The sequence below is a fragment of the Blennius ocellaris genome, assembly GCF_963422515.1.
Source record: "Blennius ocellaris genome assembly, chromosome: 17".
NCBI classification, from domain to species: Eukaryota; Metazoa; Chordata; class Actinopteri; order Blenniiformes; family Blenniidae; genus Blennius; species Blennius ocellaris.
This window is the reverse complement of record NC_137666.1, coordinates 8,544,431-8,669,003: the sequence shown is the minus strand read 5'-3', so window position 1 is coordinate 8,669,003 and position 124,573 is coordinate 8,544,431. Positions and strand designations below refer to the sequence as shown.

The 124,573-nt window shown below is 42.1% G+C and overlaps 5 protein-coding genes and 1 long non-coding RNA gene across 12 annotated transcripts; 2 read left to right on the top strand and 4 right to left on the bottom strand.

Annotated features, from left to right (window-relative positions):
* Window positions 1-3,134: 3,134 nt before the first annotated feature.
* dync1h1 (dynein, cytoplasmic 1, heavy chain 1) lies at window positions 3,135-29,464 on the bottom strand. Its single transcript, XM_080513315.1, has 78 exons — window positions 29,122-29,464; window positions 27,751-27,838; window positions 27,448-27,621; window positions 26,992-27,247; window positions 26,642-26,828; window positions 26,284-26,555; window positions 25,948-26,175; window positions 25,131-25,784; window positions 24,608-25,030; window positions 24,340-24,519; window positions 24,101-24,250; window positions 23,831-23,977; window positions 23,552-23,692; window positions 23,146-23,322; window positions 22,812-22,922; window positions 22,569-22,688; window positions 22,215-22,454; window positions 21,947-22,102; window positions 21,618-21,731; window positions 21,420-21,530; window positions 21,110-21,319; window positions 20,879-21,025; window positions 20,595-20,761; window positions 20,232-20,405; window positions 19,715-20,069; window positions 19,406-19,600; window positions 19,039-19,321; window positions 18,846-18,946; window positions 18,552-18,711; window positions 18,028-18,268; window positions 17,752-17,935; window positions 17,423-17,635; window positions 17,091-17,329; window positions 16,843-16,999; window positions 16,526-16,750; window positions 16,211-16,441; window positions 15,974-16,114; window positions 15,620-15,853; window positions 15,268-15,474; window positions 15,016-15,137; window positions 14,740-14,905; window positions 14,465-14,628; window positions 14,225-14,354; window positions 13,977-14,110; window positions 13,742-13,856; window positions 13,489-13,650; window positions 13,138-13,352; window positions 12,830-13,034; window positions 12,540-12,713; window positions 12,296-12,415; window positions 12,062-12,182; window positions 11,685-11,880; window positions 10,833-10,950; window positions 10,532-10,747; window positions 10,226-10,438; window positions 9,899-10,026; window positions 9,643-9,796; window positions 9,391-9,537; window positions 9,119-9,269; window positions 8,762-9,015; window positions 8,533-8,667; window positions 8,342-8,436; window positions 8,087-8,261; window positions 7,923-7,998; window positions 7,681-7,841; window positions 7,483-7,594; window positions 7,300-7,360; window positions 7,103-7,226; window positions 6,888-7,001; window positions 6,602-6,772; window positions 6,165-6,382; window positions 5,960-6,063; window positions 4,849-5,057; window positions 4,522-4,675; window positions 4,293-4,435; window positions 4,022-4,190; window positions 3,680-3,804; window positions 3,135-3,573 (listed from the first exon to the last, which is right to left on the bottom strand). The coding sequence occupies exons 1-78, from the start codon at window positions 29,369-29,371 to the stop codon at window positions 3,445-3,447; spliced, it is 13,923 nt and encodes a 4,640-aa protein (XP_080369441.1). The 5' UTR covers window positions 29,372-29,464; the 3' UTR covers window positions 3,135-3,444.
* Window positions 29,465-31,053: 1,589 nt separating this feature from the next.
* tmem30b (transmembrane protein 30B) lies at window positions 31,054-34,644 on the bottom strand. The gene is made up of 8 exons (XM_080513241.1): window positions 34,557-34,644; window positions 34,049-34,247; window positions 33,737-33,844; window positions 33,544-33,651; window positions 33,202-33,292; window positions 32,961-33,098; window positions 32,622-32,828; window positions 31,054-31,779 (listed from the first exon to the last, which is right to left on the bottom strand). Exons 2-8 carry the CDS (start codon window positions 34,235-34,237, stop codon window positions 31,601-31,603), a joined length of 1,020 nt encoding a protein of 339 aa, XP_080369367.1. The 5' UTR covers window positions 34,238-34,247; window positions 34,557-34,644; the 3' UTR covers window positions 31,054-31,600.
* A 298-nt stretch (window positions 34,645-34,942) lies between these two features.
* kdm1a (lysine (K)-specific demethylase 1a) lies at window positions 34,943-48,354 on the top strand. 7 transcript variants are annotated; one of them, XM_080512374.1, is made up of 22 exons: window positions 34,957-35,002; window positions 35,671-35,722; window positions 36,210-36,503; window positions 36,827-36,992; window positions 37,231-37,364; window positions 37,467-37,545; window positions 37,647-37,739; window positions 38,253-38,359; window positions 38,525-38,606; window positions 39,194-39,288; window positions 40,504-40,521; window positions 41,135-41,277; window positions 41,431-41,521; window positions 42,030-42,164; window positions 43,403-43,476; window positions 44,201-44,312; window positions 44,477-44,609; window positions 44,695-44,882; window positions 45,744-45,858; window positions 46,015-46,142; window positions 46,995-47,141; window positions 47,377-48,354. In XM_080512374.1, exons 2-22 carry the CDS (start codon window positions 35,678-35,680, stop codon window positions 47,572-47,574), a joined length of 2,577 nt encoding a protein of 858 aa, XP_080368500.1. In that variant the 5' UTR covers window positions 34,957-35,002; window positions 35,671-35,677; the 3' UTR covers window positions 47,575-48,354. The 7 variants fall into 7 exon arrangements, with proteins under 7 accessions (XP_080368504.1, XP_080368500.1, XP_080368501.1 ...); XM_080512375.1 differs by having other exon boundaries at window positions 36,824-36,992; window positions 37,240-37,364; XM_080512372.1 differs by having other exon boundaries at window positions 36,824-36,992.
* Window positions 36,369-44,074, bottom strand: LOC308142071. Its single transcript, XR_013936992.1, has 3 exons — window positions 43,974-44,074; window positions 36,819-36,950; window positions 36,369-36,480 (listed from the first exon to the last, which is right to left on the bottom strand). It is a non-coding gene; the product is annotated as an uncharacterized lncRNA (long non-coding RNA).
* Window positions 48,355-52,220: 3,866 nt separating the features above from the next.
* On the bottom strand, window positions 52,221-70,680 carry luzp1 (leucine zipper protein 1). Its single transcript, XM_080512919.1, has 6 exons — window positions 70,489-70,680; window positions 68,116-70,387; window positions 66,888-67,465; window positions 66,590-66,769; window positions 59,022-59,298; window positions 52,221-57,963 (listed from the first exon to the last, which is right to left on the bottom strand). Exons 1-5 carry the CDS (start codon window positions 70,618-70,620, stop codon window positions 59,053-59,055), a joined length of 3,408 nt encoding a protein of 1,135 aa, XP_080369045.1. The 5' UTR covers window positions 70,621-70,680; the 3' UTR covers window positions 52,221-57,963; window positions 59,022-59,052.
* A 42,053-nt stretch (window positions 70,681-112,733) lies between these two features.
* On the top strand, window positions 112,734-119,044 carry ptafr (platelet-activating factor receptor). The gene is made up of 3 exons (XM_080513239.1): window positions 112,734-112,784; window positions 114,590-114,626; window positions 116,678-119,044. The coding sequence occupies exons 2-3, from the start codon at window positions 114,624-114,626 to the stop codon at window positions 117,878-117,880; spliced, it is 1,206 nt and encodes a 401-aa protein (XP_080369365.1). The 5' UTR covers window positions 112,734-112,784; window positions 114,590-114,623; the 3' UTR covers window positions 117,881-119,044.
* The last annotated feature ends 5,529 nt before the right edge of the window (window positions 119,045-124,573 follow it).

Below are 124,573 nucleotides of genomic sequence, written 5' to 3'. Positions count from 1 at the left end.
TTTTTAAATCTTTCTGAGATAAGATAAGACGTGCAATATGGTTGTTTTTCAATGTTCAAGTTCTCTTTTGAGCAAAGATGCTGAAAGCTGCAGGTGAGCTTGGATTTGAACCCGGGTCACCTGCGGCCACGTGGAGCTCATCTCTGCACCTGCTGACCAGCCTATTGATTAAGTCTGCAGCTCGTTTCATTCATCCCACCGGATATTCTGGGTAAATCCCTCCATCAAACAGCATGGCATACAGGAGGAGACGACAACGCTCATTTCCAGGTGTGTGTAGATGGTATTTTTATAAGATTGACGCAAGCGCATTAACTGGATCAGATTCATTTTTATTCCCTTATTTTATTAAAAGCTTTCACGTTATTTATTACACTTTTCTTAATTGCTTTGTTTCAAGGAGTTCCCTTGTGTTTGAACAGTGCTATAGAAGTCAATTTGCCTTGCTTCAAACACATAAAACACATCAAAGTCCTTTTCACTCGTAAAAATATTGGCGTGTGTTTACAGATTCACACACACCTCTTGAGACTAGAGTGGTGGCTCCAAAATATGCCAAAAATACAATAATTCTGCCGACAATGTGCAAATTGTTGGATGTGATAAAAATGTCAAATCTCACTACTCTTCATCCAAAATGGACCAAACTAACGAGTGTCCAACGGGATCCATGGAGAGCCCCTGTCCTGCATGTTTTCTCCCTCCCCTTGCCTAAACATACCTGATTGCATATACTTTTACTCTGCGGTCAGGTGACAGACCAGCACTCAACACTGTGGATCACCTCTCCTTCAAGTGCATGGTAAGACCATTTATTAACAGATCGTTTAACCTCGACATGTTTTCTTCCTGCTGAGATGCATCTGGTCTGGAGTGTCCTCTTGTTTTCTGTCAGGAGATGTGCAAAATGCAGTCCAGCACGGATTCTGACTCGGAAATCAGCCCAAGGTGGTCAGACACCAGCACCATGGTATCGTGTTAATCCACTCATGTTATCTGGACAAATTGTTCACAGCACAATTTTCCTTTTAATCTTTGAGTTGAAATCATATGAATAGAAAAAAAGAGTGATGTCTAAAGTTATGCATTTAAAAATACAAGTGTCATGAAGATAAATTTTAGTCAAACCGTAGGTTTAATGGGTTTTACAGCTGAAGTTTATTTGGTTTGCTACATAATTTCAGACTTTTCTCCAGCACTAGATGAGGTCCGCTTGTTATTGCCTTTGGATAGTAATGGCTATTCACAGTAATATCTCATAATGTGACAAAACTTTAGGACGTGACCAAAGATTACTACTTGGAGAGACGCAAAACATGTAATGCATCCTCCCATACATAGTTTGAAATCAACCTTACAGTATCTACTCATAAATATCAAGTACTGGGTATTTAATGATTCACTTACACACACGTACAATAAATACACCCTTGGTTGAGTGTCTTAATGCGAAACTATAAATGTGACAGTTACAGATTATATATAAAGACATTCCAAATGAAAGAATCTAACTGGACCATGCAGTGATCTTTGTAAATTTAACCGAACTGGTTTTCTTAATACGTGATCAACTTGCTGAACTTTGTTTTTGTGTGCAGGGATATGTGAGCAGTGCGCCAGAGAGTGGGACTTCTAGACGGGCTTTGACTTTAACACAGAAGCCTTCAGGACGGCATGGAGGCTATTCTCTGGTTGGTCTACTCCTTCTTCTTATCCATTACTTTTTGTTGTCAGAACATTTACACACCCAATAATAAATGTTGATCTGCTTGCAATTGACAGTTTTTGGACCCGTACGATGGCAGCTCTGAAGATTCTGAGGAGTCGAGCATTGAAGTTTCAAGCAGGCAAACAAGACAGCAGGGAAAGGGAGGAGGCTGTCGGCTCTCAGGCCGCAGCCACCGCTTTGTTTTCCGTCACCCTGCTTCCGTCCAGATGAAATGTGAACCTGAACTCGAAGCTCTGCCCCCCCACGTCCCCAATGCCAATCTTCCAGAAGGGAGTGCAACCGATCCAGCAGCGCACACCCAAACCATGGACATAGAGCTGCAACTCGATGCTTCGGGCACTCACACTCTGATGTCCTCTGCACCTCACGCACCCAGATTTCAAACCCTGTGGAATGGCACTCCATTTCAGATGCTGCATCACTCATCTGATAGACCCCCCAGCTCTCTGCACAAGAGAAAGCTTGGTGTCCTTGGAGCAGACACGCCGGAGCAGAGGAAGAGGCAATGCGTCTGCACCATGGAGGGTGAATAAGTGGGAGTGCATCTAAACACGGATATAGCTATATTTTTTGATCAATTTGTTTGAGCCTGATGTTATCGAGATAAATACTTTTGAGCAGCTTCTGATTTTCACATTATTGTGAACATATTTAACTCCAAATGAACCAAAGAGTATTTAGTATAAGATTCTCAAATGACTTCGGCTGGTGATGCATGCATTGGATATATAGGTACAGCTCAACCCTCAATAAAAGTGATGAAATTATTTGCTGGGGCCTGCAAACCTGATAGAGCAGATATAATACAATACATGCCTGGACAGCATTTAAAGCTACAGATACCCCATTACCCAAAGTCAAGTAATTTGGTGCATATTTGAAAGCATTAAATTCCCCAAGAATACCAGCTGCAAATGGAGGATGCAGTTCCTTGGTGCGTTTGGCATCAGAAAATGAGTTTGACGGAAAACACAATTTCAAGTTTCAGGAAACGCACCAAATGTTACATCAACATAGTGTAGTGGTTAGTGCTCCTGCCTCTTGAGTGAGGTTATGCCCAGGTTGAATGTTTAGGGACCTTTTCACTCAAGTTTGCATGTCTTCAGTTTAATTTCCTGAAGTTCCGAATATGCATTTGCGATGGACTGGTGTGAAGCATGCGATGGACTGGTGTGAAGCATGCTTTCACCCATAGTCGCATTGTTTTGGAATTCTACAAGGTCAATATTTTCGGAAGTTTAGTTCTCTGGTTTGAGCCCGTCCTGAACATTTACATCTTTTCCAACAGTTGCAGGGAGCTTAAATGTTCAAGGCAGAAATCACAGCAATTGTATAATTATTCAAGGCCGAGCCTTAAAGTGGAGGTCTGGAGGTTCAAGTTTAGCACAAAAATTACACCGAGCAGTTGAGTTCCTACAACAAGCTTTATTCAATCTAAAAAAACATACCAACCCTTTCACAAAAACATTTTCATCTTCCTCCCATCATTTCTTTCAATTTACCTTCCGACGACATTCCCTCGACCTTCTGACGCACTTCCTCAAAACACTAATGAACAACTGTTACTGCTCCACGATGACTCAGTTTGTAATTTTCTTTATACTGGAATGCAACACGCTACAACTACTTTTAAAACTTGTGATGAATGTAAGCGATTAAGTGTGTGTCTGATTATAGCCGACACATTTTTGTCTGCAGGAATGACTTAATGTGTTTTACTCCGTACACAGAACGGCAACGCCACGCTCGTAGAAGCTGTGGGGGTCTTCTTTAATGGCGATGTCAAAGTCAACGGTGAAGATGAGATCAGACCTGGTGAAGTTCAGGTACACGGGGAGAGTTACCTGGAGAGGGGAGGAAGGAAAGAAAAAAAAACATGCAGGTGAAACTATGTCACGACAGGAGAGAACATAATATAAATATATATAATATATAAGCTGCTGCTTGTACCACGTGTCTCTTCTCGGTGTTGCTCTGCTTGATCCAGCGGAGCTGAGTCAGCGGCAGCTCAGTGGAGATGGTGTTGGACAGAGACAGCTTGTTGTTGGCCCAAGTGGCTCCTTGCAGTTTCAGACCTGTGAGGTAAAAATAAAAAAAAAATACCATGAAAGTTACGTATCGACATTATATTAGGCCACTTGTTAAAAACTTTAAAAGTTCATCATGTATACAAGATATCGTCTGGCCTGGTCTCAACAAAGTATTTGAATCAGATTGGCGCAGGAGTGACACATTGACTTTTTCAACCTTAATTGTTGCATTACCAAAGTCCGCATTGTGTTTTAGTCTGACCTTTGATGCCGAAGCTGCAGGCATCCAGAGCAGCGCCCTGAGCCGAGGTGACATTGACTTCGAGACACAGCTCCTCCAGGGACCAGCTGTTGGCCTGTGCCACGTACTGGCGGGTGGCGGTGATGTACGCCTCGGGCACAAACAGACTGCCCAAGCACACATGGATGTTCTGATGTCGAGAAGACGGAAAAAGAAAGGAAATGCACCATTGCACTCAGCGGATCTCGGTTTTCAGAGTCGAAACATGCTTGAATTTATTCATAAGCAGCACCTTCAGCTCCTTTGCACCCCCGCTGGCGGCTCCCTGGGAGATCTGCTGCAGCTGTTTGATTCGCTCACTGAAGTCTGCCACCCACTGGATCACAGTCATGGAGGTTGGGACGGTGTACCGACACCAGCTGCGAGGAAGGATTCCTGCAGACAGATACAGTCTTGTGATCTGTTCTTGGAATTCAAAAACCAAGCGAGGTTCAACGAAGCACGGGAGGAGAGTAGAAAACCTTTCACGAGGTCACTGATGAGTGTGCGCAGGTAGTTGGTCTGCTTCTTCTTGCCCTCGCACACCGACACCACATCGGACAGATCCTGACGGACCTCCTGAAGCATCTTGCCGCCCATCTTCACCTCGCGCTCAAAGAACCGGAAGAGTGGGTCCTGGTGGTTTGGGAAGAAAATGCCACAGCTGAACAGATGTGCAAAGAGTACGAATAAAACGACAGCGATTCAAACCTGTGCTTTAACGTTGCTTTTGAACCCAAACGTCAGGCACAACTTAAGTGACCAGGTCTGATCTCGGCAATAAACTGATATTGGATTCCTTCCATTACCTTGATGTTCTCCACTGTGCGCTTGAGCGGGTTGACCGTTTGCGGCATCAGCTGCAGCCAGTTGCAGGCGGTGGTGTGGAGGGTCCTCATCCACGCCGGCTGAGCATCGGATGTGGACGAGGCGCGCTCCTTCTTCTCCGTCTCGTAGGCAAGGTCATCCTCATCCTCCAACATCTGCATTTTCAGCATCTTACCCATCATGTCAGTGCCTGCGCAGCCCAGCAGTGGGAGCGAGTGAGCAGGGAGGGAGGTGGAAGAGAGGTGGAAGACAAGGCCATGGCGGCAGGTAAAGGGGGAGGAGAAGAAATTAATTGTGGAGGAAAGAAACAAACTGCTTGTCTCACGGGAGTTAATGTTTTTTTTTCTTCCCATAGACAAAAAAGGGTTGTGCAAGGTCAACAAATAAGGACGACATCAGTTGAAACAAAACAAACAAGGCTTCAGGCAGGTTCCATCGACTGTAAAATTAAGTTGCAGAAGGTATTAAAAGAAAAAACAAACGCTGACCAACCAGATCTGGAGGCAACGACGCAAACAATGTAGGATGAAGGTTTGGAGACATGAACTAAGGGGTAAAAGTGAGGATGATGAAAAGACGGGAGTGTTGGTGGGTGGTTTGGCAGCAGGGAGTTGGGAGGGGGTGTGGATATCCAACAGGGAGGGGGTGTGGGAGGGCTAAAGGAGAGTCTGAGGAAGTGGAAGTGAAGGGGAGTATTGAACACAACCGGAGGGTGGGATGGGGAGGGTATCTTAGCAAAGCGACATGATGGCTGTGAAATACAGCTGCTGGAGGGTGAGGATACACACACCCATTCTCTGGCCACCTTTTCAGCTACGATGACTGGGACTACAGCTTCACTACGTTACAAAAGGCTGCTGCAAGGGGGATTACTTGCTTAAAAAAGAAAAAGAATAAAACAACTAACTGCTTGTGAGTTAAAGAGAATAAATGGAAAGATGAGAGATTAGTAATGATCAATCTTCTGATTGCACGGCGACACCCTGTCACAGTCAGAGATGAAACACTGGAACAGATTGAGACTTATCCTGTGGACAAATGGATCGCAAGATGAAAACTTCAGAGGTTCTGAAGAGGACAGTGGCAGCATACCCTGAGTGGTGAGCAAAACCTTCTCTGCATTGCTGGGCAAACCAAGCCAAGATGGAGTCTGAGTGTCAGGAAGCATCTCCACCCAGTGCATGAACTCCTCCCGTCTGTAACAAACAAATTATAAACCGTATTTTTAGATTAATTGGAAAAAAATTCTACCATATTTGGATTGCAGGCGTTACACTGAAAGACAACCGATACTGACCGAATGCCGTCCGGCATCTTGATGTCCTTGTGCCCATCGACCTTGAGAGCCAGTTTGAACTCGCTGTCGAAGCTTCCCTTGGTGAAGATGCGATCCAAGAAGGTGTTGAGCAGCCGCTGGTCGAACTCGTTGTCGATGCGGCCTCCATAGATGGACTGAGCCATCAGGGTTTTCAGAGCAGCCCACGGGATCTTGTCTGGTGCAATGTTCTGACGGCCCTGTACAAGTGTTTCACAGTTATGAAGACACCCGTTTATAAATTTGCAAGAAAACCCTCCCAACTACATAATTTATCAGATCATTCTGACAATATCTCTATGCAAGAATGCATTGTTACTTTATTTTTTTTATTTTTTTTATTTTTAATTGCCAGTATGAAACCTTTCCAATATTGAAACAAATCCCATATAAAGCTGTGTTTTGTTCTGGTCTCGAACCTTTGCAGTGTCGTCCAGCCAGGTGTCGACTGTGTCACAAGCAGAGCGGAGGTCAGACTCTCCAAACTCGTACTTCTTGGACCAGCCGAGTGGTGCGTAGCGCAGACGCTCCTGGATGACGGCGTGGAACCAAGCGAGCAGGAAATAAAGGCGCGCACGTTCGTTGGGAGCCTGTAAACGTATGGAAGATAAACATGAGACGGCAAATCTCGGAGGAGCAGTTGGAGGTTACGTTCAAATGTTTGGAAGTGTGCGTTTGTTCACGGGTAATTTCAGTCGAGGTCACCTTGCACATGCGAGCCACAGGGATGCTGCTGAAGGTCCTGAGCATGTTGGCCTTGACACCTGGAGGAGGCTCAAACACAAAGATACGACCGGCACGAAGCAGATTCACTGGCACCTGAAAGGGGGGGGAGAAGAAAAAAAAATCCACTCAAATCATTTCCATCCGCTCTCCAACATCAATATCTAAAAATCGTCCAGTGAGTGATGAGGTTATACTTTGGGATTGATCTCCATTGTGAGGAAAAGCCTGAAACTGGCATGAGGCTGCATGGAGTGAAGCTTCTTCTCCAGCTGCATTAGCCATCCAGGAGCCAGGTGGACGTTCTCCAACATCACCCACCTGCAGGAGAAACTTTATTTAGGATACCAGCGCACCCAAGCATATTCTAGTAAACTGAATATGCAATGCTGACCTGCCAGATTTGACTGCGGTGTTGATGTCTCTGTCAGCCTTATTGAAGCCTTCAGCCGAACCTGTGAACGGTGGGAACATGAAGGTAATTACAATCTTTGCATCAAGACTTTGATTCAGGTCACAATAAGCATCAGGATTATGTGATAACTGATCTCAGACTGGTACGTTTACTCCGCCATACCAATAGAAATAGATGTGATTTGTTTGTTCTCCTCTGCAGCAAGATCTCTGACCAGTCCGCTGGCATCATAACCTGGTACTGAGCACATCAACACTGGAGTGCTCGGCTTCACCTACGAGCACAGGAAGAGGAATGTCGGCAATTCATCCAAAAATGACAAACACTTTGGGAGAATCTATATGAAAAATAAATCAATACCTCGCTGTCCACGATGTTAGCCAGGTCAAGGGGCTGCTCAATGATGTTCATGAAGCTCTCTCCCAGCACCTTTGAGACGAATATGTGCGACATGGCCAGCAGGCGGTCGGGGCGGAAGGCCTGGATCAGCAGCAGCTGATGCACTGCCTGACCGATGGTGGCTGGAAGGGAAGAGGTTCATGTAAATGCATGCAGGCCAGATCAGGCCAAATATAGTAAGAAGTCCAAGCCCAGGTACTCACTGGATTGCTTCTCCTCTGACCACAGGTAAGGAACGGCCAGGTCTGGAGTGTTGCTCTCAATCCACATGAAGAATTGCTGAAGAAACACAAGGTAAAAAAAAAAAAATGAATAAGAATGTATGAAAAATCCAGTATGTCGGCGTCGTACCAGAGGGAACACTCACTTCGTCGGCCTCAACTTTGTCGACCAGGTCTTTGAATGCAGGCAGGCGGCTGAGTCGGACCATGGCCTCACACTGTTCAGTAGTCAGACCCTTCACTTTGGGCAGCGAGACTCCCGTCAGGACAATCTCTTTCCCACGAAGGAAATGCTGGAATTCTACATCATAGGACGGCTCGCTAGAGACATTCAGAAAATATACAATGATTAGAAACGTGTAGCTATTACCTGTGTTGTATGCAATACTTAGGTACTATACCTGGTCATGCCCTTTAAGCTGATCTTAGCTAGCAGCATGGAGAAAGTGATATGGTCATGGTGCAGCATGCCTCTGGCCACTCTGTTGAAGGCCACCTAGTTCCACACAAAGAAAAACGATCTTGCGTCAGCCATAATGATTCTCTTTACTCCAAAATGTGTGGTCTTATTTTCACAAATCATATCCCAAACCTGGAACAGGTCCTTTGTGATGACAGCGAGTCTCTGTGTGTGGTCGGTGATGCCCTTGAGGTTGGGGTTCTCGTACAGCACCGTGTGGTACGTGTCCAGGAAGAAGTGAAGAGAGTACTGATAGAGGAAGTGCATCTGAAAGGAGAAACAACACAAATATTAGTACTTATAATTCAGAGAGCGAGATAGAAGTTAAAAGAAGCAGAAGGAGAGTGAGAAGTGTAGAAACCTGATTGAGAGCCTCCATGGTGAAGTAGATGCTGCTGCAGGCGGAGGACAGAGACAAGTACTGCTGGGACACCGCCTCTACCTCAGCCATGACAATATCCGTCTCCTCCACCTTCCTGGTCACCTCAGCTGCCTCCTTCTTCAGATTCTCCAGGGTGGTGATGATGGTGTCGTCGTCAAGGATGCGACCCTTGACCTCATTGAGGGCCTGCAGAAGGGATTTTTCCAGCTGACGCAGACGCAGCTGGAATTCGCCTGGAATAGACGGGAGAGGAGTTAGATTGAAAGATTTGCTCCCGAAATGAGACAAAGACACAGGTGGTGGAAAATAATACAGCTCTGGCATTTTGTGGCTTACCCTGCAGTTTGAGGAGGTCGGAGCGTTTCTCGTCCACGTCAGGCCTCTCAGCCTTGAGGACCTCGTTGAGACACTGGCTCTGAAGACTGCTGCGTGTCACAGTGAAGTTGACAAATGTAACACGAGAGCACAAGTCTGGTGGGAACTCGACCTGCACGTGCACCAGAGAATACAGATTAACATTCTTGCACTTTTTACAGCCATGAAAATAAATCACAGATATATAGCACTGAATAATATAAGAGAAAGAATTAAATTAATAGTTTCTTTACAGTTGGGTCTCTGGTGGAGAGGAAGATGACGAACGAAGGGGACAGATCGATGTCCTGGTCTCCGAGGGTGATGAGGACACGTCCTCCAGTCCTGCGGACCTCTCTGTTGAGCACCGGGTTCAGGATAGGGTCGTAGCTTTCCACATCCTAAATGAAAATACACCAATTGCAGTCAGTAATGAATTTGCTAGCACTTGGCAGTTATCACATTTACAAAAAAAAAAAAAATGAAGGTGAGCGAATGGCTCTTACCTGCACCAACAGTGGGTTTCCGAACCGCAAAGCACTCTCCAGGTTCTTTCTGAAGGCGTCATCCAGGAAGCTGGTTCTGGTGATCTTGCGCTCTTTGTACTCATTCATGATGAACTCTGTCGCTTGGCCTGACGGGTCAATGATTAGTGGATATCTGAAATGGCAGACATATGGAGAAAGATGTTAAATTTCACACCAATCAATAATCAAGTGGTACATATTGAAGTTACATTTGATATTGAATGTGGGTGCTGACCTGTTGAACCGCTTCAGCATGATGGCGTTTTCAGTACAGAGGTCGTCTGCAGGCAGCGAGTTGGCTTGCCAGCGGAGCCTCTCATCAGCGTTGGACAGGTATTCAGTTCTGGCAATATCTGTACGGAACTGGAGGAAGATAAAAATCATGACAAAATGAGTTTTTTTTCAATCTGGCATCAGGTTAAAGGAGCAAAACGGGAATATCTGGCAGGATTGCTGCACATTTTTTTAACTGAACAAGTGAGCAATAGGACAGAACTGTAATCCTTAGTAATGTACAAATGATTGGTATTCATGTACGGAGTGAGAATGGCTCTTCAAATACCTGAATGTTGGCCTGCTGCAGGTGGTGAGACCATGTAGTGAACAAGTTCTGTCTCATCTGCTGTTCAAAGTAGCCGGCGTATGTGATGAACGCAGCAGAGAGCAGACAATCTCCTGCGATGGTGGACATCTGGTTCTTGAAGGTCTCGCTGGTCTTCTCCCAGCGCTCCCTCTCAGCTGACAGACTCTTCAGCAGGGCCGTGCTGCGATTTACCTGCAATCAGGGGACGAAATCAATTATTCACGCAAACTCAATCAGCTTAAACTCCTGCTGAGGAGACTGATGTGAGGTAAACCAATTTGTTACCTTCGCTTCGACTGCAGCCAGGTCAGCCTTGATGGCCTGGGCTTCGGAGATGAGGACGGCATACTCCTCCTTGTAGCGTGCAATGCTTGCCTCCAGGTCTCGAATCATCTGCTCTACCTCCTCTGCCTTTGTCTTGTTGTCCGTGGCATCATCTTCAAGCTTCTGCAGTTCATTACGCAGAGGCTCCACGCGCTTCAGCATGTCAGCGTAATTCAGCTGGAAAGAAAGACCACACATGTTCATCAGAAGAGATTCCACTTTGCCCAATTCTGACCCCGATTTCAATACGGGACAGTCGTACCTGAGCAATAGCCCATTTCACCATAGGTCCACAGGCCAGAGACGCCCTGTTCACTTGGTCATAGTTGTAGCTTGGGTTGGACATGTAGTTCTTCTTCATCTTCTCACGGATGGAGTCACTGGAGAAAATAAATTATGACACAAAAAGATGAAATAAAGCTACTTTTTTACAAAGTTGACATCAACTTCAATTTGAAAAGTGATAATAAATTAAAGAAAATTTAATGGGTTCTACGGGATTGTATACATTTTGTCAGGACATTGGAAGGGGGCACTTTCTACCAACTTCACCATAAGAAATCACAACAATGACAAGTACAGAGGTCATTTTCATCAGCTTACTCTCGGATTCCACTTTGTTTCAAAGAGCTAAAATCAAGCACTAATCAGAAAAATCACTCGTGCTGATTGAACCGACTGATTTGCTGCTTCCATTCTATGAAGACAAAAACATTGTGACGCTGGTACCTCATTTCCTCAGAGGAAAAGTTGACTATACTGGTGATGAAATTATCCCTGATAATAACTTGTCTGATTTTTTTCCAGTCATTGGTCTCCTCGCCCAGCAGAAGGCAGATAGACTCCAGGGCCAGTTTGACTGCAGCTGGGGGATTGGTCATAGCCCGTACTTCTACTAGATGGTGCCGCTTAATAGAACTCACCGCTAGTCAAGTGGAAGGAGTGTGTTTGAGAGGAAACAATACAAGGGGAGGGGAAGAGGAGGTGTGTTTATGGGAATAAGAGGGGAGAAATTCAAAAGGCCCACAGGGGAAGATAGGGGACAAAAAAACAAAAAAACAAAACAGAAACAGCTCTTTAGTAAACAAGTACAAAACATGTCTCTTTATTTCACCTGATCTCCTCAGCAGAGAAGTTAACAATGGTTGGAATGAAGTTCTCCCTCATGATGATGGATCGAATCTGCTTCCAGTCGGTTGTGCTCTCTCCCAGGAGCAAGCAAATTGATTCCAGGGCCAGCTTGACGGCTGCGGGTGGATTGGCCATGGAACGCACCTCCACCAGGTGCTGCTTCTTAATGGACTTAACAGCTATTAACGTCAGGTGAAGAGGAATGGACATTAAGACAAAGGAGGCGGCAGTGATGACAGGAGGATACAAGCAGAAATGAAGCCGTGATTGTCAGTCCGATGTATAAAAGCCAAGTCAATAACAACATGGGAACCATAATAATAAATGCAATTGTCAGGAAAGGAAGAAGAATCATTGTACCATTCTGAGCCTCAATGACAGCCGGCTCCACCTGGTCCAAGTCCTCTTTGACACTCAGCTGTTTGTCCTTGATCACCTCCTGCTGCTTGTACACAGCCTCCTGGATCTCTTGGCTCATCACCTGGAATCAAAAGGAGAAAAATCATCAAGTTCAGTCCAAAACTTCCAACAAAACCTAAAACCCTGAGTTGCGAAGGGCTGCATTTTTTCTTGCTTGATATTGAATCCTTTTACCTTTTTCTTTTCAGCCTCCTGCTGGTCTTTGACCATCTTCTTCAGTTTGTCATTGGCAGCAGCGTTCTTTGCCTCCAGCTCCTGGCTCTTAATTCTCAGATCACGGCGGAGTTCTTCCACCTGGATGAATACGAAACATAAAAGATACACATTGACGGGTTCACCATGATGCAATTCTAAAAACTACTACTAAACTTGCCATAAATCATATTGGGTAATGCAAAGAAATGCAAGATGCGGTTACCTGATCGACGGTCTCTTTGATTTTGCGGAGACCAACGTTGAGGTGCATCTGCTGCTCTTCCAGCTCGCTGCGTTTCTCATTGAACAGGTTGGCATACTGGTTGATGAAGTCCAGGTAGTGGCGAGGAGTAATGGCCATGGTGTGTCCGCCGCGCTTGGCCAGACGGTTGTTTGCCTACAATTTTTTTTTTTTTACAGTTACAAAAAGCTAAATAGAATGTGCTCCATCTATGAAAGCACAATATACAATCATGTCCCGAATCACTGCTAGGAACAACCAAACAACCCTACCTGGTGAAGAGTCTGGTGTACAAACACGCAGCCGTTGACAATAGCCTCGCGGTGAGACGGTGGCTGGGGCAGCTTGTCGTAGACGATGGGCATGTAGTCTGGAACCTTGTAGTTGGGCTTTTCCAGATCCATCTTGCTGGTGAACTCTTTACCCACCTGATACAGCGCCTCGGTGGACCAGTCCCCAAACCAGTTCAACACACACCTGATGGGGGGGGGGGGGGGTTTAGTGAACACTAAAACCCATCTTAGAGGCCAGTTTCATCCATTTCCAATGTCACACAATGATTCAAAATGAGCCTCGTTACCTGTTGAAGAGGGCAGGAGAGGTGGCAGCCCTGTCTTTCAAACCCTCAGACGATGGGTTCATGGTGAACACGACGTGAAGGTTTCTGATGACCTGGCTGGTAAACCACTTGTACAGCTCTTCGTGAGTGTCAAGCATCAGGCCCTCTTTCTGGGCTCCCTCCTTACACTGAGTCATCAGGGTGGCATATTCATCTCCCTCAAAAAGTCCAGGAACCTGCAGACACCAGTAAAATAAGCATTATGAAGAAATCACATAAAGAACCTGGGCACATTCATTGTATCAGAAAACTAAACTCCACCGAGTACAGGTCAGCAGTCATCCACATGGTGTCATGATCTCTTCACATTACCTCTCCATTGGCCAGCAGTGTGTTCATTCTCTCGAGGAAACCAGAATCCAGCACATTGGATTCATCCATGATGAAGGCGATCTTCTCATTCTTGCAACCCGAGCGACGCAGCACAGTACGGAGGTCTTCATCAAAGTCCTCCCCAGTGTATTTCCGGTGTACCTGGACACAAAATAAGAAATAAAGATCAATAAAACAGGCGGGTTTATCGGCATGAATTATTCAAAGTATTCTAAATAATATTGCACAATACCTTGATCTGATAGACGCTCAGTCCGTTCATCCAAGCTACAAATCGAGACAGAGTGGTTTTTCCTGCACCGCTCACTCCAATCAAAAGGAGATGGCCCTGAGGCTGACGGAAGATTCTACAAAAAGAAAACAATTCAAGTTCACACCAAAACCAATGTTTCAGACTGAAAAATAAACTTTTTTTCCTTCTAAAAATCAACTAGTAGTAATAATGAAAGAAAGTTAGAAAATGTCACCTGTCAATTCGGAGGACGTGGTCGAGCACTTCATTGAAGAGCACCAGAGGAACATCCAGCTCTTCCTCATAGAAAACCTTCAGACGGGCCTTCACATAGTCTCTCAATTCCTCCTGTTCCACTGGGATGTAGTCCTGCATACATAAAACCACAAAACTCAGTGCGAATGGAAACAAACTTTCTAAACTGAAGTGGGTTCTTTGGGTTCAAGCAGAAAATGTATTCTAGCCGTTATAGTTCTGATTTACCTTAGAGAGCCAGTTGCTGTAGAGGATGGGTCTGTTCAGAGCTTTGTCTTTATCAATGTTGGGGAAGTGTTTGAGAGCGACTGTGTCGATGTTTTCATCTGTCCACCTTCTCTCTTCATCGCCCACCAGCCTGAAAAAGACCATCACATAGTCAACTGACCAATTTGTCAACTAGACAAATTTTAAAAAGTGCACGACATGGTATAGATAGTATTCAGCCTTGAATGAAGTAGCACTCACCTGTCCTGGAAGAGACGGAGAGCCTCATGGGCCCAGATACGAATGAGTCCTTCCACAGGTAGAGTCTCAAGAGGTCGCAGGGCCTCGAAAATGCCCCTCACCCAGCGGGTCATTTCTCTGGGAGAGTAGATGTAGTGAGGCTGAATGTCCTGAGTGAACCGCTCCTGGAATCGAGGGGGGAGATAGATATGAAACACGTAAGAAAACAAATAACCGTATAAATGAAACAAAAATAAAGCTCGAGTGCTTTTTTTATATTGTGCAATTTCCTTTACCTGAGACATGGTATAGAACTCGACCATAGCAGCCGTGAGAGGTTCAGCATAGGTTCGCAGAGATGGGATGAGACGCAGCATGGCACGGTTGAATGTTCCGTAAATCTGGGTGAGAGAGGCTGGGCCTGGATAGTCCACGTACACCACTGGCACGTGTCGCAGGAATCTAAGAGTGCATGGTATCATGGTCACTGTTAGCACTTGCCATATTGATAGTTTTGCCTCCTTTGTCTTGCGTTGAGCACAATATTCTCTTATAGTTGTAATGACTTGTACCTGTGTGTGAGAGGCTTTCTGCCTGGATCCGTGGGAGGATTACAGGCTCCAACAAATTGGATCCTCTCCAGTTTGACCCAAGTCTGGTCTGAGGTGCGGTAGAAACCACCATGTTCCACCATCTGGCAAACAAATATTTGATAATGTCATGATTTCATATCATCGCTATTTACCAAAACACAGACATGCAATATTCCTGTAGAATGTATGGAGCACATATGACGTTGAGTTTGTGAGTGGTTGTGAAAATACCTGTCTGATGAAAGAGATGACCCTCTGTGTGCCGTACTTGTCCATGTCGGGAAGATTGATCTCGTCACAGAACAAGACCAACCACTTGCCCAGCTGGACAGGGGCAAGGACCACGCCACTGGGGGTACGACGATACTCACAGTAGTGGTCAAAGGTCTTCAGAAGCAGTTCTGGAGTGGTGGCACTGGAGAAGTTCAGGCCGACAACCTGGTCGAGTAAAAAAGCAAAGTAAGCACTCATAAAACGAATAAACCATGTTTTAATTTTCAATAGCAACTGGTTCGGTCCACGGAACAAAGACGAACGGCTAAGTAACCGTATCAAAGACTGATGGGTAACGTGTGTCCCTCACCTCCATATCAGGAAGAGCCCTGAGAGCGCTGAACAAAGTCATGGTCTTTCCAGATCCAGGTGGTCCACACAGTACCAGTGGCTTATGCTCTGCCAGCCATGTGTAAAGCAAAGCCTCATGGCGAACCGTGTCCAGAGTCGGAACCACAACATCTGGGGATGCCACTTTGTGGGTTTCTACCTCAATCTGAGGCACCTTGCCCTGCCAGGACTGCCACTCACCAGAGATGCACACCTGAACAAATTTTTTTAAATTGGAATCAACATTCAGGAATTACAGGTTAGGAGTATTTTCTCTTTTCAGTGACTACAAATCCATTTCTTACAATATCTCTCGAACGAACTGAGCCTGTACCTCATAGTCAATGATGGGAACGTTGGGAGCAGAGGGGAGGGGCACAGTGGTGATGCGACGAATGTATTCTCCAAGTTCTGCCCTCATTTTCAACCGTCCATCACCAGAGAAGGACCACAGCACAGCGTAGATCAAATATTTCTGTAGAGACCAGCATTAGAATAATCAGCCACGTTTTACAGGACATTTTAATCAACAGTCATATGTTCCTTTCGATATGGGCAAGGGAAAGATTACCTGCATATACTTCTCCAGCTGGTCGATGGGCATTGGGAAGTCTGGGTGATTATTGTTGTAGAGAGCCACATTGCGGCAGGCCTGGTGCAGCATTGAGCAGAGAGAGCCCAAACAGCGCAGGCGGGTGAAATCCATGATGTGTTCCATCTTTGAGGCATGCTCCAAGGCTTTGATGACAAGGCCTGTGGAGGTGAAGTATGGCTGCAAGACTGCAGCAGCATCCCTCTGGATCTGGAGTAAAGCACACATGTCAAATTGAGTATAGACAACATGCTTGAGGAGCCGTTCTAAAAAGTTACGCCCCCCTTTTATTACCTGTAACATTGGAGAAGCAGTCTCTTCCTCATCTTCGGTGCCCGTTCGCTTGCGATGAGCTTCGTCCTCTCCCTCATCGAGCGGGATGCAGCGAATGCGAGCCAGGAAGTTGTTGAAGATCATGTCGGTACTGAGGACATCTTCACTGAACCAGACCATGCCACAACGGGACACAGTGGCAAGTGTAGCATACTTAAGGTCCTGTACTTCAAACATGACGCGCACCTGGATAGAAAGACAAAACCATAAATATAAACACGCTTCCATCAAATCAGTACTACGACACAAGTAGAGACCTGTGTTGGGAATGTTCTTACATTTGGTGGCAAGCTGAGACGTTCGCCATTGGGCAAAGTGAGCAACTTGTTGTCATCCAGGACAGAGTTCAGATTTTCAACCCATTCTGGGTCGACGTCGCCATCGAAAATGATCCACTGACGTTTCTGCAGTTCACCTCGGACATTGTCAATGATCCTGAAAGAGACAGAAAAGCAGTTTTTTATAAAGGGTTTTGATTTGTCACATTAAATTATTGGTCGATTAATAATCTTGAGCTAGAACTCACTTTCTGAGGACGTGTGTGAACAATCCGTCAGTCCATTCTCGGGTATTGGGGTCCAGGGTTCCATACAGGTGGTCTTTGCTGATGGCTTTCGGGTCAATGATGTGGGCCACACCCTCAACACCTTCAAGCCTCTCCAGGGCTTTGAGCAGCACCCTCCATGCCATGGTCTTTCCACTGCCTGAGGGTCCCACCATCATCAGACCATGGTTGATCTGCGTGATCTGGTACAGCTGGAGCACCTGAAAGAGATTCAATGACAAAGATGATAATGGAGCTCGAGGCCATATTCTCTCCACACCACACAGGGCAATCAACTCTATTCTACTCCATACCTTCTCCACCCACATGCTGCCCACATCGTCTCCATCTCCATAAGTGAGGTACATCTCATTGCAGACCTTCTTCAGCTCCTCCCTTAGAGCAGTCATCTCTCCACGGTGGTACTGAACTCCAGGGAAGACATCTGACAGGAGGCTGAACAGCAGAGGGATGTCCTCTGCCACCAGCTTGGGGACCATGGTCTCACAAACACTCTGGATCAAGATCTAAAGTGAAAGAGATACAGACTGATTAAAACCAATCTACTGAAATCACATTTTCAATAGCTATTAAAACTGAGTGTGAATTGGAAACAGAGACACATCTTGCAAGTCTTCTTTACCTCCTGTTCAGGCAGGTTCTCAGCTATATCATTCTCATCGACGACCTCTCCCCGTTCAAGTTTCTCCCTTTTGATTCTCTGGATGCGCTCACGCTTGACATTACCGGCACTGATCAGCACACTCTTGAGTGCTCGGAGCCCGAAGTCATAATGACTCTGAGATGACAGCTGTTCATCACACAGTCTGAAAATGGATAAATGGATAAAATGAGAATAGAAGAATGTCTTAAAATCGTTCAAATCAATTTATCCTTGACCTAAACAGAGTATACATACTTGAAGAAAGGTACGATTTTCTTGGCGAGAATCTCGGCTGTTCGGAAACCTTGGGAGTAAAGCATGACCTGTGCAATAAGCTGACGGTCGGGCTTTGTCATGGCCAGGCTGCGGAACAGCTTTTTCAGATTGTCGGGCAGGTTGGAACGGCCAGCGTAGCCAGGGTTCATGGTGATGAAGATGGCCATGTCTGGGCTCACCTTCACCTGCTTGTTCAGGAGCTCTGTGGTTACGGGTACGCCTAGAAGGGGAACAGAGGATCACTTACTTTCAACTTATTTATATATATATATTGTTTAATGTTCCGATGTGACCATAAGAGAATATCATATATCAAGTGTTATTAGACATAACACAAAGTGATCAATGTTACTCATTTGGGATTTTGCCATTTGATGGAAACAAATGTTTTGCTCACAAGTGCTTCAATATAGACAGTTTCATCAAAGGGGAGGGCTTTTTTTTCTTTTTTAAAACATGAGCAAGAACGACAAGGGTGTGGAGGGTCCACAGGTCATACGTACTCCTGTCTCTGTTGGGGTTGCTGTGCTCTCTCAAGGCCACCTGGATGTACTGGACCTGCTGAGAGACGGCTGACAGCATTCTCTCCTCCAGACGGTTGAATTCGTCGAAGCAGCCCCAGGCTCCAACCTGGCACAGACCCACGAAGATACGACCCATGGCCTGGAAATAGGAAGACCCGTAATTAATCATTATTTTCAAGTGAAACAATAAAACAAATATGTGTGTAATGGACTGGTGAAATCGTCTTTGTCATAAAATAGGTAAGAGAAATGAAAAGGAATGCAGTCAAGTACCTGGAAGTCGAAGGTCTCGTCACAATTAAAGACCAGGACAAAGCGGCCGAGCTGGTGACCCAGGGCTTTTACGGACTCGGTCTTCCCCGTGCCGGCAGGACCTAGAAAAGAGATGGTGATTTAGGCGTTACATGCTTGAACTTTGTCAGAAACCAACTCTGTGAGTAAATATGGCCACAATGAGGATCCATACCAAATGGTGATCCTCCAAGGCGAGCCTCCAGGGCCTGAGTCATGGTGAGATAACAACGATCCGTCAGTGGAGTTTGGACAAGCTTGTCCTGGACACCCAAGTATTCAAAGCCGTAATTGAACTTGGCATTGGCCATCTGAATAGACAGCTGTTGGAGGACATCCGTCTGCTTGGGGTCAAAGTAGAAGCGCATCTGGCTGAGCCACTCAAAAGACTTGGGGTTGTCGATCTTGTTCTTGATCAGAGTCCTGGTCACATCACGTTGGTGCACCAGCTCGGTAATCTAGAAACAGAAGGAATTTTAAAAACTCGTCTTTCGAAACAGATTTTTTTTTCTAAAACATAACAAAAAATTATGGACCCTTACCAGATGCTCGAGTTTCCTTCTGCGAAGTGGAGGCTGCTCCATGAGTACAGTGTCAGCCAGCACGTTGAGAGTGGCCTCAACATTCACTTGCACTGCATGCATTGGTTTCATGTCCCCACTGCCAGAGATGGTGGTGAGGGCAGATTCAATGTTCTCAGACCAGGCAATCTGGGTGGACAGAACTACGAGCTGGGCCTGAGGAGAAACGATACCGAGAAAGTCACATTACCACAGAGTCACAATTTTAACATTTAGAATAGAGTTGTTTTATAGGTTGCATGAAGGGGAAATATTTTTTTTAATTCAAACCTGGTAGCGATCAATCCAGTTGATGTACTGGCTAAGGTCCACGGCTGTACCCTTGTTGAAGCCGGTGACCTCTGTGACGGACTCCGCTAGCAGCTTGGCCAACGTCACCCTCATCTCTTTCTCCACGAGAGTGAGCCACTCGTTGATCTTCGGGTGTTGTGTGATGGAGACGGGTGTCTTGTAGACGATCTCCTCACCCTCACGCGAGGAGATTCCCAGCACCTCGGTGTTGTCCTCGTTGAGTAGGATGCTGGAGACGCCAGCAAACATCTTTTTGAAATGCTTCTGGAGTTTGGCCACATTCTTGCTGTTGCCGATAATCTCAAGCAAGTCCTCGTCTCCCACGAAGTAGAATCTGTAAACGAGAGAGTGAATGTTAAAAAAAGATGCATCATCTGTAAATTTGAATTCGTTATGCATTATTCCAAATATCTAACATAATCACTCGTTTGAAAATCTGACTATCGACATGCATGTTTCATGATCCTGACGTTTCGCCTCGGTATCCAGTTCATACCTGGGGAAGGAGGACCTTTCTCTCTCCAGATATTCTCCGAGAGCTTTCTGGATTTTACCCAGAAGGTCAGCCAGTCGCTCCAGGGATCTCTGCACCCCCTGAATGTTCAGCACATCCATGACTAAAGGTGACTTTGTCACCTTCTTCATCAGTGCCAAGAACTCTGTGCTGATGCTAAGAAAAAACAAAACAAAACATTACATTTGGAAAAAGTAATAAATTAAAAATGCTATAAATGTACAACCAATAGATGAAATACTAGTTCTTAAAATACCATTTTCATTTATGAAAACACTATTGTGGACATAATTTATGAAACTTGAATGTGATACGTTTTGTTCGGTGATACGTTTTTCCATTTACCTCTGGAATCTTTGGGTTTCAACAGGCAGCAAATGTTTGATGTCAGCACTGCCTGTGAAAATGCCCTCCAGGTAGACCCAGCGACGCTGGACATCAATCCAAACGTCAAACAGAGCCATGATGCGATTCAGCTTGTCTTCCCAGCTCAGCGCGTCTTCTTCAAACACCTGGTAAAAAAAAATTAATAAATAACAGAGCACAATGTTGAGGTGGTTCCTCAGGGTCATATTTAAGAAAAACATAAAACTACTGTCTTATTGTGCTGTGTATAAAATTGTGTTTACCTTGTAGTAAGGAGACAGCTTCATGGCAGACACACTATTGATGTGCTCTTTGACCTTGTTGAAGAGGTCGTCCCAGCCTCGTATCAGACGGCACTTGTTCTGGTAGTTCACCAAGTCAAGCTCATACGAGTTCCACACTTCGCGGATCTGAAAAACAATAGCCATGTAATTTAAATCAAACAAATTGAAGACTATTTGCAATTATGTAGATTATGAAACTTTCCTCCTCACCTGTTTGAGGAACTCTTCCAGAGCCATCTCACCCTGGGCCACCAGGAGAACGTCCTTCACGACCATCTCGTTCTTCTGGAGATCAACGTCCCAGATCTGACCAAGGGTCAGCTCTGACAAGACCCAGTTCACATGCAAGCGCTTCATCAGCTGCTTCCAGTGGCGATCCTTCAGGGCCTCAGATTTTAGCTCAATCACCAACATGTTCACCTACAGCATGAGGAGAAAATTATTTTTTTAACTCCCAATGACTTAAAATGGACTTGCAATAATGTGCAAACCAGGTGCTGATAAAGACGAACTTTCTGACCTTCATGTATCCTTTGAGAAGCCTCTGGACAAACTCGTAGGAAGCATACTGTCTCAGTCTTGCTTGGAAGTTCTTAAGCTGGTTCAGCAGACCATCCAGACTCTGACGAAGCTAAGAATACCAAATCAAGAAGTAATTATCACATTTGCAGAATTTGATCTGTACAGTACAGAGACCGAAAACTATATATTTGCCCACCTTGCGAGGCTGCACAGAGACCCATGGCTGCTCTTTCATTTGGTCAATCTGCTCCCAGACCTTTGATAGCTCGGACCACACCTCTTTCAGGTCATGAAGCTCCTCCAGTGCCACCTACAAGTCACAACAAAGACAGAAATTAGTTCAAAGTAGGCCTTCTTTACAAAAATGGTTTGCCGCAGTTTAAAAAACAAACACGTACAGCCAAAGAGCCATATGAAATAGTTTGAATCGGACTCATACTACCAATCAAGACTGCAACCACTACATGATATAATGAGTAATGATGAAAAAAATAAAAGTCTTTACTAAATGGGGCCATGCATTACCTGCACCCTCTCCTCGCTGCCACTGAGCAGACCAGTGTCGGTGAGCTCCAGGGCCTCTTTTGCACGGGCACATTTCTCTCTTTCAACCTTAAGTCGGCCAAAGTTGCCCTCATAGATCGTGAGAGACTGCAGGGCCTCCTCTGGACGAAGGTTACCCTGATGGAACAGAAAAGCAATCAAGTAGCTGCAATGAAGTGGGAAAACTACAATAACAAATGTAAATCTTCTATTATTTAGCAGTAAAATCAAATAATACAAGTTTCCTTACAGCAACTGGTTTGGTCTTCTCCCAGTCATTGAGCAAATCTGTGGTGCGGTTCTCCACAGCTTTGTCTTCTTGGACAATCTTCATCTGAAGGTTGGCCACCTGCTGCTGTATTGCCGTGTCTTTGCGCTTCATTATGTCACTGAATGCACCCCATTCGCCTTCAATGTTGTCAATGTAGAGCCAAGACGGAGGGAACTGGAACCTTTGTTTCTCCAGCAGACGCTGCCCATTACGGAACAACTACAGATAGAAACAAAGGTGATTTGAAACCGTTAAAGTTGACCTACTTAAAAACTTAAATCATATAACGGGCAGTAATGTAAGGGATTATACAAGGTATTTTTCAGTACTTACGTCCACATTTTTCTCAAACTGTTTGATCTTGCGCTTGAGGGTTTGCACATATGTGATGAAGTTGACAGCATCAGAGGTGCTCGCCGTGTCCACAGAGTGCTGTTCGAGATCTTGACGAGACTTTGAAAGAACAGGTGAATGTGTTTAAAGACAACTCTTTTCAACAATCATTGCACTGTGTCTCTCACTAACGTGCAACAAAAAACTGTTAAGAAATCGTGTAGTTTAAAGCAGGTCTTTTACCTTGGAGATCTGTGCATGGAAGTCCTGCATGTTCTGACCAAGCATCTGTCCAAATTTGCTCAGGACCTCTTTGTGCCAGGAGTCATATTTCAAGTTAACCTTCGATTGGACCTGTGGTAAGAAACAAATATAAAGACTTAATACAAATCCCACAGACTCAAAAACAAAAAAAAAACCAGTGTAATCAAGTTAAATTCCCATGAATGAGTAATATTCATTGAGAATATTGTTTATGAAGTTTCATTTCAACTGTGTCAAACTAAAATGTTTTAATGTGACAATATGAATGACACATTTATCAAAATGCTTCTGTTACACTAGCTATCATTAGTACCTTGCCATAATCGATGACTGCGGGTCCAAACTCCTTGCGAGTCTCGGCGTTGTCAAAGGTTCCTCGTGCTTTGCGGATTTGGACCAGCAGGGCCTGCCACTTGGTGAGATCTTCACCCAGACGGTTGTAGATATTTTCTGCTTGCATGTCCCACAAGCACTGGTACTGCAGCCAAACCTGGGAATGGATGAAAGGAGGAGGTGGTCAAAGTCGCTAAAAGTGGGAGATAGTCACACAGGTGGAAAAATATGGTGAAATCAAAAACAACTGGATACAAGAATAATCCCAACATAATGTACAGGTCTCCATTTCTGAAAAAAAAGTTGAGACTGCTAGAGGAAAAATAAGAAAAGAAAAAGAAAACTATTTAAACGGTAGAACACGCAGAGTTACTTATGGTTCATACCTTCACGTACTGCTCCACCTCATTCACTATGTCTTCCACTGCATTGTAGGCCTCTTCCAAGGCTGCAGGACCATCTGGCATCCTGGTCAGGGCATTGCGGTAAAACTTCTCCTCCTCTGACAGCTCGTAGTGGACTCCCACCTGATATGGAAGGACAGGTTGGCTTTAATACAAAAAAACTAATCTAATTTTTGACAATCACGTCCAATCTAAAACATTTTTCACAGATGGGTCCATAGTGCTTAACAATCTCCACATTGTCATGGAATCATCCCGAACCTGGTATCTCTGGCTCTGGATCCTGGGTAGAGAAAGGATGACCATCTTCCAAGAAAACATCTCCTGGTAGAGTTTGTAGCGGCAGTCTTCAATTGGTGGGTTCAAGTAGATCACCTGGTTTGTAATCCTTAGCTCATGGACGACATTCTGGGAAGATAAAAATGTAAAAAAATAAATAAATAATCATAATTACACCAGGTGGCAAAGGTTTTCCACATTTTAAACAGTTGGGTAAAGAGGCAACAGAGTACCACAAATCAAAATGATTACCTTGATCTTAGGCTCTCCTCCAGGTTTGTGGCTGACTTGTGGTGCTTCTGTGTCCATATCCACATCTGCCTTGTCTTCCATTTGGCCACGCAACACCTGAGTCCAAGCCTTAAGACCAGCCTGTAGACGTACTCCCAGGATGCGCTCAATCTAAGAAAATCACAATTATATTATGACATGCCCATAAAACATATAGGAAGAAACAAATAAAATTGTTTTGACTAATTTGTAAAACTAACCTCATTGTCCAGTTTGTGGACCCAGATGGGCAAGTTGGAATACGAGTGCAGATTGAGGTCGTCCACAGCTTTCTGGACACGGTTAAGAATGTCTGAGAAGGTCTTGTTATCAAACATGCACGTCTCCAGAGACCGGACCTCCAGATCGATTTTCTCTTCGATCAGTAAGAGGTCATCCACCTGGAAAAGAAATAGGAAAAGAACACTTGTTTGGTAAGAATAACCATTTGTAAAAACATCCAATATAGAGTCGCATTTGATGCCTAACCTTCTCTTGGAAGTTGAAGACGGTCTCTGCCAGTCGCTGAACATAAGGATCCAGCTTGTAGGATTCCCAGACTAAAGTGATGCCTTCTGTGACGAGAACCTGAACCTCTTTCTTGAGCCCAGCCACCAGCAGAGAGATGGAGGACCTTTCCTCCACCTTTTCACAAGTGCGCTCGTAGGTGCGCACACTCTCAATCAAAGAGATGGCAAATGGATACAGCTGATTGGCTTGGTGGGCTTTGTTGACAATGGCGAGAGGAACACGGAAGCTCAGCCACTTCAGGTTGCGGACCTCTTTGGACAAGGTGATGATCTCTGGGAGGAAGTTGACTTTTAGCTTGAGCATGTTTCCAGTCCTTCCACGGGCACGAGTGCTCTCTATGGTGAAGATCCGTCCAGAGACGCCAAGATTACGCTGCTGCACCTGATTGGAAAAAGAAAAAGGAGACAAACACTTATAAAACCAAAGCACGACCAGAACAATCTGGCAATTTTCAAGCGTCTGAGAAGTCATTGCTCCCTACCTTGCGAGCCCAGTCGTCAAATATCTCCTGAGTGTTGAGTTTAGCCCTGAAGCTATCCCCATCCTGCTTCAGCTTCAGTCCCTCCACGTGGTTTTCCCAGCCCTTCCCGAGAACATCTTCCACCCTCTTCATGTACGCAGTCAACTGCCGGTCTATCTGCTTGGCCCATATGATGGAGCCGGACACAGGTGGCAGGTCTCGGACGTGACTCATCTTGCAGGCCTGGCTCTGAGGATACTGCACTTTGAACTTGTCATGCAGCGACTCAATGTCGTCTTTCACACGCTGGATGAGCTGTGTCTGGTACTCCCTGATGGCTCCGCGGATGTGGGGGCGCACAAAGAGAGCATTGAAGCGGGAGAAGATGCGGAACATCTCATTGGCATTCTTGGCTGTTCCCAGCTGATCTCGCAGGCGGGCTGTGATACGGGTCTCCACGCGGTCGATGCGCTCATCGTAGCGCTTCATGGCAGCTTCCCAGGCTTCCATGCCTTCCTTCGACACATCCAGGCCGTCGACTTCTTTGACATTCTCATAGGCCAGATTGACCTCCTCGATGGCATTGGCATCGGCGGCATCAAACAGAACTCCAGCTACCTTCAAGTCCTGAGGCTCAACAGTCTCTCCAGGGGCGTGCTGTGGCACCGCAGACACCTGAAGAAAAAGCAATTCTCCATCAATTTGTGACAAAACAAAACATTTAATACCAATTTGAACAGATTGGCAGAAAGGAGTAGCAAAACTGACAGCAAATCCGTAATAATGACAAAGCCTGTTGTTAAAACAGCAACAGTAACAGATGGGAAAGATGCTTTACCTGAGGCCTCAGCACGCGGACGATGACAGCTCTCAGCTGCTCATGCTGCCTTCTGAAACGCCTCATGTGGTCCAGCCGGGACTGGAGCTTCCTGTGGGCGGGGCTCAAACGCCACACCATCTTCAGGTTCTCCTCTCTCTTCCTCTTCACGATGTCCCTCAGAAGCACCTGCAGTTTCTCATATTCATCCTCCCACGTCTGGAAGACCTCGAAACAAGCCACCATGACCTGCACAGAGAAGTTTAAATAGACGTTCAGGAGACGTGTCGTTTTGAACAACTACAGCGATAAATTCAAGAACATTTGAATCACTGGTGTGGACCAAGCTGCACAAACCTTCTCAAACTCTTCATAGGCAACATGCATGAGCTTCCTGGTACCCAGCACTTTGAGGAGCTGCGAGCTCAAGTCTCTGGAGATGGCTTCTACCAGGCGCAGTGCTCTCTGAATGGGATATTTGGTGTTTCTGATTTTTTTCAGGTGAGTGAAAATGGCCATCAGGGCTTGACGGATCTTATCAAGCTCCGAGGCAGAAAGGAGGTCATTGAGAGGGAAGTCCTTCATCAATGGATTGTAGTCATTGACAGTCTCCACTGCCTGTTTCAGACCTGTGAGAAAACAGTGGAAGAACCGAGACTTAACGAGGGGCAAATCAATCTAAAAAGAAGTGCAACCTTAACGGCTAGTCACTGACCAGTATCCGTGTCGAAGCTGACAGTGGCGTGGAAACGTTTGCCATGTTTTAGGATGTCCAGAGTGAGCAGGACCTCGGGACTTTCTCTTTTTTCTTGAATCCTGTTGAGAGCCCTCTCCAGATTGAGCCAGAAGCTGATCTCCTGCAAGGCCGTGCCGGAAGCTGGGTCTCGATCCAGCTTTGTCACCTAGGAGAGAGGTGAGTGACAAGAAAAATAAACTCAGTGGTGTTTAACAGAAAGACAGACAATTTTTCTTTTTAATGGCTACAGGGTTGTTTTTGACCATGTTTTATATATATATATATATATATATATATATAAATATAAATATATATATAAAGCCACTCACTTTTTGAATCTCTCTGATCCAGCGATTAACTCCAGATTGCAGCTGGTTGAGGAAGGTTGGGTCTTCCACTTTGTCTCCAAAATCAGTGACCTTGGGCTTCTCCCCACGCTCGTAGAGCTGCTTAGCAATGTTTGTGATGATGGGGTGAATAAGCAGGCTGATCTCAGGAATCTCAATATTCTGCTGCAGGTGGAGAAGGCCCATCTCCAGCTCAGCAATCTTCTTCTCAACAGAGGGTGCCATCTTATCTCCATCCCTAGAGAGGTACAAAAGAGAGCATTAAGTGAAACACTTGAGTGGGATGTAGCTTAAGCACTCTTCATACACAAAGAGAAAATGACTTTACAGAGGGGCACATTATTTTACCTCCATGTCATTTAATACTCAATACCAAACTTGGAAATATATATACATATATTTTCCATGGAATGTTATTAGAAGTATATAAAACATTACCTATCTGCCTTGCCAGACTCGCGAATGTAGGACTTGAAGAAGGGAGCAACAGCATTGCTGATGAAAGAATGAAGTGTCTCGTAGGGAGAGTCTTCACTCAGAGTCAGCACTCGCACTTGGGTCGAAATGGGTTTATCTGCGTCGATGACACCCGTTCTCTTGATTAAAGCCAAGCTGTAGGAAAAGAGAATGGAAAATCAACTATCAGAACAGTTTCCATTAAATAAGAATGCATCTTGAATGGATAAAAAAAATAAATAAAAAAAGTAGGTGCCTGCTCAGTGCAGTAAAGTCATCACAAACCTGTTGGACTTGATCCCGTAGTGGATATCAATGCTGACGTTGTAGGTGATGCTCTCCTTCTCCTCCTCTCCCTCGTCACCAACATCCTCTGTGTGAAGAGCAATTAAAAATTGAGTCTTAACCAAGAGCTAGACCTTGACAAGACATTGATTGTTGATGAAAAGTGAATTGTCAAATATTTCTATTCTCATAAAATAGTAAGGGATTCCTTAAATTTAGTTAATTATGGCTTTTTGTTAAAGAACAAAGAAATGACTTTTTCCCCATTGTAATGTATTTTTTTTTAATGTAGTTAAGATTTTCCTGAACAAGTAAAAGTGGCAGTTGTCAATGTAGACATAAGTCATGCTTACGCTACATACCCACAAAACTGAATTGAACTGAACAAAACTGTGATTATTTGGACAGTCTTTCAATCTCTACACCTATTTACAGAGTAGCAATAAAAAAAAATCTGAGAAAGTCCAACTAAACAGCCTGTTTCTGGGCTGAGGTCATTTGCATTCTGTGGGTTATGAGTCAGCAGGATGACAATCAGGGAATTTGATCTGCTTCCGTATCTATGCCCTCTCCCTCCTTTACTAGCTGGGCTGTGGCTTGTTGGGGGAAAAAAATAACTCAATGAGCTGCAGGCACTGCATTCTGCATGGCAGCATCAGTATTCTTGGAGCTAAACCATGAATAGGCGGGGGAAGTTCATCCAAAACCTAGGGGCTCAGACTGAGTGACTGGGTCATGTGCATTATTCAGGATCAGGATTCAGCACTCAAATATAACAGGCCCAGAAGCTGAGGATTAGTTCCCCTGGAGAAAACTAAAAATAATGGGTTCTTTTGAAACAAACGAGTCCACATGATTGCGATGACATCAGCAAAAACATATGACCCCCAGATTTGACAAAGGATCCATTCTCTTTGAATTACTTTGACACTGGACTGTTTTTCTTGTAGATTTTCTTTTGTCGTGTCATCGATTCCTGCAACTACCACAATACAATTATGCATACACACACCGCTTTAAAATGTATGCAAGCAAGGTGGAGATGAAACTGAATTACGCGGCGTTTAATCTGCAAATTGTGTCGATTAACATGCAGGATGATGTCCAGTCTTCATTCCAGTGTCGTGTGTTGTGGTGAGCTATACACACCCATTGTGGCGCAGCTAAATCACGTCACTTTGAAAGCTGCGTCGTTATTGTCATAAAGGGAATGACCATGAATCGGATATGAAGATATTTCACAGGTTATTATTTTAAACATTAGCGTCGCAGAGATGATGCTGTGTCATTTTAAGATGAATAGGGGGCCAGCAGACAAACGCCCCTGTGTGTTACATGTCATTTAGGACACCCGCTGTTTCCCAAATGTACCTTTGAGAGCACTTCTCTCCACCAGGATGGTGTGAAGCTGGGGATCGGCCAGGAACTTCCTCATCTGCTCCACGGCGCTCTTCTCCTCCAGGGCGGTTTCCAGCGAGGCCGGAGCCTCGCCGCCATCTTCCAGCAACAGCGGCACCAGTTTCCTGATGTGCTTCTGCAGCACCGAGGTGTCTGCTACCGTTTGGACGGCCGACACTTCCATGGTGCCGGAGGTCTCCTCCGTCCCCCCACCTTCCGACATTCCGGGAAGAAGTCGACGGCGACCGAAGAAACAAAGAACCGAGACTGACGCTGAGCGGCGGTCAACTGGGAGCAGTCAGAGGCGGACTGCTGTCAAAACGCCGCAACAGTCACAATGGTCTTATTTGCGCAAAAGATTCTGGTTGTTGTAGTTCTATGAACGCGTATTCAACTGGACTCCAACACGAATTGCCTTCGATTCCCACAATGCAACTGAAAAACCATTCCCCCGTCTATTTGCTGTTACCATGTCTGGTCGACAGAGGGCGAAAGGGAGTTGTCGCTCATGATGCAGCCTAAAACGTGTTCATTCATTTCATTCGCCTTTATTTTTTCAGGAGAACTGCATTGAGATTAACAATCTCTTTTACAAGTGTGTCCTAGCAGCAGTACATAAAATAAATTTACAGTGATAAAATAATACAAGAATATTCTTAAAAACAAAAAACTAGCAAAGAGACAAGTTCATGAAATAGAATAAATAGTACATACGTACACAGAGTAAAAGCATATGAAAGATACAACTCAAAAAACTATGAAATAGTTAAAAATAAGTTAGTTAAAACAAAAAAAGTTGAATAACAAGAACAAGATGAATGTGCCCTTGTTTTAGGTTAAAAAATATTTCATGAACTAAGTTAACTTTTCTTAATTGATAAATGATAAAATTGTTCATCAATACAGAAGTCACTCCATTACAGTGACAACATGAATCTACAATTTTGGATTGTCTTCGACAGTATTCTACTTTTGTGATATAATGAGCTGTAATTTTGAATTGAATCACTTTAGTATATTAACCTTTTAAAGATATTCCAATTTATTGAGATGCACCTTCATAGTGCAAGGGCGGCTCATGCTTGACAGCAGAAATATATATTAAATATAACACAAAATATCGATCTTACAAGGAATTACATATACAAGAAAGTGCTTGTTCCATGTATTCCCAAATGCAGCAACAAGTTGTATTCTTGGGTACTGGTACTTTGAGGATGCAATTTTATTGTAGTCATACTTGAATACAATTTACACCAGGTCATCAACTTTTGTACTTTGTCATAAGATGCAACAATCCTAATATCACTTTTTGGTTTGCATTTTTGTCGCATTCTTAATGTACTTTTTATGAGTCATCTTCTTTGAATGAAGGTTTTGATTAATCCAGGTATATTCAATTGAATTCATACAATCCACAATGATGCTAAGTGTGATTAAAAACAAATATTTTGAAGAGTGCTTTGATTTTTTTTTTTTAAATCATAGGACCTTTACTTGTGTAATTGAGGTGTATTGTTATAGAAATTGAATTCAAGTGCACCTTTGTAGACAATAAAAAGTACGTTAATATATATGTACAACGTTCACATTTCATTGTAATTAAACTGATAAATGTATGAGATTTTAACTCATTAACAAAGTTATATAATGTTCATGCAAAAGTTAGTTAAAGTAGCCGACCTTATAGGGAAGTTTGCATTAAAGGTCATAGAAATCACTACAATTGATGACATCATAAATTCAAATTTGAGGTTTTAATCACTTCCACTTCTGAACTATCACATAACCCATCAATGTCACTTCCAAAAACTAGAGACTCCACAGAATATAACCAATGCCGATGATGGAACATACTATATAGTCTCAATTCATATATTGGACACAAGACATGAAACATTGTGGTGTATATGTTTTCTCAATTTAATAAATATTAGCAAAATGTAAAATATCAGGTTCAGAGAGAATATTTGATTAAAACCATGACAAGCATTTAGAAAACAGAAAAAAGTAAGAGAAAAAGATGTACAGTCAATCCACCATATCCCTGAGTTAAAGGAGCTATTCACATTTTTTTTTACATCTATCTTACATCCCCACACACTGATTGGAATTTCTAAGATGGCATTTCATTTTATCTATGGCTTTAATAAGTAACAAGATCTTACCTGAGAATGCAGCTTATCATTTAATAATGAAGGCACATATTTAAAAAAAAAAAAAAAAGACATAAAAGTTTATCCTCATTTCATAAATGTGCCTTTGGACAACAAGGGGTTCACAAAGCATCTTCCTTTTCTAAAAGAAGACGTCTTAAATTGTAGATTAAAATATAAGATTCACTTTATAAGTGAACACTAGTCTAACGGGACATCGTGCATCAAACAAGCTCACAAAAACAGCAATATCTTTCCAATAAAACAACTGCAATCCACAGTATAGGACCAGATTTTCAGTCCTCTTCAGGGAACTTGAATTTAGCGTAGACGATGAGCATGACGAGGGACATGACCACGCACAGTGAACCAATCACGAGGTAAGCAATGCCCAGGAACTCATTCTTTCCTCCCATCCAGGACACGTTGCTGAAGACCACGGTTTTTCTCCCATCAAAGCTCAGAACAGGATAGTCTGGGACACAAGCGTTAAGGATACACACATGCAAGTAACACACACACAGAGTGTTGGAAAACAACTAAATACAGACTTAAAAACGTTATACTTCAGTGAAGCAGATGACAGATGACATTGCAGTCTTTTTTTTTTTTTTCTTTATAATGGAAGCACAGACATCCACAGGACATGCATAAACACAACAGGCTTCAATAAAGCAGGAATAGCACCTGTATGCATTGTATAAATATCCTGTAAGGTTAAGAAAAGCCCTTCACGTAAAATGCAAGCACTCTCTCAAAACGCTTTACATTTGTGCTGCACGAGCAGCCACTTGAAAAACTATTTCCCTAGTTTGTTTACCCATGTGACAAAATTTGAATGTTTTCATTTTCATGTCAAGTTACTCCTGAGTCACTCTGTTCATTCTCTCAGGTTAAAAACAGAACCACACCCAACCGGTAAAACAAGCTCGGGCTACATCGTGGAGTGGCTGTAACATAATACAGAGCTTCAAAACGTTCCTCCGCCCAACCCTTCTTTGTTGAATTGGAGCTTTTGAAAGCTTGTCACTATTTATCAGAAAGGCAGCCACTCTTACACAAACTATGCAAAGCACATTGAATAAAGCTTAAATAATTGCTTGTGTGTAGCTTTTTTTTAAATCTGGATTCATCACATTTAATATTATTTGGATTAAATCAATGTTATGGAGTTTTAGTTTTGATACAGGTTTATATATATATATAGAGAGAGAGAGAGACTATGACTTGTGACGTGAAGTTTTAACTCAAGACCCATAGCAAACTATACCTTTAAGCTCCAGAATGAATGCTGGATGAATTATTGAATAAGGATACTGTAGGCAATCTCCAGTGTGTAATTTCCAGCTGGGAGACCGGCTGCAAAATCTCCCTCTGTGATTCGTCGATATAGCTTCCTAAAATTTGGCAAGGCTGCCCTCCTCATCCACACCAGGAAGTCCTGATTGATGAAGCCGTTATTAGCCGGGTCAGTGGTGTCCAACTCGTAGACCGGTCTGGGCCAATTCACAGGTCTCACAGTACCTGCAAGTCATGAAAGCCCATATTCACACAAGTTGCATTAAACTTGTACCATTAAACAAACCCCCCCTTAATAGCAAATTACTTTCTTCAAACCAGTCCATTGAAAAAATTACAACACTGTGCGAGTCATACCATTGAAGGCATTCCTCAGAGGTGTGACAGAGGGGTTCCTGAATTTCACATTGTAGTCTGTCCACCAAGCAATCCCTTTCCCATCCAATGGCACCCGTCTCCTTGCACCATTGACAATCTGATACAGCACGAAGGTGTCTTTAAAATCAAAAGTACAAAAAAAAAGAAAAGCTTTTTTTTAATGCTCATGATATAATATACATCTAAGCTAATTGGAAGTGACTATGAATAGAAAACATACCATTGAACAAGCTGTTTGCCAGTGATCCACATGGTACAATTGGTTTGTTAGCGTTATCATACTGATATGGAGTACAATCGCCTGTAGGATCCTTTAAGAGATAAAACAAAAAAAAAGTGCTTGAGCAAAACAATGTAAACATTTTTTGGGCAACAGATCCGCCTTGATATCACCAACACTGACGGCATGTTTAAAAAAACTACACACAAATAAACGTGAATCTATGACCTGCGGTCATATGCTTAAAACATTTGCACATGTAGGTGCTAAGCTCAGTGTGTGAAAGTGTATTTATTGTATCAATTTGTTTTTCTCCAGAAGATTAAAATGTTACAAACTCACTGTGAATTGATCCACGTCTCCATTGAGCTGCTTGGCATCTTTGGATGCCCCGTAGTTTCTATAGTTCTGAAAATAGTTTGACAAGCCATAATAGAAAAACACAGGCCCCTGTAATGGAGAAAAAAAACAATCAGGGGTCAGTGGCAAGAGCATCAGTCAGGCTGACATGTTACAGACCACTGTGTGTGTGTACCTCAAACAGCTTGTCAATGGAGAACTCAAGATTACAGTTACAATTCTTGACATCGGGGTCAGAGCACCTGAAGCAAGGCGAGTCTTGCTCAACCCCAGTGTAGTCCATCTGTGTTGGAAAAAGAAAACGTTCTTTAGTTATGAATCATTAATGGCTACAACACCTTTCTCCATTATCTTTACTCTTAAACTGCAACCAGATATCCTGGACTTCAAGCTTATTTAAAAAAATAAAAAAATAAATAAACAAATGATGATTAACCGTTCAATATGAAACAAGATGGATTGATGCTTCCACCCACACAGGTCATACCTCCAACACCCGAATGCTTTGTGAAGTGACAAAGAGGGCGACGCCAATGCCGATGAATGCCAGGCCAATGAGGACAAACATTGGGATAACAATGCCTGCAGAGAGCATGGGCTGCCATGCAGGAAGTCGCTGCTGCGTGAAGGCGGTGTTGTCGGGCCGGTTTTCCGACTCCTTCTCTTCCTTCACCATTTTCTCTGACCTAAGGAGGCAAATGTCAACATGCTCTCACGAGTTTCAGCTGAGAAAAAACTATAAATCATTTCAAATTCATTATATGATGTAGCCACAGTTGATAATACATTTTAAATCGCTTTTAGTGTATCATTCCGTAAAGCTATAAGAATCACTTCTTGACAGCAGAGTGCACAAATCTGGAAACACGATGCCAACAACACCCAAAAGAGCGAATACAGATAACTGCTTTTTACTCACGAGCTTGCCAACATAAATTGGTCAACTGAGACACAAATACATGATTCACCAATGCATTTTTTTCTGAGTTACTTACGAGCAGTCGGCCTAAAAAGTGAGAAGATAAAGAAGTGAAGAATTCTTTGGCATGTTTCCCTGAGTGCGGCGGACGCGTTAAAGCAGCTCACCTTTACCTGGCTGCTCCCGCCCACCTCCGCCCTGATGACGCCACAAACTGTCGTAGCAGAAGTAACTATAAACGCCAAAATATATATACATATTTTTGAATCTTCTCGTATTGTATTTTTTTCTAAAGACAAATAAATAACTAAATAACTAAATAAATAATTCTGTAAATAAAACATCAAAAGATCAAGTTATATATGAAGACCCGCCTTCTTTTAGATTGACATTTTTCTTGACCAACCGTTTCTCTGCTCGGCGGTGCGTCATTACGCTTTGCGTCACGCTTGCAGAGCAGCTCTGTGCTCGAGGACCTGCTGCTCTGCAGTCTTTGTGTTGACATCGCCGGGGCATTAAAAGGTATCATCAATATTTTCAAAATGTATGATTTGCTTCTGTTTAATAAACAATCAGCATCTATGCGGGAAAGTCCGCCTATGTTCTGGCTATCACTTTATCGATAGAAATCCTCTATACTAGCCAAGCCGGCGTATCTGCTAATGCGGGGCTAGCTAGAGCTCATTGTTAGCATGAGCTAACGTAGCATGGCTCCGTGTATTTATTACAATATAATTTCCCCCACATGCGATACTTTCTACGAATATCCCGTTGCATTGGCATCCAAGGGTTGCAGTAGTGCTAGATCATGTGTGATATTTGTATGTAGCTAATGGTGATCATTCACTCAGGCGAGGCGCATATCATTTTGCCGCTAGCTCCATCTGCTAACATAAGTTAATTGAGATACAATGGTTTTTACTTAAATGATCTATAGTTTCACTAGTGAGATATTGAGATACGTGACGATCAATTTTGAGATGGTTCAGCCAAGCGTCAATGTCTAATTGTTCAGCCTTTGTGGGATTTATTAAAAAGGTCAAAGAATTGCATTGAATGTTTTGTTGATTGCTCCGGTTGTCTGATCGCTTGAGCAACGAATCATTTTCTTTAAATATTATGTCAAAGGTCGACGTTTTTCCTTCGTCGGTCCTGTTCGTAACCATATTTCTGGTTGTGTCTCTATTTAGTGTTTGAATGGATATTACCAGGTGCCCGGAGAAATGGGTAAAACAAGAAAAGGTTACTGTACCTTGAAGCCCTCATCTCATGAAATCATAACATTCATGCACAGTTAACATTGTATAAATCATCCAGTTGTGACAGACAAACATTTCAACCCGTTGTAAAGGAGAAGTCTTTGTTTTAAATAGCAACATTTCAGCCAGACTTTTAATGTAATCGACCTCATTCGAGTTGGGTTAAGAATGGGCAAGCTATGTTTGGCTACTGTAGTTTTTAAATGTAATTTTTTTAAATATATTTTTATTTCATTTTCTAATTAAAAAAAATACAAGGTGTTGTGCCAAGCACAAACACTTTTTATTTTTTATTTTTGTAGCATTCATATGCACAATGTCATCATTTTGATTTAAATTTTAATTTCCTCAAAGAATTTAAGTACTGTGTTGAACATTTAAAATTCATACATTCTCACATAAAGTTTGTGTTTTTAGCATGTCAAATCATTCAAAATATCATCTCATGTCTGTTCCACTTCTTTTTTCAGGAGAGGCCTCCAACTTCCTCCATAATGCTGTCGAGCAAGAAGTCCGATGCGGGCTCTTCCTCCTCCTCCTCTTCATCATCTATTGGAGCAGCAGGAGGGGAAAGAGCCCCTGGTCCTGATGCTCAGACCGGCACCTCAGCATCTGCTGCAGGAGCCTTGGAGCCGAAGAAGAAAGAGAGGTCGTCCCCCAGTGGGGAGCCTGGCGGGGCCCCCTTGCCTCATCCGTCAGGCCCTGGGGGGATGGACCAGGACTTGGCTGAAGTCCGCAGAACTAGTCGGCGAAAGCGAACAAAAGTAAACATTTTAGGTGTCTGCACGCTTCGGCGGCAGTGATTTGGCTAGAAAACAGTGAGCCTCACAAGGAGTTGGCAAGTCCACTACATTCAAACACTGCATAAAAAACGTCTACACATTTGTTCATTTGGTGGGGATTTGTGTCACATCGTAAGCTTCTAGTTTCCTTCTGTCTGTGCCTTACAAAGTATGAACTAAAGGATATTTTTGGTGTTTTTTTTGGAGTGTTCTAGGTGTTCTAGGTTGTAGGTGAACTGAAAATAAACGATGTCTCTACGGGAACGCCGGTTTTAATGATGCTTTTATTGTGCCTACCGTTGCAGGTGGAGTACCGCGAGATGGACGAAAGTCTCGCCAATCTATCGGAAGACGAGTACTACTCTGAGGAGGAGAGGAACGCCAAGGCAGAAAAGGAAAGGAAGCAGGTCATTCCTCCCCCCGCGCCACCTGTCGAAGAAGAGAACGATAGTGAACCAGAGGAACCATCTGGTGGGTGTGGCATCTGAGGAACACAACCCAAAAGCTCTCTCGCATTGATTGCAGAAACTTGAAAGCTTTTGGGTTGTTGTTTTTTTAAACAAAGAAATCTTCAAAAAATTAGATCAATGTTTTGAGTATTTACACTGTGCTCTATTTCACTTCAACGCTAACAAAGGTCTTTTCTTCTTAGACTAATTTGATCCCCAATGATATTGTGTAACACAATAGAAATGCATATTAATTGTAGGTGTGGAAGGAGCTGCTTTTCAGAGCCGGCTTCCTCATGACCGCATGACATCCCAGGAGGCTGCCTGCTTCCCTGACATCATCAGTGGACCCCAGCAGACTCAGAAGGTTTTCCTGTACATCCGCAACCGCACTGTATGTATCAAACCCACCACATAGATTTTTATTTTATTTTTTTAATACAAGGGATTGCACGATATTTGTGCTTAACAGCGTGTACTATTCATTTTCCTCCAGCTCCAACTGTGGTTGGACAACCCGAAAATCCAGCTCACCTTTGAAGCCGCCGCACAGCAGCTTGAAGCGCCATATAACAGTGAGACATTGAATTTTGGTCCATCTTTTTCTTCCATCAACTTTGTCTCAATAAAGTCTTTAATGGTGCAGAACTTGATGTAATTTCTTTCCTCTTCTCAGGTGATGCCGTGTTGGTTCACAGGATACACAGCTACTTGGAGAGACATGGTCTCATTAACTTCGGCATCTACAAGAGGGTCAAGCCTTTACCCAGTGAGTTCATTACAGAAGTGAAACGATACCAATTGATTGGTCAAATTTAAAGTTTAAACAGGATAAATGTTGAGTTGGTAAAGTTAAGTTGTTAATGAATTTAAAAGGTCAATGAAAGTAAAAGTGCCCATAGGTGGCAGTGTGAGTGTTTGGTTGTCTCTCTCTCTCTCTCTGTTTACTCTGTGATGGAGTGGTGGCCTCTCCAGAGTGTACCCTGCCTTCATCCATAGTTAATCACAGCACCACCAATCCTTAATCCTACATTTTTTATTTATCTGCCCATAGGGCGATTAGTGTTGCAGAAAAGTATAAAACTTAAAGAACATGCATACATTCATGGCACACACCATTTAACAGTCCAAGAAGGGTAGGGAATATTCAGTCTCCTGAAACATCAGGAAAAGCAAATACATCGAATTGTAACTTAGATTATTGGTTGTAAAATTCTTGAACTGATTGATTTTGAAGATGTCAGATATGACACTTGTTAAATTCTATTTCTACTTGTTGCAGCAAAGAAAACTGGCAAAGTAATAGTGATCGGCGGAGGTGTGTCAGGCCTTGCTGCTGCCAGGCAGCTCCAGAGCTTTGGGATGGATGTTACAGTACTGGAAGCCAGGGTAAGTTTGTGTGATTTCATTGGGCTTATAGCTCTTCATATGCACTGTGAGATTAGTGCCTCTTTATACTTTTTTTTTTTGGTGCCATCTTCCCTTCCCGAGTATCCAGTGCAATTGGTTGAGGGTGCGACTGAGGATTTAGTTTCCCTTCGTTTTTTCCTGCAGGATCGCGTTGGAGGCAGAGTGGCCACTTTCAGGAAGGGAAACTATGTTGCTGATCTGGGAGCCATGGTCGTAACAGGACTGGGTAAGAATGAGGTTTCTGTTCAGAGAAATATTGAAGCCAGTCACATATTTACGATACAACTTCACCATAGATCTTTAATGTGGCACAATGGCATGAATACTGTGAAAACATCTTGGTTTTTTTTTTAGATGCACCTAATTTCTGATTTGATTTGGACATCTTTGTACAAGACTGAGAACTGAGGCGAGCACTCCTGGTTATAGACAGTCCTATGTATTTTAATGTTTGTGCTCCAGCACACCAGAGTTTAATATAGGAGGTGCGACAGGAAGCCACTCGTAACAATCATGTTTTGAAGTAGGGAGAACAAAGAGTGTTCACATCTGACCTTGCTTTTTTTTTTAATATTAGGCTTTTGGTCATGCATTTTAACATTCCATACTATTTTAAAGCAGATTCCAAGACGTTATGTCAGTTATTAAGTATTACATTTCAGCATGCACTCTGTTCTCACTCTGCACTCTTCTTTTCTTTTCACTTGTCCTACATTTCCCTCTATCAACCTGTAGAGGGCAATAGTTGTCTGTGTATGTTTTGCTGAGTTCACAGCTTTGCGTGTCTGTGTGTTTGATGTGTGTGTTTGTTAGGAGGGAATCCTATGGCGGTGGTCAGTAAGCAGGTGAACATGGAGCTGGCGAAGATCAAGCAGAAATGTCCACTCTATGAAGCCAATGGCCAGGCCGTGAGTGTAATGGATTTCACTCATCTATAAAACTTGGATGGCTCTTGTCGATTAACCTGCCACAATCAAACTCATTCATTGAAAGCTTCTTCATAATTAATAATGTTCAACACAATTTTCTGCATTTATTTACACAAATCCAGATAACCTTGTGGAACTTCGATGTTGCTTCGCTGTCTGATAGATGAGAAACACTTATGTCAGTGTAGGCATGCATTTGATTTTTTGCAGCCAGCTGATATGTGTGAATCAGTCATAGTGACGCACCTATTAAACATCCCCAGTGCTGGCAAGAAAATTATGTGAAATGACGGATTTATTAACTCATCAAGCTTCCACTAGCTGCAGATGATGTCTTGAGCTGGTTTCATTGATGCTAGTCCAGATTTGCTCTCTCCTGACTGATTTAGCTGTTTCAATTTTATTGAGGCTCACATACCTCTTTTCTCCCCTTTACTTTGGATGTGTGATCATTGATTTGAGCAATGCTACAGCTTTAGTATGAGCTAAATTGTTTGCTGTGATAACTTCAGCTGAGATGAGTTTTCTGACCATATTTTAAGACTCACTGATGCATAAATTCAAGTTAATCCAAGGCAGCCAGATGCTTATCTCCATTCTGAAACTAGAACCTCGTGTTGTTTACCTCCTTCAGCAGAAGATGTTTACTTATGCATGAGAGTTCCCCCTTGGATCTGCTCTGTGTCTGGATTCTCAACTGTTCTCCAAGTCTGTTGTTGTCCTCAGGCAGGGATCTGATTTCCACGAGCCACAAAAACACAGTAAATGGTGTTGGAGTTTTTTGGTTTTTTTTAACTCCTGGCCTATGTGTTTGAGTTCCCCTTGAAGCAGAGTGGGGGGGGGGAGTGGATTAATGTCATAAAATTTGGGAATCAACAGTTGTTGTTTTTTTTCTTTTTCTTTTTTTTTTTCTTTCTCTATTAAGTTATAGCAGCTTCAGCAGGATGTTTAGATTCCATTTTAGGGCACTTCCACTTGACTAAAGCCAGCAGGGTTCTTGAAGCATCCACATCATGTGCAACTAGTTTCCTCCTCTGCAGGAAAATGCTAATTAAATATACATGTTTCGGTTTTGTGCAAACTAGTTTGAGGTTAAAGTAATGTTTACTTAATATGTTCTCTCTCTCTCTCTCCCTCCCTCCCTTCTTGTCTTTTCCACCCCTCCCATGTTCACATTTCGGTGAACTGCTACAGGGTGAACGGTGCACGAGTGTATGTATATGCTTATTTACGTCATATATTTCTGATGTTACTTCATGTCAAACCACTTTTAAGCAATGCACATTTCTCTTCCTTTCATTTTAGGTTGACTTTCTTATTCAACTGTCATCTCTCAGAGCATAAAATGACTTGGCACACAACAGCACAACATTCCGCATCTGGCTTTTTTTTGGTGTAGATTTGTTAAAAAAAAAAAAAAAAAAGTCATTTCAGAGGGAACAAAGTAGATGCCCAAAATATATCTTGTCTGAGTATTCGATGCAAGGTATGCTCTAAAAGATGTTCAAATTGATAAATCATGATCTTTAAGTGATGTACTTCACCTTCTGCCTCATCAGTCACCCTGCAGATCCTGGCTGCAGGTGGACTGATGACTGAGCTATAGCAGGTGCTCCACACCAGTCACCGACTGATACAAAATGTGAAGAATCCATCATATATTTCTTATTTATTATGTTCCAGCATGTTTGTGTTATTAATGTTGTAATGCAAAATCCAGGAGAAAGGTTTCTTTCCTTCATTTCTTGTGTACCTTCCTTTTCCCCCTCTTGGCTGTTTTCGCTGAATATCTAACATCATGTTGCCCCTTTTTATGTGTTTCCAGGTGCCAAAAGAAAAGGACGAGATGGTGGAGCAGGAGTTTAACCGACTGCTGGAAGCCACTTCATACCTCAGCCACCAACTGGACTTCAACTTCCTTAATAACAAACCCGTGTCTCTGGGACAGGCCCTGGAGGTGGTTATACAGTGAGTATTCTCAATGGCGACGTGAGCTCACACAAACACAGGAGGGGGGTGGCAGGGGTGTCCTGCGAATGCGCGCTCAATGAATAAACATGTAGAGATGAGAAGATTGATAAGAATCCTAATTCCTCTAACTGATTGTCTCTGTGCGTGCAGGCTGCAGGAGAAGCATGTAAAAGATGAGCAGATAGAACACTGGAAAAAGATTGTCAAGACTCAGGAAGATCTCAGGGATCTTCTCAACAAGGTGAGGACGAGCAGCTGGATTTCACTTTGCAAGTCAAGTTGTCAATATCAATAAAGCATTGAGTTACCACTCTCGCCATATTGTGAGATTGGTGTTTAACTCGGCAGAATATGGGCAACGGCAGGGTAAACTCTGGAGAGGTTCTAGTCCTTTTGAATGGCTAAAAACCTGCAGAATTCGTGACTGCCCGTAGGTCTTAGTGTTTGGGACTGTTTGCCCTGTGATGGACTGATGTCTGCATCCTGCCTCGTCCTGTGGCATTGGATCCAGACTCAAATGGCTTAGATCAGTCATAGATGGATCCGCAGTCTCAATTCCTCATAGGAATTGCCACCAATGACGAGCCAGCAAACTGCCTTTGAGTACAGCATTAAACACTTTCTCTCTCACTGAATCAATTAAAACATAAGCGTACACCTGAAAATACTGTGATGGGGAAAGACATTGGAATTGTTGTGGGCATATTTTAGTTTAGTTTTTTTTTAAATTCCCATCTCCCTCTTTTCAGATGGTGTCTACAAAGGAGCGCGTTAAGGAGCTCCATCAGCAGTACAAAGAAGCGAGTGAAGTGAAGCCTCCCAGAGACATCACAGCTGAGTTCCTGGTGAAGAGCAAGCACCGCGACCTCACGGCTCTCTGCAAAGTAAGCACAGCGCTGCCACACAAGCTCTGAAAAATATGATCTGTGACAGATCAGTGCCACATGAAAACATTTCCTGCACTTTCTGATTTCAAGCTGCAGGAGATTAAGACTTATAACTCAAGCTGCCGAGTTCAAAAGCTCACAGTATTAGATTTCCTTAGTTGATATTTGGTACATCAAAAGGGCAGGAGGCCGACCACCACATTCCGCAGAAAGGAAACTTTGTGTTTGTGCATCATGGATCAAATGAGTCATTTGTAACTATTAGAATTCTAAAAAAAGGTCTAGCATGTAGTGGGGATATTTCATGGACTACTGGGTCAGCATGTATGCCTCACAGAATTTTAGTGGCGTGTCGTCTAAGTAAACCAGACAGCCTGTGTTTAAGTGGTTTAATGCCTCGGTAGGCCGTATTATTAGAGCAGAAGCTGCTGTTTTATTTTTGGTGCAAATAAATCACCTCCACCATTGCTCTGTGTGTATTTTAGAAGGAGGTTTGAGTTGGTTTAAACACAGCTGGTATCTGAACTGGATTTGTCTGCAACTCATCCGCCGCCTGACAAACCACTTCAAGGCTTTGTATCACGCTCCAACTGTCTTTATGTCTGCAGATGTATGTACACATTTGAAGCTAGACGGAACAGGCATTTAAGTGGTGTTTATGTGTGTGTGTGTGTCCATATGACATGTTTTTACGACTGCAACAAGATTGTAAAGCCAGTGACGGGGGCTGGCTGTGTCAATTTGTTTCTTCTTTGAAACTTGGCTAGAATACCATCCAATTTTAATTTTGCTCAGGTTAGCTTGTTGGCGTCTGAGGGATGGTTTAGCACCGTCTCATTGTCGGTGCCTCTGAGTCTTCGCAGTAGGTGGCGTTACCAAACTGAGCCCGTTGTTGAGAGGAACTGATGAACAGGTTGAGTCAGCCCTTTCTCTTCAAACCGCTTGTGTTTCCTACTTGACCTGAAACCTTCTGGGTGTGTACTTTGAACACACGTACACACATGCATGCCACACACTTTCACCCAGTGCAAGACATCATTGCCTCATAATCTGCTGCCAGTTTAATGTGAACTGTCCTTCTAGTGTTGTGTGAATGCATAATGGTGCATTAGTCATAATGAGATCCTGAGGTAATAGAAAAGGTGTTTCTTAATGTCTGTAACTGTGCCTCCTAGCAGTCAGTTCGATTTGATGTTTTTAACTGAACAAAATGTCTTTTCTTTGCTCATGTGTAGGAGTATGATGAGTTAGTGGAGCTGCAGGTCAAGCTGGAGGAAAAGCTCCAGGAGCTGGAGGCCAATCCACCCAGGTAACAAGTTCCTGCGCAGTTTCATCAGAACCTGCTCCTCCCTCTGTTTATAGTGGGTGTGTGGGAGTAAAAGCCTTAAAGAACCAAACCTGTCCTCATATTTTCTTAACTTGCAGTGTATTTCTTTGGAAATGATGTGTAGTCTGAATTGACAGCTTACTTGCTCAGCTGTAGTTGGTCTCTCACCTGAAAGAGTTGATTAATTGTTGGTATATATTTGTATACATTCACACTCACCTTCCTGACATTTTCTGTAATGTTTAACTCATTTTAGTTCATGGGTTACATACAGCATAATTTGTTCTAATTTGCTGTTCAAATGATAGCAATAAAAATCAAAAGGTCAACCTTCAATAATCTTTTTGTACATTATCCCTTTTTTTTCTCCAATTGAGTATTTTAAGCAGGCTACCCAAGCAAAGCTACCCGACTGGCGTGTGAAAGCATTATAATGAGGCTGGAGTAAAATTACTGTTCATAATGATGATAAAAATTACCTGCTTGTTGGCGCCCTGGAGCCCATGGTAACTCGTGTTTAGTCCTGTTATGGCCTTTAGCGGTATATCTAGTCTATAGTTTTCAGTTGATGTAATTTTTCAGAAAAGAATAATAATATGAGGAGCAGTTTCAGGTAAACTCGCTTGTGCATGTGTGAATCTGTCTCTGTGAGGTGCGAAACAATCGTCAGGGGATCTCACGTCTCTTTCCTGCTCGTTTCCCACAGTGATGTTTACCTGTCATCCAGGGATCGGCAGATCCTGGACTGGCACTTTGCCAACTTGGAGTTTGCCAATGCTACACCCCTCTCCACCCTCTCTCTAAAGCACTGGGATCAGGTATACACATGAATAGATCTTGAAAAGGACACAAATGCTCGACTATTGTCAGGCCTTCAGACCCTCCAGGCTTTTAAAATGCCATGTCCATTACACATTCATATGTAAATGTGCTTTACTTCAAAACGATTTAATGTGGTGACAAGTTATACATTTCTCCACAGGATGATGACTTTGAGTTCACCGGCAGCCACCTCACTGTAAGAAATGGTTATTCGTGCGTTCCTGTGGCACTGGCTGAAGGGTTGGACATCAAACTGAATACAGCGGTGCGGCAGGTCCGATACACGGCGTCCGGTAAGTGCACAAATCCAGCAGTGAACCCAAGCTGACCGCCGCTGTTTGTGTGAATGTGTGTTCAATCTCTCTTTTTGCTCCCCAGGCTGCGAGGTGATAGCTGTGAACACTCGCTCCACAACGCAGACGTTCATATACAAGTGTGACGCTGTGCTGTGCACGCTGCCCCTCGGTGTGTTGAAGCAGCAGCCCCCTGCGGTGCAGTTCGTTCCAGCGCTGCCAGAGTGGAAGACTTCGGCGATACAGAGGATGGGCTTCGGTAACCTCAACAAGGTGAGGTTTATGAATATACGCAGATGATTAGTATGGATTTGTCCTATTCGTCACATGTTTGATTGCTGAAATTGAGATTGTTCTAGATTTGACATCTAGCACCCAAACAATGTTTGAATAATGTCATGTAGAGGGAAATGGTTTGAATTGGCCTCCAGCTCCTACAGGTCCATTTACACCAGCTGTGGGTGTGATAATGCCCGTTGTTCTTGAAATGGGTCATCACAGTGATATATGGGTACAAAAGTTGTTCTTTTTGAGCATGTATTGTGACTCCTGGGTTGTTAAGGACTCGCTTACGTCGCACACTGCTGCAGTGTAATTATGCTCCCAGATTGACCTTCAGTCAAAGCATAAGAAACTATTGATTGAAGTTTGGCCCTTTTCCCTCCACAAATTCTAAACTCTGCGGTCTTGCTTTCTTCACCTTATTTCTTAATATGCTCAGGCATCAAGGATTCCGCTACATTTTCTCAGCAGAGACGATCTGTGAAAAGACAATCCGGTTTAGTTGGGGGCAGTTTATTACAGAGGTGGAGCCTGTTGACGTGCAAACAAGAGATGCTTTTTTTTCCATGTTTAAGTAATCCGATCAGAGAACTCATCCTGCGTCACTCGTGACCCACCAGCTTCAGCCTGTGCAGAGCACCCTCTGCAACGGAGCAGTTCATCTGACGCTGCTGCTGCAGCAAAGAGGATACTGCATTATTATGCAATCTGAGCGAGGGGAGGCCCAAACTCCAGCAGAGGGAGCTGTACCATATACATGCCCCTTAACTACTGTTGAAAGTGAACGTGCCCATAAAAAAAATAGTCTTTTTGTGGTTGTGTGATTGTGTTGCATTGTGTGTCTGTTTGCAGGTGGTGCTGTGTTTTGACCGTGTGTTTTGGGATCCCAGCGTCAACCTGTTCGGTCATGTCGGCTCCACCACGGCAAGCAGGGGCGAACTCTTCCTCTTCTGGAACCTCTACAAAGGTAAGATCACCGATACCTCACCTTTAAAACCTGTTTTCTGATGCTCCTTTGTCACCTGAAGTAAAACCTTATGTAACTGGACGTTTGAGTTTGTGTTCACAGGTGAAGTGCAAAAAAAAAAGATAAACCCATATTGATATGCTTTTCCTGTCTTAGCACCAATCCTCCTCGCTCTGATGGCTGGCGAAGCCGCTGGCATCATGGAGAACATCAGTGATGATGTTATTGTCGGGCGCTGCCTGGCCATTCTCAAAGGAATATTTGGGAGTAGTGCCGTGCCACAGGTACATGTTTGAACTGTCATGATATATTGTATTGACTGTAATCACATTAAATCATAGCATTTTAAGATCGCGATAAAAAATGGACTCCTTGAGCCCTTTAAGAGCTGGTCTCTCTTTCTGCTTGGAAATCTTAAAAAGGATTGTTTATTGCTCTTTTTCCAACAGAGCCTTTTGTTTCCCCTCGACTTTAATTCGTCATGCTCAGCTAGCACACTGTGCTAAGTAGGGACGAGGAGCCAGTGCACAAAAAAATGGCATCAACCGTCTTGTTCAAACTGGAAAGATCAGTAATAAAGGCAAAATATGTGGGGGAAAAAGTGGACTGATTGCATTCCATCCAATTTGTTTTGTTTTTAAAAAAAATTCACTTCATCCTGACCTTTTTTACTTATTTTTATTCGTAAAAAACGTAACGTAATCACGTTGCACATATCAAGCTCCATAACAAACCTTGTTTTCACATGATCCGCCATGACTATGACCTTTGTTCGATTACTCCTTAAAAAGGTTTGTGATTTACAAAAATGTAGAGGTAGATTGTATCTTTGAAGCTCTGCTATTACAGTTGTCCCTGGTTCTTTCCAAAACTTGAAACGGAATGTCTAAATTCATTCCTGAATCGACCCCATAACCAGCTTTACACAAATCGAGCGCATGTGAAAGCACTCGCGAGTCGACTCCCATCCAAACCACCCGTCATTATAAATCATTTGCTTATGGTTTCAAATGGGATAAAATCATAGGCGTGCAGGCCAGCGTTGGAGCCTTTCCCCATACAGATGTTTACAGGTCCCTCTAATATCATCATGGAAACTCCTAAAAACTATGTGGTGTTCTTTGTCGTCATGGCAGCCGAAGGAAACTGTGGTCACTCGCTGGCGCGCCGACCCGTGGGCGAGGGGCTCGTACTCGTACGTCGCTGCAGGTTCCTCTGGGAACGACTACGACCTCATGGCACAGCCTATAACGCCGGGCCCGGCCATACCGGGAGCCTCTCAGGTGAGCATGCAAGAAAGGCAGAAAGACGTCTCTGCCCGCAATGTTAAAAGCGTCTGGCCGTATTCAGGCTATTTTCAGGCTGGTATACTTTTTGATGTTGAGTTGAAATGCATTTTCTTTTGTGTGTTGATATAGTTGAATTGTGCACGTTATTGTAACCTCAACAATAACACTAACCACTACGCCTCTCTGCTTTCTTCATTTCTTCCCCCCCCCCCCCCCCCCCCCCCCCCAGCCTGTACCTCGTCTTTTCTTCGCTGGCGAACACACCATCAGAAATTACCCCGCCACCGTCCACGGCGCGTTGCTCAGTGGCCTCCGCGAGGCCGGACGCATCGCAGATCAGTTCCTGGGCGCCATGTACACGCTGCCACGCCCACAGCCCACGCCCACCACCAACCCTCAGCAGGCGCAGCCCGCCGCCAGCGTCTGAACCCGGGGTCAGGACCGGCTGACCAACCACAGCAGATTATGAGGAAAAGAGAAACTGGTGAAAAATCTCGGGAGTCCTAGAAACGACTAACTTTTCGCCTTCGGACTGAACTTGCAGCTGTATATGTGACGTGGAATAGAGGTTGTTTCACTGGAGCATTTTTAGTTCTTTGGACTTAGTTGGGGATGTTGGTGTTCTCTGTGTGCTTTCAGAAAGGGACGTAGCTTACTACAAAGACTGGACCACCATCAGACTTATTACATAGTATTGTAGTAATCCATCTTGATAGGTGTGTGATTTCTCAGTCTTTAAGAACAAAAGCATGGGATGACTCTTCTTACTTGTAATAACTTCATGTGTTTGTCCATGGATATCGAAACAAGTGGTCTTTTCATGCGTCCCCCAGTCAAGGTGAATGAAGTGCCGATAGCTAATTTTTAAAAAATACAAACACAATGTAAAAAAACAGATATCACACATGGCAGCTGACCAACTCTATAGCAGTTAAAATCCTTTCAAACTTTTCAGAGGAAATCTCCAGAGGTCTTGTCTCATTTGTCTTAAGGCGTGAAATGTTGCTATTTACAGTAGCTGTATGCCTTTTACGTATTCTTTCTGTCGATTAGATTGCAGAGTGTATTGAAAAAGAGCTGGAAAGCTAAAAAAAACAAAAAACTTGTGAAGTTTTTATTTTTTTGCCATGGCAGTTTAATTATTTTATGTTTGCTTGTTTTTTTATATTGTCCTATGTTTTGTTAATAAAAGAAAACAAATCTTCAACTTGAAGTATGTTTGTTGATATTGAATAAAGGACTACACATTACCAATATGAACATGCACAATATACACACCAGAAACGGGTGACTTCAATCCATTGCAAATTAAAAATGGAATCAGTTTAACTATGAGATGGTGTGATTAATATCATTGAATTCAATGCATTTAATGGATTAAGTCATTAAAACATTTGAATTGATTGCCATCTCTAAATATTTCATACCTGGTTTCCACAGTGAAGAAGTCAGGAACATGAAAATCAAGGAAAAATGATAAAAAACAAAGTTAATGAACAACTGTTTTTGAATAGCTGCCTGTGTGAACTGTCGACACGTCGCATTGAGGCAAGGGAAAGAGCACAGTTATTTGGTAGAACAAAGCACAGACATTTGTATTCACCGTAAATCGGATCGCAATGATCCAACACTTTCCAATGCTCACCTGATTGCACGCAGCCCTAAAAAGTCTAAATTTGTCAGGGTCAAGCAGCTTCCCGAACAGCCATCACCTGCAGAATGTGTCCCTTTCTGAGTTGACCCTCCGCTGACCCTCCTTCTCTGCAGGTCTGCCTGCCTCCCGGGACTGTGGGCCTGTTTGTGTGCACGTCTGAAAGGGAGACATGAGGGTCCCTGGCAGCAGCTCCACATAGCGGGGGATCTGATGAATGAAAGGGGAGATTAAAATGGTCAACCATGAGCTTTTCTGTTGGAGTTCTGCTCTCGGGGCTCTGGGCCTCTCTGTTTCCATGCACTCTTGAGCGTTACAGCCGCTTGTTTTCCCTCGGAGCCGCGGTAATTATTATCGTCAACCAAAAGAGATGTTTGATGTAACAACAGTAATTTGAGCTGGGGTTTTGGATTGTGCTGCTTGGATATTTTCACCTCCCTGGTAAACCATAGGCCCAGAGCACTGTGTAACTGTTGACTGGTGAGGTTTTTTTTTTTTTTGTTTTCACAATTACCTCGAGCCCACATCAACTGATTGGCTGATAGTGGCGCAGACAGAGAAAGTGGGTGTCATTAAAGCTCTTTGGATGAGTGACCACAGCGTGCCTGAGCACATCACGTCTCATTTGGAGGTGTTGGAGGAATGTACGATTTACCCAGGTACAAACCTCCCACATGCTGCTACATGTTGTTGTTTTTTTTATTCTATTTTTGACAACACCCACATTACTTTGAATCAGGTGGGAAAAAGTGAAGTTGAAAAAACTCCATTGCACTTTTAGATTTTTTGTGTTCATGTAGAGACAAGTATATAGTATGACGTCTTCACACTATAGCATTTAATGCTTAGGATACTTTGTGAGGCTTCAATACAAAACTTCCAATGTACAATTTTTTTTAAAAAAATCTGTTACTTCAAATGATTGCGTGACCAATTCCTTTTTTAATTTGAGTTGAACTCTTTATGGCAAAAGTGACAGGGTCTGTCACTTTTTTTTTTTTCCTGAACATGAAAATTTGTAAGTTTAATTAAAGTGATACAGATATTTTTTGATCTATGTATGGTTTATGTAGGATTTCTACAATTTGTGAAATTTATATAAAATGGACAGCACTTTTAATTTAGACTTCTCATAATAACATCAACATCATTGTGTCTTTTCTCTTTGAGACCATATTTGATGATATGCATTGTGCACATGAAACTAGAGCAAGTTACATTAAATCACTTTTTTTTTTTTTTAAACCTGCTCAATCTATCCCAAAAGTACATTTAAAAGTGTTTGGATGAGTAGAAAAGGTTAAAACAATCTAAATAAGGATCAGCTTTGCACAACCACATGCTAATTTTTATGAACAGATAAATAACGATCAACTCAGAGGAGAATTACAATTGGCATTAGAATACTACAATGTGACACTTTTCTGTACACAATTTTATATAGCTATTTACAATTCAACACATATGTATCATCTGTTTTAGTGCAATCGTTCAATCTTATATCATTGCAGGCCTTTACAACAATGAGACACATTTCTGTTCAAACACAAGCATCGGTGACACACTGAAAAGGTTCCTTTGATGATCTTGTGTCAAACTCATTTAGGTTCATTTACAACCCATATTCCATCCTTTGTGGGCCGGACCAGTAAAAAGGTAGCAAGTAAAACACTGACCTTTGTTTTCATGCAAACAGGAGTGAAGTCTATAAAAACAAAAGTGTATTCCTCTACATGTCTTTTCACAGAACTGAAACACGGTGAACCCGACTTGAAGCGTTCCTTCATCACCTGCTGCTTGCAGGGTAGTCTCTCCTCTCTTGCTGCAGCGCCACTGAGTCATTTCTATGGTTGACTTCACAGCACTAATTCAGGTCAGCCACTGGCGCCAAGGCTCAGAAGTACCAGGGTCCAAACAGGCACCATTGTGTCAGAGCACCTCACTGCATCTGAATGTAGGACGGCTTATGTCTGTAACTATTTGTATTTAAATGTACGGCATGCCTTAACCCGGTCTAAAAGAGATAACACAGTGTGTAAACAAAGGGTAAATAAAGTGAGCACACCAGGAGGAGAGAGGCCACCCCAAGATCTCAAACTGATGAAGGAACAGGGTGTTTTTTTTTTTTTTTTTTTTCATTTTTGCTACAAACAGATGTGGTGTAGAAGATGCATGACAGATCAAATGGAATATCAAGTCCTCTATAATTCAGAAGTACCTAGAGAAAGACAAGGGCATAGTGATAACTTCTTTTCCCCCAGGGAAAAGAAAAATCATGCACAGATAGAACATGCAAACACACACACACACACACACACACACACACACACACACACACACACACACACACACACACACACACACACACACACACACACACACACACACACACACACACACACACACACACACACTTGCTTTGAGGTGAAAGTGCTGATCACTATACAGTCTATGTTCCACAGTGTTTTAATCTTAGCGAAAGTGTAATTTTTCTTCCATTTAATATTATTTAGGATGCATTAAGCCCTTTTCATTAAGACAAAACGCTAAGAGGACTTCTTCCACTCCTGGCATATCAACAGTATATTTATTTTCCAAGTACTTCAAATCATCAGGAGCAGAGATACTAATGTTTAAAGCATGCACAACTAACGTAAAAAAGGTCAAATTACACATTGGGCTAATCATTCTCAGCTGTTAAATGTATCCAATATGCAAACTGGAATGTATTCAGGGACTTTCTTGCTCACCCTATAATCACAAAATGCACACATTTAAATAAAACTCTTTTAGTTTATCAGAAGTGGATATATGCACATTTTTGGAGCAGAGTCCTGCTCATAAAATTCAGACAGCCGCGCGCAACATGCTGAGGCTTGAACTCTGAAGTTGTATGAAACTCTGAATCATGAGGAAAAACTCAAGTCACTCAGCACCACGGATGGTTTGTAAAAATAAGTGAGAATAAGCGCTTGTTATGCTTTGGTGAAAAGTTTGATGTATCAGCCTAGATTGCAGAGAGATTGGATGACTACTTGAAAGTGGCCCACAGCTGCAGGGAAAGAAGTGCTGGCTTTCACAAAGCGAGGCGTAGCTGTTTAAGAGGATGTGTGTGCTGACTTTGCATTCCACATCAGCGTGTGGTTTTCCTCTTTGTACCTGACCAATTTGCCTCATTTGTCTGAATGCTTATTTTGCATACCGTCAGCTGCTGTTTTCTTCCTCCCCTATGTAGAAACCAGGGGATTGGAAACACACACACATATGGTGGACTGCTATGAAATCAAAATGTTGCCGAGCCTGATCAGCAAAAAAGCAGAAAAGAGATTAACATACATGGTTGTGTTTTCACACAGGACCAGCTATGCAACACACACAAACAGACAGGCTCCGACACAGAGACATGTTACAAACAGGTTGGTTTTTATTTTTATTGGAATACACATGGTCTGCTGTACAGTTGGCAGCTTCAAGAGACCTACATGCAGAGTGCGCCAGCCACAGTAAGGTTAAAACATGCACAATGTATTAAGACTAAAACTGGGGAGGGGGGGACAAAATATGGTCTCCCAAAAGTCCACCTGACACTGCCGACACGCTGCATAATGAAAATCAATCAGAACATGTTTAAGCCCACTTCATTAACTATACCTTTGTGCTTCACACCTCTGTCTGTCAGTCTCCTTCTTCTGCACATATATATATATATATATATATATATATATATAATCTCTGGATGAATGAATGGTTGAAAGATTAAATCCAGTTTACATGATTATTCCTGTAAGGTTATTCGAGTGTGTTTTTCTATATGTATATATGTACACGTGTGTGTGTGCCTGGAGTCTGCACGCTTCTCTCTTTGGCAGCACTTGCAAACATACAGCACAGAAGATGCACAAACCCCGAACTTAAGCACGAGGGAGGACGGAGCAGCAAAGAGGCCGGAGCACCGAGTGGTCCCCCGTTAACATCAGGGTGACACATGGTGAACCACTCAGCACTGCGGAGCCCCTCTAATAAAATCCGCATAACTCTCGTTCTTCAATGACTGTGACACGATGCCGGCAGTCTCCCTTTCTCCCTCTCTTTCACTGTATTTGATGGTCTCTTTCCGAGTCGTTGTGTGTCATCATGGTTCCAGGTTACGAGAGATGTCGCATATTAAACTAACAAAGCACAAAATACAGGAAGAAGAACTCTCCAGGAGTGTAATAGCAATGACGACGATACATTACCTTGCAAAAAATATCACTTTTTAAAATAAAGATGGACAAATACTTAATATATTTCAATAATAAGGCCCACTTTACAAAATTACAAGATCTTTCCTTAAATAAAATCTATCCAATATAGATTCCAAAATAAGACATCTTTTGTTTAACAAAGAAATAAAACATACATGAGCAGGAAAAAAAAACAAAAAACCCTTAAATTGTATATTTCCCCTTTATTTCAGTATCTTAGAGACAGGGTATCCATCAGGGGAAACACTGGCACCGTCTCTCACTGTAAACTGTAAATACTGTGGAATGATTTTGGCACAATGCAAGAAGGCCGAGACAAGGGCATAACAGGGTGCCTCAACACATCCGTTCAAACGTGACCCCTCCACCAAATGCAAGCCAATTCACTTTAACTGGTGACAATAATTCATAAATAGTCTAATTTGGCTGGTGCAAAAAAAAAAAAAAAGTCCAAATACATAATCTGACTGAAGTACATTCAGAAAACAGCTACTGAATCCTAAAACACAATTCTGGGACACAACAAAGAAAACTTTGACTGGTTGGGGGGGGACTAAGGGGGGCATTAGTGATTTGAGGTCTTAAAGTTAAGTGCTGGTTAAGTGCAGATTATAACCGACGCCACCCAATGACACCATGACCCTGGTTTCACAATAGAGGCCTTTGAGGACAAGGGCCTGCTCGCTGCCTCAGAGCCATTTCTGCTTCCCGACGTCAATCTCCACCAAGTACATTCTAGTCTACTTTATACAAATTGGGTGGGGGGGGGGGGGGGGGTTTCAATAACAGATGTTTATACAAACAACCACCAGAATGTCAAAAGATTTTGGACTCCCTCTTCAGCCGGTGTTGGAGCAGGAAAGCGCAAGCAGCTATTTTACAGTGCCAGTGCTCTGATTCAGCACGTTCTGCAAAAACACATGAATCCAAGGAACCATCCTACCCAGAAACACCCAGCTGGTTCTTTATAGCTTCACAAAACCCCTTAGAAGTCTTGAAACCTGTAAAGTCTTCACCAGCATCCCTCATGACCAATCAGTACATTCCACCATGTCAACACTGTACGGAGTAGCGCCACTGGAAGCTTCGAGAATTGCATGTGAGAAGCGCTGGTTTCGCACACAGCCACGACCGGTGTTCATCCTGGTACGAAGAGTCCAGATGGGTTTCATTTAATGGAGTGGATGTAGAGCCGGGTTAGCCACGGTATAAGTGTGCATTGGGGCCTTGTAACGAACAAAGTCTGCAAGTATGAGTGAAGGATGGAGTTTCAACTTTGCCCTTTGAAAGGCCCTGCTCTCTTTGAACCACCGTCTCCTGGAGGGAAACCCACCAATGGTCATAAAAGGTACAGTTTCCAACAGCTGGACTCTTCCTGGGACCCCTGACTCAGGGTAGTCTTTTCAGGAAGCAGAATGAATCAAATGAAGAGAGGACCGAGGGAAGGCCAGGGGCTTCACAGTGCAGCTGCTAGAAAACAGGACACAGGCATGGGGGAGATTTTGGAAGGGGGCAGTATTATATGGCAGAATCAGGGGGCATTGGGGTTAGGGCTTGCATCACTCAGTTGCGATAAACACTCATCCTGACCCGTAGTGATGTCAGCCTGAAAGCAAAAATAAAAACAGCATTGGGCAAACACACGTGCTCGCCTTTCATTCGACACCTCACCCAGCACATCCACTCACATGTCGAGGCTTAAATGACAACCCTCACTGACATATTGACAACAACACACCCAAAAGAAGACCACGTGCATCTCTGGCAGTGCGACTGCAGGCAGGATGGCACATTCAATACCCACGCACGTTTTAATTATCGACAGAGTGGACATCGCTGCCAAGCTATCCGCTATCCCCTTCCCCGTATTTAGAAGCCCTGAGTCAAGATGTAGAGAACGGATTAGGTGCAACCCTGACCTCTGACCTTTTAGCTACCCAGGGAGCTGCCAATCACTGCCTGGTGACAAGCCTCTGGCCTTCAATAAAACAACTCCCTCTGAACCAACCACACATCTCACTACTGTTTTGGGCCAAGGCTTTCCGTTAAGGAAATGAGAATCCAAGGAAAACGCAGAGAAGCAGAGGAAGGAGGAAAGAAGTCGAAAGGGATACTTGGCATCTTTAAAATACAAAAAAGAAAGTGAAGAGGAGAAGGGAGTCTCTTGTGGTAAATGGGAAGTGTGGTAGTAGAAACAATAACAGAGCGCGCGCAGCAGGACTATATGATCATCAAGTTTTGGCATGTGCACCGAGAGCACTGAACACTATGTCTGGTCTGTTTTTGCTCTGTCGTGAAGCCAGAAGCAGCCATGGACAGGCCGCACTGCAATCTTTAAGGCTGCCATGCACTCTGCGACTCTGAAGGGCCAATCCAAAGGACATGGGGTTTATGGGTGGCGTGGTCAAAACTTGATAAAACTGTACTTTGGGGTCAGATTTAAAAAGAAATCATTCTCAGGGAACCCTGCTTTGATATCCCTCAGGGAAGCGTTCCTTAAAATACTCTTCTAATCTTAACACTTTTCCCAAAACCTAAAAAGTATGAAGTTAAAAAAAAGTTTCTTACAATCTGTATAGCATTGAGATGTATCTGTACTGTATGTGTGACCATATCATCACAACCCTACATTAAAGGCACAGAAGAACAAGCTGAGTATTTCTAGCAAAGGTTAAACATTATGGACATAAAAAATTTATGTAAATGTGCATCCTGAAGGTAAACACACTGAGTTTGGACCGAGCCATCGTTTCTGATCTGTATTTACATTTCAATGACTGGCATGATTTACAGACATTAGGTGGGGAACAGTTTGATTGCATATAATCTCCAGCTTGCATAAACAGTAAAGTGACAAAGTGGCAACAGACTGAGCCCCTGCCACCAGCCGGACCTCCTCGCGATAAAAGCACCTGTACACGCATGGAGGCTAATAAATATCACAGCGAGATGGCGACTGGTAGAATACAGACAAAATGTACTGAGATCAGAACAGCATTGAAATCCACAACAGCAGAAGAAGAACCAGGTGTAAAGCAGGCTGCAGAGGTCCCAAGTTCTTCTACGGATCCAGTTTGGTCTGGTGGTGTCACAGTTATGATTTTTTTTTACTTTGTCTGTTCAAAGCAGAGTCAAGACAGACAATGCAGTCGTGTTGGATCAGCGCATCAAGCCATTACGAGATAGGTCTTTCTCCACTGCTCCTGCTCCTCAGCAACACTCATACATTTTGATCAAACTCGACATCGCCTGTCGTTCCGCAATGAATCTGGTTTAACAGTCTCAATCCAGCAGGAGCCTGTTGAAAGACTTCACAGAAAAGTCAGGAAACGTCTTCCGTCACAGATGAGCATCGTTTACCAAAATGAAAACACAGGATTTTATTACTGGCCAGTGGCTAAATCTGTCCTATGGCACACTCACTGCTGTAATGCCCCCTCCCCCTAAAAAGGGAGATTGCTCCAACATACCAAACCACAAGTTTTATGATATAACAAAATAATACACCTCTATAGAATAAAGAAACGGAGAAAATCCGGGGCGATTCGCACTGCGAATCCAGTCACATGCACGCTGGACTGTCAGCTCCTCGTTGAAAGTCCAACCCCCTTTGGGTTTTTCCTATGATTGGCTGGCATGTACACAGTATTTACAGCAGCATTGAGGAAATGTCCGCCCTGCCAGGCCAGGTTTTTTGCTGGTAATCCAAAGTCCAATACTCAGTTTAAACATAAACTCCGTTTTGCTATGGCTCTCTCAGAACACGTGAATGAAGACAAGTTGTAAAACAAAGCACCATGGAAATGATATCAAGGTTTAAGGTTATAAACAACGACCATGTGTATTGCATTTCATTATGTGCAATCTTCATTCTTTTCACTTGATATGGTTGAGAGAAAAAGGGGAAGGACGACACGGAACAGGAAGCGAACTACAATAAATCAAAATAAGAAAAAGTACAAGTATGTTAGACATAATGTTTGTGTGTGTGCGCGCTCCTAAAATGTGGCCAACCAGCAATCTTTTAAGCAGAGTGCATGCTGAGTTACAATCAAAGAGCTCTTCATTTATTACTTAGAAACATGCAAATGTTCACTCAGCATCCAAGACCTCAAATTAAATCCAGTCTGAGGTCACAGCATGCCAGAAAGTGGTGGCACGGCTGAAAAATAAACCTTGAGCTAAAAATGTGCATGTTTTCTTGTTGTTCTGTGGTTGCATCTGCAAATGAATGAAAGTAAAATTACCAGAAAAATAAGCAGCCCTCCAAAGAAATATGATTTAGGATGACAGTGGATGAAAGGAGGGGTAATTCGCTTCCTGTTTTTGGTCACATCAGAAGTGGAGCTCTTTTGGTTCGTGAGGACATCTACATGAAGAAAGACGCATCGCTGGTTGTTAGTTTGTTTTGTGGGAGATGATGAAAAGCTGATACTCTGAAGCAAAAAAAAAAAAAAAAAAAAAAAAAAAAACGGACGCATCCAGGTCGACTGAGGATACTGTAATGAGAAAGGCATTCTTACTCTCCTGAGTCTTTCTTCCTCCAACCCTCCGTAAACCATCTCTGGCACACAGGAAAATCTCCAGCCCTCTCCAGCATGCCAGCCTCTCCCTTGTCAAGTTTCAAGGATTACACTATAATACATCCAACACAAGGAGCAGAAGAGGATACAGGGGCTGGTGAGGTGACCTCCACAACACTGGACAGGCACGAGCTACTCATTTACACCATTACATTTGGGAGAGATAAAGTTTCTAAAAGGACGAGGCGTTCACGTCTCAGGGTCGGGTTTGTAGTCTGTTGTTCTCTTGCAAGAGCTGCAGATGTCTGTCGGAGATGGTGGTGATATCCGTAGCCACTGGTAGATGGGAGACTGGTGTTTGGCCCTCATTGTGCTGTTGAGAGCTTAATGGAGTGCTGTTGAAGAAAAATGAGGGGGGGGGGGGGGGGGGGTCTGAGTTAATCTCTAAATTGAAAACATTTCTTTATCGTAACTATTCATCTTCTTTAAATAGATGAGCGGTCTGTAATATCCTCATAATTTCCCGGAAAGTTCGCCAAAGAGAACAAGGTCATTTGGTATTAATTATGGGGAAAATGCACAATATTCCCAACTGGTACACATCCAAACATTGTTGTAATTAATTTCCCCAAATAAAGCATGGTAAGTGTTTTTTGCAAATGTTTATCTGGATGTGTAAAATCGTCTCCAGTCATAAATGAATCTATTTTGTTTTAAATTGAGCTTCTCTCGAAGGGAAATTATAAATTCCTCACATTTATACAAAACTATTCTGTACAATTTTGTTCTTTATCCCTTCATAAGCCCTTCACTGTATTTTGACAAAATAAATTCTATCAAAACAGGAAAGAGCAATTCAAAACTTACTTGATTGAAACATTTTCAGAGTTGGTTGCAATTTAATTCTAATGATGATAAATTAAAATGATGAAGGGAGGAATTCTAACTTATCCATGTTATTATATTCGCCAATGTTATTACATTTCACTTTCAAAGTATTTTTTTCTTGCCTCTGGACACAAAAAAAAATCTAATAATGTGAAATTCCTCAAGAGGTCGGGTGTTGTGTATTGTGATGTTAATGGTGTGAGTTTCACTGTGGTTCAGAGCTGGCAGCCCTACACTACTTGGATTTTCTCATACAATAATTTGTTTTGTCTGGTCTGCTGGCGAAGCAGCTTTATTCACTGTGCGAGGAAGATAGATTTCTACTGGAGAGTAGATCCCTCTCACATTCGACTGCACAGACACTTCTGTATTTATTCTTGTCATCGTCTCCAGTCGTTTGATCGTTGCTCTAAACTGTGTCAGGTCAGTTCCACACTGCAACTTTAACATGAAAGCCTCTTAGGAGATTGGGACGTCATTTGCAACAGGAGTAATTAATACCCTGTCTCTTAAATTAATGAGTTTCTGGAATCGGGAGCAGAGAACGGAAGCGGCCTCATCCCACCTGCCAGAAGTCCTGCTCAGATGCGGGTGGACTAATGATGCTCAGACTGACGGTGGGTCCACAGTCTGTTCCCCGCTCCACTCCTCCCCTCGACTTTGGCCCCTGACCCTTGCCCCCGACTGGACCAAGACTCTGCTCCTCGTTGCGATGTCCCCACCGGCTTGGACAAGCGATCGTAGGCGTTCCCCAGGTTGTGAGTGTCGATGTTGGGTAAATGCCTTCTCCATAATGCTGGGCTGTGGCTTGGGTTTGGACTTGGCTCAGAGTTATCAGCAGCCTGCAAAGTTTAGGAAATTAGAGAAAGAAGGAAGTTAGACTTATAAGTGTCCATCGTCTAAATTACCAGCGGCAGCATGTAATTGTTTAATAAGTGGATTGGTTTGGCAGCGCTCTGACCGAAACACACAGGGAGCTTCATTCATTTTCATCTGAGTGAATTGGAGGTCTGGATATTTTGTTTGGATGGTTTGGGGCCTTGTTTAGACCATTGTCTTATGTGGGCATTAAATACATGCTGTTTATGTTAACTGGTGTGTGACAACGGAAATCTGCCATGTGGAATGCTGCCAGGGGGAAAAAATCCCCAACCAAAAACCCCAAACATACCCCAAGCTGAGAGATTTATAATTTGGTGGGCTGACTAGAAAACAAACACAAAGTTACTAGCCTGTGGTGGCTGCATCGGCACGTCCCCTCTCATAACCTCAGTAACCCCGCTCTAAGAAAACGAGAGTTAGATGACGATGCAGTTCCTGAAGCACACAGAAACGGCACCACGTTCCTGTAATTTCAGCTTTAAAAAAAGCACCATAATTAGTGACATTTGGTGGGCTGGAGTTGGCTTCGGATGCCGTTTTAGAACGCATTCTCGCTAATTGGCTTTAATAGAGCCCCGCTGGACTCCCCGTCTCAGTCTCCAGGGGTAACAGACAGGAAATCAGTCACCGGCCAACGCTGCCAAGTGGGTGTGTCCAGTGTGGTCACTTCCTGCCCCAGCCAGCGGGGGGAGGAAACAGCGGAGTGGCATATTCTCCTTCTATGGTAAGCTGCCGCTGCCGGAGCATTCATAAGGTTTCCTTGGAATGGTCTTTAAAGTGTTCCTCCTACACTGGAAAAGGGAGGCTCCTTCTGAAAAGCACACTGTGAGTTCAGGATGAAATTATGTTATAATGAAAAGACACAATAGGCAAGTTAAAAAAGAAAGTGGAAACTGTAACAATGAGTGTTTCAGCAGCAAAATCCCCACTTAGTGGATTTCTCTCATGTGGGATGGAATTAATTTAACACTTACGAATAAAATCACATTAAGCCCACTTTAATTCCTTTTGATTGAATGGCTCTAGACTTGTGTGACGAGTGAGTGCTTCTTCACTTTTTTAGAATATAAAAACGTTTGATACACAGGTAAATCTTCTCATTCATTAGACAGTTGTACTGCAGGCATTATGGAACCAGTGTCTAGGATATTGGCTAAAAACCTATTGGTTTTTGAATGATCTTATTAAGGGAAGTATGCGCGCCACAATTCTGTCAGCAGGGAGTCGCAATATTACAATTTAAATGTATCTTTCTGAAAACATTTATTTTGGGGGTGTAACTGAAGGTAAAACAAATATTTGGGTGCGCGGGAGATCAGGACGTCGTAAATGATTTTAAGTTGGATAATCACAAGTCAAAGCAGAGTGACTGGAAGAGCGAGTGGTGCTGCGTTCACAGAAATACTCCTGTTTGCATTTGGGTGTCTTCGATTTATTTTTCCAGCACATTATAGGTTTAGTGATCCGCAACAGGAAATTGTCTCTAACAAGATGGCCTGAGGTTTTGACAAAATAAAGAGGGAACAAAGTGGGAGTGTAAATGTCAGCGCTCCTTCTATACAAGCATTCATGAACATGTTCAGAGTAATTTCAATTAGTAATTTCTCACTTGTAAAACAACTTTAATAACTTTCTCACTTAAGATAGGATAAGAGGATTAACTTCCATAAGGTCTGTATGGTAAATATAAACCTACCCTAGTGGCTATGAAAAAAGTATGGAAACAAGGAAAACACCACAGAAGCAACATAAGCCTGCTGCAAGTACAAATCCGCAGATTAAAACATTAATTAAACCTTATTGCTTCACAGTACAAAAACACCAGAAACCTACAAGTTGTGAGGTATGCTTTCAATTATTTCTTGTCATTTTTTTTTTTTAACACAGTCCCACATTTCCTTGGTTGGGGATAAATTGATAAAACATGTGGTATTTGGTGAGCTTTACAGTTGTTGGTAACTGGACGGTTTCCCTTAAGACTGAGCCAGGATATCTTTCCCCTGCTGCTTTTATGCAAAGTTAAGCTGACCCAGTGCAGCTTTATATCTGCTCCACAGACAGCTGAGTGTTATCAATCTTAAAAAATTATGTTCAAAAAGAACAAAACAGTATATTTCCCAAGTAGGTGGACTTTACCTGTCTCTGTGTTTGGCTTAAATGTTCTGCACATGCTTCATTTAATCCATGCAGAGTTTAAAAGAAGTACGCAGATACAGTTAATCAAGGGGTTCACATTGGAAACTAAAAAGAAGCTGTGAGTGAATTTTGGTGTGTAATTCAAAATGACGGGCTGCTGATTTCAGAAATATAACGAGCTTCTGCAGAACAAATTACGTCCCCGCTTTAAATCTGTCCGTTTCTGGTCTCTCGCCCAATTTTAGGGAACAATGATGAGTTGCCAAGTCAAACATTTAAATCTGCACCGCAGCAAGACAATACCCTCGACACTCCAGGTGAAATGTTACAGGAGAGGGGAAATTTCTAGCCGATTCGCCCAGATGACGATGATGATTTGTTTATTGGTCATAATTCATAACAGCCATTCATTTATTGCCTTTCATGGCTTGTCTGTCGTTTTATGTTTTAACCCACTACTGAGAACAGTCGACCCCAGCTGCGACGCAGACGATCATACTGGAGGATTTTCTTTTGCTGTGCGGGTCACCTTAGGAGACGGTGAATATTCAGCAGCTCTGATTCCACGCTTCACCTTGCTGGTTTTCGTTTCAGCCGAGAATGTTTTGGTATCCCGCTCATCGGCCATATCGGCCGCGCTGTCCTCGGCCAAACATAAGTTCATGGCTCATTCACATACAGGCTGAGGTTTCCTTAAGCTACGGCGGGGGAGGAAGTACTATAACGCTCTCGGAGGTGTGGAATGACTGCTACAGAAAGCAAGAAATCACCATTTTAAAGCTGACCTGTTGGGATCACTTATATCTGAACTGAACCTCAACTGTGTTTTCTCTGTCTGACTGTACTTTGGCATGGGGCTTTCAGCTCAATACCACATGCCAACACAATGCTACAATACATATGTTGTATTCATATAATGGACAGGATTGTACAAATGCTTCAGTCTGGTTTCACATAGTACTACTTTTGCATCCTGTAATACCATCAGGAAGACGTATGATTTGCTCCAAATTTATCTGCAGCAGATGTAAATAACCCCAAGCCAATGTTTGTGAAAAAAAAAAAAAAAATGCTTTCAGGGAAAGGAATGGTTCCTGGAAGTGATGGTGTGGCCCCACAGAGGTCTGATCCGACCATAATCAGAAGAGACAGGAGGATCTGAATCAGACTTCATCCACAGAAGATTGTGTTTAGCCCTGTACGTTTTTTTTTTTTTAAAGCTGAGTCCAAGTGTCCTCGGAGAAACTGCTTTCAAGGCAAAGGGTGGCGACAGCAAATACTGATATTTGTACACACTAATTTCTTTTTGCAACTGATAGTCTTTTAAAAGCATTCCCACAATAAAAATGGTCATTAGTAGTCAAGAGTAGTTGACTGAGAACACATTACCCTATAGAAAAAAAACACCATCTTCTTCCAAAACAGTGCTCAATATAAACCAGAAACCAGTCAAGCAGCCATAGTAGTACAACCAGACCTTCACTCAGCATGTACAAATGTCACTCCAAATATACGGGAACCCTCTAAATATAAATAATGGCCAGTATCTGAAACTTTCTTTGGATTCCTGAAAATACCCTTTTTCTCATGTTAAACATGCTTTGAACCTATAAAGGCTTACAAAAAAAACTGGCCAAATGGTGAATTTAATTAAACATGAGGCTGCAATGAGAAAGCTAATCAATAAGCTATCAGTCTGCTCAGGCCGCCTGCAGGTACTTATAGGAATTGGGAATGTTGTCGCCTCCTAAATGACTATTGATCAGTTGATAGTGCCTGTACTACTCCACTGTAAGCTGCTTTTCAGTTCACTCCACCGTCATCACTTTGACTTGAGAGATGGTTGTTCAAATGGAGACATTTTAATCGCCAGCGAAAACATACAGGATTTCTTGAAAAAAATGCGGAGAATCCTCCCGTGCTGGCGTTTTGTTCAACCAGTCATTTTATGTTCAGAGAGAATTTATGAGGAGTAAAAGCCTCAAACGGAAACACATGTAAACTGTGACCTCGAAAGATAGAAAAGACTGCAGATGCACAGCTCAGTAACGGTCAATGGGATGCCAGCCGACGACGAGCGTTCCTTCATTTCCAACCTTTTAACGATACAACCCTCTTTCATCAACCTTTGACACTGCAATCACAGACTAATGCCGACCATCCACTGTCCCAACTACAGCTGTATTTATCCAAGACTCTTGGGAATGAATGCTGTTCAGACCTCTGAAATGTTCTGTAGGATCCAAACCAAACATGATCAGCTGTGCTCCAACACATGCTTCAAAGCCCTCTTATGTTTTCAAGCATTTTTCAAGCTTTTTGGATGCCACCCCCCCTCATAATTGCTATGCAGACAGAGTGACCAATTCATGAATCAAACATCAGAAGGAACAAGATTTTACTAGACTGCATATTTAACTGCGTGGCTTCAGGAAATTCCCACAATGAGTGACACCGGGACTGCATTTTTTTTTTACCAGGTCACCGGTGACGTCCCACCAGAGACAGGTCCAGGTTAACCAGGGCTATAAAGGCCGTGTGACGTCGGGAGATTTATGTGGTCGTGGTCCTGAAAATGCAGAGCGGGGCATTGATCCTGACACAGAACACAAACGCATTACTCAAATTCGTTCTGTTCATGGCCTGATGACAAAATAAATGGTCTGATATCGGAAGGAGGATGAGAAACGAAAAGAGGTGGAGACGTCCGTTTCAAAACAAAGACCCCTGACAGTCTTGCTAGTGGTCTACATCAGAGAACAAAGGGGGCGTTAGAGGGTGGAGGCTCAGTCCTACAGATTTCATTAGGCTCATTGAGGCTAATGAGAGGGAGGATCCCTGCAGGCAATTACAGCTCTAAGGCAATGCTGGCTGCTCTGTATTTACACAATGGTAGCTGTAGGGGAAAAAACGCCTACTTAACATTTTACATCTCTGTCTGCTGTGGCTTTATTGTGCAATACTGTCTTTATGCATGTAGAAAAAGTGATGCTATTTGTTAAAATGAAAGCTATTTAGATCGATAGCATGTTAACACATGAATTAAAAGTTTAAAAAACAGGCTCTATATGGGAAATAATAACTCAGTGATGGTTACAACAGAAATTATTTGTTCATAGTGCTCAAACATTCCGAGTGCTCTCACTTCCTGATCCACAGGAAATAAAATTATGACTTTTCACATGTGAGTCTTCATAAACAGTCTGCAGCTGTCATAACTTTTTGTGCACATTTCATCATTTGATTTTGTTTTCATAAAAATAACTCAGTCTTAGGCACCACTTATGTCTTTTTACTCAGATTGCCTCACAAATATGTCATGAGAAAACAAAATAAAATAAAAAATATCTCAAAAATTTCCAGCAGTTGCACCACCAGCTCTCTGGTGCCCCCAAAGGAGTCTCACTCCACACCTCGAAAACCACTCCATTAGTTTCCAAAAGAAATCCAAAGACTACTTTGACTCTCAGCTGAGATATTTTTGAAAAATAGTGGAACATTGCAAAATATCTATAAACAATGCTTTTCTTAGGAAAGGATTTTCCCTCCTACTTTTCTTTGATATACACAATTACGCCATCAAAATGTATGAGTTCATAGTAAGCAGCCTTTTACAATATAATTAAGCACAATTTAGGTATTTCATGAGCAATTAAACTGAAATTTTGCACTAAATTATCCACAATTCTAATGCAGTTTTCCAAAGATCTGATCATGTCGAGGTGTAATTTGGTGGTTCCGTGTACATTTTGGACAAGACAAGTCTGACCGTCAAGCTTGAGGTAAAAATAATGAGATAAAATAAGATTGCAACTGGTCGTAAGTCTTGAACCTCCTGATGTTGCAGCCTTCAATGGATCAATAAATCACTAATGCACTACTTCTAAATGGAGACCTCTTCAATCACGGCCTGAGCTTAACTGCTACAAAAACAACAGTTTGGGATAGACTTGCACACAATATAGTGCTTGAAAGTTAAGGCATTTCTCTGGGAAGTAGATTAGCATAAATATAAAGCAAAAATATTTTGAATCTGTTTATCTACACTTTAGATCGCAATGAGGCCAGAGATGATGGATGAGACAGTGGACACATCGCATATGGATGTCTGTCTCCATCGCAACGTCAAGTATATTTATAGCAGAACACATAAAGTTCTTACCCAGAGGCCTGCACTCGACCCTAGTTAGTCAAACTGACAGATGAACATGTTATTGTAACCATGGAGCCCACTCGGCAAGCAGGACGACACTCCTCTGACAATATGCCAGTAGGAAATCAAGCTTACACTGTATCCCATTTGTAGTTTTCACCTCATCTTTCTGATGACTTGTGTAAACGTTCAAACTCCATTATTTAAACTCCTTGCGCTAATGCATGAGAACACATACAGTACGTGATACCCCAGAGCGGGTTTTTACACCGAAGGCTGAAGATGGACCAAGTTTGGTCTTCAGTGTAAATAGGTTTGTCACTGAAACAGTAAATAGAATTGAAAATACTAACTGTACCGAGTGTGACAATAGGTCTGCAAACGTTTACAAAGCCACACACCTTTGCAACATGTGTGTGGTATTCCAAAGCGCACACACACACACACACACACACACACTAATGTGGTGGCACATTTAAATAAAAGAGCGCTATTTTCTTCTACTTGAGGTTTTCCTAGCCTTCTTTTCCCGCTGCTGAGGTATTTTTCATTTCCATTCTCCTTATTTTTTCGTCCCACCCTTCTCTTTGTGCTTACTGGGGCAGCAGGAGTGGGGCCTGCAGAAGTGCTGTGCTAAGCGTGAAGTTGCAGAGTCTCTAGCGTCAGGGAAAAACACAAACCCAGCCCCAACACAAAGTGGACAGACCAGGAGCCCTGCGGCTATATTTTCTGGATTCTTTATCTTGGATGTTAAAAGTTTTCGCCGAGTTGACACGAAAATAATGTAGACCCAGTACCTTGAAAATTAGAAACAGGACACAAAACACATTTTTATAGAGGGCCACACGAAAATTGTTGCATCCTGAAGCAACACAATGTAAAACTCAGATTGAATATACTGTATACGCTACAAAAACTGTTCCGAGGAGTCTTTATAATTGCCACACTATTGAATGAATTACCGGAGGTTGTTGTGAGTAAGTTCGGCTCCAGGACTGAGAGACGACAGGTGCATGAGGTATGGTCCTTCCCACACTTGCCGTTTCCACAGTGGGGGACTGAGAGCGCTTCCCTCTGCGAATCCCCAGTTCCTCCATTTCTTTAGTGTTTGTTGCCACACTGTTAATCCTGCGCATGTACATCTGGAAGAGGGAAAAGCAGAAACAGAAACATCATCAAGTGCTTCACTTTCAGTGATTTTCTTTCTCCGTTTGCACTCCTTGAGTGCGACACGTTGTGTGAACCTGTTCCTTCTCTCACCTCTGCCGGCGAAGGCTTGCCTCCCTTCTGCACGGCGGCGTTCCCAGCAGCCCCCGTTGCACTTTCTTCAGTGTCAATGGTCGTGGCCCGGTATGCCCTCCATGTATTTGCAGTTTCGGCTTCGTCTTCAGACCCAGCACAATCCATGATTGGCTTTGTAACCCCTCTTCTTCGACCTGCCTCGTCTGTCGACAGAGCTCCTTGTTTCTTCCAAGTACTCCTCACAGTCACATTCTTTATGTCTGGTAAACTGTCTTCCAAAGAGTGCTGGCTCGGCCTTTGGCTTGGCCAGCTGGTGACTGTGGTTGTGCTACTGCTGCTGCTCTCAAAGCCCGATTCTGTGTCGTTGAAGTCTGCAGAGGAGGTGTCCGACGACTGGAGACTGAAGTTGCTGCGCTGACTGCACATGTGGGTGGTAGTGGTCTCCATCCTGGGGGTGTTTTGGAATTTGGGCCTTAATGAAGAATCGCTGTGGTTGTCTGCCTCCGGGTCTTGGCACGGTCGCAAGGCGATCTCACTCTTGGGTATGGAAATCTCATATGGGATGGAAATACTGCCATGGTGATCACTGCTGGCTCCTGATAAAGAATGAAAATAAAAATATATCAAAAATTATTTAAGAAAGAAATAGCCTCAAAAATGTCTTTTGAGATGCAGAAAATTGACAGCATCTTCATGAATATTTGAATGAGAATGGTGATCATTATGCAAGACTTTGGCTCATTAACAAAAACTATCCATTAATAGACAAGACATTAATATTTGTACAGACTAATTATACCCGTATGAAAGACTATTGGGAAATATCATAGAATGTATTTCCTGAAATATTGAAGTCACTAAAATTGGAAAGAAGTGATATCATAGTGACACTGATGTTTGGTCTTTGCATCTAATAGTGATCGGTTCATTTATATTAACAGCACATATACATCTATTTGTGTTGAAAAAATAGAGTGATATCAAGGTTACCAGAATGACAGACAGATGTATGGACAAAAGATTAGACACAGAGATAGAATATCTCCAAGAAAATCAATATACTATGAAAAGTAGAACACAAAACATACTGCACTTCATTAAAGCATGCCTATAATCACAGAAGAAATGTTATTGCAAAGCCAAAAGTTGGCTCTTCACGTGATTTCTGGTAACAGCGGTGAATGCTTTAGTTTAGTCACCGACATTTATGAACCAAGTAAAACGTGTTCTATGACACAATACTCACCTATGAGGATGTTACTGGTGGATGTGTGGCGCTCTTTGACAGGTACATGCTCACTGGATACACTGCTGCTGCGACTGCTGGTCCTGGAAGAGCTCGGGTCGTTGGGGTAGATGGTTATACTACTCGTCATTTTGTTAGTGCTGGTCAAAACTGGTTTGGTGGAAATCTTGGGTTTGCCATTTGTTGCTACAGGCTCTGAAATCATCACTTCTTTCCTGTCAATCTCCACAATAGCAGGTTTGATTACACCTTGTGACCTCAGTGCCTCTCGTGGGCTGCACACCCGATTGATCTCAATCCCTGATGGGGTAGGCACAGGCCCCTCGGCTGGATGAGTCCTGCCTTGCAGGTCCTCGTCAAACGAGCTCCTGGAGGAGGATCCGTCCGAGTGAGAGTCATGGACGTGGGGGTATCTCGCATAGCGAGAGGCCGCGGTTCTAGTGGTTACAGGTGCACTAGTGGTCTCAGTGACAGGGTCTGGTTCAGAAGGTCTGGAACCTGTAGATTCAGTTTCAGAGGCAGATGAATGGCCCTCTGAGCCCTGATCACTGGGGAGCAGTGGAGTGATTTGAGACCTGTAGGCTGCGTATGATCCATTTGTTTTGGATAGGGTTGGAGCTCCAGACACAGAGACTGAATCCTGAACTGGGTCGATTGACTCCTGATCTGAAGCGGAGGCCGTTTCCTTCTCTAGTGCAGAGATACTGTTCATGTTACTGCTGCTGTCAGGAATTACATCAGAGTTGTTTGATTCACTGTCACTACCTACGTACAGTTTTGAGAACTTTTCTCTGCTCTTCTTTGCATCCCTGTCCATCTGTTTATGAGCAGTCCTCAACGGCTTCTGGTCATTCGCTGCAGGAGGATAGCGACTGAGAACGGACACCTTTTTAGCATCACTGGCAGCCGTGCTTACAGAACTGTATGTGGCTGCTTTAGACTTTTCCTCGGTTCCTCGAGTGTCTCGCAATCCGTTATCAGATGAAATCATGGGAGTTTGGATTTTGGGTGTGCGCCTGCTCTTGTGAGCAGGACTGAGGGCTCTCCTCGCAGTCTTAGGGGAGCTCTCTTCTGATTGGCTCAGCTCTTTGCTTCTCAGTTTGGTTTCCCTCTTATGCTGAGGAGACAACTCCCTGTTCCTGTGCCTGGGTGAACTCGGTTCTGAGTCACCTGCACCAATTCTGTATTTAGGCTTGTCCTGTCTAAAACCTCCTTTCACAATGATCTCCTCATTCTCGGCTTTGCCGTTCTCCAAAACCTTAGCAGGGCTGCTGGAACTGAGGTTGACGCTACCATTGCCACGTTTATCTATGTTACCGATTCCATTCCCTCCCATTCCACCTTTTACACACAGCTGGGTCCTGAGCTGTTCCACCTCCTCGCTCAGCTGACGAGCTCGGTTTCGCTCCATCCGAAACTTTTCATGAAGTTCACCGTTTTTGGTCTCAGAGTTCTTCAGATCTTCCTCCACTATCTCCAACTGTTTAAGACGATTCTTCAGCTTCTCTACTTCCTGGGTCAGCTCTTTCACTTTGTTGTCCTCCTCTTGTGATCCCTCGAGACTGCTGTTCTTCTCATTCTCAGATTTGTTCACAATGCCAATTTTGTCATCTGACAGCTTTAAGTAGTCGAGGCTCTTTTTGCCTCCTGCCAGTTTCCCGGTGAGCAGAACTGTGGACGACAGCTCATCTTCAATTCTTGACCTCATGAAATCAGCATGACCAGGATCTGTTGACATGCCAAGGCGATTCTTTTGGTGGTCCAGTTTTTCTGTCAGCTTTAGGATCATCTTCTCATCCTCTCTTTGCTTCTCTAGTAGTCTCTTACGCTCACTAACAAACGTCTGGGTGAAACTCTTGAGTTTCTCAAGCTCCATAGCCAAAGCCTGCTCTGCTCGGTCTAGTTTCGTCTCAGATCCTTCCACCTCTTTAAGACGTGCTTTGAGTGCCTCCAGCTCTGACGACAGTTTCTTGGTCAAGTTCTTCTCCTCGTTGAGGCTGAGGCAGAGCTGGCTGCAGTCAGACTTGCTTTTCCCAAAGGCTTCTTCCAGTTTCTCCAGTTCAGCCATTCGCCGTTGAAGACGTTCAATCTCTGCCTTGAGCTCCTGAGTAAGACTTTCCTCCTCTTCCAGTTTCTCCCTGACTGTGCGGCACAGGTCCTCCGCTTTGCGTACCTCCTCATCTTTACCCTGGATCTTCAGGAGACGTTTCCTCAGACCCTCAATGTCCCCAAGCAGTGACGAGTTGCTGCCTTCTGCCTGGATAATTTTATCCTGCATGATTGAAGAATATAATCATTTATAAAACATTAAATGCCATGACCTCAATCAATACATTTCACGTACACTATTTGTTAAAGTCAACCAGTACTGACCTGCAGGTCGAGTAGCTCATCCTCCGACTTCTGCAGCTTGTTGGTTGCTTCTTCCAGTTCATCCAGACGTCGGCCAAGACTCTGTAGCTTGTGCCGCAGGTGGCGGTGTGTCATGTCTTTATGATCAGACATGGCTGCAGAGTCCTTTGTATCCTATCTGCTGTATTTATCTTGTTATCCAGATTATTTGATGACAGTGCTTTGGGGGTTCCACATTTGTGTGGTCGTGACAACAAATACTTTAGGCTCTTTAGAAAATGCTCTCGTCTCTTGGCAGTCTGTCTCTTCTTGTGTTAGCGACTGTCTCTTTAAGACTTCAACCTTTCCTCGGAGTGGTGTTTAGCAGGCAGATCTGTCATCTGTAGGCGGGAGAGAGGAAGCGACACTTAGTCAGACATTACTTGTCAATGACAATCATTTGCATTCACAAAAGTAGCCCTGTGGAGTGAAGCAAATGAGAAAAAAGGACAGAAATTAGCCAAGAGCTGACTGCACTGCCTCATGAACAAAGTCAGCATTTATTTTCAGTTTCATTCATTCAACTGGTGGGACTCTAATCTTAAGAGAGGACTACATTTTACAGATTTCAAGACATGGACTAAAACGCTAGTGGCTAGTACAAATCTCTCATTGATTGCATTTTATTGCCATTACAAAACCACAACCAGGACACTGTTTTTTGTTCACCACCAAGTAGGTTGATTTTTTTCATTCAGAAAAATTATGTAATCTGCAGCAAAAGTATAATTCATAATTACAACTATCAAGCGAGTGGACACAAAGACAAAAAGCACCTCTCTCTCTCATTTTATTTATTTTATTTATTATTTTTATTTCCTACATGGGCTTAATATGCATTTCACCTTGATTGCCCTTTGAAAGAGTGGCACAGCTAACGTGCAAATGCGAGGGGAAGACTCCAACATGTCTGAACAGGCTTGTACACACAGACACACACAGAGACTCTCTTATGTCTAACATTGATTCCTGCCCTGCTTGCTTCTGCTGACAGCGCACATCTCAGCGATGCTGGCTGCCGTCATGCACCCCTATCTCCAGCAATACATTGAAAGCCAGTCACAACACTGGACCGCACACAATCCCCTGGGATGGCGGTGATGAAATACAAGTGTGACAGAAACAATTCTGTCATTCCAACTCAAGGCCACAAAAAGCAGCCAGGGCAGAAACAAATATTCAAGCTGCCTCGTCTTTCCGTTTTCATTACATGAAAGCTGTAGGGTAATGTTTCAACAGCCATTACAGTGTGTTAGTTCCCATCTGTAAGCCCAGCATGGTTCAGTGTGATGAGAGCACACATTATTAGCACACCACCGTTGCTCTGTCAGCAGGATCACTATAAATCTAACAGTCAACGCTTTAGTCTCATGCATGATTCAGGTAGTGTGTTTTCCTGCTACTGCTTCTAAATCCCATCACTCCCCTTCCCCCCATCATTCTCTCACCGACCACGAGGGAAAAATCGACCTGAAGGTAGGACACAACATCTGCACACATCATCACTTATCGACCCCCCCTTGACAACCAGCTCTATGTCTCCTCCTCCCCCAGTTTACAGGACCATGTTCAAAGATTGCCTTTCCAAAGCGACAAACCACTTCAGATAAGACTGGTGCAGCTTTCTTTTACATTAAACAACTTACACTGCAGTAAAAAAATGTGAACCGCAGCAGTAAATCCACAAAACCTTTTTAATCTACATAAGCCATGTGTGTAGATGGTATACAACAAGGTAAAACGTGTAATTATGGTTTACTCCAGGACAGTATAATATATTTTCTATAGTTTCGGTTGGTGTAAAATGTCAAACAGCTCTTCCCACAGTTCATTAAAAATCTTATTGAACATAAACTGAAGCTAAAATACTTGGAGTACTTATACACTTCAGTATGTTGAAGTTTATTTTATAACCAACACAATGTAAATTCAAAGCATTGTGCTTTAGATTGAACTTTTCACTTTCATGACGTCGAGCGGTTTGGTAATCCTTTGAGAGCAGTAAAACACGGTATAATGAAAGTATACAGACTGAGGGGGAAGAAAACGAATAGTCAAATGATTGAATCATGTAGAAAAAACTCGCCGTCCGCTTGAATACCAACACACCTTAGTCAGTAGGTCATTTTGTGACGCAGCGGCTTCACTCAGCTGTGGCTGCTTTAGTGAGTAGACCAATATTTCTTTGTTGTCTTGAGCTTCAAACGATTCTGCCTGATCCTCTTCCAGAGGAGTAAAAATACTATGAGAAATTCTCATATATATTCATTAAGGAAAAGGGTGTGCGTGACAGTGCAAGACATTTCTGTATGAAAGCTTCTATAATTCCAGGTTTCATCTCAGGGGTACACTAACGGCTCAAAGGAATCACTGTTACCCTTTGACCTATATGTAGTGGTTATTTCAGGTTGATGATTACTGTCCTGACTAACTTTTAAACATCCTTCAAATGTGGCTTTTATTGTTGTACATATATGTCATTATGTTAGGGTTTAACAACCAGAGTTGTTCTTAGTCCCAAGCACTGTCCTATTTAATAATGTTTTTTTTTTGCTAGGTCCACTTATTCCTGTCTTGGCAGGCTGCCTGTCTCTCCCCTCTCATTCTCCTTTTATTTCTTTGCCAGTTCTCAACCTCCCTCCCTCATCTCTTCCCTCCACCTCTCTCTGACACGCACACCAGCGCAGCCAAGTGAGCGCTTTTAAGGGGTGGCAGTGCGTGCAAAGTGACTTTGGCAAGGGCGTGCTTCTGCCAAACCAATCAACATACCTGATTCACTTATGGCAGGCCTGGGGCCTCATTAGCTACAGTCAGGACAAGAGGGGAGGGAGTAAGAAGCATATTTGGGCAAGAGAGAAAGAAAGATGGAGCCATTGGATGAAAATTGAGAAGAAAAACGGGAGAAGGGATGCTTAAATGCAGCAGGAAGAAAGTGCAAGTTGTAGGTTTGTAGCCCAACAACATGAACGTCTTCGTATTGAAGCAACTCAGATAGGTGCTCATAAACCATAAACACTTTTCTTTTGATTCTTTGAGATGAAAACTCCAATCTTGAATATTTGCCCATTAACAGAATTAGTACAGAACTTTAATATGTTTGAAAATAGTAAGAAGGAAGGAGAAATGGTACTCTGATTTGCTCCCACACTTCGAATATATATAATATGTGATATGGTGTCGCAAAATTCATCCTAGATGTCTGTCTTTTCATGTTAGCCCTGTGACAAACCTTCAACCTATCCAGGTGTACATAGACTGTTACTCTATGTAAACTTGGATTGGCTCCGGCTCCCTGCATGGATGAAATGGTATAAAAAGATGGACAGGTAGATAGATGGATCGATGGAAGTTGGAAGGAGGGCAGAATGATGGCTACTGGAGTACCAGAACTCAAACTGAGTTTCACCACCCGGTTCTGCGCTTTGTCTGACAACTATGAAAACCTGGAGGGGCGTAGACACATTCCTGATGATGCACTAACCAGGGCACGGCCAGTCCCCTGCACTGCCTCATCTGCTCTTATCCAGGCCACTGACGGTCTCTCGCACGGAAGAAGGGTTTTCTTAACCACAACATTGTCCACTGGGTTTCACTTCCGTGACCTGAAGAGTATATAAAACTCCCTGAGCTCAGAGTATCAGGTAAAACAGTAGAATTTGCAGTCGAATGTGATTTTAGTCCAACCGATTCCCGTGCCAATTTTCAACCAGGTTCTTCTGATTGTTTACTGGAGTTGTTGTACGGACCTAACCATCTGTGAGAAGAGCAAGCTGAATGCGAGCTCTATGTGAAGGGGTCAGTGAGGCTCTCGAGAGGGGGTGAAGACAGAAAGCCACTATGGGGTCAACTGATGAGAGGCGGATGACGAAAACAAAGTGACGACAGAGACGCTGACAGCATGAGTAGCAGCCTGGGGGGAACATTTGAAGTTTGAAACGCAAGGTCAGTGTCACTTATACAAAACCATCTGAGTACAGTAGAATAGAATAACAAGGAAGGTTTGTCAATCGCAAATTCAACTGTGCAGTTGAGACAACACGTTATTTTTAATAAACAAAAACTGATCTGCTAAATTTACCTGATGCCCAGCAAAATATGAATTTTTCCATTAGTATGTTTATGATACACTTGGGTTTTTTTTTTTGTGTGGTAGACCTTAAAGTAAGAAAAACAAATGTATCTAAATATTTTTATACATCCATCCACTTTCTATACCACTTCATCTAATTCACGGTTTCAGGGTGCTGGAGTCGGTCCCAGCTCGCTGTGGGCGACACTTTCGAGAAGTCACCAGTCCATCACAGGGTGAAAAGACACACAATCACATCATTTAGAGTCACCAATTAACTTCAAACGAATCTAATTTCACTTAGTCATCATGCCAACTTAGAGGCCAACCATTGTCATATGACTTCTATCAAAGTGACATTTTCGGATCAGTAAGTTTCTGAGTTCCCATCTACTTGAACGCACCATTTTGATTTCAACTAAAGCTTTAGTAACTTTTGTATGAGCTGATCAGATCATCAAAACTGTGAAAGGAAGCTAGCATTGTTTAGTAGAAGGATGAAAATGTAATGAGAGGTCCAACACATACTTGAGCAACGAGAGAATAAACTGCAGCAGCAGACCTTCAAAATCATAAAGATCTGAAAATAAAACTTGAAGAAAAAAAAAAAAGCTCCATCCCCTGAGTCTGCACTCTCTCTCAAACACACACATGCACCAAGGTTACAATCATACACCATATCATTAAGGCTTTAGCCACTCTCTTCCTGCCTGCCTATTGCCTTCAGTACATTCTGTTCCCTTCATGAAAAAGAGGGAAAGAAAGAAAAAAAAAAAACCTTTCTGTTGCACTTGACATTAGGTTGGAGCTTCTGGGGTTGAAGTTCTTCTGCCTCATAAACGGTAGTTAATAAAGGGCCCCAGTCCAATCAAAATGCCTCAACCACATCTTCATGTAGGTGGGTTACTGCCAGCTTGAATATGGGAATGTGTGGCAAACCTTGTGCATCTGTGTGTGTGAGTGTATGTGTGTGGATGGATGCTGGCGCTGCAGTGGAAGCCACAAGATGGTGGAGACCTGATGCTCGGTCTGCATTTTTCCGTTTTTCCAAGAAAAAAGAAAACCGGCATCCCATAATGTTCAGTTTGCCGTTTCCTGTGCTGTCATGTTACCTTTTTTTTTTTCATTTCTTTTAGTGTTTTCACTGCTTCTGGAAAAATGCTACAAAAATGAACGGCAGTATTGCATTTCATCAGAAAAATTGATGAGGAACTAAGGTCATGTAGCTCGGTGTGTGCTGGACCAGAGTGGGAAAGCCTATTCCACTTTGACTTTTCCATTTAATCTCAAACGAACCGGCCATTTATTGAAGTGAAATGTGGGCAAATGGTGGGAAAACAAAATATCTCCATTAGAAACATTGCGCCATTTATTAGAGATAACAGTTAGAAGTTAACCACAATAACCACCATAACAATAAAGCAGATTGTGTGCAAAATTATTCCTCCACCCTTCTGTACCTGCTTTTTCTAAATTGAGATTGCAGGGCTTGAATCCGTTCCCAGCCTATATTGGGCTAAAGCCCAAACAGGTGTTCAGCCTGCAACATAATACGGATGCTGTATGGTACAACCATGCGCATAGCGACAACAAAAACATACAAAACAGACCCCGTGTACAATCAGCCCTCTCAAAGTCATAAAAGATGATAAAAGTCTACTAGATAGTCCTCCATATTCCCATCCCATCCCTGCTCGCAGGATATGCCACGTTTCATAATTACACCTCCTCGGCCATTCAAGCTACCAGAAAGCAGAGAAACAGAGTTTATGCTTATAAAATAATTTTTAATAGTAATATGAGCATCCAATTACAGACAGAATATTTCACTAATTTGTAGCACCAACTGTGAAGAGATGGACAAAGCTATTTTTAGGCCCCGTTTACACAACGTTTCAAGGGAAAACACATTGTTTTTAAGTTTGTTTCAAAAATGTTTCGGGTTTGCACTGCAACATTTTGAAAATGATGTCAGTTTCCGCAGAAATGCTGAAAATGTAGTTTTCACATTTGACCACGAGTGGGTGCTGCCGTTTGTTTTTGTAATCAAAACACAGATATGTTCAGAGAACCATATGCTATAAACATTAACAATGGCGAGAACATGGACATTTGTATTGACCAACAACAAAGTTGGATTGCTATTCCTTGTCACTCTCAAATTTAAAACGACCAAACCCCAGGAGAATAAGGACTGGGAGTCCTGTCACTCTTCAGGCCGCCGTTGTTGCTTTTTTACATCTACTCACGCATGTGTAGAAGAATTATTTACGACTGGCGAGGTACGAATGCACTGTAGCAGTGTTTGAGAAAAGTTCAGTTTTCCCCAGTTGACACAGAGATGAAGTCAAGAGTTGAAAAAGTTCCGTTTTCAGTGACTCTGACCACTGTTGTCATGTAAATAAACACCCAAAACACTACAAATGTTTTCCATTTTCACCTGAAAATTCCATGTAAACACGACCTTAGAAGCAAAGGCAAAAACACTCTCTCTGTAAGGACTGGACAATTCTACAGCAATAAAATCAAAACAAATACAGATAATTATATATGAGGGTTAACAAATAAAACTTGATACTCCATGAACCAAATGTTGTAAAACTTTTACATAAGTAAAAAATACAGTTCAGTTCAAGAACAAGCAGCACTGTAGCCTCTTTCTGGTCTTAGCCTGGTAACCCAGAGCTGTTTCTAGGCCTCTCCTCCCCTCCCCTCGGTCCACATCAACAATCTTATTGCTGAGGCTTAAAACCAGCACGTCTCTTGTGTGTGTGGGCATGATAAGAAGACACAAGAGGTTATATGTATCTGAGGAGGCGGGGCTAAAACGAATGCCAGAGAAAGATGTACGTGATGGTAAGACCGATGTGGTAAGGTGTGAGTATAAAGTCGAAGGAACTACAGTGTTGGACCTGCCGGCTTTCTTGGAAGAGTGCGATGCTTCAACACGTACAGTAAAATTTTCTGGCTTCGCTGTTTATGACCCGATTGAGGATGTGCGTCTGAGGAGGTCGAGTCAAAATCAAAAGCGCCCAGAGCTTGTTGGCCCGTCTCCTAATCTCACAGTAAACTGGAACATGTTCTTCAACAGAAAATCACTTCTACATGCAAGATTACACCCACCAGTCACTGTGGCTGCTGCAGAAAAGCAGAGCAAGGGCGAGGGATACGAGATGCTCTATTTAAAACAGCAGAACCTGAAAATACAAGCCAGTCAGTAGCACGCTTGCCCTCAGGCAGATCTGGAGTGATTTTCATCCAGTCAGTCCAACGGAAACACACAATATCACACACATGGAGGCAGGCAGGAAGAGGAGTTTTACTCAACACTACCCAGATGTACAACACAAAAAGCAAGCAAACAGATGAATGCGTACTGTTATTTTCTGTGATTTCCAACAATGGAACTCAGATTTGACGAATCTCATTATTTCAACTTCACTCCAGTCAACATGACTGGAAATAGGTCTGGATGTGCAAATACTGACTTCATGCAAATACGGATTTATTACACTATGCAGGTCAGCCGAGAATGCAAAGTAGGAATGTCAATGATAATAGATGCTGGTGTATACAGTGGAGATACTTATTTTGCATAGATCATGAAGTTTTACTACTGTATCTTGGTAATAATGGTTTAACAGAAATTTTAAATGGTCCCTTACTAAAATGTTCATGTTCATATCAGCTTCATATGACATGTATGTGGGGCTCCAGAGAGGTTGTAAAGTTTGCAGACAATGATTTGGTGTCAGCTGAAATCGTGTGGTGGTTTATTTCCTCGAAGAATAAAAACTACTGATTGAGTGTTATCTTGTTATCTTGTCTTTGACCTCATGCTGCGAGGATCAAATTTGTTTGAACTTGCCATTGTATAACCGGGACTCACACATTGTGGAAGACTTTGAAATACAATTCATTCACTTCAGATTAACTAAGCCATCTGCAAATGCTCAATCTAAATGAGCTTTGAAAAGTATTCGCTTAATAGTTTTCTACATATGATATGATATATATATATGATATATATATGATACATATGATAATATAACACAAACAGCACTGCAGCTTTTGGTCCATTGACAGAGTCAATAAACTACAATGACGTTCAGTTTTCTTTTAAGACGAATCCTGTTGATGCATGTCAAATAATAATTTTCTGATTCTTTTTAATCTGTAGGCAAAAAGGTGAATATATTCTAGTCTATTCCTTCTGATTCACATCGAGCTCCTGTTAATGGATGACCAAACAAGCATGTGATTATCATGAAAAACAATACGAAAAGTGTTGTGTAATAATATTGGACTTTGATTAATCAAGATAAAGGATGGTAGATCAAGTTTGATTTTCTTTTGATAGAAATACTTTGAAGGCATTACTTGCAATAATATACACCAGCCATCTGTTTTTATTAACTTTGTTCATTACACTCCAAATATAACTGCAAATACATATCCTGTTGAGTATAAAACCAGTCTATCTAAACAAGGGAGGAATGTGTGTATCAACACCTGCAAATGTAGCTTAGAGAAACAACATTTTATCAACTCACCCAGAAAACCCAAATTTAAAGGATTTGGATGAGAAAATAACTGTTTTCCCAAACTGTAAATAAGTATAACGTTGTGATGCAACAGCTGAAGTTTGAACTGACCCGTGGGTTAGCTGACCCCTTGTGAACACTTAAATTTATGTCCCATGTGACTTCCCATCACTTCTAATTTAGCATGTCCTCAGCCTGCTGTCCTGGGCCTTTGGGGGTCAAAGGTCACCGACACTGTAAACATGTAAAACACTCCACATGAGACACAGGGGCAAACGGGAGTGAGGCCCTGATAAGGAGAGCAGATTCTGTCGTGTTTTCCTGCAGCAGCCAGAAACTTAACTGAATCATAGCTAATGTGGGTCACTTTGGGACTGAGCACAGACCAAATAAGAATAAGGAGTGAATGGGGATTTAATTCCAAAAGTTACATGCAAAAATAACACATTTTAAAACCAAGGTCAAATGAGGGCGAATGAACATTCGTTACAATCATAAGTATGGACTTCGTGAGTTTAGGATTTCAATAGTTTGCTTTCACTTTTCCCCTCAAGGTTGATCTCCTCAGCAGCCAGTGTGTTCAGAAAAAGCTGGGATGGATCCAAAGTCATTTTAACTTCTTTTTAAGTGGTGACAGAAATGAGTTTCCTCATTGAAAAGCCAGTTAAGAAACAAAAAGGTACGAAACAAACACACAAAAAAGGAATCAATCCTGAGAGAAAACTTTAAATTCTATTGGAGCGAAGATAAAAATGTTGAACCTTTGGACAGAGTTTGCAATCAGAAACAACTTGAGCTCCCTTTTCAAAGCGGCCCTCACAGCTGTTCAATCGCACTCAGCAGACGTCAGGTATTATCCTTCTGTCTCAGCAAGGACATGGAGATATGTGGAGTCGCGTGTGACGAAGTAGTCGAGGAGGAATGTGCATGTGTCACTGTTTTGTGCTGATAAGACACCATAAAAACATCACAACATGATGACACTTGTCAAGAGTCAACGCGGGGGAAACCAACAGTCTGTGTCTGCGTGAATCAGTGTGAGTAACGTCGAGAAAGAATGAGGTGAGGCAGACAGACAAAAGTGAAGCCAGGGCTAAAGTGCAGAGGGGAAGACAATGACAGACAAACACTTTGTCTCTTAGTTTTTCATTATTTCCACCTGAGGAGGAGTCCTCCGCCTCTCTGTTGGGTTGAAAGTTAGCAGGCTAATTCAACAATAAAGTGTTCATCTCCATCCAAAGTTCGCTCTGATAAACTGCGGTTATTGCTATTTGAACTATATGGTCATCTATACAGGGTTTCACAGCAGTGTAGTGCAAACGGCACGAATGATTTTGGTGTGATTCCAGGTTTAGGGACCTTTTATATGTGGAGTTTGCATGTTCTCCCTGTGCATACGTTGGTTTTCTCCATGTACTCTGGTTTCATCTCGCAGCCATAGAACGTGCCTATTCGGCGGGTGTGCCTTAATCCATATTCAGCCCTAACAACCTTAACTTGGACAAAGCAATAAGGAAGATAGATGTATGGGTCACCCACACTTCATGGCTTTACTCAAACCAATTGTTCATGAATGCTGTTGAACAAATTGTGATTCTTCCTTTACGGGTATTACAGTGTTTCCAGTCGCCTAAAGGAAGAGGAACAAACGTGCCACAAATAACAGACACTCATGCAGTAAGGGTGTGATTGTACAAGTCAGAATTCGTTTCCCCCCAAAATGGAATTACTTTTATGCTGAGGCCATTTGTGAAGGTATGAACGCAATAATCTGAAGTCTCCCGACACACCAAAACAAACACAGGATGTGAGTGACAATATCCTGATCTGCTGGTGTTGTAGTCTGACTGTAAAAGCTATTTGTTGAACCGATCAGCTGGTTAAAATCCCATATTTACTGCGGTAAGATCTTTCAGAATATATCATCAATTCATGTCCAACACAAGGTTTGATTTCATCTTTCAGTCCGATGTTAAAAATGCCACAAACTGAGATCCATGAGAGACTTAAACTTCACCAATATCTATTCTGGTGCAGACTATGAGCTCTGCTTTTGAAGTGGGCGAAGTGAGGTAAGATATAAGATAAAAATGCTTAAAAGCATTCCTAACATCGAAGCAGGGTCGGCGTAGTGAGATCAATTGCTTGACATACAATGAAGAGAAAGTCTGAAGCACATGGTTAGAATTTGTTTCACACTAGTGTTTGTCTGCAACTGAAATAAAAGGTGAGCAATTTCTCACTTTGCCCTTTCATCCAGTAAAGGTCACGGACAGCTGCAGCCTCCATTCGCCATGTATTTATTTCACCTTTCCTCCATTACCATCTGTCTCTGCCACTGTCATTCACTTTCATGTCACCTCGAAATATCACCCCAGCCTCATTTCTGCTGCTGTGTTCCTCCAGTTTCCCTCATCTGACCTTCATCCCCAGTTCCCCTGCCTCCCTTGTCACTAATGGGAGAGACGATGATCATCAGCTGTGGATTGGCCCCTTTGATGATGTGAATCCTCCTCAATGCTACAAACAAACACAGCGGATTCATTGAGACGTATCGACAGCCCTCAACATACGGCCCTTCCACCTTCTGCGGGACTGTTCCACATCCTGCTCATTCACTGCTTCACCCGTCCGAGCAGAGAGCGCGCCAACATCCACACACACACTGAACAGTGCTGGCTGGCTACAGCTTGGCAGCGCTTCATCAGCCTGAGCCTTGGCATTAGCAGCCTGCTGCGGCTGAATGGAGACCTCAGTGGCTCTCTGATGAGGAGGGAAAAGAAAGAGAGAGCGAGAGGGAGGGAGCAACAAAAGTAGCAAAGCTCAGAGAAAGTAAATGCGCAGAGAAAAATGTCTGTGATCAGGAGAGATAAGCAATGAAAGACTGAAAGATTGTGACAAACCCACAGAGGAGGGAGCAGACAGACCGATAGAGAGACAGACAGACAGACGGGGGGAGTGACTCCACAGAATGCAAAGCAGGTAGCTGCCAAAGAGGATTACTGCAGCAGGAATGCAGCACAGGCTGCAGGACGGAGGAGAGGAAGAGGAGACGTAGGGAGGTGAAATCAAACGATGACGCAGGATATCAGAGGAGAGAGAGGGAGGGCTATGTGGATGATGCAGCTCTCACAGTTTGTCTTATAAAATGCAGAGCAAAGCAAAGAAGAAAACTGACTGAGCTGCAGATCAACTTGAATTCATTGAAATACTCAATGCACTTTGATGTTCCATTTTGAGGAAATGCAATTGTTCTAGAGAGTGTGAATCTGAGCACAATCCCAAATTTGTATCTCAATTAAATTTATTAAATCTTTCAAATGTGAAATGACTTGCAATCCTGTTCTGCCTTATCCTGTGTACTATTGATCCTCCCTGCCATGCAAGACAATATGAAGAAAGTACAAACACCAGAGTCATTGGAATAATGAAAATACAATCAAATAGAAATACAAACTTCTCATACCTTATTGAGAAGACTAAAGCATCAGTTACACTGACGAGGACAATATCAATGTCTCGCACATATATTTCATGGCTATCATACCTTGGCACAGTTCATTTTTAAGGACAAGTGTAAACATTTCCATAAATAGTGACACTTCACATCAATACTTGACCTGTCTGTATCTGCTTCTAAAACCCCGGATTACAAAAATAGAAGTTGGATGTATTTTACATTTGTTCTCATGGTCTTTGTCCGTCCTGGACAATTTTGGATGAATTCAGCTTTCACAGGATGTGAGCTTGCATCCGGAATAATAACAATAATTAACCAAAAAAAAAAAGGAAAACGCAGATCTGTGAACGTGCACAGCACATGCCGTGGCCATATACTGACCTTGTTGTGCAAGCAGACAGATGTTGAGACAGTGATGCATTCAGTGTCTGTGCTGACTAACCAGGTCTGATATTGTACACACGGCACCAGCTGTTGTTGGCCGGAGCGCTGATTGTTTATATGTATGAGTGCATTGACCCAGATGTTACACGGTACACACACACACGCATATATATATATATATATACACACACACACACATATATGCAGCGCCGTATGTACGTATGTGTGCCACTCCTTTGTGACTTCACGCCACGGGGGAAGGAAATGCGGCGCCGGCATTTGTACCCAGCAGGAAACAGACTCACAAAGAGCAGAGGAGGGGCGGAAGAGGAGGAGGAAAAGTGGGCAAGGGAGGAGGAGGAGGAGCAGAGTGGCTCGGGGGAACCAGATACAATTAAAAATCCACGCAGAGAATTAATGAACAGCTGTGTATTTCTACACAGCTGTGTTATTAAAAATTCCATGCCATTATTTGCATTGTCTCGATTGTCACTTTAGAGAAACTTTAGCAGTTAAATCGTGACTACATTCACTTTACATGATCTTTCTATGCTGACAATCAACGCTGCACAATATATTGATTTTTTTTCATCTTGATATCCACGTTCACAATATACACAATGTAAACGACTGGCTGAATAAATAAATCATCCTTCCATGCACTGTGTTCACTCAGGAAATTCAAATTGTGAAATTACCTAATTAAAACGTGTGTATTGATTGACAGGGGCATGAGAAAGAGCACTGTTGTTTTAAAGGAGAAATCTCATTTATTAGCATCATCGACTTAAGTGTTTGTAGTGATCACAAATCATATTGTTCTCACATGTTTACATAACAACTTACTGACCGAGTACGTAATTATGCAACTCAGTTATGACACACAAAATGATTCTCGTTCCCATTCGGTGCCATCTTTAGCTCAGAAAATGTTTTTTTTTTTAAAGCAGGTTTCAGGTTTTATAGTCGACACATAAAACTGGAGTTAAAAGTAACTGAAAAAGCACATATTTTTGTTTTGAGTATCTGGAGTGGGATACATTTTAACCACATCTTTGCCCATTCTGTAAAGTTTATAGAAAAATAATGGAGCTGAAATTAGGAAAAACTGACGTTTTAACTTTTTTCTCCATGTGGAGAAAAATTTTACAAGGTAATATTTTTATTTTCAATCATAAAATAGGAGCTTTGAGGCCTGACTCTTGTTTAATGCGTGTATAGTTTAGTCAGTATATACAAGTACTCGAACTGGAAACCCTGATGAACAAGAACCACCACAAGTTAGAGCTGCGTCGCAAAATATTATTATTGTGTATTTTTGTGCACTTTAGTGTGAAATCTAAGAAGTACATCAGAAGTCAATCATCAACAAATGAGAAGAACCTCTTCTATATCTATTAATCATTTACATTCTTATGGGATATTTGCCCATTTTTTCCAGTCTTGTTTTTTCCTTCACTGATATCTTAAAAAAAAAAGTATATTATACATTTTACCTACCAATGATTCAATCGATTATTTCATATGTTTTGTGTTAGGAACTTAATTAAATATTTTACTCATACTGTTCATTTTATCACTTGAGCAACGTCAATGTGCTTCACATGATATGTTTCATTAGATTGGAAGACGACCCGTCTCATGTTGTATAACTCACTATAAACTGAATTTACCTTCAGGTATAGCTAAAGAGACCCAACATCTGTGAGATATCTCGGTGTTTGTATTCATGTAATTGGCTATTGGGTTGGCATCACCACTACATGTTCTGCCTTGTTTTCAGTGTGATGGAGCTGAAAACACTCTGTACTTTGGGAGTTAATGAGCACCTGACCTGTTCTGAAACCACTCTGGGTTTTTTTTTTGTTTTTTTTCCCCAGGCAAACACTTTAGAGATGCTCCCAATTTTGTGCAGAGATGGGAACAAATCAAAGGCAGGCACGACTCACTTCATTTCTGATGCATCCATTTGTCTGAAACACATCAAGCTCCTCTCTGTGAACTCTCCATCCTGTGGCGAAAGCACACAAAGAGGCCATAAGGTTAGTAAAAGTGTACGCAGTGGTCATCATCATATCAAAACACACGCTCATGCCATCTTTCACCACTGTTATGCTTGGCACTTGGCAGGGCCCGGAGCCTGCGGCCGGGCTGACAATGCAGTCACTGTAGGGGAGATCATTCACAGGCTATCAGGCTAGGAATGAGCTAACTGCTCAGATATGGGACACATTCGGAGGCTTTGCAATAGACTCATGCATGAGCAGACAAGCGATGTTTGGCCACGACTACAGAAGGCCCTATTCAGTACTCTGCGGAGGCACTGCTACACACACACACACACTCACACACAAACACACACGCACCATTATCATAATCATAATCATCATCCTAGAAGCTCTCAATTGCTTCAAAACACACACACACACACACACACACACACACACACACACACACACACACACACACACACACACACACACACACACACACACACACACACACACACACACACACACACACACACACACACACACACACACACACACACACACACACACACACACACACACACACACACACACACACACACACACACACACACACACACACAGCATTCCACTACAGTAGCATTCCATATGTTTGGTTAAGCACAGAGAATCCAGATTTAAGACTGGAGTCTGGACTGAATTTAAAGGATAAGAGGGAAAAGGAGGGAAGTAGAGAAATTGGGGGGGGGGGGGGGGGGGGGGGGGGGTGGTGGTGAAGGGGTACATGCCTGTGAATTGTTATCCAGGTATATAACTGCACTCTGAGGATGAAGATCAACTACCAAGTAGTTCAACTTTTAACTCAAAAAAGGAAAAAGAGACCATTTCCCGTAAAATAATGCAAAGTTCAACTATCGACTCACAGTATGCTGAAAATTGTTTGGTCGATGACTGTCATTAACTGTGCAACAAAGAATAATTTCAAAAGATGGAGAAAAAAAACAAGTTGCAGCAGGAAGTAATTAGAATAACCGATTTTAACAACATACAACATGTTTCAAGCCTCATTTATGAGCTTTTATGCCAATACAGTAGAACAGCTGCTGGCCACATATGACCATTCAGAAAAAGCGTTTCTCTTCTTGACCTTGGTTTCCTGAGCAGACAGTGACGAGTGATGCACTCAAAGACACTTCGATCATGTAAGCAGTTACTGACAGACACAGACGATCTGTCTTTTAGCTGCTCCTGCCACTCTCGGCTGCTCAGACGTCTTTATTTCTCAGGAGGGAGGCAGCCCTGCTCCTCTGCACTCTCCCCTGTGATGTCAGATTCATGAAGGCTGCAGTGTTATACAGCGACACACTGGTGCTGCTGAGTTTTTCTCACACTGCACCAAACCAAATCCTGCAGAGTACAAGACAGCCTGCACCCTATATGATCAGTACGGAATGTTGATATTTCAAGCTATGTGATTTTAATCAGAAAATCCAGAAGACACAAAATATCAAATGTCCAGGGAGATTGTTTGTGTATATTGTTGGGTTGTGTGTTTTCGTGTATATCAGTGTGGGTAGAAGTTGTACGAGTGTGTAGGGTTGCTTCAGAGCTATTCATTCAGACAGTTAGCCAACCCGTAACCAAACCAAATTGAAAACAGCTGTCCCCTTCTCATCCCTCACTCCCACTGCCCCTGCGTCACGCACACGGCCTGTCAGGTTGTGGAGAATGCATTATGTTACTCAGCAGAATGAACTGGACTGCTGCGAAGTGGCACTTCCTCCCAGATCTGTCCTCGTCGCTCGCCTCGTGCTGCTTACTTTTACCACCTTAAAACATGTGTCACTTTCAGCACACGATTTTATGTTCGCACATCAGAAAAACTATTTCTTCTGTGATGCGAAATCCAGAACGATCAATTATGCTACATGTATGACATCATCACGTTCATTTATAACGCTAACCTTTGTATATTTACCTGAAACAATGCTGCTTTCATTCACAATTTAACATTGTATTCAAATGTTTTTGGTAACGCGAGGTGTCTGTTTATTTGGTAACCAATCCTAATTAAAACTTAAAAACTTGAAATGTGGAAAGATTCAATAAACTGGCCTGAAGTGCATTTTTGATTCAGGACTAAATCGTATTTGTTTTTTCTTTTGTAACTCCAATTGACTGTTGTGACCATCACACAGGGTTGAAAATATGCATGCCTCGTCTTGTTTCATCCAAAATGTCAATTATATTGTCAGTTTTCAACAAGAGTCAGAAAAATCTGCACTGAAACAACTGGGCTTGGGTTTCTGTGCAATCTCTATCAAACAGTAGTTCCTGTATGATTATCACTGTGTAGTTCTTGTCACATGCAGTTACTGTGTTACTCATAATTACAAAAAAAACCCTACATACAACCACAAATGCAAAGTCATTGTTAGACACCACTTTGTACAAGCTACATCAACATACCATGCAGTATTCCTTTTATCACACACAATAGAAAACAGTTTATAAGATAACAACATACGCCTCCAAGTAGATCCACTCTTAAAACAGCCCCACCAAGTTATTTTTCTTTGTCAAACTTGCAAACCATTGCTTCACTGAACTATAAGTGGCGCTTAAGACAAAACCAATACACCAAGCTGGCCTTCACTGTTGGCAAGCAGCGGAAAAGAAAGACTGTCAAAAACAACACACAGATGAACCACATCGGGCAAAACCAAGGAAACAAGGGAGAAAGTAGAAAAACTCATGTTCAAGGGCTGAAACTCCATCCTGGGTTGCGCTGGCCAGGCGGGCCTCGTTTGCATGGAAGCCCATTTCCTGTGTGTGATTAGCAAAAGGGGCGAGTGTGTGTGTGTGTGTGTGTGTGTGTGTGTGTGTGTGTGTGTGTGTGTGTGTGTGTGTGTGTGTGTGTGTGTGTGTGTGTGTGTGTGTGTGTGTGTGTGTGTGTGTGTGTGTGTGTGTGTGTGTGGAGCTCAGCAGAGAGGTCTGGGGTTGTTTTGTCTGCTAGCAGGGAAAGGAATGCCCAAATCAAACACAGTGCACAGGACGCCTCGCAAGAGAGAAAGACGAGGGAACGAGACGGAGCGGAAAAACGAGCGGATACACGAGGAGAAAGACGGGCACAGGCAGGAAACACAGATCCACAAAGTAGCAGACAGAAGGAGCTAATAAAAAAAAAAAAAAAAAAAAAAAAAAAAAAAAAGAGGTAGGAACACCAGTGGAGAATCGAACAAGAGGCTGATTTTTTTTTATTTGCTGCCACCGAGACATGCCAACAGCATTCCTTCAGCTGCTATTTGCATTCCAGTCGGGCAGAGAAGGTGGAGTAGGAACTTTGTCTACAAGCTGACAAGCTGTCAGATGAAAAACCATCCACCTCTTAAACGTCCCAGTGAACCTGCAGAACCTGCCCTTTATATCTAATGACATGCAGCCCTGCAGCTCTCGCTGCTCTACAAATACCAGCTGAGGCTTTCACACGCTCCCGCTCTCCACAAAGACAGATTATCCCCGATCGTTATTCACCATCCAACAACTGTAATATGACAGCGAACTGTGACACACCACAATAATGTGGGCTTCAAGACACAGCTTGACAACACGGAGACTTCCTGATTAATGTATTAAGGATTATGTGAGGCTTGTGAAACGGAAGAGCCCCAATTGAGAATAGTGTTCATTCGGCTGCTCCCTTTTACAAAAGTCGCAACAGCAAGTCATCACAACAAAAACAAGACACAATGAATGTGACTCACAGTCACATGAATGTCTTCATTCGTTCAGTTGAATGACGGCAAATGTCACTGAGAACAAATCATAGGTACAAATCCTCAACCTCCAGCAAACAGACCAATTTTTCAAGCTTTAAAATATATATCGTGGAAGTTTGACAGCTCTGGTCTAAAAACACAGCATGTACATAAACGAACACACGAACAAACATAAAACCTTTGAATTAACATATTAGCTAACAAAACCGAACAGAACAGAAGAATTGACCGAACACACCACATGACCCAACCTACATTATATAACATAACGAAAAGATAACCTAAACATGATCTAAGTCACATACAACCTAAATTAACATGATATAACCTATACCCTAACTGAAAGAACATGTGGTTAAGCCATATTATATCTGACCCAAAACTTTATTGAGTATGGTGACATGGTGACATACTGTATGTACTGTAGAAAAAGAAGAAAAACTAATTATTTTTGTGTTATAGATGTATCGAGGTGCTTCAGAGAGAATATACCTGATACGAGTGAGCAGACATTTCGATATATGCTGACTCTAGCTGGGTTATGAAGGGAAGGGATTTGGTGTATTCTAAAAAAAACAATTAGGCATCTTGGTTTCAGTCATAGTACAGCTGTCACCTTAAATACTCAGAAAATCAGTCATTTAAATACAAAGTCCAAATGATGGACAAAAGAATTGATCTCTACTATCACTTTGAGTCAAACATGGTCAGTAAATCAACAAAACAAGCCAGAGCAGGCTTTTTGAGTTGCTCAATGCCCTGTTGGTTGGAAATACTGGAAAATAATGTCAGTTATTCAGGTTGAGTTGTGGTTTGGGCCACGTACAGACATTATGCTATATAACACGTCACAGCTGTACTGGGTACATTGTGACTCTCCAGTTTCAATGTTCAGTTCCCAAACACTCTCTCGTGTTGTGTGTACGACCTGGACCCTGCAGGAGCGAGCCGTTCCCTGACTGGCAGAGCAGAATTGATAGGCTGCCATTGTTTCCTTTTAAGGTCAATTGTGTCTGAAATGCCTGGCATGGCTGGGAGTAAGAGATGCAGCTGGCTGGCAGGAGAGATAAAACACCAATTTAGCCACATTCTTCTGTGCAGTCCACACCTAGAGAGGGAGAGGGAGGTGGGCAAAGGAAAAAAGGTGGAGAGAGAGAGAGGGAGAGGGAGAGGGAGAGAGAATTCAGGACAAGTAGGGAGGGGAAGGATTGGAAGTGGTTTAGACGGAGATGGTTAGAGGGTGAAGAAAAGGAGGCAAAGACAAAAAGTTTGTCCAAGTGGGTGGGCAGGAGCCTCACTGCCACAGGGCATCCAGCTTCTCTGTACACTTGTTGGACCAAAGCATGCTGCCACATGTGGCAAGCCTATTTGTTGAGCCCTCAAAAAGTGGGTAAACACACGTGTACCTCAGCATCTCACTTCAGGAGGAACACACAAAAATGCTTCCAGTTAAGGAAAAAAAAAATGTAATCTCCGGCTAAATGCCTGAAATGAAATGTTTAAGTCTCAGACAGAAGAAGAAAGTGTTGGAAGGGGGGTTCTCGGACAGCCAGACCGGCTTAGCTTGACAAATAAACTCTGACTCTGGGAGAAAGTGAAGGAGCCGGGCTGAAGGTTGGATCATGAAATATGTCTGGTATTCCACAATGTTCCAGCATGCACAAATGAGCCACTCAGGGACTTGGGAGCGTTACAGGATTCCTGTGAGGCTCCTGTGTCCAGCATGAACACACACCTTAACCAGGAGTAAACCATGCACTCAGTTCACATCTTTTTACAGTCTGTTCGCCACTGATTAATATGTCACGATGACTGATACAACGAAATAAATGAATGACTGATTAAAAACCGAATCGCTTACATCTCGTGTCGTCTGTTAAACAGGCACCGACAGTAATCCAAATGTTAGTCTACTTGGCTGTAAAGTGATGCGCAGACAGGAAGACAGAAAAGAAATGAAGGATAGATGAAAGGACCACCGGAGGGGAGCTGATGACTCGCACATGGCCTCAGCTGCAGTGTTTGTCTGCTCGGGTCCAAATGTGCATGTATAATAACTGTAAGCAGTTCAGTGTGTTTGGGAAATAAACAGCGATTCAGACTGCAGCTTTCAAATGATCCCCCATCAATTAATCAATCAGAAACTCGTTGCTCAAGAACAGAAATTGTTGAGATGCGTGTCATACTCCTTCCAGCTCTTTCCTGGCTGTCTGGACACTATCACCGGTTCAATAAGGCAAAAAGAAAAAAAGAAAAAGAAAAAGAAAGGAAAAAACTCTCAAAATAATTGTTAGTTGTAGCTCCATTCAGCTAAAATCCGTCTTTTTTTCCCTACTCCCACTTACAACATAAAACTCTGACATAAAAGGGTTTCATGACTCTTGAAGTAAAAGCAGCACTTTAGCAAGTCTATTTTTATGGCCTCACCATCGCAGCATTGTGCTGCTTCACTTCCCCTGGTCCAGACAGTTAGCATGAGAAGGAGCTCCAAAAGCAATGTTGGCATGGAGCAAGGAAAAAAAAAAAAAAAAAGGACCCAGCAAAAACCCAGCCCTGTGCTGCCCTTGACAAAAGAAAGCAGGGCAGAGATCTCGTCTTAAATAAAACCAGCCCAAGAAGAGAGGGGAGAAGGAGGGGAGAAGGAGCTGAAAATAGACTCGCAGTTGGGGTCTGTATGCATCAGCAGCACAGTGACAAAGGCCCCAGAAAACAGACTTGCTTGATGCCAGGGTGGCTGAGTGAGAAAAAACAACAACAACAAAACATCTCGCCAGTTAAGTACTGCAGATTCATGTCATAAGAAAGCAGCAACGTTTAAGCAAAAGTCATGCACATTAAAGTGATCACATCATTGCATTTGCAAATGTATTGCACAACTCTGTAAAAGCGTACGAAGAGAGAGAAAGAGTGTTGAGTGGGGGGGGGGGATGGAGCCTGAACATTCCTCCCTCTGAGAACATGTATATTTTCTGATCACAAGAAAAATAATCTGCAGGAGGAATTTTATTTTGAGAGCCGCCCTGTAGACCCGAGGCTCAGTACAGGTCAGACAGGAGTGTGTGAGAGCGGGAGCGACTGTATCCCTCGTACAGTTGGAAAGCGTCGGGGATACAAACGGCCTCCGTGTCTCACCAAACAGCTCGTTTGCAGGAAGGAGAAAGAAAGAAAGAAAGAAAGAAAGAAAGACACGGGGATCCGACACTGTAGCTCAATGCTACATGATCAAATGAACAAACATCCACACCCACGCAGGACATGAACGCAGCTGCACTGTAACACAGCTAAACTGTATTTCTGAATGGCGACGAGGAAGATGTTGACACAGGCACTACGAGTCCAAAGTTCATCTTCTTTCCTCTCAAAATTCTGCTTCTTACATGATCATTACAAAAACTTGATCCTTGCTCAATCTCTCCTTCTACACAGTTTACATTCACTCCTGTCCCACTCACTCATAACTTCAGAGCAGACTCTCACTGTGCGAGGAATCCGATACACAAATAAAGCTGGTGTGGGACAAAGCAGAGCAAAACTGTAACCGAGAAACCATATTTATCCAAACATTGATCTTAAACAGGATTGTGGAGTATTCAAAAAAGGAATTAAGGAAGTAAGGAAATACTCATAATAATCGGATTATGGATTTTTTTTAAAATGACATGAATCCACAACATCTAAATACAATGCTTTTTGAGGTTTTTCTTAAATATTTTCACTACTTAAATGTCTTATGGCTTTTACGCCTTTCAAAATTTTCAGAAGGTGACTGCAATATATATATAACGGGCACCACTGTTGGTAGTTAACTTACCATAGCATGAACACTATAAACTAGAGGAAAACAATAAGCTGGGCTTCATTGAATGTGTTAGATAACATAAAACTTTTTTTCCAACCTGCCAAACATCAATTCACCGTTTTGCAATAAAATATGTGACAGACTGTTTGCAGCTTGTAGTGGTTTGGCAACTAACCAGAATCCTTTCACAGCAAATGTTTTTATTTCAAGCAGCTCCACCGAGAATCAAAAGCTAAAAAAAAACAACAATCAAATGAGGATCAATTAGGAAAAGTAAAAACTTGAACGTCGTTGCATGCTGCCAACCTAAAAAAACAATTAAAATGAAACCCATTGTTGGATTCAGAGCAATGCAACACCTTTGTGTTTTGACTGCTGCTCAACACTTCAACTGGATCTACATTCGAAAGCACTTTCTTTCATTCCTTAAGCACCTGCTTTAGTTCTGCTCGTATTAATTAAAGTTTCTCCTCCTCATATTTCAACATTTTCTCATTCAGATGTGCTTCACTCATCCACGTTTCACTTCTAAAATCAATATACAGTACACATCAGAGCACTAGACCAGACAGAGCACGCCTCTGATGTCGTCTTGTAGGCCTTCTCTTGTTCATAGCAGCTCCTCGATACTTACAGTTATTCCCTCTCTTTAAGAGTTTCTCCAGAGCATTTCAGTTTATTTAAATGAGAGGTATTTTATTAAGAAAGAAAAAAAAAATGGAAGTAGATCATTTCCGCGAGCAAGAATTGAAACCTTTTCCGGTCTAGAGTACAGTTCAACAGTCTTGCTTGTCGACCTCGTGATGAACCGGACCTCTGCTGAGCACTGGACTGGTACCACCACGGCAGACTCCTGCCAACCGCTCTCACGTCAGTCAGTAGCCATTCGACTGCAAATAACAGGCTGAAACATCATAAATTCTAGAGGGTAAAAGTAACTATCATGCCACGGAAGAGAGGTTGAAAGAGACATATTACAGCTCTGAGCACATAAACACTCATTAAATTGTAGTGATGGTACCCAAGACACACAAACCCTGCTGCTGGGTGAAGGACTTCAGTTCGGCTGAAGGGCCTTTTATGGATGCCGTTGAGGTTATAGGCTTGATACGCGTCGGTTTGGACGTCACTGTCAGTATGTAGGTGGTATTTTCATATCTATTCGCCACCTGTAATGCTGGCTCGAAACTCTCAATCCAGCCAAGAGTGGTTTCGCGGAGGCTCTGCCACCTCGACCCACCAGCATCACAAGACTGACTGCAACAAGTAGAGCGTGTTCACCTTTCTTCCCTTCTCCTGATCATTGTCTCTCTGGCTGCTGGGCCACATCTCTAGGAAGAAGAATACACGGTGAACCAGACTGGAATGGCTCCTAAAATATGCCAAATATGCCCCTGACCCCCCTCCTTTCCTGAAGATGTAGGGCCTGTTTCCTAGCCCACTCTCCTTTCTTTCCAATCCCCCCCCCCGTCCAAACCCACAGCATTCCTGCGCTTTGCACAGCACCGAACACGCACATAATCGCAGATGACCCACTCACATTGAAAATGTTAAGGACATTAATAACACAAGTTTCCACCCAGCTGACCCAGACATGCCTTTTAAGGGTAAGCGGTTCAGATTTCTCTTTTCATTAACTTCCAAAAATACTCCTGGACCAGGCGGGACAAGGGGGAGTGACAGGAAAGGAGAGAGGAGGGGAGAAGGGGGGGGGGGGGGGGGGGGGTCCTTCTCCTGACCGAGGGGAATGAGAAGGAGAGAGTGAGCGAGACAAGATAACAATCGGAAGGATAGAGGGGAAATATTGGCCCGTTAATAACGAGAACACCTAAAAAAATAAAAAGTGAGCCCGAGGAATTTACAAGTAATGTCTTAACTTTAGCTCTCTCCTGTTAAAACGCCTCGGTCCCTTCCTCCTCGCCCCTCCCGCCCTCCTTTTGCTTCACTGTGCCTCCTACATGCTTTTGAAGTCGCTTTCCCTTGCACTTCTTCCCACTTTGCTTCCAGAATCGACAAGGTAGCCATTTTTAAGGACCTTGTACAGTGTAGGAAGAAAACAGGCGCATGGGGGATTTTCTGTAAAACAACTTGTTTGAGGCGTCAGACAGAAACCTGAATCCTACACCGAAACCAGGTCTGGTGGAACCAAGTGGAAACCTGTGTTTCAGGTCAAAACAAAAGCATAGGAAACACAAACACAAAAACACAGAGTGACCTGCTCGATAATGTTGACCCCCTGCACCCACCACGACATATATTACAGCTGAAACAGTGTTGGAAAACAACTTAAAATGTATACTATAGGATGCACACCTCAACGTTATTAACTAAACTATATGAAAATAACTTCAAAATGCAGGTTAACTGCCGTGTTTGCATCTTGGCTTAGCTGCAATGCAGTAAAAAAATATCTCACTGTTTAAAAAAGCAAGGGGGAAAAAAAGGCAGAAAAAAGACTTTACAAGATGACTCATTAGACAACCGTTACCCTTTAAAGTCTGAAGACTAAACAAACTTTAACGAAGATGACAGAACAAGAAGTAAAGGCGAAGCAAGAGTCCCTCAAAACACACGTGAACTATCAGCCAAGTTAAGAAATTACAAAACTCATGTGTTCCTATAAAAGAATAGAATAGGAATACTTTGTTAATTAGGAACTTATAACATTAGAAAGCCCAATAATTCCCCTTTGTACGGAACATGCATTTGTGGGATGAGCAGCAGAGCTGAGAATGTGGTTTAAAAAAAAATTGCTAAACCGTGCCAATGACACGGTTTTTTTAAACAGTTGACTTTTGTTTATTTAATTGATTGGATTGCATCGAAGAAACAAGACACAATGGCCATTTAACAAAAGCCTTGGTGGCGTGTGGAAGAACCATAACAGCCTGGCACCTCCTCCGCTTGCTGTGGGATGGAATCCCATCTTCAACCAGCACTTGTAACACATCAGTTTCTTTTTGTTCTTTGAGGATAGACTTTGGTCTCTGACCACTCCGATGGAATTGGCACCAATTGGAGGATAATGTCTTGATATCGCTCTGCACTGAGATTACTTCCAATGCTGACAAGTCTAGTTTCTCCAGCGAATGAGATGCCGACAACCATCAGCAAACAGCCTGTGTTGAAAGATGTTACTCTATAGGCGATTAATCTTCTCCGCACTTTGACCCTACGATCCAAATCTGAACTCATCACTGCCAATCAGACAAAAAACAAGGAAGCACAAAACAAAAGTAGACGGCAACACAAAACTGTCTTGGAAAGATTTATTAGATAGTAAAAGATAACATATTACAGCCCGTCTGCATTTTCGCCTGCGATAAGTAAATGGAGGATAGTTGGGAAGCCACAGTAAATACTTGACGATAAGGTTCATTATCTTCAGTTAAGTAACACAGTTTAATATATTTACTTTGTTGACTGTCAGGCGGCCACTTGGTTTCAGGGAAAGATGTTTTGCAAAGTAAGATACCCGAAATATGATGCCACCAAGCAGCTTTAAGCCCTATGGACAAGCCTCGTCAGGGTGTTGTTTTGGCATTTTCAACATCTCAGTTGTTTAGTTAAGTAAAACCAGAGGACGAAGATATACAAGTCTCACTATACTGGCCAGTGCTGTGCTGTGACGAGTTACGAAAAATAAGAGTGGGAAGACAGAAAAAAGTTAACAGTTTTGCGAGTCACATTTGAGTAAAGGCATCAAACATCTCCTTGTTAAAGTTCACTAATTGATACGTTTTATGAAGCTCAGATTTGTGTGAGGCGTTCACAAAGTCGAGCATTTTACAACGACCCAATTTGTCCCAAACAATTCCCCTGTCATAAGCGCCTGCTCATGTAACGCAAGCGGTAAGCACCCAGTCACTCAATAAAATCTTTAGCACCTCAGTAAATACCAGAAATGTGAGAAAGGCAAACTGGTGAAAAAGAGCAGATACTCTTTAACACAATATAGGACTTTATGCATATGCTGATGTAGATCCTTGTTCATACTTTTGCTATTTTACCACCTTAAGTCTTATAATTCATTCATCTTTATTCATTTTTTTGTATTTCTATAATGATTTCCAGACGTTACCACAGAATTATTTTTTTTTTGTCATCTTGTTATGATTTTATTATACAATTCTTTTTATTACCCATGTGCTCATGTCATCATACAAATCTGTTGCTCATCAACATGTAACTTTATGACTTATCCAGCCTTTGGACACACAGCGGTGAAGTGATTCACACTCACCTTATCCCACTTGACAAAAACATGAATTTGAACTTGTGTTGCCAAATTAGCTGTAGGAATGTATGAATGTGTGTGTGTGTGTGTCTGTGGCCCTTGTAAGCCACAAACCTGGTTGGATGAAGCAGCGTGGAAGAATTTTCGACAGCTGTTTTTTTCATGTTGAATACAGAAATTCTATTTAGAGCTTTTTTCTTTTAAATGTCTTGTCTTCTAATTGTGCAAAGCACTTCATGTTGCAATGCATTTTGCTGAGAAAAGTAGATTTGTCTCAGAATGTAAATCTTTTACCCTTTTGTTTTGGTACCAGAGAGCAAACTGCTTTTTAACCCCCAAGTTTTGTCCCAATAGAGAGAATATACCACAAGTGTGATCGTTACCCAACAGAAACTTTCAATCCCATCCAGTGTATTTCGCAAAATCTCCTAATGTTTCTCGAGTCCCCAAGACATATTTGAATGACATCAGAGAACAATTTGATTCAATATCGCTGTCGCTGACATGTATTTATTTTGTAACTACATCCACCAATGTCATTATTATCACATTTCTCCTTGCGTGATAACTGCTACGTATCATTATGCCGTTTTGTTCAGCACTCTGTGATCTTACATTGAACAGCGGTGCAGTTTATAATTATTTATGGCATGGGAATGCTCTTATAACGAGGACGTCTGGATTTTATGGGTGTAGATTTGTTTAAAACTATGCGATGAGTGAGCACTTGTGCTCTTTCTCAATAATAAAACTTGACTTATCTTCAATATAGCTCCAGACAACAGTCCAGCCATGACACGTTGTAGTGTTTCCACCAGCGGGAAACCTTCACTTGAGTGTTGTCGTGAATATTTGTGGCAGCACAGCAAATGTCGATCAGTGGCAGGCACCTGGAGCCTCGTACAAAGAGGATCTCTGTGAGAAATCTGTTGGTGAACCGTCACCTGCTGCACAGCGGAGCTCGGGGTCCACGCCGACGGATCGTGAGCCCACCAGGGCAGTTTGTAATGAGGGGGCTGTTTTGGCACGCTTTGGGGGACTAACGATGGGCACTCACTCACACACACTGAAGGGAACATGTGAATTCTTTCTCAATTCTTGCCTCGACATGGAATTCTTAAAAGAGTGAGAGCACATATCAGTGTGCCAGTGGACGTGTTAATGAGAGCCTGAGTGACGGGTATGAGACGAAATGTGCTGGAGGCTACTGCCCGCTGAGAGAGACGCTCTCAGCATGTAGTATCTGATGACAGATATACACCAAGTGCAACAGCAGCACCAAGTAAAAGTGACTGGGAAGAGAGAATTACCCGCGCCAACAAAAACTACTAATGCCCCAACACATAGAGAGTTCAAGTAGCTTGAACTAGCAGCTGAAATCACAGAGCCCTGCCCTGCTACTGGCCCACTGCTGATAAAGAAAGCTGGCAGGAAGAGCGAAGGTGAACAAGCATGAGGAGGAGAAGAAAAGAGGGAGAATGGGAATACTTAATATGTGCACTGAAGCAGAAAGATTAAATGACAGGAAGCAAAAGGGATTAAAAAACCCATTTGTGATAATAAAAACAGTTCAGGAGTGTAAATGCAGTCCATCCATCTTATATCAAGCTTTATTATTGACGATAGACAAAATCAGGTTACACCATGATAGATTGCCAGTCCATCACAGGGAAAATACAACAACAGGCACGTTTTAGAATCCCCAACCCACCCCACCGGCCAGCAAAATTATCTTGAAAAGTAACTTCTATTCATAGCAGGTTGTCATCAGTGTTGCAGTGTTTCAAGGTACTAAGGTTGCTATTGTAATATAATTTGCAATTAATACTATGAAGGACAGATTGTGAAAACATGCATGCTGAAGAATGCAAAAATTGTGCGATTAACAAACTTTTGCCATTATTGCTTTGGAGGAAAACTAGCAGATAAGAACTTCAGGCTCAAATAATTTCATGCAGTTCATAGTAGAGTTTGGAAAGAAAGAAAGAAAGTAAAGAAAAGTTTTGGATGTTCTTCCCATTGAAAAATGGGTAAAAAAAAATGGAATCAGTTGTTATGTCTTGGTTAACAGGCTATATTTTACTGGTTTAGGTTCAAGTGAGTTCAAACTAGATGAACCCTTTAATTAAAATACATTTTACACGCCTGACCTGATTTGAACTGTAAATCATTTTGATAGAGATGCATCACTTTGCACAATCAATCAATCAATCAAATGACAATACTTATCAATTTGCAGTGATGTAAAACTACAAGAAGTCTACCAAAAAACACATTCGAATTAACTTGGAGCATGAGTTGACTTTTTGATCTGAAATGTCAACATAATCAAAATAGTTGCCAATTTGGCTTTTTAGTTGATCACTGAAACGACTAATGTGGTTATTACATTGTTATAACACCTGAGATTGTTTTACCGAAAAGAAAGTGGATGTTTTTGATTGTTACACAATGTTTACCTGCTATTTAAACATGTATATTAAACTGCCGTCAGCACATAGAGACAGAGGGGAGGGACATGTTTCATCTGACACATGAGCTTCTGACTCTTTGGCTGCAACAAACGTGATTAATCTACTGAAGCAACTCAAATTGTCCGAGATGACAACAGAAAATAGATATATTATAATCTACTTAAAATCCATATTCCAAGATATGCAATTTATGATCACAAAGGGTAAAGACAAGTAACACATGCCTGAGAAATAAATACTACACGCACGAGATGTTTTAGCATCTATGCTTGAAGAGTAACTCGGCTGTCAAAACAGTTGTGTGTTGATTTTCTCACTCACTGCATAGATGCAGTATGTACACGCACACTGTCACACTGGCGTCTTCATGGCATTAAGCCATCTTCCTGCATGTCCACTAATACGCAGACAGCAGCTCCAGCTGGCCTGTGTACTGTCAACAGCGGCCTCTGTCCCGGATACAGAGCCATTTATTGCATTATCTGAAAACACACACACACTCAAAGGATGTGTGCACACAGGCTGTGTGTGGGCTTTAAAGCAAGGCTTCCAGAGATCATGATTCATGTGAGCTATTTCGAGGAGGGCCCCCATTTGTAACACCTGCAACATCACTCCACATCATGTATTCGTGGTGGGAGAGGGTTACCGAGGCTAAAAGTGAGAGTCCACCACTATGAATAACCAACACTAACACCATCCGGTCCTAATTCTATCTCAGCTATCCATTACAGCTTATTGGGATGTATAGGTCACACTGCATAGGACATCTGTCTGCTGACTCTCCTATTCCCGATTATACAGCTGAGATCAGAGGATTCCAACGCTTTTCCATCAAAACAATTCACCTTAAAGCAAAACTGAGAGGAACGGGGTAGTTTGTTTTGCCATCTATGATAATTTTACACATTTGCACACTGGAGATGCGATAAATATGCGACACAAAAACCGCAACAGACTTGCCAACAGAAGATTTTACATCGAAACAACTTCATAGCAAATTTGCAACAACTAGTTTGTTGTAGATTTGCACCAGCTCAATCCTTGGATTAAAAAGCAATCAAATCAGCATCAAACTGTGAGGATGATGGGAAGCTTGTTCTCCTTTTCCAAAGAGAAAAACAATGGGATATAAGGTATATAAGAGCAGAAGGGGGATGTTTAGTTTTAGTGACTGATGCATAAAGTAAAACATCTCAACTGTATAGTGTTGTGACAAGCAACACACACACACATATACATATATATATATAAATAAAGCATATGGAATTGGATAAATTACAGGAAATCAACACTGAAATGATTAATTTACATTTTATGAATGATGTAAATTAATTTCAATTGATTTTTATCTGTGATTGTATCACAGTTTATTCTAACTGTATGCAACATCCCTGCAGATTTCTAGAATATCAGGGTAAAAAAAAAGAAGAAGACTAAACTCATATTGCACAACTTCTGGATACCGAGTGTTTTTCCATGCACCTAAGCAACAACAGTATCCAATCCCGTTTCCATGGATTTGCAGCACATAACGTCCATATCCTGTAATCCCACACTGATGTGTGATGGTGCTGCACTAACAGGACGCACTGTGCATAAACCTTGGTAAGTGGAGTAGAAAGTAATATTACCACTGACAGGCTGAGTTTTGGTGTTCTCTGTGGTTTGATTCTCCCAGGCAGAAAACCTCAATATTTTAATTTAATCCCTAGAGCTGTCATTTAGCCACTCGGTAATCCTCAAGTCCAGCACTTAGTCTGATAATTACCCTTATTGGACACCCATAATGATTAGTTTTTGGTTTCAGCCAAAGCAGTGCAGGCAGTTTCATTGGGCGGTCGCAGCGCTCTGCGGAGTGGAAAACCAATCATGCATGATATAGTCCTGGTCATAAAAGAAGAGAAACAAGTATGATTATTACTTTGTATGACAGGCGACAACTCCTGAGCCGGACACGGTGCAAGACTCTCGCCTTTGTGTAACTTTCACTTCTTGGCTTTGGAGTCCCTTTAACGATTGTGGAACAGGTGCTGGCGGCAGTGGCACTCCCGCTGTGTTACAGACATTAACGGCCAACTTTGTGCTGAGCAATCATGTTCAGGGAAGAAGGTCAGAGAGGGCATCTGCTGGGAATAATCCCCCCGTCCCCCCCTCCACCCCACAGGAAAGGCAAATTAACCAAACCAAGAGTGGAACTGCACAGATCATCAGGGGAAATTTAGGCATCTCACTCTGCACTTAGCTGCTACTCTCATCTGATTTTCCCTTTGCATTAGTCTCAACATTTCCAAAGTGACAGCATAAATGGCACACATTCTCTCCACATGCGGTGCAATAATCCCATTCAAAATACAGAAGGCCAGGGGCCTTTTTTTTTTTTTTTTTAATTCTTTCCCCACATATCTACCTCCATGACCAGGTTCAATACAAGTGAGCTCACAGGAGTAGACGTTGGTAGCTCAGCTGGTATAATCTGCAGCTGGCTGGGAAGGACGAGCCTGACTGGAAAGTCAACAGGGATTTTTTTTTTTTTTTTTGTCTCCTCCATGTCTGAAACAGGTCAAGGCAGGTCCCCGAGATCTCCTTCCCTGCCTGTTGCAGCTCTTTACGAGCCCCACCTGGCAGATTAGTATTCCACCATTACAACGAGCTTTTTCTGCTGTTTACACATGCACACGCTCGTCTGTCGGCGGTCTGCTGAGGGAGCAACAGGACACGTACTGTTCAGACGCCACTGCTGCCACCTTGTTTACCTGTACATGGAACCCGCACACAGCATGAGCCCAATCCAGCACATGTGGCAGGGAAACACGAGGACGGTCAAACTGAGCAAGCATGCTAAACACATCAGCCCGGTAGGGCCACAGTTTACAGCTATTTTTACTCCTGTGTGAAGATGCCAAACTTAGTTATATGGTCGAGAAAAACTTGGAAAACTGCAAAATGCCTGATTCTGTATTTGTATTCCAGTCACATAAACCATAAATCCTGACAAGTTGTAGCCACATAATATTGCTTTTTTTTTCCTCCCTGCAGTAGTACATATCAGATGAAATCCAAGTGCTCAAATTCAAGGTTAAATTCTTTGGGGTTATAATAGGGTTGGATGCTGTTCAATAACTAAATAACATGTCCAACATTCAGTCTCTTCTAGGAACTGCCAAATGGCATAACTTATGTCTTAGTTTTTACAGTGCTTACAGATCATAGAGCGAGCCGGACAAGTCAGGTGAAGCGTTACTAATCACTGAAAGGGCTGTGTGTATATTCAATGGACTTTACATGGAAGATGGACCATCAATGATCCTAGAGTGCCAGTACTTGCAGCTCATGTCCATTAGTTATCATGAAAGGCCAGCCGACATACTGTTATGCTACCAAAACAACCCCAAACAATGTTCATTCATCAATCTTCATGCAGGTTGGGGGGTGGGTGCTGGAGCCATCCCAGCTGACCATCAGGGTGCACCCTGAACAGGTTTTCAGTCCATCACAGTGGACAATCATATTCACAAATCAGAAATTCAGGGTCACCGTTTGAACTCAATTGCCTGTTTCTGGCCAGTGGGATGGAACTGGAGTACCTGGAGAAAATCCACTCAAGCATAGGTACAACCCACTAACTCCACACAGAAAGGCCTCAAAGCCCAATATGAACCATCTGACTCTGATGTTTTGTAATGCTAACCACTACAAAACATAACAAAATGCTTCATTTTCATACACAATGAATAAACTGTGGTGGTATGAATGGATCGGAACTATTTGGCGTTAAACACCCTTTGTTTTGATGAGATCGGAGCCAAAACAATGCCTCTACAGTTTTAGTATGCCAGCATTTGTTACGGGTATTTAAAAAAACAGTTGAAGAAAATGAAAACATTTTGATTCATTTGTTTAAATATACAATACATTCCCACTGATCTAAAACTGAGGAAACCGAAAGGAGGATAGGTACATTTGGAAGCAGTTGAGGGAACGAGTAGGACCTTGTCATCCAGTGTCCAAACCACTGTACGTCAGGGGCATGTACAGGCCAGACACACTTCGATTTGTGTATGTTTTTCCACTCGATTTCCCCGAACGACAGCTCGATAAGCGACAGTTTGTATGAAAACACTGACGCTACGTTGAGCGCAAACATGTAGCGATTGTGGTGCCAAATGCGTAAAAACCTTCTCAAAACGCAGCGACGTGCTTTACTAAAGTGCGATGTAAAGGGTATTGAGAGCCATTTTAACCAGCTGAGGTTTTGGATGCTTCCTTTTGGCTAAAAATCGAGCAGGAGGAGGAGGAGAAGGACAACGACGAGGACGAGGAGCAGCAGCAAGAGGAGGAGGAGGAGGAGGAGTGAAAAACTTGCCGCAGTTCAGACTTCTGCAGTCCCGACTCAGGAAGCCGGTGTCTAAATCTCTAAATAGTGTTTTATTTCACCTCTAAACCCACAAGCACACATACAAAACGAGTAGAGTTAGGTTTACCTCAATGGCTCCAGTGGAGGGTCAAGAAAAGAAAAGAAAAAACAAAAAACAAAGCGCAATGGTAAATCCACAACTTCAGCCGGAGCTGCGCTCATGCGGACGGTTGGACGCGCTGCAGCCGGGACAAGTTCATCCACATATTCTCAGACAAAACCAGAGAGCTGGAGGCGGCAGGAGGGGATGGAGGTGGTGGTGGTGGAAAGCTTTTTCTGCGGTGGCCCTTCTTTTTTTCTACCGGTCGCTTTCGTCGCTCCTTTTCCTCTCGGATATCCCCCTCCCTGGTCCGCGTGAGATCAAACCATCACATTCCAGCGCGTCCTTAACAATGAAAAAAGGTGGGTTTTCCCTTTTCTCTCGCCGGAGGACCCACCCCCTTTTGGGATGACTCTGCCCGGTCTGACCGCAAAGAGAACGCCCTTCCCGGCTGCGAGGTCCCGCCTCTCCTCCGCCACACAGCAGCAGCAGCGACTCCGCCGGGCTGACCGGCGACGGGCAGCGCAAAGAGCGCACCGAGCGCAAAGAGCGCAAAGAGCGCAACATCCACTGGAAGGAAGCGTGGGGCTCCCCTCGTCCAATGTGAAATTACTTAAAAACACTAGACTATAGTGAAGTAAAGTAAAAGTAGAAAAACGCAATTACCTTTTTAACTGCGTTTAATTGCTTTCTCAATGGTAGCCGTTCATTTCAGATTAAATGTCTGAAATGTTTCAGGTCATAGCACAATTCAACAAATAAAACTTACCAGAATCACATCATGGAAATTCCCAAACCACATTAGGAAAACAAATATCGATATGAAAAAATGACATTCTTAAAAATAGTACTAAAAAGTACTAAAATAATCCAAATTAATTACAGTAATTTCAGTATTTGTAATTCTTTATGCCTTTAAAAGTAGTTGTTATAATAACAAATACTTAGTTGTAGTCTAAAACATTTCTTAAGGTATTAGTTACTATCTTACTTACTTTTAACTACTTAGTGTTGCATAGACAGTAGGATGTTATGGGTATGCAGATGATATTATTTGAATATCACATCAACATAGTTGCAGTTTATGGTTATCATGATATGAAGTGTACTCAAGTAAAACTTTATTTCATTAATACAAGAATTTGTAACTTGTTACTTTCACCACATTCATATATTAACTGACTGAACTCTCAGAGAACTATAAAAACTTTATTTAAAGACCAGTAAAACATGTAAGAGAAAATATATTCAAAACATCAGTCATACATGTGATTTTTATCACTGTATACTTTTTTTTAATGTGTCATTTGTCAAGTACATACAAATCCAACCCTGCAAATTCAGCATCAAAAAGGTTCAGCATATAGCTAAAACATGCACCATGATTATTGTTATGCAACAGTTTAATGTTTAATTTAAGGGAAGACATCTCCAACACAGGAAGAAAAACATTCCACCTCTAATAAATACTTACTGGCTACTACTATATATAATGCTACGATCACACAACCTAACATGACCCCATGCTGCAGTTATGCTGTTCAGTTTTTCTTTCAGATTATAACATAAGTTTTAATTTACATAACACTATTCAGGTTGTCTTTGAAGTGATGTTGAGTTGAAGTGTATGTGTGTTGATTTTCCATTCAAAATATTATGAACTCTTCTTAATACGATGCAGGCCACCTTCACTCAAACTACAAATACATCTTTGTGATTGTGCATGTAATAAAGTTGGAATGTGACAAACTTATCAAGCAGCATCAGTTTTTCTAGATTTGATTCAAAAGATAATCAATAAGATGATTATGATGCGTTTAGGATCAACCACAACTTCAATATGTTTTGGTTTTTTATTACAACTCTGTTCTGTCACTTTAAGTTATTTTAACAAGAAATGTTATTTTTTGTGTGTTTTTTTCTCTGTCTCTGTGTTTTCCTGCCTGTGAAATAGAATAATTTACTTTAACCTTTCAGAGGCATGAATATATTGATGCCACAGTCACTTCAGCTCTGTTTTCAGTCGTCTGCTCTGCGACGGAGGATCACGTCACTCAGTTTCTGGGTCGACCAGCAGCTTGAACCTGGCTGTGCCAAATCATCTCCTTCCCCTGAGTCCGAACTCGGAGCAGCGGCTCAGACGCAGTGACCTTCAAAACAGGAACAAGAATGAGGTTGTGCCACCATAAAGGACAACCTCCCTGCTACCTCTGTACCTGGGCGTGTATTCTCCTTTTAAGCCCTGGTGCCGGCGAGTGTGTGTATAAGCACTACAGTAATTTAGCGTAATAACTGGAACAGAGGTGTATTGTTGACTTTGTTATTGCAGCATGATTACAGTGGGGCAGTAAATTCCTCACTCGGTGTTCGTTGTCTTTTACTGACGCAACAGTGGAAATTATTTTACTGACATGTTAATGTACCTCCTGACTCTTGTGAGCACGATAAGCAGCCAGGTGAAGATGAAAAACAGACACATGATGAACAGATTCTTAGCTTTTGAACAGTTCACACTGAGTCTCATGCATCACTTTCTTTATTATCCGTGCGCAGAGGAGAATAGAAACACATCCGTCACTTTACGACTGCAATGTTATTCAAAACAATATCGACGCTACCTGGTTGTAACTTTAAAGTACGAACATCAGCTTAAGAGAGATTGTAAAAATACAGCTCGTTTGTTTTTGATCTTAGTTGTGTGTACAGATTCTCTCTGTCAGGCCTTTGTTTGTACATACGCCTCTTCTCAAATGGCCATACCGTTCTAATGGGATCACTTGACATAATGGGCTTGGCGAAACATAAATAATGTTGTCACTCTCTCAAGGTGGGGAAAGATACCAAAGATACCAAGTAATCAAAGAGCAATGAGAAGCTCCTGCATGCCAAAGGCATGCCCAGACACCTGAATGCCACAGAGCCAAAGCCAAGCACAGGTGTATGTGGGTTGTTTTCAAGTGGCTGCACACGTGTGTCTTTTACACACGTTTCTTGGACAAAGGAACGGCGTACGAGGAAGAGCGAGAGAAAGAGAAAGAGAGCGAGAGAATACAAACTTTCCCTGCAGTTTCCAGAGTTACTGGTCTGCTTTACGCATTAATACAACCCTCGACTTATAAAAAGAAAAAAGAAAAAAGCAAACCACCAAAGATCCATCAGAGCAATAGAAACAGTGAGATGACATATAAGTAAAGGCCGGCACGGAAAATGCCTCTTTTTATATGGATGTGTATCGGTCATGTTTCATCCATCTTGAGAGGCTTGGAGAGGTTTGGCACGTGCACAGACAAGTTTCTGTCATTTTTGGAATTTGCCTTAATACATCAAATGATTAAAAAGGCGAATGCATTACACAGGCCGCAACCTAATGCACGAGGACCGGGTTGCAAGGGAATGTAATCTGCTGCTCTGCATAGTGTTGCGCACACGGACAAGCTGGTTCAGGAAGAGCAGGTTTCTGGCCAACATCCTTCCTAATTACAAACATCCTTTACAAAAAAACATCAGCTTGTTTGTTCCCGTAAGAAGATGTGGAACCAGCACAGATCGAAACCGAGTCATCCAATAAAAAACTGCCTTTCGGGAGGAGGCCAACATGGATGGACTCTCCACATTCTTGTTTATCTTATCCAGAATGACCTGCAGAGGCTGCAACATCAGATAATCTCTAATAATCCTGCCTGGATCACCGAAATTACAAGCGGCCAATAGTACAGAGTACAAGGTTTAGGTCAATATTCATGTGACAATATAAATTTGAAAACAAAATCAGTATGTAAGGAATAAAATGAAACCAAAGTGGGATGATTTTTACCCCACAATATGGCTTATGTCGGTGCTATCCTACTTTATGCCCTTTTTACAGCGGGGATAAGGATTAATGTGCTTAATTCACTGCCCTCTGAGAGTGGGTTATGGCCAGTATTTAAACAGATGTAACCCTGACGGATCAAAATGTGGGGCAGCTTGTCATAAAAGGAAACATGCACTTATCCAGTGCCATATAGCACACGATAAAAGAACATTTTTAAAAGACAACCCCCTCTTTTACATTATATTCATTTGAGTCAGTGTTACTCTACTTCTAGCAGTTTTTTATGGTTTCATTTTTGTTATTCTTTTCTTGATTTGGAACTACGCAGGATGTCCCATGAGAGAGAGAGAGAGAGAGAGAAAGAGAGAAAGAAAAAGAGAAAGAGAGAGAAAAAGCTCAAAATCTTTTGATATGTATTAAAAAAGCCTGGTCTTACTGTCAGGTTCTATATCATCTTGAAGTACAGATGCCTCGGCCTGTCTAGTTCACCCTCCCATGGCCCTCTCTTTCTCACTGCGGGGGGACATTCCTCAATCCTCAGCCTCTGGCATGCAGTAAATCTGCCTGGGAGAGAGAGACAGAGAGAGAGAGAGAGAGAGAGAGAGAGAGGGAGAGAGGGAGAGAGAGAGAGAGAGAGAGAGGGGGAGAGAGAGGGAGAGAGAGGGAGAGAGAGAGAGAGAGAGACCTATATTTTCATGCCAAAACACCTCCTCTGCCAGGCAGGAAGGACATGAACCAATCTCTTAATTTTCACCTTCATATTTTCTTCTTCATATTTGCTGACACGCCTTCACTGTAGAGTCTTCCCATACAAAATATCTGGTGTTAAATAGTCCATCGGTATCTGCCAGAGTTTCACGGTCAAGCCGAGGTGAAAGAACAACTGTGAAAAGGTGTTAATGGGACGAGGAGAGCTCCTCACAGGCAGCCCCCTCGCTTCCTGCATCCCTGCATGTCTCTGACTTGTGATTATATCACTCTTCCAGGTGATCTGTAGCTTCCTCGTAAAAACGAAACAAACCCCCCCCCCCCCCCCGAAACTCTTTGAGCTCCTGGCAGCATTCCCGAGTCTCTGCACACCTGGACTAAAAGTACAACCAATTTTTATGAGGAAGGATACCCTGACTTGACCTGTGCAGAACATCAGGAGTCACCAGCATCAATCTGTGCCTGATTCTTGTCTTTTTTTAAAAACATTGTTCAGAGGCAAGCGCCAGAGGAAGGAGAAACCTTTATCAAAGAATGAGCTCGTTGTTTTATCCCCCCCCCAGTGCTTGGGAAGTCTATCAAAATCACTACATTATGCAAGAAGATCAAAAGACAAGATCCTTCCACTCGTCCATCCATCTTCTACATTGCTTTATCCAACTTACAGTCGCATGTGTATTGAAGCTGATTCCAGCTGACTATGGGTGAAGTCAGACCATCACAAGGCAGACAGAGAAGCAGACCCACTTTGAGGCCATTTAAGGTCACCAATTAACATCACATGCATGTTTTTGTATTGGAGGAGTAAACTGGGGTAGAATATGCAAACCGACGGACATCAAAAGAGAACGTTTCAAAACTAAAGTTGAGATTTTGATTCAAAATACAGGACTTGAAAAGATGTAATTAATATGTGATTTAATTTAGCCTATGCTCTCACGGTATAAGTGTTTTCCAACATTTTAAGGTGTGTCTCAGGCATTCCTGATGTTCATCAAAATACCTCACTTGTAATATGTGTTTGTTCAGCTTTGTATTTTTCCATCCAGGTGCTGGTTATTTTAGTTTAGAATTAAGGCCGGAAACCTTGAGAAACATTATCATCATTCCATCTACAAGAGAATATGGAAAGTAACAGTTAAAGCACACCACTGCTGCATGAGCACAGTAATCTGTATCTGGATTTAGCACACGTTTTTAACACAATGGGAGAAAACCATGGGAAAATCTACAAAAACAACAAAAAAAGGCAGAGACAAGACAAGTGAAAAAAGATGGACAACAAAACTATCTATGCTATGAAATGTGAAGAAACTTGAAGAAATAGTGACAACCTCGCTGTATAAGTAAAGGAGTTGCCCCATATCTGGGCTTATCTAAACGGACTGTTTCAAGTTATTGACACAAACAACGAAAACATAATTCATATACTATAGTCTTTAAAATATCCCAAAACAAAACAGCAGTGTACCTGTACTACACCTGTATAGAAGGATTTGTGCTTTTTGTCTAATTCTAAACTTAACAATATAAGCATATTTCCTAAATTATGGAAGGCTCACATTGATTCACATTCAGATTCACACATGCAGTCGCCATTCATCCCACCCCGCATGACTCTGGACTGTGAAGGAAGCAGCCCCCCACATCGGCAGCATACAATCCACACAGAAAGGCCCGGCCACTCATTGTATAGACTATGTTCAAAAACCTCTTGGTACCACATTAAACCACATTCCCCATAAAATACACTCTATTTCATGACCGGGACAAATCTCTGTGACTTACAGTGGAATCTTTCTGAATCTCCACCCAAATCTTGGGCAACAAGTTGCATGTGAAAAGAGTTTTTTTTTTTTTTTACAGTGCGAGCCTGAATACCCAATGGCAATGCCACAGCCTGTCTGGCTCTGGCAGCCTTGCAGGGCACAACCACCAAAAAGCTCTGCTGTCTTGTTCCACTGCCAAGCCATAATAACAGCAATAAGGTTGAGGAGGCTCGTTAACCTTAATCTAGGAATTATACTGTGGCACCAGGGAGAGGGGGGACGTGTGGTGTTGTGTGCTTGTACATATAGGCATGTATTCAACGTCCACCACAGAGGGAGGCTGCTGCTGCTTTGAAGTACACACAGACGAAGAGTATTGGTTCATGCAATGCAAGCAGTGTTGTTTGGAGCCTCTCTGACACAAATCTGCTGAGCCCTTTTATAGAGTAACACTACTCTCTTATATTATTCTATACCTCCCTCTTGTGGTTAAAACCCACCACTGCTTACCCGATTTTCCTGATTTGTCTGTTTTTGTTTTTGTTTTCTTGGGATTCCTTCATTAGTTTCATATTTTCAATATGCCTGGTATCCAAAGGCTCCGACAATAAAACCATCAAAGCAGCCCCATTGCTGTATACAACCTCCACCATGTTTTAAAGAGTTACATTGGTTTTTCTCATCACATCATTCAGGGAAAGAGTTTCTTGATATACGATTACGCCCTAATTTTCATAATGTGCAGATATTGTTGATAATTCATAATTTATTTGATGGATTCATCACCTTCAGTACCAAGGGCAACAAGAAAGCATTAATGAACCCATTTGGAGTTAAATTCTGTTTAACTGATCCTGATTCTGCCAGCATTTAAAATTACTGTTGAAAACTTTCAAAAACTGCAATATTTCTGCTTTATATAGAGGTTTATTTCTCATTGAAAAAAAATGCTTCCATAGTCTAAGTTTTGTGAAATCTCTTTTGAACATATGTATTTGATACAGATAAAATTCTACAGAAAAATCAACAGAAAGTGGTTAAAGTATGTCATATTCTCAAGGAGTTCTTGAAAGAGTGCCTTGCTCTTTTACTTGACGATGTTTCAAACAATTTTATGCCTATTTGATTATATCTGACCAACATAACAGTAGTTGTGCTGTTTGCACAAACACTTAATGCCTCTCATTTCACACTTTAAACACATGAAGGCTGCTCAGATGAGTGTTTATTTGTGTGTGTGTGTGTGTGTGTGTGTGTGTGTGTGTGTGTGTGTGTGTGTGTGTGTGTGTGTGTGTGTGTGTGTGTGTGTGTGTGTGTGTGTGTGTGTGTGTGTGTGTGTTGCCATGTGGTTTATTAAAGTGATTCAAAATTTGTTGCAAAAAGACAAACTATGTTACTGGGTGTCAGCCATATGTCCTTTTAAAGACTCATTTTCTTCCACCAGGTATAAAATGCATATACACACATATACTCACATCTGATGAACAGTGTACATATACATAAGAAACAAGGTGGGCTAACGACAGTTAAACATCAATTAAATCTGTTCTTATGCAAGCCGGTTAACTTCCGTCATCCTGACTAACAGTTCCGATCATGACCCGCTGATGAGTCAGAAAACCTGTTTAATCAGATGCCTGACTGCCAGTGACTTTGTCACAGATTTGAATGAAACCCAGAATGTGGGAGTTGAACACGAAAAGCAAGCAACCGCCTACAAAGTTGAAACACTTTTTGTCTTAATTTTGTGGCAAATTGAAGTTGGTGTAGAGTCAAGTTTAACCTTGTGGCGGACTTGATGTGTTGTTATTGATCGGAAGCAAGGGAAGTCTAAAGCTCTATTTTGACACATGGTAACCAAAGGGGATTTACATTAAACTTCTAGGTTGGATAATTGAAAAAGAAAGCTAAATAATAGACAATAAATTGTTAAAATAGGGGACCCTATAGACCCTCTCTCCATGGATTACTCTTGATCGTTGCTGTCTGAGTCTCCTTGTCTCTCCACTCCCCATGTGTATATAGATAAGTGTGTGTACGTGTGCATCCAAACTCCTGTTGAGGCTTGTCTCTGTTCCTTATCAGTGTTCCTCCTTTGTTTTGTTCAAACCTTCGTTTCATTTCACATTTAAAGACGTCTTCTGCGAGGAGTTTCACAACAAGGGTCACTTTCGGTCCTTGATTCCTTTCAACCTCCTTCCTTTCTTAAAAACCCTCCCCCCAAAAAACAGAATAAAACACCAGCTGACCAATACATGAAGAATAGTTAAAGATGGTAGGTAAGCTACATATTTGGGCTTATTTACTGGTAAATATTTGCATTTTAAGAGGTGAACAGAATGAGGAAGTTTAGAGTTTAAAATCCCTGATTTGATGAACGTTGTGTCCATTTCCTGTAAGTTACAGACTTATAAAATAAGATGACAGAAAGCAAATGTAAAGCCAAGATTGTGAAAAACTGGGCGTCTCCTTGTGAAATTCTGAGTCTTACAACATGCAGGAGTTTCCTGAAAACACTATGAGAAGTTCACTCCCCCCGTCTTGAACGCTGAACTACTTCATCTGTCTTAACACACACACACACACACACACACACACACACACACACACACACACACACACACACACACACACACACACACACACACACACACACACACACACACACACACACACACACACACACACACACACACACACACACACACACACACACACACACACACCCTGACTTGGAGGACAGTACAATGTGTTTGCATCCAGAAGGAGTTTTCAAGGGAGTTCATCAGTCTGGTAAGTGAATATGCTGCATGAAGTTTAATGTTTCTTCTTCTTCTTCTTGCTCTGGGGTTCTTAAAGTGGAGGATGAAGTCCTCTTGCAGCTTAAACAGTTGTGCCCTGATTAGGATTAACCTTTAAAACAATGACAACAACACAGCTCATGAAGATGCATATATAGTCTTGTTATATTCAGCAAAACTGTAGCTTATGCTGAATTTGTGAAGTTTCATAAATACAGTTTTTAATACAACTGGACAGTTTGATAGGGTTTTAGTGTTTTGGCCTTTTCAGCTGTTTTACCTTTATAGCCATTTAATTTAGCAGTTTTAGCAGTTTTGACTGAACATTGATTTCTTTTTTGGCACATTGTAAGGATTTGTATAGATGGTTCACATTTTAACTAACCTTTACTAATGATCTTTTTACTCTAAAATTACTCGTCTTTATAATGCCATGTAAATAGTTTTATAACTACTACGACTTTCTTGATTGTTTCTGGTGTTTTTTTGCCCATCTTTTTTGAGCTATTTTGCCTTAATTTTTTTAATTTAAAAGCACTTTTAAGTCCAATTGAGCCCCAAATTTCACCTGTTGCTTTCCCCCCTCTGAAGGAGTCCGGTGCTTTAAGAATCACTGTACTAACAATACTTAAAAACAGTAATGACTGATAAAGTTTTTTATTTTAAAGAAATACATGGGTTTTGATAATTCAACATAGTATAGTTGAATACAACAAACCAAACCCTGATTTCAATTACATATATTTTACAGATTTTTCTTGTGTCAATAAAAAAAGAAAAGAAATCTAACTTAAAAACACAATTTTAACATTTATCATTTACTGACTATTTATACAACACATAATTACAATTTATGTACCCTTCATGAAGGCTGTTTACTGTATAAAATAACTTTTATATTCCAAATAATTCATAAAACAAAATTTATTTGTATCATCATCTAGTTGCCACTTACACAGATATGTGAAAAGGCCACTTTAAAAAATAAAAAGTAAATTAGATGCATATTTAATTTGCAGCATGTCATTGTCGTTGTGTTGTTCATTGTTTATTCATTTTCCTGTCAGTTGGTAACTCCTGCCTTATTTTACATTGTCTTATAACAGCATGAACATTCAGGTGTTTGGCCTCATCGTCTCGTCGGAAATGCATTTGTGGCAGAGAGGTGATTAAGCTCCTGATGGGAATCAGGTGTGCTGATTCACCTCTCTGCCCATAAAAGGAGGAGCCGCCCAGACACATGCGAGAAGAGCCTGAAAGAGGCAGCAGTGTCGATGGGGGGGGGGGGGAAGCCAGTGTGGCTATTATTGAGCATGCTACCGCCGGGTTCCCCCACAGACGCATGGAGCCAGGGCTTTCCGAATCCATTCTTTTATTAAATGAAAACCAAAACAAACACTCGCCGACACTGCTGCCTCTTTCAGGCCCTTCTCACATGTGTCTGTGTGTCTCACCGCCTGTCACCCTGTGTGTCTGGGTGGCTCCTCCTTTTATGGGCAGAGAGGTGAGGCAGCACACCTGATTCCCATCAGGGGCTTAATCACCTCTCTGCCACAGCATTAATTAAAAAAATTAAAATAAAAAGATGAAAAAAGTACTGTTGATATTAAATGGGAATGAGCAGTAGGCAGTATATTGCATGATCAATCTTTAAGGATGAATAACACCGATTGATGATTTAAGAATAAGTGAGTGACTTTGCAAGAGCTTTGATTGCATAACATACATGTAGTTCTATATCTTTATTCAGACTTTATAGTGTTCAGTTTACATTAATTTCCCTATGTGTCCTAACAGACTAACGGGTTTCAACACGTCTAAAGAAAGAAATATGGTAAGCCCTGCTTTTGCTTCTGTTTTTTTTAAATAATTTCCCTCTTTGCTTTTTCACTCGTGTCTGGAATGCGTCCTTATCTGGTTGGCACACATCCACAGAGAAACCAGCACAGCTAAACCTTTTGGAGCTGGTGGTAGTGTTGAACAGTATTAAAATGCAGACTTTGTGGTTTATTTCCTGCAGGGTGCAGGGCTCCCAGCTTTAGTGATTTGCATGTTGAACAAACAGGTTTATTTACAGTAAGGTTTATTCTCTTAGTATAATTTATTGCACCATATGAATTACATTTTCCCCCCTTTCATCCGACTCCAGAGTCAAGGTGATATCTGAAGTGTGCAGATATTTTAATTTAGGATTACTATCTAATGCTGGGGTTCGGAAGTGTGTGTGGATAAGCTTTTTGCATAAATCTGAAACTTTCAAATGTTTTTATCCCCCCCCCCCCCATTGTAAGATATTCTAAGATTATTGTTAACTTCTGTTGGGATCTATGAGAAATAAAAAGAACAGCTCTACTTTGTCAACAAGATTAAGTTTGCTTTACTTCTATGCCATGACACTAAACCTTGTTTCATTATTAATAAGCTCTATTCTTGAAGACATCTGGTGTATATTAGCAAGGGCTGATGTTTGATAGTGTGATAATGCACCAGACAGACACCACTACAGGCGTCTGATGGAAGAGGATGTGACTGATGTGCTCAGGGGCCATAAAGGAAGTGACTCAGACCAAAGTCGACAGTGTGTGTTGACAATGCCAACATCAGAACTAAAGGCAGATAAGCGAAGGTGCATCAATGTGTAATATACTTTCATATATTGTTAAGAGGAGTGTGATATTATGCGATTATATTCAAGCAGTAAAGAACCTTTTGCGTCATTGACTGCAAATGAGACTCTGTAAAATGGCACAATGATAACCCTCAATGTGACAAGGATGGCATAAAGGCTTTAGGAAGTATTCAAGCAAACAACAAGAACAGAATAAATGTGAGTTTATTGGTTGATTTAATTAAAGGACTAAAGTTAAAGTATTTATAGCAGCCAGAACAAAATGAAGAAAAGGGAAGACTAAAAGGGGAAGAACACAGATGAAGAGATATGAAGATAAGAAGAAAGGGAACTTGTTAAACACGGAATATATATATCTTTATTCTGTAACTACATTAGCAGCAGTGGCAGGGTGGATATCCAATACATGGAGACATTTTCAGAAAGGTTAATTAGCAGATTATGTTTTTATCTTTATCATATTCCCTCAAATGTGCAAGTTTCTTTCTGTCTACCCACTTGGCTGTTCCCAACCATCCTGGAGTCAGTAAGAATTCTGAAATAAAATAAATAAGAATTATGAAACAAAATAAAACTGCCTTCATTCGAAAGGTGGCATCTTTTAATTCTTCACAAGAATGTAGACATGCTTGTAGCAAGGTTATTGTAGTTAAAGAAATGTAACTAAAGAACAAAAAATGGATTGGAAAATACATTTTTGTTGACAGAAATAATCAAAAGGTTTACCATCAAATGAAGCCAAATTAACCATTGTGTGTTGAGAAACTAACAGCTCAATGGACACTTTCTCAGAAGCTGTTTTGCATTGATCCTGATTTAGAGCTGCAAACATGCACCGTTTCATTTGACTGTTGGACAGTTGCTCATGCAACCAGAGCATTTAATTGAGTTTTAAGTACCTATGGTAATACTGCGAAGACCCTAACTTGCTTTAGCAGCTTTGGGCTTTTCTCATGTGAAGTTTGCATGGTGTCCCTGTGCATGTGCAGGAACTCGTCTACTTGTCCAAAGAAATGTTTGTTGGGATAATTGCTGGCCCTCAATGTATGAACGTGTGATTGTCTGTCTCTTTGTTTTTGGCATGTTATTGGCCGGGATTGGCTCAAGGGCTGGATTTATTGTTTGATTGATTAATTGATTGACACTTGGCTTATCCATTTGAACAGAGAAATGCACAGGTTCCTTTCTAACAGATCAGAAGCATGGTTCATGTGATGGTTCTCACACTGACTTTAAAAAGAATTTGTGTTTCACAGTCAGAAATGCTGGCAGCAACTGAACGGGTTGATGTGATGGCGACGCCCTATCTGACCCCCCCATCAACTGACAACTCAACCTTCCTGGACTCTGAATTCCGCTACGTGCTCTTCCCCGTGGTTTACAGCATCATCTTCATCCTCGGGGTCTTTGCAAACCTCTACGTTCTCTTCGTCCTGCGCTGCCTCCGTGAAGCCAAGGCCATGGGCGAAATCCGCATCTACATGACCAACCTGACGATCGCCGATCTCCTCTTTGTCAGCGCCCTGCCCTTTTGGATTGGCTATTATAGTCGCCATGGGAACTGGATCTTCGGAGACTTCATGTGCAGGTTGACAGGTTCGTTCTTTTTCATCAACACCTATGGCACCATCCTCTTCCTCACAGCCATCAGCATCAACCGGTACTTTGCTGTCACTCGGCCCCTGGACATGGCCTCCTCGGACCACCGGCGTCGTGGGATCATCGTGTGCGTCGTCATCTGGTTATTCACCCTGGCGATGTCTGTTCCTCATCTGGTCTCTACGGGGACCAACACCGACAGTACAACTATAGACAACGTCACCCGCTGCTTTGAGGGCTACCAGGATGAAACCAACTTTCAGAAAAGAAAAGTGGCAATCACTCACTTTTTGATAATTGGCATGTTTTTCGTGGTATTTTTCCTTGTGGTGGTTTGCAACTTCCTGATCGCACGAGCTTTACTCGATCAAAGTCCTCCGCAGTCAGGACTTCAGTCGGCATCGACTTTATCAAGAAAATCCAACAGGACCATGTCCACGTCTATGAAGAAACCCAAAGGGGTTAAAAGGAGGGCTTTACAGATGTTGTTGGCAGTGGTTGGTGTGTTTGTTCTGTGCTTCCTGCCTCACCACGTACTTCAAGGCTTCTGGACACTGGCGGTGCTGCGGATCACAGAGGGATGGGGCCACGTGGACTGGGACCCTGACACCCGTCAGGCACTCAACGACGCGCATCAGATCACCCTGGTTCTCATGGGCCTCAACTGCATTTTGGATCCGGTGGTTTATTTTTTTGCCACGCGGAGGTTTCGGAGGTTCATCGTGGTTCACCTGAAAAAGCTGTCGAAGGGGGAGGGATGCTCGCAGACAGTGACCTCGCAGCTCTCCATGGACAGCAGGATGCAGAGCCAGAAATTCCAGAACGAGCAGCCCAAAGGAGATACAGACGAAGATTTGTAAAATACATCACTCTTAATTGTGTGTCTCTCAGTAACGTATACAAGCATTTACCACACCTTTGAAACAGTGAGCAGTTAAAGTGTTGGTGGCTTCACACAGTCAGAATCATCTGCTGAGTTAACCGAAAGTGTGGTTTCACACATGCAGTCTTGATAGTTAATGTGTGGAAGCTGTATCAGAATTAAACCTCTTCCTGTGTGAAGCACAAAGTGGAAAGCAGAAGTTTTGCAAGCAGAAGCACAAAAAAACTAAACAATCATGACTCGGAAGAAAAAAAAGGGAGGACAAGATTAAGCAATTTACACTTCCACACAAAATGTTGTCCCTTGCCACAATCATGAGGTCCACATATCTATTCAGAGAATTTACACCTCTCTTTTAGGTTTAAGGTAGTAAAATACACATGCGCTCAGACTTCGCATGCTTGATATTACACCGGTAAAATATGTGGTAATAAGATTGCTGTCTCCCCTCCAAGAAAGTACTGTTTTTTTCATCTGGGTAAGTTATATCCAGTACTGTGACACCAGGAAACAGAAGCAATAACGCTTGAGCTATGTTTGCCCCTCTGGCATCCGATATTGTGACACTGCATCTGTGTCTCATGGTGAACATCCTGTGATTCACCGATTCGCAAAGAAAAGTAAAATTTATAATTGTTCTGCTATTAGCTGCAGGTGTATTACACAGTTCTTTGTATTTATTGAGAGTTTATTCTTGTAGCAAAAACTGATTTCTGATGTATATTTTTTATTTAGTAGACAAACTTCTTTCAAATGTACGAAGATTCCTTATCGAATGTTTAAATGAGAGCAAAAAACAACACAAAGTCTGTTATTGAAGAGGAGAATGGACGTGTATACAATTTCAGGACATTAACACACTTTAACAAAGTTTACATGTCAGAACACATGAGCTAAACATAAAAGGTGTTACTTAACTTTACTGTGAAACAAATTGCTCTATTTTGGTCATCTGTCCACTTTCCTATTGCACATCTCCTCCTTCAATCGTGTCGTCATTCACGACAGACTTGAGTACAGGTTGTCCTCAGCCATGCGGTTGGGATCCAGGTCACTGTAGGCCGGGTTGGTGTTTGTGTAATTCATGTACACGTCGGTCTCACTTCCCATCTCGGGCACACCTCCCCTAGTGTGCAAAGAAATTCTGTCAATTATTGAATCAAGTTCAAACATTAAAAAATATTTGAAGAACGCGTGTCATTTTTCTGTCATAACTTACTTTGATGTCATTCCAGGTGCAGGGAAACCTTGAAAAAACAAAACAAAAAAACAAACAAACAAACAAACAGATGAAGTTAAAGTAAATCAGTGAACATTTTGCTGAAAGTGCTTTACTCGGGCTTCTTACCTTTGACTGCAGCACCGGAGGCGGACACCTTGTGGTCAAATCTTTGCCAGAACATCCAGAAGAGAATAACGAGGGTGATGATGAAGGTCACAAGGGAGATGATGAAGGCTGCCATTCCTAATTTCTCCCCCACTGAACAGCACAGAAACCAGTGGAAGGTTAAAAGTCATATTACAACACAATGATACATCATCACGAAATGGAAATTTTAAGTTAAGATATTTACATGAGTGGATGAGTCAGACAATTTGTTGGATTATTTAATATCTGAATTAAAGTGTCAACATCACTTTTAGTGGGCAGCACAGTAGTGTGGTTCGTGCCCATGCTTAATAGAGAGAACAGTTTATCTGTGTGGAGTTTGCATGTTTTATTCAGTGCGTGTCTGAACTGAATAAAACAAAACTGAAGGTCTATAAATATGTTTTAGCATCAAAATCAAAGGCCAAATTGTTCTCTTCTATTGGACCCTTTACCAAGAGTTTAACATGTGGTCACATCAGAAGAGGGTAAATCACTCTTATGCCTTAAATTATCTTCTCATTCACTTCCAGAGCAATTTTGCCAAAAGGACCCTTCTATAAACCGTCTCAAATCAACAGTTTCAAACTTGATTATCAATAATTGTTACTGGCAAAGAGCCTTGGGTGAGGCACGAAGTATTTGAACTTAAATTCAGTTATTAGTTCCTTATTTAAAAAGTAACATTACGAGTTCACCAACAATAACATGTTACTTGGAAGAGTGCCTCATGTGTTACTGTTATTTGTCTTTCATTCGATTGGAAAAAAAAAATATGCATCGAAGATGGACAGAATAGATTAATGAGGCATTCATAAATTGTGTTATTAGCTGTTGTGTAGAATTTGGCAAGAAGAAGGAGAAACAAAGCAGCTGAAATTCACATGCAGACAGCAGCAGACTGCTCTAATAAAGGGAAGCTAATGTTTATTTAGGGACAATCAACTGTGTCTATGGCACTGCGTTATTATTTAGTAATAGGATAAAATTACTAGTTTGTTACTTGCCAAAAATTATGGAATGATGTTACAGTTGCTGAGAAATGTATTAGCATATATCTCTAAGGTTGCAGGCTACTATATACAAACATAGTGAGGGACAGTGTCACGAGGATTCACTCTTTTTGTCACGTAGAATGCAGCAAAATCAACACAGAACACCAACCTGTTGTTTGTATGGAGATGATATAGACTGTGTGGTTCCGACTGTATCTCTGACCAAGACGGCTCCAACCAGAGCACAAGTACTTCCCACTTTGCTCCGGCTCAGTGAGGATCAAGTCTGAACAGTTCACGCCGACTCCATGCCAGGAATTATTATGCAGGTGTTTCCAAGAGCAGGTGGTGAACTGTGTCTGGTCGGTGAGGCAGCGGAGACTGACACTTTGCCCTGCCGCCACCGGGAAGTCTGGTGTGGCCTCCAGATGCAAATCAGGGATCTCCGCTGTGGAGGAAGGACGGACAGAGGAGTGGGTGACGAATGAAGAAACAACGAAGGTATTGCAAACTGTAATTGTGAACATATCTATTGAAGAATCAAACAAATACAACAGTGGTTTTCAACTTAACTACAAGAGAGCTTCAGGGTGGATTTGGGGTGATGTCTTTTCCCGGCCCAGATTTGTATGAATTCTTTTTCAAGAAAAATGTATTGAACTGAAAGATAAACCTACTATTCCATCTAATTTAAAGACACGAAATAATTTTATCCTAAGTGTGATGCAGTCTATTTTAAATAATGGCATGCACATGCAAAACTATAAACACAACAGTTACTGCAGTTGCAGACAATGTATGAAGACCTACAAAATATTTCAAATGAAATGAATTCAACCTACACACTTTTTATTGCCTCTCACCGTCACCAATAACACAGAAATAGCTTAATTTACTACATGTACAGAGTTGTATAATACTGCTTCAGGTCTATTTAGGTCGAAATAAGTCTGGATGTTGACAAATCACACGTGTGTAAAACGTATCAGGTATTCTGTTCAAACCAGGATGTGCAGTTCAGGTGATCCATCATAAAGAGTCGCTAGATTACTTTTTAAAAGAAAAAAAAAAAATCCACATTTTGTATTACCTGCTGTTGTCATGATTTTTGTAGTTTTCGTTGTAGTTGTTGTAGAAGTGGTGGAGGGTTTCACTACAAAAACAACAGTAAATACAAATGAAGCTCAACTGTGAATCTCACGCAGACATTTTTAGATTTTTTACAGACACACAAGTATTTTCTTACCTGAGTTCTCACCGATAAGGAGAATGAGAATAAAACAAAGCGGCACCATGTTTCAACAAAAATATGTCCAGTCACTTCAGTCTAACAGGTACAAAAGTGAACCACTGGAATATGTGCATGTCAAGGTGAGAATGGGAACTATGAGACAGATAAAACTGTAGCAGGGGAAGTTTGAAGTTCAGTTTTTCCACGCAATTAATAAAATCACTGTGCAAGAAAAAAAACCCTCAAAACAAACAAAACATTCAATCACAGGTCAGAGAATTATCATTATTTTAAAACATTTTTTACCAAAGCAATCCACATCCATTGAGAATTGTAATTAGAACCAGTCTCACTTTGAATTTAATCATTCAAAGACCGTTAATCAAATGTATGAAGACCTACCCACCTAACCTGCAGGTAAAAACAGTACGTCAAACTCTTCAGAGCCGACAGGCAAGTCGATCAGCCTCTCAACACGCCTGGTTTTAGACTTCTACTCTCAGACCGTGGTCACCTTCGGGCGCACATTGTGATGACAGCTCAGATTGTAGCTGTTGGACAGTTTGACACCAGACGTCTCACCTGAGGCAAACACTCACTGCTGAGGCAGGTCAGGGGGGGCAAGCAAAGGGACCTGTTATATTTCTACATGAAGCACTGTCATCTGATATTTCTTGTGCAAATGACACCAACATGCAAAACACCAGTGTATAATACTCCAGTTTCCCATCCAGAAACATTAATTTTTTTTTTTTTACCAATTCAAATTAAAGTAAAACGTGTGACAATAAACCCGATCTCTCCCTATTTTAACTACCATTTATTAGATTACATTCCCGAACAACTTGGATCCATTCCTTTTTCACACTACTTCTTTAGGATGAAGATAGAGTCGATTCCGGCGGAGTCTTAATCTTGTGTATCTGTTCTGTCACTATATTATTCCTGTTCTAGATTCAAGATGGATCTACTGCAACCAACAGACCCTCCAGGACGGACAAAAGACCTGATATACAAGCTTATGTCTGTCCACACATAAAATCAAGAAAAAGAAGAAATCCTGACATTCATTCAATTATAACATTCATTTCATTTCTTTATCATCATTATAAATTTCAGATTTTTTTTTTTTTCATCTAGTACATAAGCTCAGTGCACTCATCTCGTAGTGAAAATATGGTTTGCTCAAGTACTGGTCAGGCCTAGTGAGTTTTTATCTCCATAAACTTTATTTAACTAGGAAAAGAAAACCTATTAAAATCAAGATCTCTTTTACAAGGGTGACCTGGCCAAGAGGTCCAGAGCACACATCACATCATTCCCTTTAAAACATACAAAACTGATCTAACAGAATGCAATACTTAACGTGAGATAGTGCAGATTTCTAAAGACAAAATTTTAAAGATAAAATGCAGATTTTAAGGAAAATTACAATAAAGTGCAATAATATTTTTAAGACATATTCATTAACAGCAAAAATTAAAAAAAGGTATATTCATTAACACTGGTTTATCGATCTTCCCTATTGGAAGAGTATTAAAGAATGGAAATGACTTAAGGATACCAAAGGGTAATTGGGATTTAATTTTTTATTTTTAAACCATAGGGTGGTATTTAATACCTACAGGTATTGAACTCAAATTCAGTGATTAGAAATAAGAAGCGGCACAAAAAGCAGCAAAAAAATGGAAAAAAAAAACAACCCAATGTGAACTGTTCAAATGAGAAAACGTTTTTTGAGCATAGCTTGATGTTTCTGTCTTGCATCTTATCTAAACAGAAATTATTTCTCAGATCTCAGAAGCGTCATACTATATAATGTCTGTTTCCAATGAACAAGGGACAATTTGAAGTAACACCATTTTACATTTAGTGTAGTAAGCTGGGAAATTAGTCAACAGGATGGAAACTCTAAAATATTAAAATGTAAAAATTAAGAAGTATGCTGTATTTCACGATCATAGTAATACACTGTGAAGTCGTTTTAGTGAGTGTGACGCATTCCAATGCTGTATGATGCATGTAAATATCAATCTAATTCCTAGAATTTCCTTTATTTGTACCAGATATCTTTGAAATGTGTTTAAGACAAGAATAAAAAGGTTCAAAAAGGTCAGTAAATGCATTTTTATTAACATGCTTTTTAGTAATTCCCAAAAATTAAGGTCAAGTCCCATTTGTAACATGCACACTGTATCTATGCGCAGGATGAGCATGGGAGGATTTTTCTTTATAAGAGGGAAGTGGTTTCTCTTGCTCAATAAGCTGTTGCTAAAACAAACCGCTGCTGTTATTTCTTTCATGGCAAAAATATTTGTTGTTGTCGTCGAGTGTTTGCATGTTTTGCCAGGACCTCACTGCTATTTCTCTGGTTGCTTTGGTTTTTCTCCCTCACAGTATAAAAACATACCTGTAAAGTTAGTTTGCAACAGTGATTTTGCAATGGTTATTTCTTTGTGTTGGCCTCGTGATGACATGGTAACCTGTGCAGGGTTTGCACAAGTTATTGCCCAACAAGCAGGATAGCAAAAAGTAAAGTGCATAACAATTTAATAAATCACCACAAAATGCACGTACACTGGAGAGGAAGAACATTGGATGAGTGAAAAACTGGTCTATCAATAGATGTGCTTAATGCCTTTCTTTTTCCAGTTGTCAATCATTAATCGAAGATGGGTTGATTGGCATTTTCTAATTTCCCATTGGCACTGATAAATTCTGCATTGTTTTCCATACTAAGGAAGTGATTGTAGCATTAATAGCAAATGGCACAATAGACAACTGCAATCCAACAACAACAGGAATGATTTTTCTTTTCGGCCTTTGGGTGAATCCTCCTTAAATAACACAAATCCAATTCCCACGAACAGAAAAGTTAATATTTTTTACATTTACAGGATCATTTAAGAAGACATGATAGAAAGTGTGAGAGATAACATGATGTTTTTGAGGCGATGGGACAATATTGGAGGAGAAGTGAATGTAGCCCTTGAGTGTTTTCAGGAATTGTGCTTCTCTCTTGGGTTTTTGTGCGATCAGTCTTGTTGCTGATGTGTTCTCTACCATTTCCTTTTC

Bases quoted from the DNA above. Each gene is read 5' to 3' on its own strand.
- kdm1a (XM_080512372.1), top strand. From the start codon at position 35,678: ATGGATATTACCAGGTGCCCGGAGAAATGGGTAAAACAAGAAAAG. The intron at 43,477-44,200 runs GTAACAAGTTCC...CGTTTCCCACAG, and splicing joins CTGGAGGCCAATCCACCCAG to TGATGTTTACCTGTCATCCA. The intron at 44,313-44,476 runs GTATACACATGA...ATTTCTCCACAG, and splicing joins CTCTAAAGCACTGGGATCAG to GATGATGACTTTGAGTTCAC.
- luzp1 (XM_080512919.1), bottom strand. From the start codon at position 70,620: ATGTCTGATCATAAAGACATGACACACCGCCACCTGCGGCACAAGCTA. The intron at 67,466-68,115 runs GTGAGTATTGTG...ATTCTTTATCAG, and splicing joins CACCAGTAACATCCTCATAG to GAGCCAGCAGTGATCACCAT. The intron at 66,770-66,887 runs GTGAGAGAAGGA...TCCCTCTTCCAG, and splicing joins GCAAGCCTTCGCCGGCAGAG to ATGTACATGCGCAGGATTAA.
- dync1h1 (XM_080513315.1), bottom strand. From the start codon at position 29,371: ATGTCGGAAGGTGGGGGGACGGAGGAGACCTCCGGCACCATGGAAGTG. The intron at 22,923-23,145 runs GTACTAATGATA...TTCTTACCACAG, and splicing joins CAGTCATCGATTATGGCAAG to GTCCAATCGAAGGTTAACTT. The intron at 9,270-9,390 runs GTAAAGAAACTA...GTGCACGTGCAG, and splicing joins TCTCCACCAGAGACCCAACT to GTCGAGTTCCCACCAGACTT.
- tmem30b (XM_080513241.1), bottom strand. From the start codon at position 34,237: ATGGTGAAGGAAGAGAAGGAGTCGGAAAACCGGCCCGACAACACCGCC. The intron at 33,845-34,048 runs GTATGACCTGTG...TTTCCAACACAG, and splicing joins AAAGCATTCGGGTGTTGGAG to ATGGACTACACTGGGGTTGA. The intron at 33,099-33,201 runs GTATGTTTTCTA...TTGATTTTAAAG, and splicing joins GGCAAACAGCTTGTTCAATG to ACACCTTCGTGCTGTATCAG.